The sequence below is a fragment of the Pantherophis guttatus genome, chromosome 4, assembly GCF_059756535.1.
Source record: "Pantherophis guttatus breed Tessera chromosome 4, ASM5975653v1, whole genome shotgun sequence".
Taxonomy (NCBI): Eukaryota; Metazoa; Chordata; class Lepidosauria; order Squamata; family Colubridae; genus Pantherophis; species Pantherophis guttatus.
The window spans coordinates 22,248,243-22,370,138 of NC_142066.1; the positions used below are offsets into that span (position 1 = coordinate 22,248,243).

Below are 121,896 nucleotides of genomic sequence, written 5' to 3' on the forward strand. Positions count from 1 at the left end.
AAATGTAGAAAATTGCACTGTGTTTATTATTATCAGGAGCTGAGCTTGATTTTGGAATTACATATATAAAAAAGGAAGGGCCATAAAACAAGATGACTACAAGCAGATGAGAGCCACAGGTAGAGAACGCTTTGCGCTGTCCAACTGTAGATTTCATGAGTGATACGGAATAAAGAATAAACACGTAGGAGGTCAGGATGACACAAAGGGGAAGCAGAAGGAGTAAGGCTCCTGCACCAGATACAATATTCTCAACGAGTTGCGTATCACCGCATGAAAGTTTTAATACCGCAGGAAATTCACACATGAAGTGGTTGATATGATTGGGACCACAGAAAGTTTGAGAAACCAGGAAGGCATCACATATAGCACAGAGCAGAGGTGCAATTATCCAGCAGGCTAACGCAAATTGCAACTGGCATCGCTGGTCCATGACAACAGTATATATTAGGGGAGAACAGATGGCCAGATAACGGTCATAAGCCATGACACCCAGTAGCAAAGACTCAGTAGTAGCCATGGACCCTGCCACAAATATCTGGGCAATGCAGAGTGGGTAAGAGATGGCTCCGTTCCCAGCCATGAGGTGAGATAACATTATGGGCACAGTGCTGGTGATGTAACATATTTCGATCACCGCAAGATGAGAAAGAAAATAGTACATAGGAGTGTTGAGTTGTACATCAGACTCTACCAACATGATGATCAGCAGGTTCCCCAAAACTGTAATCAAGTAAAAGATGAGAATCACCCCAAAGAGGAGAAGCTGGATTTTTCTATGGCTGGTGAATCCCAGCAAGATGAATTCCTTGACAGAAGTAAAGTTCTCTGCTTCTATCATTGCCACTTGTCTGAAGAGAAAGAAATGAGAGACCATTAGATCAACTACCACTTTTAAATATCTAAACTACCCACAGACATTTCTGAAATCAGGGTACTGAAATTATTCCAGGAAATATTACGGTAGTATCATCATCTGAAGATGAGCATGCTTTGATGTAGGGAAGATCAAAATTATTACAGGTTAGTAATTTTGTTTCCTATCAGTTCTCCTTTATTTGATACAAGAGAATTTGCTTTAGAGATCAGATTTAAAGAGGCAGAATCTAAATAACTTATTTTGGGTGAGAATAGAATAGAATAGAATAGAATAGAATAGAATAGAATAGAATAGAATAGAATAGAATAGAATAGAGTAGAGTAGAGTAGAGTAGAGTAGAGTAGAGTAGAGTAGAGTAGAGTAGAGTAGAGTAGAGTAGAGTAGAGTAGAGTAGAGTAGAGTACTCTACTCTAGAATAGAGTAGAGTAGAATAAAATAGAATAGAATTCTTTATTGGCCAAGTGTGATTGGACACACAAGGAATTTGTCTTAGGTGTATATGCTCTCAGTGCACATAAGGAGAATAAAATACATTCATCAAGAATAAAAAGCTACAACACTTAGTGATAGTCAAGGTTACTAATAAGCTATCAAATTGTACTAGGAAACAAATAAAAACAATATAATTGAAAGATAGAAGCAACATGGTTATAGTAATAAGTGGGAAGAAATAGATACTCAGAAGGATGAGAAGAATAATAGTAATACAGTCTTACTAAACACTTATTTGACAGTGTTGTGGGAATTAGTTGTTTAGCAGAGTTGATGGCATTCGGGAAAAAACTGCCCTTGTGTCTAGTTGTTCTGGTGTGCAGTTCCCTTTAGCGTCTTTTTGAGGGTAGAAGATGAAACAAATTTTGTCCAGGATGTGAGAGGTCTATAGATATTTTCACAGCCCTCTTTTTCATGTCTATTTTCTTGCCATCTGTAGCTGTTGTGTGCGTGGTTTTTTTTTTTTCCCTGTTGATAGAATGTGCTTTTATACCAATCAACATTGTAAATATTTAATCTTATAGTAAGATTTTGTTTTGTTTTGTTTTGTTTTGTTTTGTTTTGTTTTTTGTTATTACTGCAGTCTGGGCAAAGTAGCAAAAGGAACAACTCAACAACAGCTGAAACAACTTCCATAATTAACTACTTTTGGCAATTGATTTAAATTTCACTACATGTACTTTTAGTAGGCTTCGTGGTTAGTAAAATTTTATTCTGTTATTTATTTTTCTGTAGCAATTTAAACTAAAAAAAATCAGAGGAATTTGTTACAACCAGATAATTGTGCAAACATCGCTTTAGCTTCAGAAACTACAAATATGTTCCCATAACATAAGATAATTCTGTTGTTGGTTCGTGAGTTTCTTAAAGGATTCTACTTCAAGATTGCCAGAATTATTAATAACTTAATAGTAACATATTAAGAAAAAATACTTCCTGCAAAGAAATGTTATTCTAAAGTCTTTTCAAAAAGAAATAAAATAGAACCACCTCTATTACTTCACCAATACATTTTTGAGTTTATTCACATTAGGAAACAAGTTACTATATGCCCACATTAAACTTTCTTTCTGGTCTAATAACACAGATTATTTTATTAGGACAACAAGGATTATCTCATCAGATTCTGCATCTAGATGATCTTCTTTGGACCTGGAAGCTAAACAAAGTTGGGTATGTTTATACTTCGAACAGAGATGACTAGGAATTTCCAGATTATCTTCCAATAATCTATTCTATATCTATCTATCTATCTATCTATCTATCTATCTATCTATCTATCTATCTATCTAAATGGCTGTGTGCATGTATGTGTGTATATGTATGTATGTTCCAGCATAACACTGGAACGCCTCGAGCAATTTCAACCAAACGTGATACACAGATGATTTACTCTCCGGAAAGAAATACTGTGGGGGTAAGACACCCCTAATACCCTCAGGGTGTATGTTCTGTTAAGATACAGCCTGTTGTACCTTAAAATGGCATCTACTGTACTGCCTTAAAATGGCTTATACTGTGCAGCACAGTGGAGTTGCCATGGTAACTGCTTCACAGTACTCCTCAGGGGATTTCCTCTGGTAAGGGGAAAAATCTTAATACAGGATTGGGATAAATAAATACCCGGGCAACACCAGTTTATCAGGTTAGCTAGTAAACTATAAAATTACCTTTCTTCTTTTCCAGGATGTTCCTCAGCCTTCATGAAAGAGCTAATCATGTGACCACCTTCTACTAAGGTAACCAGCATGATGGGAGATGATCCATTTGCTTTCTACTGAAGCCAGATATTGAACATCTGCGAGGGACAGAGATTAGGTCTCTGTTATGAAAAAGCATATATGAATTGTCACAGAAGTTGTCTTAATAAAAATAAAATAAAATATTCTTCACAGGAGCTTGACAAGCTATCTGTTCACCCTAAGAATAACATCTAAATTCTGATGGAAGAATAATATACCTTCTGAAGGTATCTTGGGAATATTTATAATTTATGAGCACATAAACATCACCAAAGGAATAGAGACATTCTGCATAGTATTGGGAATACAAAACTTTGCTTCACTTTCTCCTCAAAATTTCTGTTGAAGAGAAATTGGTAGGAGATTATGATCTGAAGGAAATTGCTCAGGTCCCTTTGGCCTATTGCAATAAATTATACAGTTTTTTTTAAATAATAATAAATTTATTTACGGTCACAGACCAAAATGCAAGCATAGCTACAGAAAAACATAGGGAAAAGAACATCACGAACAGCCGGCCACCGGAAGCCCCGGCTGAGAGGGACCACAGCGCTCTCCTCTAATGGTTACGGCTCTTAGAAAAAATTTTGAGACCTGAGAGGTAGTGTATGAGGAGCCATCCCCTAGACAATACAAGGCCAAATCACTATCATTGGGCCCACAGAAATCTGTCTCTAAGAGAGACATCAAATTAGTCCTGGCTACGTTATACATGGGGCAGTGTAAAAGGACATGCTCCACAGTCTCAACCTCCGCTCTACCACAGGGACATAGCCGCTCGCCCCTCGGAAGCCTCTTGAATCGACCGTCCAGCAATGCTGAAGGCAAGACGTTAAAACGAGCAAGGGAGAAGACTCTTCTATACTTAGGGATGGTTAGAGTATAGAAATATGAGGCCATCCTCAGTCCAAAATTATTAAGTTGGCTGAAGACCAGAGGGGAGCAGGTTTTATTGGCTCTAGCTCTCAGATATTGTAAGTCTATGTCCACAAGCCGTTGGACTACCCTACATTGGGCATCTTTAAGGCCATAGTCTCCCATGGCATCCCCCGAAAAACCTAACAGGTGGAGTTTCTTCGTCAGATCCCTCTCCCACCGAGACGTATAGGGGTCAGCTAACACCAGGGAGAGGTAGCTGCCAGGGGCTGCCAAAAAGAGTGCCCGAAACCACCATTTAAAGGTGTTGATCCACGCCATGCATTCGACTGATCGAATGCCCAGTTCCAGATACATCGGAGCAAAGCCAACACAGGGAGGGAGACCCAAAAGTTTCCTTAAAAAAGCAGCCTGCGTTCTTTCAATACACTCCTTGAAGCCCTGTATCCATATCGGAATTCCATAAAGAGTTTGGGCCAAGGTTTTGGCTTTGTAAATACGCAGAGCAGAAGGAATAAATTGGCCACCTTGGGTATAGAAAAATCTTAAAATCTGCTGATGGCTACAAAAAGCTGAATTCAGCACCTGGGTTCGGTGTCTAGTCCAAGCACCAGTGTTCTGAAAATGTATACCTAAATACTTAAAATGGGAAACCTGCTTAACAGCATTACCCTTAATAGCCCAGTTGTGTAACTTCCGGGCACTAGAGAACACCAAGACTTTTGATTTGTCGTAGTTAATGGACAAGTGATTCTCAGCACAGTAGGACCCAAATGCAGAGAGAAGCCTTTTCAGGCCAAGCCTCGTCAGTGATAGGAGGACTGCGTCATCAGCATAAAGGAGAAGAGGGATCTTCGTTGTTGACAGCTTTGGGGCGTGAGACTCAATACATCCAATATAAGAGGCCAAATCAGATAAAAATAGGTTAAACAAAAGAGGAGCCAGGAGACAGCCCTGCCTTACTCCACTCTTTATCGGGATAGGGTTAGAGAGTTCTCCCTGCAAACTACACCTGACCTGACTAGAAGTCTGATTGTATAGGGATCTAATTAGGAACAACAGACGTCTGTCGATGGAGCTTTTGAACAATTTTGTCCACAACAATTCCCTTGGGATTGAATCAAATTATACAGTTTTTGTTTTTCTCTTAATCTTGACCTCTTGTATATTTCAAAAAATGTATTCAAGGACAGACCATTGTTTGAAGATAGCAACAGAGGTTAAAAATAATGAATACCCATCAATCTTTTAAAAGTAAAAAACAAAAAGGCTCTGACGATCCTCAGAGCCTTTTTTTAACCTTTTAAAAGCAGGAAGTAACGACACCCGGGCAGGTGGGTGGAGCTTCGTGCCGCCATCGCTACCAGTTCTCTGAACCACCTGCCACAATCACTACCAGATCACCCGATCTGGTCCAAACCGGAAGCATTTCACCCCTGGTCCAGGGTAGGTTTAGGTAGTTCTTGACTTGTTTTTCACTGGAATGGATTTTTAATTGGAAAATGAAAATGGAAAAATGAATTTGTGATTTATGGGTTCCATGATCAGAAAGGGTAAAATATGAAAAGATGAGACCCATAATATTAGGAAGAAAGAACAACATATGTTTATGATTGAATAACTGTGGTAAAGAATACCAGAATCTACTTCTTTATATCTTTTTTCTTTTTTCTTTCTTTCTTTTCTATATCACTTTCTTCTATTTTTTTTAATTTTTGTTGTTTTTACCTTATAATATTTTTCTTTAATTAAAAAATTGATTTTAAAAAGGGTAACCTTGTTTTCTCAACTTCTTCCTTCCTTCTCTGGAACTGAAGATGCCAGGTTCAGGTTCTGATGAATAAATCCAGGATGGATACAGGTTGAAAGTCATAGTAAGACACAATGTCATTGTGGGACTTAGGACCAGATACTAAGTTAAACACACACACACACACACACACACAGAGAGAGAGAGAGAGAGAGAGAGAGAGAGAGAGAGAGAGAGAGAGAGAGAGAGAGAGATGGAGAGAGAGAGCGCGAGAGAGAGAATTTGATAAATATAGGTAGATGATAGATTAGATAGATGATAGATGATAGATAGATAGATAGATAGACAGATGATAGATAAATAGATAGATAGATAGATAGATAGATAGATAGATAGATAGATAGATAGATAGATATAGATGAAAGGTGGATAGATAGATATAGATATACATTTAACATACCATATTTTCTGGCGTATAAGACGACTGGGAGTATAAGACAACCCCCTACTTTTCCTGTTAAAATATAGGGCTTGGGCTATACTCGCCATATAAGACTACCCCTCTTCCAATGCACACCAAATAAAAATTAAAAAACATCAGATTTGATTTCAATATGGTAATTTTAATTCAAATGCTTATGACATGCAGGTACTTAGCAGGAAAACTGTCACTTATAAACATAAGGCTGTTTGTCATCAAACATGTCAACATAAAACAGTGCAATTGGATTAAACTTTTCCTAATTCACTCTAAAGCTGAAAGGAAGGATAAGACAATAAACCCATGGGAGCTGCCATGCTGTTTGTTTTCTAAGCTGTCAACCAAACTGGAACTGATGATGATAGGAGGAAGATAATAAACAATAGAGAGCCAGTGCCGGGCAAGTCCCTGGCGAGTCAGCAACGCCCATCATAACTGCAAGCTATTTTTACAGGTTTTGTTGGCGTGACAGTTTCCCTTTAAAAGCCTTCAAAATCCTCCTGTTCGTCATCTGATATCATAAGTACATCAATGACATCTTGTGATACATTTGTAAGGCAGTCATCATATGGATCTAATTCCATATCAGATGGTGTGGTCTCAGCTTCGACTTCCTCTTCATCTTGCCACAAGTAGTCATCCTCCATACCATCTAATGAATTTGATATGCCACACTTCTTGAAAGACTTGATTACTGTTTCTGCATCAATATCATTCCAGGCTTTTATGACAAACTTGCACAAAGCATCCAACTGTGGAGCACGCATGTTTCCTCCTTTTGTGAATGACTTTTCACCGCTAACCATCCACTCATTCCACTGTTCTCAAATGTGATCTTTAAATGGCTTGTTTAGGCACACATCCAGTGGCTGTACCAACGACGTCAATCCTGCAGGAATAACTGCCGCATCTGTGTTTATTCTTGCAAGCCTTTGCTTGGTGCTGGGAGTTAAATGAGCCCTGAACATATCCCACACCAGTAGACTACGTTTTTGAATAAATTTACCTGGTCGCCTGCTCCATACATTATCAAGCCATAGCTTTACCCCTTCTTCATCCATCCAGCCTTTTTCATTCACATGTACAAAACAACCAACAGGGAACTTGATTGTTTTTCTTTTAAAAATAATCATTGGTCTCAGTTTGGAGCCATCAGCTGTGCATGCTAGTACCACTGTAAAACTGGACTTCTCATATCCTGTTGTTTTAATTAAAATTGTTTTTTCACCTTTTGGATGGACAGTTTTATTTCCAATCATATCAAAATTCATTGGAGTTTCATCCATATTTCCGATACTACTTAACGCATAGCCATGTTTATTGCGCTGTTTTATTACATATTGATGGAAACTATTTACTTTGGCATCAAGATCTGCAGGTAATTTTTGTGCAATTTTTGTCTTTTGCCTCAGTACCAAATTATGCCTTTCCAAGAATCTAGTACACCAGGATACAGTGGCCTTAAATCTGTTGCTGTGATCTGGGTTAGGTTCGGCCCACTGAAGTGCAAACAAACGTATTTTATTTCGTGTCACTACATAACCGTTTTGGCGATGCTCATTCACCATGTCTGCTACATGTTTTTCGAGTTCTGGCCAATGTGGGGTGCCTCTTCTTAATGCACACTTACCCCTTGGCATACTCTTTAATGCTTTTACATTTGCTTTCCAGTCCCGAACCATCTTTTCTGTTACTCCATATTGTCTTGCAGCAGCACAGTTATTATGTTCCATGGCAAAGTTTACAACTTTAAGTTTAAAACTGGCTTCATATTTCTCTCTTCTTGCTGGTGGAGCCATGATGGGATCCTTGACTGTTAGCTATTTGTATACTGTACTGTATGTACTGTTGCTGTACTGTATGTATTGTTGCTGTACTGTAGAGATACCTTTGAGCCAGGCTGCACATCTGCCTGTCAAGGTAATGGGCTACGGTACGTGTAGTGGCAAGAGGGCTATTTTGTACCAGGTTTTTTTCCTTCACCCATGCAGCCTTGACGAGATCGGCACAGCTTCATGAATCTGAGTTGCTGGCACTGATTGATGACGCTACGGGAGCACCGACAACATTGACAGGAAGCTGTGTGATCTAGTCAAGGCTGCATGCTGCTGAATGCTGGAACCAGCTGGTTGCTGAGCGGAGCTTCCCCCAGGCATCCAGGGGGATATTACTGATGCTCTGACTTCCCCAGCTGACCCACACTGATGGCGAGCCCAACCGGTCTAGTCAAGGCTGCATGCTGCTGAATGCTGGAACCAGCTGGTTGCTGAGTGGAGCTTCACCCAGGCATCCAGGGGGATATTACCTACTCTCCGACTTCCACAGCTGACCCCCACTGATGGCAAGCCCCACCAGTCTGGGGAAGTCGGAGCGTCGGTAATATCCCCCTGGATGCCTGGGAAAAGCTCCGCGCAACAACCAGCTGGTTCCAGCATTCAGCAGCATGCAGCCTTGACGAGATCGGCACAGCTTCCCGAATCTGAGTTGCTGGCACTGACTGATGACGCTACGGGAGCACCGACAACATTGAGGGGAACATTGAGGGGAAGCTGTGCCGATCTCGTCAAGGCTGCATGCTGCTGAATGCTGGAACCAGCTTCCCGAATCTGAGTTGCTGGCACTGATTGATGACGCTACGGGAGCACCGACAATATTGAGGGGAACATTGAGGGGAAGCTGTGCCGATCTCGTCAAGGCTGCATGCTGCTGAATGCTGGAACCAGCAGCATGCAGCCTTGATGAGATCGGCACAGCTTCCCCTCAATGTTGTCGGCGCTCCCGTAGCGTCATCAGTCAGTGCCAGCAACTCAGATTCAGGTACCCAGCGTATAAGATGACCCCTGACTTTTGAGATGATTTTCCTGTGTTAAAAAGTCATCTTATACACCGGAAAATATGGTATATATATGCTGTGTGTGTGTAATATACTATGTTACCTTATCTTATCTTATCTTATCTTATCTTATCTTATCTTATCTTATCTTATCTTATCTTATCTTATCATCTTATCTTATCTTATCTTATCTTATCTTACATTACATTACATTACATTATATTATATTTATACCAGTATATATAATGTATTTATATATTAATGCAAAAATTAAAATATATCTTCAAACAAACTTTTGTCATAGTGATCAATATTTGATTTGCATGGTCAAGGGGCATATTCATTCCTGTTGCTGTTACTATTAGTAGTTGTAGTAATAAGTAGTAGTAATACTATGAGTTAAAGAAGTGTTTATTAAAATAGGTCCATATAATAAACGTTTGTGGGTTGATGAACAATCTGAAATCCCATGAAAGAGTCAATGAGCTGAAGAGTTTGTGGGCCCCTGCTTTAAAATTTCAGGCAGCATCGTTTCAAAGGTTTCTACTGCTTGGTGAATTAAAATGTATCGAAAAATATACAGCATGTACATCCATGCATTGAATTTATATTGATTCCATATGTGCTTTTAAAGAAGGAAAAATCAAGTAGATAATATACTTTTAGTTTACTCTGTTTATTCAAAAAACTAGTATGAAATGTAAATTCAGAGATGCCTACATTCAAATCAATACTTTTTCCCAAATATATGCTAGCTGGTGAAGAAATTGGCATATGCTGTATTTTGTCCATCGTTCCAGTACATTCAGATAGAGGTCTACAATATTTCAGTTTTAAGGGTGATGAAATATTCCTTGGAAGACCTTATAAAACTAATTACATATTAACGTATATTGAAAATAAAATGTCATCAGTTTTATTTCAGCCTATGCATATTCCAGAATATCTCATTGATTTAAACTGCAGCATATTTCAGAGTATGTTTTCTCCTTTTTTCTGAAGCATAGAATAGAAATTTTGACTCATTCTGCTCAGCTACCAAAAATGTCAGACATAATTATAGGATATTATATGATCATTAAGGGATGCAGTGGCTCAGTGGCTAAAACACTGAGCTTGTTGATCGAAAGATTGGCAGTTCAGCGGTTCGAATCCCTAGTGCCGCGTAACGGGGTGAGCTCCCGTTACTTGTCCCAGCTTCTGCCAACCTAGCAGTTTGAAAGCATGTAAAAAATGCAAGTAGAAAAATAGGGACCACCTTTGGTGGGAAGGTAACAGTGTTCGGTGAAGAGAAAAAGGGAAAAAGATAAAACAGTTACAAAAATAGCAATCTAAAAATATATGATAGATGACATTAAAATTTTACCATATCAAATTTCAATAGCTAAGTTGCCAAGACTAGAAGACTAGATAACCCAAATAGGATAGCTCCTCTCTAACTAAGCTCATCTTTCTTACAATCGATATAATTTTCCTTGATATAACTGGCTCGTATTGCCGTCAACCTTTTAAGATATCGAGTGATCGCTCTTACCAGGGGAGGAGAGTCAGAAATGCTAATTTTTGGCTTATATTCCAGTGGGGAAATTTATTTATAATTGGGGACAGATATTAATTTCTAACTTCCTGATAGAGACTACATTCGAATATTATATGCGCCGTGTCCTCCACAATGTTTACCCCACATATGCATATTCTTTTGTCATACGGGATTTTCCGATAACGGCCAAATCTAACGTTGGTATCTAGAAGTTCGAATCTAAACTTAACAAATAATTGTCTCTCCACTGATGGCATTTCTAAATATAAATAAGAGCCTTGGTAGTACAGGGGTTTAAGGCACCCTGTTATTAAGCTGGTTATTAAGACCAGCTGCCTGCAATTACTGCAGGGTTCGAATCTCGCCAAGGCTCAAGGTTGACTCAGCCTTCCATCCTTTCTAAGGTAGGTGAAATGAGGACCCAGTTTGTGGGGGCAATAAGCTGACTTTGTATAAATATACAAAAGTATGAAGGCTATTGCTGAGCACATTGTAAGCCGCCCTGAGTCTTCGGAGAAGGGCGGCATATAAATCAAATTTTAAAAAAAAATACTTTTCCAGGGTGAAAGTTGTTTTAACTGCTGTCAGCAGTTTAAGGGAATGATTAGTTGAAAGGGTTGCCATGTCCATTTGCCCATGTATATCTTTAATCCGTTGTTTAACTTGGTTCAGTGTGTCACACAACGGGAACCCTACACCATATCGGTTCAATATTTCTGACAGCCGGGTTAGCCAGGAATACCTTTGAGGATTTGAAATCTGCTGTTCCTCTAGACATATTTTAGGGAGTCTGCTGGCATCCATCTGGGTCATTTTTAGCCAGTAGGCTACCGCCCTAGTGATTATATAGGTGTATAGTGAGAAATGCCTTCGGGCTATTCAATAAACTATACCTAATACCCAGTGTTCGGTGTGCCTCTGGCATTTAGCCATGCTGGCCACATGACCACGGAGATGTCTTCAGACAGCACTGGCTCTTCGGTTTTGAAACGGAGATGAGCACTGCCCCCTAGAGTCGGGAATGACTAGCACATATGTGCGAGGGGAACCTTTACCTTTATATTTCAGAGTATGTTTTCTCTTTATTCCGAAGTGTAAAATAGAAATTTTGACTCATTCTGCTTAGCTATCAAAAATATCAGATATAATTATAGGACATTATAGGATCATTATAGGATCACCTAGAAATGATATAAGTTGCGGGGGGAGAAAGGACATAGATTTAATATACAAGAATAATCCTGTTTCCTGGAACCAAAATAATAGATTTTTGGAGGATGTAGTCTGGATTGGGTAGGAGCACTTTCCAGGGGAGCAAGACGCAGCGTAAGTTTTGTTTAAGGAACAATAAAGGGAACTAGAGGTACCCTTCCAGTTACGACCACAATTGAGCCCAAAATGTATGTTGCTAAGTGAAACATTTGTTAAGTGGGTTTGACCCATCTTACTGCTTTTCTTGCCCCAGTTGTTAAGTGAATCATTGCATTTCTTAAATTAGTAACATGGTTGTTAAATGAATCTGGATTCCCCCTTGATTCTGCTTGTTAGAAGGTTGCAAAAGCAGATCTCATGACATGGGACAAAGTCATAAATAGAAATCTGATGCCAACCATCAGAATTTCGATCACATGACCAAGGGGATGCTGTAACCATCATACACGTCAAAAACGGTCGTAAGTCACTTTTTTCAGTGCCGTTGTAACTTTCTTAGTTTTTTGAAGCCTGGGAGATTATATCACCCATGCCTGAATCCCATACAGTAACTTCCTTTCTACCTAGAATCATTCTGTATCAGACTTGCTTGTCTTCATTTTTAAGTGTGATTCTTACCGGAGAACTGGTAATAGAATAGAATAGAATAGAATAGAATAGAATAGAATAGAATAGAATAGAATAGAATAGAATAGAATAGAATAGAATAGAATAGAATAGAATAGAATTCTTTATTGGCCAAGTGTGATTGGACACACAAGGAATTTGTCTTGGTGCATATGCTCTCAGTATACATTTTAAAAAAAGATACATAGAATAGAATGGAATGGAATGGAATGGAATGGAATGGAATGGAATGGATGGAATGGAATGGAATTCTTTATTGGCCAAGTGTGATTGGACACACAAGGAATTTGTCTTGGTGCATACACTCTCAGAGTACATAAAAGAAAAGATACATTTGTCAAGAATCATAAGGTATAACACTTAATGATCATCATAGGGCACAAACAAGCAATCAAATCATATTAAGAAACAATCAATATAAATCATAAGGATACCAGCAACAGTCATACAATCATAAGTGGGGGGAGATGGGTGATAGGAATGATGAGAAGATTAATAATAGTGCAGACTTAGTAACTAGTTTGACAGTGTTGAGGGAACAATATAGTATAGAACAATACAAGCACATCCGCGTATTATATTTATATTGATCGCCTTTAAATTAAAACCACGGTGAGATCATCCATGGCCTCAGGGTGAAGTACCACCAGTACGCTGATGACACCAGCTGTACATCTCCACCCCAGACCACCCCAATGATGCTCTTGAAGTGATGTCCCGGTGCCTGGAGGCCGTGCGGATCTGGATGGGGAGGAACAGGCGCAGGCTCAACCCATCCAAGACTGAATGGCTGTGGTTTCCGGCACCCCGATATAGTCAGTTGACACCATCACTGACTATTGGGGGCGAGTCTTTGGCCTCCACGGAGAGGGCTCACAATTTGGGCATCCTCCTGGATACACAGCTGTCCTTGGAGGAACATCTGACGGCTGTAGCCAGGGGGACTTTTTATCAGGTTCGCCTGATCCACCAGTTGAGGCCCTTCCTAGATCAGGATTCCTTGTGCACAGTCACTCATGCCCTCATCACCTCTCACCTGGACTACGGCAATGCTCTCTACATGGGGCTCCCCTTGAAGAGCACCCAGAGGTTCCAACTGGTCCAGAATGCAGCCGCGCAGGTAGTTACGGGAGCAACTGAATGGTGCTCCCACATAGCACCTCTCCTGCGTGAGCTGCACTGGCTTCCAGTGGTCTTCTGGGTGCACTTCAAGGTGTTGGTTATCACCTTTAAAGCGCTCCATGGCATAGGACCTGGATATCTTCAAAACCACCTGCTGCTAGCAATGGCTTCCCACCGACCTCTGAGCTTACACTTTGTCATTTATTTTTTTAAAAAGCCATATTATCCTGAATTTAGTTCACAACATTCAGAGCAATGTATCTTCCCCCAATATGTGCTAAATTGAGCAGGATCTTCCATAGACAGTGTTTTGTTCGTTGTTATGGTACATTCAGACAGATTTCTACAATATTTCAACACTATGAGTGATACATGTTCTCTGGAAGACCTTGCAATGCAATCCTATTAATGTCTACTGAAAATAAAACATCGCTGAATCCATTGCAGCATATTCCAGAATATGTTTTCGCTGTTTTCTAAGGTGATGGATAGAAAGGAAGACTCATTCTGACCAGTAACCAAATGCTTATTAAAAGAAGTATAGGACAAATGTTTAAAGATAGGTTTAATCTCACCTATCTAAAATAAAATCTCATTGAATTATAACAGAACAGAATAACAGAATAATAGAATTGGAAGTCACATTGAAGGTCTTCTAGTCCAACCCTCTGCTCAGGCAGGAAGCCCTATACCATTTCAGGCAAATGGTTGTCCAATCTCTTCTTAAAAACATCCAAGGTTGGAGCACCCAAAACTTATGGAGGCTAGTCGTTCCATTGATTAATTGTTCTAACTGTCAGGAAATTACTCCTAAGTTTCATTCATTTCACTGCTGCATATTCCAGAGCACATTTTCCCTTTTTTCTGAAATATTGGATAGAAATGAAGACTCATTCTGGTCAGCTAAGAATAACGCCAGTAAAAATTATAGGACAGATTATATAGCGAAAATCTAGAAGATGATATTGTTTCTTTGAGGGCAGCATGGACTAACAAAAATATATACCAATAATAAAGAATGTAAAGAATAGGTTAAATCTTACCTACCTGAATCCCATAATCCCTCATTTTTATAGGAGGTTAACTTGGTATCAGATTTGTTCCTCTATAGTTTAAAGCATCATACTTTCTAAACTTTTTCACACCACAACCAAGAAAGTCGAAACAAGAGCAGCATATTCCACATTTCATAAGAGCTACACTTTGAGGTTTTAATGTCTCAACACAATTACTGAGTAAAGACAAGGCTGAGAGATAGATCATCCACAGAACGGAGTTGATTTAAAGGTTGACAAACACAGACTTTCAAATTATTGCAGAGCAATACTCACAATCAGCCACTGTTAGATCATCAGGGCTTTTTTTTTTAAGGTTCATTAATCATGACAAAAACCCTATAAGTTTTGTTCAAAGGTCCTTCTTCACAAGATCTTGGCTGCTGCCCTATGAATGTCCTTATTTCGCAGAGTATAAATGATAGAGTTGAGGAGAGGAGTGATCACAACATAGAAGACTGCAATTTGTTTATCGCGATTAGGTGCTGAATCAGACTTTGGAAGCAGATACATGCAGATGGAAGGGCCATAAAACAAGGAGACCACAAGGAGATGGGAGACACAGGTAGAGAAAGTCTTGTGCCTCCCAACACGTGATTTCATTTGTGACACAGAGTGAAGAATAAATCCATAGGAGGTCAATATAAAAGAAAGGGGAACCAAAAGGACACATGAGCCTATGCCAAAAATGATGTCCTCAGTAATACTTGTATCACCACATGCAAGTTTCAACACCACTGGCAACTCACATATGAAGTGATCGATCCGATTGGGACCACAATAGTTTTGGCAAATGAGGCACACAATGCAAATCACACAGATCAGAGGAGCTATGATCCAGCATGCTAAAGTGAACTGCAACTGGCAGTGTTTGCCCATGAGAACAGGGTAAAGTAAAGGTCGGCAGATGGCCAGGTAGCGGTCATAGGCCATGACCCCCAACAGGAGAATCTCAACAGCAGCCGTAGCCAAGGCTATGTACATCTGGATCATACAGAATGTGAAAGAAATGGTTCCATCATCTGCCAGGAGCTGAGTCAACATGAGAGGCATGGTGCTGGTAACATAGCAGATATCTACCCCTGCAAGTTGGGAAAGAAAATAATACATGGGTGTGTGGAGATTTACATCACCCTGCACCAATATGATGATTAGCAAGTTCCCCAAAACTGTAAGCAAGTAGATGATAAGAATGATCCCAAAGAGGAGAAGCTGGATTTTTCTCTGGCTGGTGAGTCCCAGCAGGATGAATTCCTTGACGGAGGTGAAGTTCTCAGCATCTGTCATGGCTTCCTGTCTGAGGAGAAGGAAAAAGAATGAGGGACAATTAGACTGATTATCATTTTTCAAAATATGGAATTACACCAAAATATAATAGCCATTCTCATATAAGGAATTATTCCAGGAAATATTATCAACATTTGAAGATAAGGGTGCTTTGATGCAGGGAACAACAAAACTACGATCAGGTAAAAAATTATTCCTGGTCTTCTTTTTCCCTATCAGTTTTCCTATATTTGGAGCAAAATAAATTTGCTGTATAAATATCATGTTAATGAGAATCTTAACAATTGGGATGAAGTCTTGTTTTTGCCAACTGCCATAGCAATTAAGTGGGCTCTTTTTTTTTTTTTTTTGCTTCTCAGACAATTCTAAATATTTGACTTCATTTTAAGCTTTCTTTTTTTTTTCAGTTACTGCAGTCCTGACAGACTGACTTTTTGCAATTGACTTAAATAAGACTTTATGAACTTTTGCAGGCTTAGTAGTAGTCTCCAAAAATGACCAGAGTTTTAGAAACTGCATACATTTTCCCATGCTGGAAAATATACATAAGGCAGTTCTATCCCTGGCTTGAAACTCAGGGATAGGCACCAAAATAAAACAATATAGTTATGAGTTTCTTGAAGGATTCTATTTCAGCATTGCTTGAATATTATTCTGACACACAATATATACATTCAGTAACAGTTTAAGAAGTAATACTTGTGAGAGGAAAAGTTCTAGGGTCTATCCAAAAGAAAAGAAAAGAAATATCTGTGTTTGCTTAATCAAACTTTACTTCAATTAAATTCAAATTAGGAAACAAGTTAGAACATGCCCATATTAAGCTTTCTTTATTATAGTAACACAGGTTATTTTTCTAGGAAAACAAAGGATATATCAGCAGAATTTCGTGATGAGATTATAAAGGAACTCCTGTTCAGGTAAGATCAGGAAAGTATGTATCTGTTTTCTCCAATGGAAGAAGAGAATTTTACCTTTCTGCTTCACAAGATGTTCTTCATCCATCAAAAAAAAGAAGAAGAAGAAAAGAGCCAAGTGTGTTATCAGTTGCTACTAAAGTGCCCAGTAAGATGGATGATCCACATGTTTTTTATGAAAGCCAGACATTGTGCATCTATTCTGGAATTGGTGGTTCTCTCTTGGAAGACCCTGCAGAAACTGTCACCAAAGGTTTCTCAGTGACAACTGAAACAGTTCCTTTGGCAGGAGCTCAACATATTCATGACCATTAAGAACACGAACATAAGTATATTATTCTCTTCTCATAGGAGAATCATATACTCTCTGAAGAAGTCTTGTAATTATTTAGAATGTATATGAGCACATACAGATCAGTAAGGAATTCTGCATGATACCATTGGGAATACAAAACTTTCTTTGCTTTGCTTTCTCTTTAAAATTAACTTTGAAAGAAAATTGCTATGAGATCATGATCCCAAAGAAATTCCTGTGGTCTCTAGGGGCATTTCCACTAAATTGTTCCTGCCTTGTTGCTCCTCATCTTGACCTCTTGGGTTTCTTAAATCAAGGACAGAACATTATTTGAAGATATCAACAGAGGTAAAATAATGAATAGCCAACAGAATTTACAGAATAACAGAGCTGGAACGAACCTTGTAGGTCATCTAGTCCAACCCATCACCCAAGCAGGAGACCCTACACCATTTCTGACAGATGGCAGTCCAGTCTCTTCTTGAAAGCCTCCATTGATGAAGCTCCCACAACTTCTGAAGGCAACTTCTGTTCCATTGTTTGAGTGTTCTCACTGTCAGAAAAATTCTCCTTATTTCTAGGTTGAATATCGCCTTGATTAGTTTCCATCCATTACTCCTTGTCTGGCCTTCAGGTGCTCTGGAAAATAGATTGGCCCCCTCCTCTCTGTGACAACCTCTCAAATAATGGAACCCTGCTGTCATGTCTCCCCTGGTCCTTCTCTTCACTAGATTAGCCATGCTAAATTCCTGTAATCATTCTTCATATGTTTTTGCCTCCCGTCCCCTAATCATCTTTGTTGTTCTACTCAGCATTCTTTCTACAGCAGGGGTGTCAAACTCACATTGTCATGTCATTGTCACATGACGTATTGGGACTTTTTCCCCCTTCGCTAAACCAGGGGTGGGCATGGTCAGCACGTGTCGTATCTGGCCTGCAGGTCATGAGTTTGACATCCCTGTTCTACAGTCTCAACATGTTTTGTTGTGTGGTGACCAAAATGTCATGAACACAGTTTCTTTCTATACACTCTCTTTATCTTACGCTGTCTATTGTGTAGTGGGCTTCCGAGGGCAAAAAGCAGACCAGCATAGCTACAACAGCATCTATTGACTCAAAACTGGAACTGAGGAACAGCAGGCAAATGCCTGTAATTTATATTCTAACCAATTCTTGAAAAAGCTTGCCCAAATATAAATGTTCTAAGTTTCCCTCCAAAACAGTTGGAGTTAAAAGTTAGGGTCATCTAAAGGTTAATTTCATTTAGCAGGGCTTAACACAAGTATGTATGTATGTATGTATGTATGTATGTATGTATGTATGTATATGTGTATTTGTTTTCTGAGGTTTTCGCGGGTGTTTGTATGTAGGTCTTTGGTTATTCGAGTTTTCTCCCGCGTAAAATTGGAGGTGTCTTGGCAACGTTTCGACGAAGTCTCATTCGTCATCTTCAGGCTGGTGTTCTCAGCTTCATGCTTCTAGGAACATTGCTCCTAAGCTTTATGGTCTCCCCAAGATACACAAAGAAGGAACCCCACTTAGACCCATAGTCAGCTCCATAGGCTCACCTCTACAAAACCTAGCCAAATTTCTCGCCAAACAACTACAGCCCTATGCAGAATCCATCACCTCATACGTAAAAAACTCATTCCAGTTCATAGACATCATAAAGCAACAAAACTTACAGCCCAGTGACCTACTCGTGAGCTTTGATGTCATATCCCTCTTCACCCAAGTACCAATCAAAGAAGCCTTGACAGTTATCCAAAACAAATATAACCCCCCCAAGCACATCTTAGATCTGACCAACCACTGCCTATCCAACACATACTTCATCTATAACGGACAGAAATACAAACAAATAGAAGGAGCACCCATGGGATCACCCCTCTCACCTGTCATTGCCAACCTCTATATGGAATACTTTGAAACCCAAGCTCTAGAAAAATCTGATCACAAACCCAAACTCTGGCTCAGATATGTAGACGATACCTTCATAATCTGGCCACATGGGAAAGAAAAACTGGACAACTTCCTCACACACCTCAACAGCCTACACCCCAAAATACAGTTCACCATGGAAACAGAAGCGAACAACCAACTTCCCTTCCTGGATATCTTAGTCTACATAAAATCCAATGGCTCCCTAGGACACACTATCTACCAGAAGAAAACACACACAAACCGCTATCTGCACGCACTCTCACACCACCACCCTGCCCAGATCAACTCTGTAGTCAAGACACTCATTTCCAGAACAAAACGCTTAGCTGATGAACAACACCTAAAAACCAAACTACACACTCTCACTAACGTACTAACATCCAATGGATTCCAAAGAAATAAGATCACCAACCTAATACAAAAAGAAACCCCCACTAAAATCCAAGACAGAGAACAAGAAAACGGCAAAGCCCTCCTCCCATACATAAAAGGCACCACAGACAGAATAAGCAAAATCCTCCACAAACATAACATCAAGACAGCATTCTGCACAAACCGAAAAATATCCACCATCCTAAGGAACCCCAAAGACAAAATTGAGTTAGAAAATCAAGGAGTGTATGAAATCCCATGCACCGCCTGCCCCACCACATACATCGGACAAACCAACAGACGAATAAGTGCACGCATAGAAGAACACAAGAACTCAGTCAGAAAAGAGGAACCAACTTCTTCCCTGGTCCAACACCTTAAAGCCACAGGACATGATATTGACTTTAAAAAGACCAGAACTATCGCCAAAACTGAACACTTTAACAACAGAATAATCAGAGAAGCCATCGAGATAGAAAAACGCCCACACAGCATGAACAAACGAGACGATACCGCCCGCCTACCAGCCATTTGGAAACCCGCCCTTATTGACAAACAAGTCCCTAACACGACAAATGACACCAGACCTACACTCATGAGAGCCACACAGGATGTCACCAGCACACATCCACGCAGAAAGCAGACTCAAACCCACACTGATAATGAGCCACGACCAAGGACCAGAAGCCAGACCGCAGCTGCATCATTAGCCACTCTAAACCCCTCCAATCCATACATGAAGCAGACTGACACCCACCATGAAGAGCTCGCACGGCCACAAACACGAAGCCAAACAACAACAACGCAGCTCACCAGCTCAAATCCCCCTGCAACTCAGACTAAGCTGAGCACAACCAAGCCCCCACCCAAACAGAACACACCCCCAGCCAATCAGAGCACAACCAACCCCCCATCCAATCAGAGCACAGCCAAGCCCCTAACCAATCAGAACACACCTCCACCCAATCAGAACACAGCCAAGTTCCCACCCAATCAGCTCACACCCCCACTAGCAGTTAAAAGGAAGAGACAGCTGCGATCTCACATTGCTCCTGGAAGCACGAAGCCGAGAACACCAGCCTGAAGATGACGAATGAGACTTCGTCGAAACGTCACCAAGACACTTCCAATTTTACGTGGGAGAAGACCCGAATAACCAAAGACCTACATACAAACACCCGCGAAAACCTGAGAAAATATATATATATATATATATATATATATATATATATATATATATATGTGTGTGTGTGTGTGTGTGTGTGTGTGTGTGTGTGTGTGTGTGTGTGTATTAAGTGTTTTACCGAGACACCTGGTCTACTCCAACATGTGGGAGAGAGCATTCTCCCTTTATTTCTTTATCATAAAATATATTTGATATATATATATATGCATATATTCAATACATAACACTGTCCTTTCCCAGAATTCTGTTTGCCTTCTGATATATTTTCCAGCCTATCAGCATTCGCCCAAGGTGCAGCCGCCAGAACCATCGGAGGCTTCTCTTGGCTCGCGGACCTGTAGATTGGTGGCTGCTATTAAAGCCCCCCAGTTGTAGAGTGAGATATTTCAGATTTCAAGCCTTGCATGGAGCCGGACGATGACTGCGGTTTCTGGCCCTTCCCAGCTTTCGTGAGAGGGCAGCTGGTGTCAACATCTGGCCTCGAAGTGGCTTAAGACTCCATCCACTGCTGTGAGAGAGCAGTGGAATTTATTGAATTTATTGACTTGGAATTGATTGAATGTCCCTCCCCAGACTTTGGACTATCTGGATTACCCCCAGGCTGTGGACTTCCCCCAGATTAATTAATTAACTGATTGATTAGATGTATTTGCCAACAGAACTTCTTATTCTGCGAGACTCCCCCCTCTCGCAGGTGTGGCCCTCCACTTTATCAAGGGCCTACCTTTATGACGGGCTTTGGCACCCCGAGAGGTGGCATGCTGCAAAAAGGGGATTGAGGGGTTTTTTAGGGAAACTTTTTGATAGATTTTTAAGGGATTTTAAGGGGTGGGAGGGTTGTGTGGGTTTGGGGGTTAACCCACGGGGGGAGGGGTCCGGCCCAGCTGTCAGTGGGGCCACGGAGGGTGCGGATTCCAGGGGTAAGGGGGACACTAGAGTCCATTCTGTCGAGGGCTTTTCTATCAATGTGTTGAGTGGGAGGGGCAGATATGGCGGGAGCAGGGGGCCGCATCATGTGGTGGGGACGCGCACTCGCTATCTTTGAGCGGTGGCACGCCCCGGTCCCCATAGCCCTTCTTGTATCCCAGGCTGTTCAGACTCTCAGGGCCCGAGCCTTCGGCTGCTGTCGTGCAATGCCAGGTCCGTGGTAAATAAAGCCCCCCTCATTTGCGATCTTATTCAGGAGGGGGGAGCGGACCTGGCAGGTATTACGGAGACCTGGTTGGGCCATGAGGGGAGGGGTTCCCCTCGTGGATATGTGCCCACCAGGTTTCCGAACATTCCATCAGCCGAGAGCTCAGGGCAGGGGTGGGGGGGTGACGGTTATTATAAAGGAAAGTCTTGATCCAAGGGAGACCACTGTTCCACAGATAGCCGGATGTGAGTCCCTTTTTGTGAGGTGGGGTTGTGGAGTACAGATGGGCTTGTTGATCACGTACCTGGCTCCCTGCCGTGTGGCAACAGCCCTGCTTGAGCTGTTCAACGTCATAGCTGAGGTGGCGGTTGGTACCCCCAGACTTCTAGTCATGGGGGATTTCAACCTGCCATCTGTCGGCGAAACGTCTGAGGTGGCTCGGGAGTTCATGGCTTCCATGATGGCCATGGACCTTACTCAGTTAATTCATGACCCCACTCACACGGGTGGACACACTCTGGACTTAGTTTTTGTCTCTGGTCAGTGGTCGAGTGGCCTTGATACAGGGGATATAGTCATCGAACCCTTGTCATGGTCTGACCACTCGCTCCTTCGACTGGACTTTCTAATCGCTGCACCTCGCCGCAGGGAGGCGGGACCGACCAGGTGGTTCCACCCCAGGCGCCTGATGGACCCTGATAGGTTCCAGATGGAGCTTGGGCCATTTCCTGAGACTCTGGCTCATGACTCGGCTGAGGACCTGGTGGCCGCCTGGGATAGTGCGGCTGCCGGGGCCTTGGACCGTGTCGTGCCTTTCGGCCTCTGACCCGGCACCGAACTCACCTAGCTCCTTGGTTCTCCGAGGAGCTTAGGGAGATGAAGCGCCGGAAAAGACGCCTGGAGAGTAGTTGGAGGACCAGCTGCTCCGAGTCTGACCGAACACTGGTGAGGTCTCATATTAAGACCTACCTAGTGGCGATAAAAGCGGCGAAATCTAGCTATTTTGCCACTCTTATCGCATCATCAGATAATCGCCCGGCCGCCCTGTTTAGGGTGACCCGCTCCCTCCTCCATCTGGAAGCACGGGATGACCCCTTGCAGGGCCGAGCTGAGGACTTTGTGCAGTATCTGTATGACAAAATCGCTCAGATTCGGGAAGGGCTGGCCTCTGACTGGGTATGTCCGGACGGGATGACTGAGGCAGGTCTTGAGAGTGTTATCTGGGGGGAGTTCGATCCTGTGGCTCCTGAGGACATGGACAGGGTCCTGGGACGGCTGAACACTACCACATGTTTATTGGACCCGTGTCCCTCCTGGTTGGTACTGGCTTCCCGGGAAGTGACACAAGGCTGGCTCCAGAAGATTGTTAACGCTTCTTTGAGTGAGGGGGTCCTGCCGGCCACTTTGAAAGAAGCGGTTGTGAGGCCCCTCCTCAAGAAGCCCTCTCTGGATCCGGCTGTTTTGGCTAACTATCGTCCAGTCTCCAACCTTCACTTCGTTGTGAAGGTTGTTGAGAGTGTGGTAGTGCAACAGCTTCCCCGGTACCTGGATGAAACTGTCTATCTAGACCCGCTCCAGTCCGGCTTCCGGCCTGGGCACAGCACGGAAACGGCATTGGTCGCGTTGGTGGATGATCTCTGGAGGGCTCAGGATAGGGGTTGCTCCTCTATCCTGGTCCTGTTAGACCTCTCAGCGGCTTTTGATACCATCGGCCATGGTATCATGTTGCACCGGTTGGCGGGGTGGGGGGTGGGGGGCACCGTTCTGCGGTGGTTCTCCTCCTACCTCTCTGACTGGTCGCAATCTGTGTTGACGGGGGGCAGCGGTCGACCCCGAGGCACCTTGCTTGTGGGGTGCCACAAGGGTCAGTCCTCTCACCCCTTCTGTTCAACATTTATGTAAAGCCGCTGGGTGAGATCATCCGTGGCTTTGGGGTGGAGTTCCACCAGTACGCTGATGACACCCAGCTGTACATCTCCACCCCAGGCCACCCCAATGATGCCCTTGAAGTGATGTCCCAGTGCCTGGAGGCCGTGCAGGCCTGGATGGGGAGAAACAGGCTCTGACTCAACCCCTCCAAGACCGAGTTGCTGTGGCTTCCAGCGTCCCGATATAGCCAGCTGACGCCATCGCTGGCTATTGGGAGCAAATCACTCGCCCCCACAGAGAGGGCTCACAACTTGGGCGTCCTCCTGGATGCACGGCTGTCTTTAGAAGATCATTTGACGGCCGTGGCCAGGGGGGCTTTTTATCAGGTTCGCCTGATACGCCTGTTGCGCCCCTTTCTAGATCGGGACTCTCTACACACAGTCACTCAGGCACCAGTCATTTCCCGCCTGGACTACTGCAACGCTCTCTACATGGGGCTCCCCCTGGGGTGCACCCGGAGGCTCCAGCTGGTCCAGAACGCGGCCGTGCGGGGGATTATGGGGGCGACGTGGCACTCCCATGTGACACCTCTCCTGCGCGAGCTGCACTGGCTCCCAGTGGTCTTCCGGGTGCGCTTCAAGGTGTTGGTGACCACCTTTAAAGCGCTCCATGGCTTAGGGCCGGGGTACTTACGACACTGCCTTCTGCCACCAATAGCCTCCCACTGGCCAGTACGCTCGCACAGAGTGGGCCTCCTCAGGGTGCCGTCCGCCAGACAATGTCGGCTGGTGACCCCCAGGGGGAGAGCCTTCTCTGTGACGGCAGCCACCCTCTGGAACAACCTTCCCCCAGAGCTACATATAATAACAGACCTCCGGATTTTTCGTCGGGTCCTGAAAACCTATTTATTCCAACTAGCTGGGCTGGCTTGAGCTAAATTTTAAATTGATTTTAAATTGGGTTGTTTTAATTTACGGCCAAAATATTTAATTATTTTAATACTGTTTTTTAAATTTTGTATGCTCTGTTTTTACTTAGGCTGTGCACTGCCCTGAGTCCTATTTGGAGAAGGGCGGTATAGAAATTTAATTAATAAATAAATAAATAAATAAATTCTTTGCTCTTTCTCTGAGATGTGCATCTGGAGAGAGGGTATCATGCCCCAACACTGCATGATAAAGATTTCTTGGCTCATCTCAAAGACACTATCCATCTCCTAAATGATTCTATGAAGAAGAAAATTGACATTTTGGTGTTCTGTTGTTGTTTCCATAAATGATTAATATTTTAATATGAAGTTCATGAAAATCAGGCATTCAGACAAACTCAATCCCAAAGGTGCTTTTTTCAAAAGGCAGTTGGACTTTCTTTGTGTTTGCTTGAAGATATTTCACTTCCAATCCAAAAAGCTTCTTCAGTTCCTTCCATTCTCCACCATTCAACCAGATCTGAAGAAGATTGTAGGCCTGGATGACCTGAATGAATGAGGATTTCCACAGACAAGCTCAATATTTATTTATTTCCTCTATATTTCATAAATTTCATATTTTTAAACCATCCATGTCCCTCAAATCTTATAATATAATGATTTGGCATAGTATGATGTGAGGTAAGTATAATAAGAATAATGAATGGTATGGTATGGAATGGCATGGCATGGCATGGCATGGCATGGTACCGTACCATACCATACCATACCATACCATACCATACCATACCATACCATACCATACCATACCATACCGTATGGTATTTAATAGCAATAACATGAACAATAGCATTTAGACTTATATACCACTGAACAGTGCTTTATAGCCCTCTCTAAGTGGTTTACAGTCAGCCTACAGCCACCAACCATCTGGGTCCTCATTTTACCAAGCTCGGCAGGATAGAAGTCTGAGTCAACTTTGAGCTGGTGAAAATTGAACTGCCGAACTGCTGGCAGCTGGCCATCAGCAGAAGTAGCCTGCAGTACTGCCTTCTAACCACTGCTCATTGGTGGTAGTATAGTAGTATAATAAAATATAATAATACAATACATTATATTACAGCCCCTCTTAGAGGTACATGGGTGATTTAGAAATATGAAGTGTAAATGAAGTAATTAAATACTGTAGTAGTTTGTCTGAATGCCTAATATCTGTTATTAGTATACCTAGTAGAACATGCTGTTTGTAGCTTTTTCTATGCAATCTTTTATACATGTATTCATAGTCAAATGTCATTGATAATTTAGAAGCACATTTCCTGGTAGAGTGTTTCTCAACCTTAACAACCAAGAAGTACAGACATCAATTCTCAGCATTTCCCAACCAGCATTATTGTTTTCAAAAAAAAATATACTTTGGAAAAAGAGGAATCGATAACTAGTCAGCTATCATTGATACTGGGCAAAACTTTAGAACATATTATGGTATGGTTGTCAAGGTTGTCAGGCTATGGTTTTCCCAATTGCAATGTATGGTTGTGAAAGTTGGACCATAAGGAAGGGAGAATGCCGAAGAATTGAGGCCTTTGAACTATGGTGCTGGAGAAGACTCCCGAGGGTCACTTGGACTGCAAGGTGATCAAGCCGGTCAGTCCTAGAGGAGATCAACCCTGACTGCTCTTTAGAAGGCCAGATCCTGAAGATGAAACTCTTACTTTGGCCACCAAATGAGAAGGAAGGACTCACTGGAGAAGAGCCTAATGCTGGGAATGATTGAGGGCAAAAGAAGAAGGGGACAACAGTGAACGAGGTGGCTGGATGAAGTCACTGAAGCAGTCAGCATGAGCTTAAATGGACTCCAGAGGATGGTAGACGACAGGATGGTCTGGAGAAACATTGTCCGTGGGGTCGCGATGGGTCGACTTCGCAACTAACAACAACAACAACAACAACATGGTATGGTCAATCTGTGATAATAAATATTCATTGTTCAGTTGGGATCAACATGGATTTATAAACAATATTCCAGAGTAATCGAAATTTGTGAAATGTAAGCAATAGACTCTGTTTTTTCTTTGAAGATGTTTCATTTCTCATCAAAGAAGCTTCTTCACCTCTGGCTTATTCCTTTTCAGTTTTAAACATGAAACTTTTTCAAAAGCTTCAGAAATATCATTTTAAAATTATTAACATTTAGAGAACTGAATGGTATACAGCAATAGGAACACCCGGGTGGTGTTATATTTATATCCATTTTATATCAGCTTTTAAAGAAAAAAACTTCAAGAAGATAATGCTCCAACTTTTATTACACTTTGTTGTTTATTTTACAAAAAGCCATATTATCCTGAATTTAGGTCATAACATTCAGAGCAATATATCTTCCCCCAATATGTGCTAAATTGAGCAGGAATTTCCATAGATGGTGTTTGGTTCATCATTACGATATATTCCAACAGATTTCTACAATATTTCAACACTGTGATGGTGGTATATGTTCTTTGGAAGACCTTACAATGCAATCCTATTAAACTTACTGAAAATAAAATAGCACTAAATCCATTGCAATCAATAAGTTTTCTTGTTTTCTGAAGTGTTGGGTAGAAATGAAGATTCATACTGACTAACTAACAACAATGCCAGTAAAAATTATAGGACAAATATCTAAACAGAGGTTAAATCTCACCTGCCTAAAATAAAATATCATTGAATTAGAACAGAACAGAATTACAGAGTTGGAAGTGACCTTGGAGGTCTTCTAGTCCAACCCTCTGCTCAGGAAAGAAGACCTCTACCGTTTCAGGCAAATGGTTGTCCAATGTCTTCTTAAAAACTTCCAAGGTTGGAGCATCCACAACTTCTGGAGACATTTTTTCTGATTTCTGAAATATTGGATAGAAATGAAGACTCATTCTGATGAGCTGCCAACACCACCAGTAAAAATTATAGGACAGATTATATAGCCATCTTGTGAAAATCTAGAAGATGATATTGTTTCTTTGAGGGCAGCATGGACTAACAAAAATATATACCAATAATAAAGAATGTAAAGAATAGGTTAAATCTTACCTACCTGAATCCCATAATCCCTCATTTTTATAGGAGGTTAACTTGGTATCAGATTTGTTCCTCTATAGTTTAAAGCATCATACTTTCTAAACTTTTTCACACCACAACCAAGAAAGTCGAAACAAGAGCAGCATATTCCACATTTCATAAGAGCTACACTTTGAGGTTTTAATGTCTCAACACAATTACTGAGTAAAGACAAGGCTGAGAGATAGATCATCCACAGAACGGAGTTGATTTAAAGGTTGGCAAACACAGACTTTCAAATTATTGCAAAGCAATACTCACAATCAGCCACTGTTAGATCATCAGGGCTTTTTTTTTTTTACGTAAATTGATCAATCCTGACACAAACACTATAAGTTTTGTTCAAAGGTCCTTCTTCACAAGATCTTGGCTACTGCCCTATGAATGTCCTTATTTCGCAGAGTATAAATGATAGAGTTGAGGAGAGGAGTAATCACAACATAGAAGACTGCAATTTGTTTATCGCGATTAGATGATGAATCAGTCTTTGGAAGCAGATACACGCAGATGGAAGGGCCATAAAACAAGGACACCACAAGGAGATGGGAGACACAGGTAGAGAAAGCCTTGTGCCTTCCCACCTGTGATTTCATTTGTGATACAGAACGAAGAATAAATCCATAGGAGGTCAATATAAAAGAAAGGGGACCCAGAAGGACACATGAGCCTATACCAAAAATGATGTCCTCAGTCATACTTGTATCACCACATGCAAGTTTTAATACCATTGGCAACTCACATATGAAGTGATTGATCTCATTGGGACCACAATAGTTTTGGCAAATGAGGCAGACAATACAAATCACACAGACCAGAGGAGCTATGATCCAGCATGCTAAAGTGAACTGCAACTGACACTGTTTAGCCATGAGAACAGGGTAAAGTAAAGGGCAGCAGATGGCCAGGTAGCGGTCATAGGCCATGACCCCCAACAAGAGAAGCTCAACAGAAGCTGTGGCCAAGGCAATGTACATCTGGATCATACAGAATGTGAAAGAAATGGTTCCATCATCAGCCAGGAGCTGAGTCAACATGAGAGGCATGGTGCTGGTAACATAGCAGATATCTACCCCTGCAAGTTGGGAAAGAAAATAATACATGGGTGTGTGGAGTTTTACATCACCCTGCACCAATATCATGATCAGCATGTTCCCCAAAACTGTAAGCAAGTAGATGATAAGAATAATCCCAAAGAGGAGAAGCTGGATTTTTCTCTGGCTGGTGAGTCCCAGCAGGATGAATTCCTTGACGGAGGTGAAGTTCTCAGCTTCTGTCATGGCCTCCTGTCTGAGGAGAAGGAAAAAGAATGAGGGACCATTAGAATAACTGTCATTTTTAAAAAATATGAATTACAAACAAAACCATGACAACAAACAGCCATTTTTTATATCAGGAATTATTCCAGGAGATCATATTATCAACATCTGAAGATAAGTGTGCTTTGATGCATGATAATCAAAATTGCCATGAGGTAAAAAATATATTCCTGGTCTTGTTTTCCTATATTTGAAGCAAAATAAATTTGCTGTATAAATATGTTAATGAGTATCTAAAGAATCTAAATAACTTATTTGGGGTGAAGTCGAGTTTTCTGCCATCTGTAGCTTTTATGGGGGTGAGGGCGGTTTAAATATTTGATCTCATGTTCAGAATTTTTTCAGTAACTGTAGTTCTGACAGACTAACAAAGTGAACAAATACGTAATTGTGAAAAATGGCCAGAGCTTCAAAAACTGCATTTTCCCCTGCTGGAAAATATATGTAAGGCACTTCTAATCATGAGTTGCAACACACATATGGCCACCAAAAATAAGGAAACATATATGTGAAAGTCTTGGATGATTCTATGTCAAGATTACTTGAATAGAAATCTCAAATAGTGTACATACTTACACTAACAGTTTAAGAAGCAATACTTGTGAGAAGGAAAGCTCCAGGATCTTTCCAAAAAAAAAAGAAATAAAGCTTCAGAAACTGCAAACATTTTTCCATGCTGGAAAATATACATAAGACAGTTATACTCATGGTTTGAAACTCATGGATGGGCAACAAAATAAAGAAATATAGTTGTGAGTTTCTTGAAGGATTCTATTCCTTCAAGAATTCTATTACAAGAGCCTTGGTGGCGCAGCAGATTAAAGTACTATTAAGTAACACCAGCTGCCTGCAATTACTGCAAGTTCAAATCTCACCAGGCTCAAGGTTGACTCAGCCTTCCATCCTTTTGAAGTAGGTAAAATGAGGACCCGGATTGTGGGGGCAATAAGCTGACTTTGTATAAAAAAGAACACCGCTTGGGGGCAGGGCGAAAGCCCTATTAAGCAGGTATATACAAAAGTATGAAGGCTATTGCTTAACGCATTATAAGCCGCCCTGAGTCTCAGAGAAGGGCAGCATATAAATTGAACCAATAAATAAATAAAATAAAATAAATATTCCTAGATTGCTTGAATAGTACTCTCAAACTTAGTATGTATTTTCAGTAACAGTTTAAGAAGTAATACTTGTGAGAGGAAAAGAAATATCTAGGTTTGCTTCATCAACCTTTATTTCAGTTAAATTCAAATTAGGAAACAAGTTGGAACACGCCCATATTAATCTTTCTTTATCCTAGTAACACAGATTGTTTTTCTAGGAAAACAAAAGATATCTCAGCAGAATTTTGTAATGAGATTATAAAGGGAACTCAGGGAAGTTCAGGAAAGAATGTTTCCTGAAAAACCCAAACATCATAGAAATTATTCTAACAAGGTCTAGTTAGTATTTGAATAACGAAATTAGAACATACCGGTTTCAAACTTAACCTAGTCTACTAACGCAAATTAATTTTCTAGGCGAACAAAGATAATCTCATCAGATCTACATTACCTTCTTTGGACTATGAAGTAAGCAAAGCTGGATATGGTTAGTACTTGGACTGCAGATGATCAAGGATTTCCAGAACTGTAGAAGTGTGTTATCTGTTGCTACTAAAGTGCCCAGTACGATGATCCATTTGCTTTTTATGAAAGCCAGATATTGTGTATCTGTTCTGGAATTGGTGGCTCTTTCTTAGAAGACCCCACAGAAACTGTCACCAAAGGTTTCTCAGTAAAAACTGAAACAGTTCTTTGGTCAGGTGCTCAGCAATCATGACCACTAACAACACCTAAATTCTCATAGGAGAATAATACACTCTCTGAAGAAATCTTGCAATTATTACAAAGTATGAACACATACAGATCAGTAAGGGATTCTGCATAATACCGTTGAGAATATAAAACTTTCTTTGCTTTTCTTTCTCTTCAAAATTGTTAGTAAGCAGTGCAGTTTGTTGTCAATTTATATTCTACTGTCTTGTCCTGTCAGTTTTGGTGGGGGTGACCTTGGAAATTCTTTGGTTGGGTTGTTTACTTTTGGCTTCTTTGGCCATCTCTTCACCACAAAGCAAGATGGTGGTGGGGGGTGCAGGGCCGGATTTTCCTATAGGCTAACTAGGCTTCAGCCTAGGGCCTCAAGATCAAGAGGGGCCTACACAGTGGTGGGATTCTGGGGGTTCTAGGGGGTTCGGCCGAGCCCTTTGTTAAATTGCTGGCTTGCCCACCCCTCGCCTCCCACCCGCGCGGCGCCAGCCTACCGTAGCCAGGGGTGGGCAATTGTGGCTCTTTTACAACCTGTGGCCTTCAACTCCCAGAATTCCTGAGACAGCCAACCTACCACCTCTCTCTTTTCTTTCCTTCTTACTTTCTCTTTCCCCTCTTCTTCTCCTCCCTACTTCCTCTTCCTTTCTCCTTCTCCTCCTCTCTTCCTCCCTCTCTTACCCTCCCTCCTACTCTAATTTCCCTTCCCTTCCTTCATCCCTCTCTATTGCTGTATCCTTTTATGCATATGGACTACTCAGAGGGCTGAAAAAGTTATTTCTGACCAGTCCTTGAATTTACGACTATCCTCACATTTTACATTTTTGCCCTATCTTGTCACCATGGTGAAGAGAAGCAGTTGTGAAATGAGTGACATGGTTGTTAAGAAAGCTGCACGGGCATAAATGTGAGGATGGTCATAAGTGTGAGGACCGGTCAAAAGTGCGAGGCCCAGTCAGAAATGACTTTTTTCAGCCCTCTGAAAAAAGTCTATGCACATAGCCACGCCCACCCAGTCACATGACGAGCTACCCACGCCTACACAGTCACGTGACCAGCTAGCCACGCCCACCGTCACATGATTGCCAAGCCACACCCCCAACTAAGCCACGCCCACAGAACCTGTTGTTAAAAAAATTGAATCCCACCACTGGTGAAAGGGCCTCATAAGTGGAATAGCCTAGGGCCCTCTTTTCATCTAAATCCGGCCCTGGGGGGGTGGAGGATGAAGCAAGGCAGGGGGTGCTGTGCTGCCCCCCATGCCCCACACCAACTTACCTGAGTGCCCCACTGGCCAGGTATTAAACACCGCCACTGCCAGCACAGCAAGACAGACAGACAGAGAGAGAGAGCAAGAGAACTCTCCAACCTCTCTGTGTGTGTGTGTGTGAGAGAGAGAGAGAGAGAGAGGGAGGGAGGGAGAGAGGGAGGGAGGGAGGGAGAGGGAGAGAGAGAGAGACATCCGTGCTTCAGCTGGGGCACCCAAGCTGCTGGCAGTGGCAGGGGTGGAAGGAGCCATCTGAACAGACATGATCTCCTCTCTCCAACCAGCCAGCCCCTCCTGACCTGATGTGGTGAACTCCGCAGGGCTGGACGGAGGTGTGAGGGGCTGGCCCCGCAGTGCCACCTTGCTCAGTTGAAGGCTTTGTTCAGCCTTCAAACAGTAATGCTGTTGCACAAAAGCAAGCAGCACATCTGGGCCACAGATGGCGTTGATTCCTGAGCCTGGCCAATTCCGATTCCACCACCAGCCTTACTGTTTGAGTGCTGGAATGAAGTCTCCAACTAACCGAGGTGGCACTATGGGGCCAGGTGCTTCACACCCGCCTCCAGCCTGCTGGAGTTTGCCATGCTGGGAGAGGATTGAGACCTCGTTGTTCCACGGAGCCCACCAGCACTTGAGTGTGGTGGTGGTGGTGGTGGTGGTGGTGGTGGTGGTGGTGGAGGAGGAGGAGGAGGAGGAGGAGGAGGAGGAGGAGGAGGAGGAGGAGGAGGAGGGCGATGAAGCTTTCCGCCAACCGGCTGGCCAGGCAGGGAGCAGGTAAAGCAGTGCTGGCTGGCCAGGCAGGGGGAATCATGGTTGCTCATGTGGCTCCCGCTGCCAGTAGCTTGAGTGCCCCAACTGCATCCAAGTTGAAGAAAGCTGAGGTGCAGCAGCAGGCTTGCTTTCAAAGGTTGCTCCAAGTATGGCATGTGAACACAGATGCCCCATTTGCTTGCATCCATGCTCCGTGGGACAACGAGGTCCCATTTTTTTTTTTTAATTTGATTTATATGCCGCCCTTCTCCGGAGACTCAGGGCGGCTTACAATGTGCTCAGCAATAGCCTTCATCCTTTTGTATATTTATACAAAGTCGGCTTATTGCCCCCACAAACTGGGTCCTCATTTCACCTACCTTAGAAAGGATGGAAGGCTGAGTCAACCTTGAGCCTTGGAGAGATTCGAACCCTGCAGTAATTGCAGGCAGCTGGTCTTAATAAGCTTAATAACAGGGTGCCTTAAACCCCTGTAGTACCAAGGCTCTTGCTATTCCTCTCCCAGCGTGGCAAACTCCAGCAGAGTGGATGCCTGGCCTGGTCCTGCAGCACTTCCTCACTCAGTTGAAGGTTTTGTTCCTGCCCTCAGACAGTAAGGCCATCCATGGAATCAGAATTAGCTGGGTGCAGGAACCAATGCTGTCCATGGCCTAGGTGCGCCACTCTCTTGTGTGTGCCTGTTGTGGTCTGCCACCAGCCTGCAGTGCTGGCAGTGAAGTCGGACAGCCATGTGGCTGAGGAAGAATATAGGCCAGTCCTGGAGATTGAGGAAGGCCTGGATGAGGGCTCTGCATCGGAGGCAGAAATGGGGCCAGGGCCATCGGGGAGTGATGCGCGGACTTTGGAGCCTCCAGAGGCTGACAGTAGAGAGGCAGAGGAACAGGAGGAGCCTGTTCCTAGTGCACGTATGAGAAGAGCTGCCAGAAGGCAAGAGCAGCTAAAGCAGAGAGGACGACTCAGGAGTAGGGCCAAGAGATGATTGGCCCTTCCCATAAGGCTTAAAAGACCAGCAATGGCTCTTGGCCTCTTTGCCGAAAAACAACCGTTGAGAGATTTGCTTCATGTTTGGATGTATTTCTTTCTTGTCAGCATCTTCTGTTCCTGAACTGTTGCCAAGAAAAGCCTTTGGCAGTTTGCCTAATTATCCCAAGGTCAGAGATAAACTGAAGAATGGTGTTTTGAGGACTTTGCTTTAATTTAATTTGGAATATACTGAGAATGAGTTAATTCTCAGCTGTTTTAATAAAATCTGTTTTTTGGAACTGTTTTGCATTTAATATTAACTATGTGGGCCTGGGTCACAACAGTGCCATCCTTATTGTTTGAAGGCTGAACAAAGCCTTCAACTGCGTGAGGCAGCCCCATGAGACCAGGCCTCTCATATCTGTGTCCAGCCTGCCAGAGTTTGCCGTGCTGGTGGAGGAATGAGACTCTATCCCATGGAGCCTGCTGTCGCTTGAGCAAGGAGGACAATGAGGAGGAGGAAGAGAACAGTGAGGCTTTGCACCAGCTGGCTGGCTAGGCAGAGAATAGGTCAGGCAGTGCTCACTGGCTGGGGAGGGGGGATCATGGCTGCTAAGGTGTCAGCCATCGCCAGCAGTTTGAGTGTCCCAACTGCATCTGAGCTGAAGAAAGTGGAGACATAGCAGTAGGCTTCCCTTTAAAGATTGCTCCAAGTGACCATTTGCATGCAAGCATGCTCTGTGGGACAATGGGGTCTCATTCTTCCCCCGGCATGGTGAACTCCAGCAGTCTGGACTCAGGTATAAGGGATGCACTCAAACAGGATGGCCTGTGCACGCAAGCGATAGGTACCTGCAGATCATGGACAGCATTCATTCATGTGCCCGGTTGATTCCATGGTGATCTTCCCAGCTCAGGCCATGGGATGGGTTGTTGAAGGAGCTCCATCCAGAGCAGATTTTAGTGGGCAGGAAATGTCCCTGCCACAGCAGATGGTGGAAAGTAGTTTGGGGGGAGAGGAGCAGGAGATCGGCACCGCAAACACTTTTTATGCCGAGAATGAAAGTTTCTGGGTCCCTGACTTTTCAAAAAGAGGATGGGTGCCTGAACCTGCACAGTATTATGGCACCCAGGAGTGTCCATTCTCAGCACAAAAAGCTTTTCCAAGTCAACTCTCCTCTCCCTTCCTCAAAGACAAAGAGTGGCAGAGAGGAGACAGATGTTTGCAAGGTAAGTGAGCCTATGTGGCAGGAAGGGAGGGAAGGAGAAGCATCTTAGTGGGTTGGGGAGGCGTTGAGGGCTGTTCTATCACTACGCCCCCCCCCCATGGCCTTCCCCACCCTAAGATACCTCATGTGCACATTGGTAGTCTTGAATTGTGAGCTCTTGGGAAAGTATCTCCTCCTTGTGTGTTGCAAACAGCCATTTTCAGTGGGGAAAACACCACAAAGCAAGTGGGGAAAATATTTTGCTTTGCTATATTTCCAGTCTGAATTAGACCATGGCTGGGTCGCTACAGGAGAGCCCTTTTAAGCATTATGTATTAATAGAAAAGCAAGCAGTGGTGGGCTTCAATCAGTTTGCACCGGTTTGGGCAAACCAGTTGGTAATTTTTTGCCCAGTTCAGAGAACTGGCTAATCAGACCTCTGGCTGGCCCCACCCCCCTCCCCTCCCCCCCTCCCAGGAGTTCCCCACGGCCCATTTTGAAGTTCCTTGTGGGTGCAGGAGGCCTTCCAGGCCCAAAATGAGGCACAGGGGGGCATCGCACGCCCCCCCCCCCCCGTGCCCCATTTTGGCTTCCAGGGTGGTGCAGGAGGCTTCCAGGCCCAAAACAGGGCATGGGGGTATTGTGTGGTCCCCCACACCCTATTTTGGCTTCCAAGGTGGTGCAGGAGGCCTTCCAGATCCAAAACCCCTGCTCTAGGGTGAGTTGGGAATGGTGATTTTTTATGATCAATACTGTGGGGTGAGTTGGGAATGGTGATTTTGCATGATCATTACTATGGGGTGAGTTGGGAATGGTGATTTTGCATGATCATTACTGTGGGGTGAGTTGGGAATGGGGATTTTGCATGATCCTTACCGTAGGATGAGTTGGGAATGGGATTTTGCATGATCATTACCGTAGGATGAGTTGGGAATGGGATTTTGCATTGCTCATAAGTAGGAACCAGTAAAAGAGGAATGGAAAAATCCCTATCTGTAGATCAGCGTTTTTCAGCCTTGGCAAGTTTAAGAAGGGCGAACTTCATGCTGCCTTGGGAATTCTGGCAATTGAAGTCCATGCATCATTTTGCCATCATTTTGACAGTTTACTGTTGTCTGTGGACTCCCCCACAAAATGCAAGCATGGGAGAAACTGAGCCTGGTTTGTTCTCAGTCTTTTAAGTGGCCACAAACTACTAGCAAAAGTGGCATTTGATCACAAGGCAAGAAGGCATCAAGAAATGTTTCCCCTTTTGCATTGGAGTATCCAAGAAGGGATAGGGGGAAAAAGAAAAAAAAGGAAAGAGGGGAAGAGAGCAAGCAAGGAAAAATAAGCAAAGACCTGAAGGAAGAAGAAAGAAAGGAGAATGAAGATGGAAGAAAAAAGAAGAAAAGGGGAAAGGGGAAAGGGGAGGAAGGAAGGAAGGAAGGAAGGAAGGAAGGAAGGAAGGAAGGAAGGAAGGAAGGAAGGAAGGAAGGAAGGAGATTATAATGAGAGAGAGTGAGGGTCTGAGGAAAATCCTGCTTTAGCACATGGCCACCAGCAGCCCTGCTGCCTATTGTCCCCTCCCCCTTGTCCCCTCCCCCTGACCTCTCCTGGTGGTCTCCCATCCTATCACTGAGGATGCTTTTGTTACAAAGCTGGGTCTTCTCGCAAGAAGGAGCCACACACTTTGACCCATACACTTTGCCTTCCCGCACAACCCGACCAAGGAGAGCGAGAATAGCAGCAGTGGGAGCTGGCCACACCCACCATGTCCACACCCACCCCTCCCATACCCACCCTGGCCCCCAAAATCAATCATAACCTTGAAGCGGCCCTTAATGAAATTGGGTTTGCCACCCCTGGTATAGAGCAATATGCATCAGGCATCCATGCATGTTATATTTCAATTTCATATCTGCTTCGAAGAAAAAAATTCAAGAAGATAAATGCTCCAACTTTTATTAAACTTTGTTGTTCATAAAAAGCCATATTATCCTGAATTTATATCACTACATTCAGCCCACTATATCTTCCCCCAATATGTGCTAAATTGAGCAGGAATTTCTATGGGCAGTGTTTTGTTCATCATTATGGTACATTCAAACAGATTTCTACAATATTTCAACACTGTGAGTGGTATATCCACAGAACAGAGTTGATCTCAGGGTTGACAAACACAGACTTTCAAATTATTGCAGAGCAATACTCACAATGAGTCATTGCTAGGCCTTCAAGATATATATTTTTTAAAGTAAGTTGATCAATCCTGACACAAATAGTTTTGTTCAAAGGTTCTTCTTCAGAAGATCTTGGCTACTGCCTTATGAATGTCCTTGTTTCGCAGAGTATAAATGATAGAATTGAGGAGAGGAGTGATTACAACGTAGAAGACTGCAATTTGTTTATCGCGATTCGGTGCTGAATCAGTCTGTGGAAGCAGATACACACAGATAGAAGGGCCACAAAACAAGAAGACCACAAGGAGATGGGAGGCGCAGGTAGAGAAAGCCTTGCGCCGCCCACTTGATTTCATTTGTAACACAGAATGAAGAATAAATCCATAGGAGGTCAGTATCATACAAAAGGGAACCACAAGGACAAAGGAACCCAAACCAAAAATAATGTCCTCAGCAGTACTGGTATCGCCACAAGCAAGTTTCAACACCACTGGCAACTCACATATGAAGTGATTGATCTGATTGGGACCACAATAGTTTTGGCAAATGAGGCAGACAATACAAATCACACAGATCAGAGGAGCTGTGATCCCGCAAGCTAAAGTGAACTGCAACTGGCACTGTTTGCCCATAAGAACAGGGTAAAGTAAAGGGCGGCAGATGGCCAGGTAGCGGTCATAGGCCATGACCCCCAACAGTAGACTCTCAAAAGAACCTGCGGCCAAGGCTATGTACATCTGGATCATGCAGAAAGTTAAAGAAATGGTTCCATCGTCTGCCAGGAGCTGAGTCAACATGAGAGGCATGGTGCTGGTAACATAGCAGATATCTACCCCTGCAAGTTGGGAAAGAAAATAATACATGGGTGTGTGGAGTTTTACATCAACCTTCACCAATATGATGATCAATATGTTCCCCAATACTGTAAGCAAGTAGATGATAAGAATGATCCCAAAGAGGAGAAGCTGGATTTTCCTCTGGCTGGTGAGTCCCAGCAGGATGAATTCCTTGATGGAGGTGAAGTTCTCAGCTTCTGTCATGGCCTCCTGTCTGAGGAGAAGGAAAAAGAATGATTGTCATTTTTTAAAAATATGGAATTACAAACATAGCCATGACAACCAACAGCCATTTTTCATATCAGGAATTATTCCAGGAAATCATATTATCAACATTTGAAGATAAGGGTCACCTGAGTTCCTGACGACACAGTTAAACCTCCAAGTGCTTCAAGGACCCTCTAAAAGGATGCAAATGACTAGCTGTCTGCAAGGAATATAAATCCTTTCATTCCCAACTATCTGTCAGAGCTGAAGGAGCTTCTTGGATAAGAAGCGAAATGTCTTCAAGTGAAAAATCAAGAAAGTCCAGTTCCCTCCTGAAAAAAAAAACACCTTTGGGACAGTTTAAGAAGCAATACTTGTGAGAAGCAAAGTTCTAGGATCTTTCCAAAAGAAAAATAAATAAATACCTGTACTTGCTTCATCAACCTTTATTTCAGTTAAATTCAAATTAAGAAACAAGTTAGAACATGCCCATATTCCTCATTGGCAACCTTCAGTCTCAAAAGATGATGATATCGTGCTCTGGAAAAAGGTCCTAAAACAGTATCTAGTGTGACTAAAAAGGCCAATTCGAGAGTGGCAATCCCTTCCACACTGAGGGCAGATACATTCTGTCCCATGCCCAGCCCCCAGATTTTGCTGGTTCCAGGACTGCCTCTTTGCCGCAGCCTGCCAAACAAGTGTCTCTTCGAATTGGAGAAGGCCATGCTGCGTCTTTAGCCTCCAGGCTGAACGATCAGAGGTCAAGGTTTCCCAGTCATTAATGTCCATTTCCAAGGCCTTTAGATCCCTCTTGCAGATATCTTTGTATCACAGCTGTGATCCCCCTCTAAGGCGCTTTCCCTGCAGTAATTCTCCATACAGGAGATCTTTCGGAATCTGACCATCAGCCATTCTCACAACATAACAGATTAACAGAGTTGGAAGGGACCGTATAGGTCATCTAATCCAATCTCCCGCTAAAAGCAGGAGACCCTACACCATTTCTGACAAATGGCAGTCCAATCTTTTCTTGAAAGTTTCAAGTGATGAAGCTCCCACAACTTCTGAAGGCAACTTCTGTTCCATTGGTTGATTGTTCTCACTGTCAGAAAGTTCCTCCTCATTTCTAGGTTGAATCTCTCCTTGGTCAGTTTTCATCCATTATTCCTTGTCTGGCCTTCAGGTGCTTTGGAAAACAGCTTGACCCCCTCCTCTCTGTGGCAGCCTCTCAAGTATTGGAAGACAGCTATCATGTCTCCCCTGGTCCTTCTCTTCGCTAGACTAGCCATGCCTAGTTCGTGTAACCATTCTTCATATGTTTTAGCTTCCAGTCCCCTAATCATCCTGGTTGCTCTTCTCTGCACTTTTTCTAGAGTCTCAACATCTTTTTTATAGTGTAGTGACCAAAACTGGATGCAGTACTCTAGGTGTGGTCTTACTAGGGCTTTATAAAGTGATATTAATACCTCACTTGATGCCCAAGCCAGCGTAGACGTGGCTGTTTCAATAGTGTATACAAGTGAAACTCGAAAAATTAGAATATCGTGCAAAAGGTCAGTTATTTCAGTAATGCAACTTAAAAGGTGAAACTAATATATGAGATAGACTCATTACATGCAAAGCGAGATAGTTCAAACCTGATTTGTCATACTTTTGATGATTATGGCTTACAGCTCATGAAAACCCCAAATTCACAATCTTAGAAAATTAGAATATTGTGAAAAGGTTCCATATTCTAGGCTCAAATTGTCCCACTCTAATCAGCTAATTAAGCCATAATACCTGCAAAGGGTTCCTGAGCCTTTAAATGGTCTCTCAGTCTGGTTTGGTAGGAATCACAATCATGGGAAAGACTGCTGATCTGACAGTTGTGCAGAAAACCATCATTGACACCCTCCATAAGGAGGGAAAGCCTCAAAAAGTAATTGCAAAAGAAGTTGGATGTTCCCAAAGTGCTGTATGAAAGCACATCAATAGAAAGTTATGTGGAAGGAAAAAATATGAAAGAAAAAGGTGCACAAGCAGCAGGGATGACTGCAGCCAGGAGAGGATTGTCAGGAAAAGGCCATTCAAAAGTGTTGGGGACTTTCACAAGGAGTTGACTGAGGCTGGAGTCAGTGCATCAAGAGCCATCACACACAGACGGATCCTGGACATGGGCTTCAAATGTCGTATTCCTCTTGTCAAGCCGCTCCTGAACAACAAACAACATCAGAAGCGTCTTACCTGGGCTAAAGAAAAAAAGAACTGGTCTGTTGCTCAGTGGTCCAAAGTCCTCTTTTCTGATGAGAGCAACTTTTGCATCTCATTTGGAAACCAAGGATCCAGAGTCTGGAGGAAGAATGGAGAGGCACATACTGCAAGATGCTTGAAGCCCAGTGTGAAGTTTCCACAGTCTGTGTTGATTTGGGGAGCCATGTGATCTGTTGGTGTTGGTCCACTATGCTTCATTAAGGGTCAATGCAGCCATCAACCAGGAGATTTTGGAGCACTTCATGCTTCCTTCCACAGACAAGCTTTATGGGGGTGCTGACTTCATTTTCCAGCAGGACTTGGCACCTGCCCACACTGCCAAAAGTACCAAAGCCTGGTTCAATGACCATGGGATTACTGTGCTTGATTGGCCAGCAAACTCACCTGACCTGAACCCCATAGAGAATCTATGGGGCATTGCCAAGAGAAAGATGAGAGACATGAGACCGAACAATGCAGAAGAGCTGAAGGCCGCTATTGAAGCATCCTGGTCTTCCATAACACCTCAGCAGTCCACAGGCTGATAGCATCCATGCCATGCCGCATTGAGGCGGTAATTGATGCAAAAGGGGCCCAAACCAAGTACTGAGTACATATGCATGCTTATACTTTTCAGAGGTCCGATATTGTTCTATGTACAATCCTTGTTTTATTGATTTCATGTAATATTCTAATTTTCTGAAATTGTGAATTTGGGGTTTTCATGAGCTGTAAGCCATAATCATCAAAATTATGACAAATCAAGGCTTGAACTACTGCATTACTGAAATAAATGATCTTTTGCACGATATTCTAATTTTTCAAGTTTCACTAGGTACATGCTATAAATTCCAGCACATTCCAAGACTGCGCTATTTGGAACTATGTCATGCCAGGTATTGCCAAGAATATGTCGGAGACAGCGCATATGAAAGATGTTCAACTTTCTCTCCTGATGTGCCACGCCCATATTAAGCTTTCTTTATTCTAGAAACACAGATTATTTTTCTAGGAAATCAAAGGACATCTAAGCAGAATTTTGTAATGAGATTATAAACGGAACTCCTGTTCAGGGAAGATCAGAAAAAGCAAACATCATAGAAATACTCAAATTGCTTTAACAATGTCTATTTTGTATTTGAATAAAGAAATTAGAACATTCCCATATTAAACTTAACCTAGTCTACTAACACAGATTAATTTTCTAGGAGAACAAAGATGACCACATCAGATCTACATTACCTTCTTTGGTTTAGGAAGTAAGCAAAACTGGATATGGTTAATATTTGGACTCGAAATGACCAAGGATTTCCAGAGCTGCAGATTATCTATTTTCTCCAGTGGCAGAAAACAATTGGATCTTTCTGTTTCCCAAGATGTTCCTCATCCATTAAAAAAGAGCCAAGTGTATTATCTGTTGCTACTAAAGTGCCCAGTACAATGATCCATTTGCTTTTTATGAAAGCCAGACATTGTGCACCTATTCTGGAATTGATAGCTCTCTCTTGGAAGACCCCACAGAAACTGTCATCAAAGGTTTCTTAGTAAAAACTGAAACAGTTCTTTGGGCAGGAGCTCAACATATTCATGACTACTAAGAACACCTAAATTCTCATAGGAGAATAATACATCTCTGAAGAAGTCTTGCAATTATTACAATGTATGAACACATACAGATCAGTAAGGGATTCTGCATAATACTATTGAGAATATAAAACTTCCTTTGCTTTTCTTTCTCTTCAAACTTAATGTTGAAAGAAAATTGGTATGAGATGGTGATCCCAATGAAATTTCTCTTGTTCCTTTGGTCATTTCCACTAAATTTTCCTGCTTTGTTGCTCCTCATCTTGACCTCTTGGGTTTCTTAAATCAAGGACAGAACATGTTTGAATGTATCAACAAAGGTAAAATAATGAATAGCCAACAACACTCTCTGTCTATGTCCATTTTCGAAACCAAGAAAGATTGGGGGAGGGGGAGAATTTGGTGTTCTCTGAGCTTGCTTCTTTTCTTGCAGACGTTTCATTACTTAAACTAGGTAATATCATCATTGCTAGTAAGAAATGCTGTTTGCTTTCAGTTTATATTCTAGTATCTTGCCCCGTCAGTATTGTGGGGCTGGTCCAGGAGTGCTATTCAGCAGGTTCTGACAGGTTCTGGAGAACCGGTAGTGGAAATTTTGAGTAGTTTGGAGAACTGGCAAATACCACCTCTGGTTGGCCCCAGAGTGGGTTGGGAATGGAGATTTTGCAGTAACCTTCCCTTGGAGTGGAGTAGGAATGGGGATTTTGCAGTATCCTTCTCCTGGAGTGGGGTGGGAATGGGGATTTTGCAGTATCCTTCCCCTGCCACACCCACCAAACCACACCACACCCAGCAAGCCACGCCTACAAAACCAGTAGTTAAAAAAATTCTACCACTGAGCTGGTCTTGTTGGCTTCTGTTGGCTTCTGTTGGCTTCTTTGACAGTTTCTGGATTGGGGTATTATTTATTTGATTGTTGGTCTGATGTTAATCTTGGAGTTAATCTATGCTGATCTAGATGCTGATTGCTGGTGAAAAAGTTCTTGGGTCTTTTTGTTCCTTTTTTGGCTGGTTGATTGTCTCTTTTGCATATTATCTCAATGTTCTTAATGTCTTTGTGTCTATTGATATTAATTCGATATTAAAGTGTCAGGCTTCTAGAAATCCCCTGGTGTTTTGTGGACTTGGCTTGGTCTATGATGGTCATATTTTCCCAATTGAACCTATGGGTAAGTCTATCTATACATTGTGTGTCATCAGGTCCTCTGACTGCTAGTTGGTGTTCATGGATGCATTCTGCCAGTCTTCTGACTGGTTGTCCTACATAGTGGTTGTTGCAGTCCAAAGACTCAGTCCAAAGAATCTCTAAAACCACCACCCCTTAACACTAACCGGCAAAAGCCACTAGAACCAGGGGTGGGTTTCAAAACCCATTGCTACCAGTTCACTCATGGGTGCTTGCATGCGTGCAACTCCTGCCACCGCCACTACCAGTTTGCCTGATCCAGGGTGAACCGGTAGCAACCCACCACTGACTAGAACAGGGGTTAGCAACCTTAAACACTCAAAGAGCCACAAAGGTCTTAACTGGAAGCCCTCCATTCCAATTCTGAAGCCGACCGGAAGTCCAGTTCACTCACCATAGAGTCTCCTCCTAGCATGGCATCCTTTTTCCTCTACTTGTCCTAACTGAAAGCTCTATCAATTGTGGAGCTGACCAGTGACAGGGAGCCGCACCAGAGCCACAGGTTGCTGACCCCTGGACTGTAAAATAAACTGACAGCAAACCACACTACTCAATAACAGTGATGATATTACCCAGCTTGGGCAATGAAAACTCCACAAGAAAACAAGCAAGCTCAGAGAGACCAAAGGTCCTTCATTTCAACCCTGTCCAGTTGGTGAATGCAGAAAAAGGAACTCTTGGGACATTATTTTACCAAGAATATAAAACTTTACTGAATAAATCACATTGGCACAGAAGAAGTGAAACAAGTTCCGAGTTTCCCACACAAAAGCAAGCATAGTTAATTCCCCCTTTTCCCAATGGGCCACTCACAGTCCAAAATGTCCACCAATCACTCCTGATCATTTTGTTATGGGAAGCAGTCAGCCACACTGGGAGGTCTACTTGGTGTGTCCTTGAGATGACAGCAATGTCTCATGGAAGTCGAGAGATGTTTCAATACCATTCTCCCACCCTTGCATTCCACCAACCCACCCTCTCTGTTATTTTCAAGCTGTGAGTGAAAGAAAAATGAAGGTGAAAGTGTGAATCAGTCTTGACACTTAAGCTACAAATATTCTCCTTTATGGGCAAGAAAGATTAATATTCCCAGAACTTCAAACATGAAAAAAACAATTGTATAGACAGAATGATTATTAGCTTTGCCTAAGAAATATGTCATGTCTCCAAGTCTTGAATTCGTGTGTCAGAGGTGGGTTTCAGCAGGTTCTGCCCAGTTCTGGAGAACCATTAGAGGAAATTTTGAATAGTTCAGAGAACCAGTAAATACCACCTCTGACTGGCCCGCCCCCATCTATTCTCTGCCTCCTGAGTACCCGCTGATTGGGAGGAAATGAGGATTTTGCAGTAACCTTCCCCTGCCATGCCCACCAAGCCATGCCCACCAAGCCACACCCACAGAACCGGTAGTAAAACAATTTGAAACCTACCACTGATGTGTGTCCAAATGGGTATGTGACCCTGTGTTTATCACAAGTTGAGTTTTTGTAAGCCATGTGCTGTATTGCTGGAGTTGTATATTGACCTCTGTATTTCACATGATTAGTTACTAGAAATAAACAACTTTTATTGAGAAATTAGATGCTTTTCTATTTTAGTTCAGAATACATGAATAAGATTCTCAATCTGTTTTTTGCCCAAAAACTCAGCTTCATGCTAAAAATTTCTCTGATTTTTTGGGAAGTAGTGAAGTAGTGAGTTGATAAAATATTTGCTTCCCTCTTTGATATAGTCAAGCTTTTTTGTTAGTTGTGTAGCAATGTTTAGGTTCTGGTCCCTGGTAATGATACAATGGGATTAAAATGTATAGGCTGAGAGATAGATTTTCCACAAAATTCAGAACTTGATTTCAGGTTACATATACATACAACTTCCTTCTAAATAGGGGTGGGATTCAGAAATTTTAGTAACCGGTTCTCTGCCTGGCTGCTAGGTGGGTGTGGCCATGGTGGGCATGGCCTACATGGCCTCCTGCACCATGAGGAGGGAGGTTTTTGCCCTCCCCAGACTCCAGAGGCTTTCCTTGAACCTCTGGGAGGGCGAAAATGACCTCCCCCTCCAGAGGCCGGAAATTGAAGACCTGTTTTTCGCCCTCCCAGAGCCTCCGCCATGGGCCCTGCACTTACCTGGCATACAAAATGGGCTGTGTGGAGATTCCTGGGAGGGGCAGGGTGGGGTGGGGTGGGTGGGGTCAGCCAGCCCTTGCAACTACCAGTTCAGTGAACCAGATTAAAATTAACATTCGGTTCACTCGAACCAGTGAGAACCAGCTGAATCCCACCCCTGCTTTTAAACCAGAGTTTTTTAACTTTGGAAATTTCAAGATATGTGGGCTTCAACTCCCAGAATTCCTTCGGTAACATATTTTAAAAGAAAATTAACATAACTAGTATTGCATCTATAGAATTGCTTCCATTTGGATTGTTGTAGAGTGTAAAGTAATTTTGGTTGGTTTAACTCAACCAATGAGTCTAGGTGGGGTTTTTTTAATCAAAAAGCCATATGATCCAAAAATAGAATTTGTGGATTTCAAATTCAAAACAATATTTCTGTAATATTCCAACACCATTCAAATTCCACAGTCTTTTGCATGATTTACAACACCACAGTTACAATTCCACCCTTTGATTCAGTTTCAGAGTCAACAATCACCTAATTTATTGTACCCCAAATTTCAAAAGTGTTTTCCAGGATGGAGGACTCCTACTAAACAATTATCATTGACATTATATAATATAATTATATAACCAATGTCAGTCTGTGAACATCTGGAAAACTACACACGACATCTATCTGTTCTTAACCTCAACTCCCTTTCCATCAATTTCTGATTTGCTGTATTACAGCTTCTTCTTTTTTTTCCTCCTCTTTATTTCAATGACTGCTAATAGAATGTCTGGATGTTCTCCTTGGTCTCTTGGTGAGGAAAAAAGACTTGAACTCACACAGCTCCACTATCCAGCATCAGGAGGTTCATAAACATGATATAGTCCATTCTTCTGGTCTTTCAAGTATTCATAAGCCAGTCCAGGATTTTCTTCCTGGGCTTCTTCCTTGTCCCAGGGCTGAATCGCAGGAATTGCAGGATTCCCTTCACTTCACTTTCACTTTCCTAGTTGATGTCCCCTCCAACAGCATTAGCTGAAGCATCTATTATAACACAAAACCTTTTCTCTGCTTTTCCTGCCTCTTCTTTGCAGATGACACCAAGCTGGCAGGAATAGCCAACACTCCAGAAGATAGGCTTAAGATACAGAAGGACCTTGACCGACTTGAACATTGGGTGCTATCTAACAAAATGAAATTCAACAGTGAAGAAAGCAAGGTTCTACATTTAGGCAAGAAAAATAAAATGTATATGTGGTACCTTGCTCAATAGTAGTGACTGTGAGAGGGATCTTGGAGTCATAGTGGACAACCATTTAAATATGAGCCAGCAGTGTGCTGCAGCTGACAAAAAAACCAACACAGTTCTAGGCTTCTCCCTTAACTTCATCTTTACACAGACATTCACTGTAAATTAGATAGTTTTTCTCCAGCTTTAAGTATCATGTTATAAGAACTTTTCAGAAAATTTTCAGACCATAATTAGGGAAGCATGTGCACCATATTTACCCTACTTTAACCAAGAAATGGTTTGGGGGGTTATACCATCCCATCACAAATGGATGATATTGGACTGAGAAAATAACCACAGAAACATTGCATTGACATCATGGTTCTAGAAAGCAAACATTATAGATTAGTACAATCAGCCAACATGTGATCAATTAAAAAGAAAGGGTAATTATGGAAGATGGAAAATCTGTAGAAAGAACTAGGCTGATCAAAGAAATAAATTTTCCCAAATATAAACTGGATTGAGAATTGCAATACACTATGTTCTGTCCAGTGCATTTAGAGAGATGGATATGAAATATTTCAACACTGTGGGAAGTACATGTTCTTTAAAGGTAAAGGTAAAGGTTCCCTTTGCACATATGTGCTGGTTGTTCCTACCTCTAGGGAGCGGTGCTCCTCTCCATTTCATAGCCGAAGAGCCGGCACTGTCCGAAGACATCTCTGTGGTCATGTGGTCGGCATGACTAAATGCTAAAGGTGCACCGAACGCTGTTACCTTCCCACCAAAGGTGGTCCCTATTTTTCTATTTGCATTTTTTATGTGCTTTCGAACTGCTAGGTTGGCAGAAGCTGGGACATTTAGACTTCAAAAAAACTAGGCCTTGAGGTTTCAACATCTCCACACAATTACTAGATGAAGACTAGGCAGATAGATCATCCACAGAATCCATGACATGATTTCAAGATTAGAGAAACAAAGACAATGCTCATAATTAGTCACTGTCAGACCAGTTTTTTTTTAAAAAAAGAAACTTGGTTACCCATGGCAGAATCCCTAATACTTTTCTTCAAGTGCCCTTCTTCACAAGATCTTGACTACTGCCCTATGAAAGTCCTTGTTTCGCAGGGTGTAAACGACAGAGTTGAGCAGTGGAGTGATCAATACGTAGAAGATTGAAATCTGTTTATCACGATCAGCAGCTGAGTCAGTCTTTGGAATTATGTACACCCAAAGCAAAGGGCCATAAAACATGGAGATCACAATAAGATGGGAGCCACAGGTAGAGAAAGCCTTGCGACGGCCACTGGATTTCATTTGTAAGACAGAATGAAGAATAAATCCATAGGAGGTCAATACAATAGAAAGGGGAACCAAAAGGAAAAATCCTCCTATACCAAAAATAATCACCTCGGCAATTCTGGTATCACCACATGCAAGTTTCAGCACCACTGGCATCTCACATATGAAGTTATTGATCCGATTGGGACCACAATAGTTTTGGCAAAGAAGGCAGACAATATAAATCACACAGACCAGAGGAGCTGTTATCCAGCATATTGAACTACACTGCAATTGGCAGCTCTTGTCCATGAGAACAGGGTAAAGTAAGGGACGGCAGATGGCTAGGTAGCGGTCATAGGCCATGACTCCAAACAGGAGAATCTCAACACCCCCTAAGGCCACTGCAATGTATATCTGGACCATGCAGAATGCTAAAGAAATGGCTCCATCTCCAGTCAGGAGCTGAGTTAACATTAGAGGCATAGTGGTAGTTACGTAACACATATCTACCCATGCAAGATGTGAGAGAAAATAATACATGGGTGTGTGAAGGTTTGAATCAACCTGCACCAATATGATGATCAGCAGGTTCCCCAAAACTGTAAGCAAGTAGATAATGAGAATGACCCCAAAGAGGAGAAGCTGAAATTTTCTGTGGCTGGTGAGTCCCAGCAGGATGAATTCCTTGACAGAAGTGATGTTCTTAGCTTCTGTCATGGCCTCCTGTCTGAGAAGAAGAAAAAAGACCTTTAGATCAACTCCCATTTTTAAATATGTAAATCTAGAAAAACCCAATGTTGACAACAGCTAACAGCTATTTTTTTATATCAGTGTAATGAAATGATTCCAGGAATTTCATGAGAGTGTTTTGATGCATGGAACAACAAAATTACTATCAGGTAGAAAAATATTCCTGCTTTTCCATTTTCGTATCAGTTTTCCTTTAGTTGAGACAAGAGAATTTGCTTTAGATGTCAGTTTAAAGAGGAAAAAAATCTTAAAAAGTTATTTTGAGTGAAGTTTGGTAGGGTTTTCATTTTTGCAATATATAGTTATTGTGAGTTTTTCTTAGTTGACAGAATCTTCTTTAACATCTATCATCATTTAAACTCAGATCAACTTGTTGTCTTCAGTTACTGCAGTACTGGCAGGCCAAGTGAAATAATATTAATTAATTGCTACTTTTGCCTTTTCACTTAAAAGTCCATATGAATTTTTGCATGTTTTGTCATTAGTACTAATTTATTCCATGATTTGTTCAGTAGAAATGCAAACTAAAAAAAAAAAAAATCCAAGGAATTTATTACCACTAGGTACATGTGCAAAAATTGCCCTCACTTGTAAAACTGCAAACATTTTCTCATGCTGGAAAACATATACAATACAATTCTGTTCTTGGTTTGCTACTATTGGGTAGAAATCAAAATAAAGAAATATGACTGGAAATTTCTTCAATGTATCTATTTCAAAATTGCTTGAATAATAATCCCAAATATGCCTTACATTTTCAGTAGCAAGTTAAGAACAAATACTTGCTAAAAGAAATGTTCCTTTAGAGTCTTTCAAAAGGGAATAAAATAAAATACCTCTTTTGCATCATCGATTATTATTTGAATTTAGGAAATAAGTTAGATCTTGCCCATATCATATTTATTTTTCAGGGGTTTGGAGTAGAAGACCTCCAAGATCCCATCCAACTCTATTATTCTTTATCCTATTATTTTTGTTGTCAGATTATACAGAGATTTCCTGTCAGGGAAGAATCTTTCCAAAAGCAAACATCATAGAAATACTCAAAATGCACCAGCAACGTTTATTCTGAATTTGAATAAAGATGTTAAAACATGTTAGAACATACCTATATTAAACTAAACTGCTACTAATACACATTAATTTTCTGGGAAAACAAAGATGATCTCATCAGATTTGGCGCCTACATTACCTTCTTTGGACTAGGAAGCTAAGCAAAATTCTTGGTTAGTTCTTGGATTACAGATGACAAAGGATTTCCAGAGCTGCAGTTTTTCTCCAATGACAGAGGAGAACTTTACTTTCCTTCCTTTCCAAGATCTTCCACATCCATTAAGAAAAACCGAAGCGTGTTAACAGCTTTTACAAGAGCTCAGCAAGGTGGAAGATGATCCACTTTCACTTCTATGAAAGCCAGGTGTTGTATACCTATTCAGGAATTTGCAGGTATATCATGGGAAAACCTTCAAAAACTTTCACAGGGAGTGTCCTAGTAAAAAAATTTAAGAATTGTTTTAGAAGGAGCTCAGTAAGTTCATCAACACTAAGAACATCTCAGTTCTCATGACAATAATATACTCTCTGAAGATGTCTTGTAATTATGTAGAATTTATGAGCACAAGCACATCACTAAGGGATTCTGCATATTATCACTGGGAACACAAGACTTTTTTGTCTCTTCTGCTCAAAATCTCTCTTGAAAGGAAATTGCTAAGAGATCACGAATCCAATGAAATTACTCTAGTTCCTTTGGTCAGTTCCCATAAATTGTTCCTGCTTTGTTGCTCTTCATCTTGACCTCTTATGTATCTCCAAAATGAAACTCTTATTTGAATAGATCAACAGAAGTTACAATAAGGAATACCTAACGTTCCCTGTCCATGTCCATTATCAAAAACAAAACAAAAAATAATAATATTCCCAGAACTAACATTCAAAAATGATTTTAAAGAAAGTCTAATTATTAAAAGGAAAAGCAGGAGCAAACCATTTTGATGTTTTTCCTAAGAAATATGTCATGGATATATTTTTCCAACTCTGTGTGTGCCCCCATGTTTATTATAGAAAATACATAGGATCACAGGACTGGAAGGGACCGCAAAGGTTTTCTAGACCAACCCCCTGCTCAAGGCAACAGTTTTACACCATCCCATTCAAATGGCTATCCAATCTATTCTTGAAAACTTCTAGTGACCCACAACCCCAGAGGCAAATTATTCCAAATATCAGCCTCCGCTTTTGCTGCTTTGGCTGCCATAGGAACCGGGAGGGGGGGAGAAGTAGGGAGCTTGGGGGGAAGCATGCTGGAGGAGGGGCGTGGCTTCAGAAGAAATGAAACTGAATCCTTGGAGTGGCTATCGGTAACCGTCGTGGCATTCCTGATTGATGACGCTGCCAGACGTGCTTCCACCTGACCCTGGAAGACCTTTGGATTGGATGATTTATGATGGACAGTGGGAGGGGATGCTTTCTATATGCACTTTTTGCGCCTATTGTTTTAATTTCAGCTTAGCCGTGGTTGCATTCATTTAATTTCTAGTAAAAGTACCTGTTTCTATAAATCATGGAGTCTGGGTCATTCTTTCCTGGATTTTGAAGGAAGCACACCTGACATTAAGCTGAAATTAAAGCAATCAGAAGCTCTCATTGTCAAAAAAAATTGTCCTTACTTCAAGGTTTGTTCTCCCTTTGACAAGCTTCTCCCTTTGACAAGCTTCCATCCATTACTTCTTCTCCTGCCCTTTGGTGCCCTAGAGAAGAAGACAATCCTCCCTTCTTTGTGACAACTCCTCAAGTATTGGAATACAGTGATCATGTCCCCACTAATTCTTCTCTTTTACAGGCTAAACCTACCAAGCTCCCTCAACTGTTCACCACACGATTTAACTTCAGACCCTCAGTGGCTCTTTTCTATACACTTTCTGAGATCTCAGCATCTGTTTTTGTTCTATGGTGACCAGAACGGGATGCAGTATTCCAAACGTGGACTCACCAGTGTGGTGTAAAGTGGTACTAACAGTTCTTATTGTCTTCCTTTTGTGTAAAAACAGATGTAAAGAAGGAATTCAACAGTTCTGCTTTTCCCTTGCTGTCTATCGCCATTTTCTCCTATTAGTGAAACTATTGTTTCCTTGATTTTCTTCTTGTTCTTTACATATTGAAAGAAACATTATTGTTGTTGTTGTTGTTGTTGTTATCTTTATTCATTAAATATGAAACTCAGTCAACTGAACATTCAAAAATGCATCACAAATACCATTGACTGGTGCTAATGGTTGATATGGGTTGCTGCCAGCGTCCTAGGTATCAACCAAGGACCTTCTTAAGATGTATGATGTTCCAAGTAGTGCAGTTTTTTGCAGTTCCGCTGGTGTTATTGCAGGAAGCTGCAATTTGCTGATGTACCTTATAAAATTCTTAGACATGGTACCAAGTGCCCCAATGACAATGTGTATCACTGTTACATGTTTCATCCATAGCCATGTAGTTTCGATGGCCAGGTCGCGATATTTCATGATTTTTTCCAGTTCTTTTTCTTCGACTCTGGCATCTCCTGGCACCACGATGTCAATAAATTGTACATTTTGGCATTCGACAACTGTGATATCTGGCATGTTGTGTTCCAAGTGACGATCCGTCTGTATTCGAAAGTCCCACAAAATCATCACCTTCTCATTTTCTATAACTTTTTCCACTTTATGTTCTCATGACTTTTTGGATACAGGAAAGTTGTATTTTTTACATAATGACCAGTGGATTAATTTAGCAACTTGGTCGTGACTAGCTTTGTAATCAGTTTGTGCGATTTTGCTGCATTCGCATATTAAATGGAAAACAGTTTCAACTTTGTTGTTGCAAAGTCGACAGTTTGGATTGTCAGTGGATTTTTGTATCTTTGCTTTCATGGCATTAGTTTGTAGTGCTTGTTCTTGAGCAGCGAGTATTAAACCTTCCATTTCTTTCTTGATGGTTCCCATCTTAAGCCATGCCCATGTAAAGTTGTCATCAAATTTTTGTTCAATGTTTTTCAAGTGTTGACCATGCGAAGCTTTGGTTTTCCATCTATTTAATCTGTCATCCAGCTGTTTTTCCTTATATTCTGTCTTTGTTTCTGTTGTTTTTATATGTTCTCCGTTTTCACAGCCTAGAGCAATGTTTCTGTACTTTGGTTCACATAATCATTCAAACTTCGTTTTTCTTCTTCTACAGTTTGATGGATTTGCAATAGTCCTCTGCCCCCTATTTTTTTTGGCAGATACAACCTGTCGATGTCACTTCGTGGATGTAAAGCATGGTACATATTCAAAAGTTTGTGTGTTTTCTGGTCCAAGTTTTTCAGTTCAGCCAAAGTCTGAACTGATCGTTCACACCCTTTTAGGTAGCTCAAATCCTTCCCTCATCCTCCTCTGGATGAGTTCAGTGTGCATTGCTCATGTTAGACCCAGGATCGTTTGGAAGAGAGGCTACATTTGAAAAGACATGAAGACGGGCCACCCTATTTTGGTGGAGAGAGAGGTGTTGATTGGATTTATTTCCTAGGATGGAAGCTTTCTATGTTTCAAAGGTCAGGTGAGCCAACCTGCGAGAAGAGGCCGGGCAAGGAGAGGAGTGGCTGGGAGAGGAGGGGTGAGGAATGCTATTCGGCCAGTTCACTGAACTGCACAAAAGTTAGCTACCGGTTCTGAGGAACCAGTGCGAGCCGGCAGAATCCCATCACTGCTTTTGAGGGAATTGTTTGTGGAGTGCCAGGCTTCGATGAACTCACGAGCATGGTGGGTGGTAGCGTGGCCAATGATTTTTTAATTACTCCAATCGAACTGCTGCTGCTTAGTGTCAATGTGAGTAAAGATTAAGAATTTGGGATCATGGCATTTTTTCTGGTTTTTAATTGATGTGATGATTGAACATTCAAGTATTACAGAAATACTTTCAAGAAGGTTTTCATCCCTAGCGTTGTGAATTTCTATGGAGATATAGTAATTCCTAACATACAATGCAATTCCCCCATTCCTTTCTTTTGTTGTTCCATCCCACCAAGTTTCACTAATAGCTACAATATCATACTTGCCCTCATATACTAGAATTCCAAGCTCTCCCTGTTTGTTCCCCCGTGCTGCTACAACTAATATACAGGCATTTGAACCCTTTATAGTTGTCCTAGTTTTGTTTCCTGTATCTCCTGCTGTGTGAGAGAGAGGGGGTGGGAGAGTTTTTTTGTTATTTCATTTAATAATTTTTTTAAAAAAACCTCTGGCTCTGAAAACTGGCCTTGGGCCCTGACGGGGGCATGTTATGTTGAAGGTGGTTGACAGGATAAAAGTGAAGACTCCACCTCTGTAGCATCTAACCTCTTGGTTCTTAGTACTATTTAGTTGTTGCTACTTTTAATTGTTTTCATTATTATCACTTCATCATTTACTAAGCCTCCAAGGGATTCTTCAACAGTGAGATAAGTTTAATAAACCAATTAATTAATGATCTTGGCGGGTATTATGGAGACCTGGTTGGGCCCGGAGGGAGGGGTCCCTCTGGTTGAGATGTGCCCACCAGGCTTCAGAGCATTCCATCAGCCGAGGGCCCAGGGGAGGGGCGGGGGGGTGGCGGTTATTATTAACGAAGGTCTTAGTCCGAGGGAGACCACTGTGCCACAGATTGCCGGATGTGAATCCCTCTTTGTGAGATGGGGTCATGGGGTTCAGATGGGCTTGTTGCTTGCATACCTGGCTCCCTGCCACGCGGCAACGGCCCTGTCCGAGCTCCTCGACGTGATAGCCATGGTGGCAGTTGATACACCCAGGCTTATGGTCATGGGTGATTTCAACTTGCCGTCCATCGGTGAAACGTCTGAGACGGCTCGGGAGTTCATGGCTTCCATGACGGCCATGGACCTGACCCAACTAGTTCATGGACCCACCCACGGGGGGGGGACACACTCTGGACTTGATTTTTGTCTCTGGCCAGTGGTTGAGTGATCTTATTATAGGGATATAGACATGGAACCCTTGTCATGGTCAGATCACTCGCTCCTTCGCCTGGACCTTCGAACCGCTACACCCCGCTGCAGGGAGGCGGAGCCAATAAGATGGGTCCGCCCCAGGCGCCTGATGGATCCTGATAGGTTCCATATGGAGCTTGGGCCATTTCCTGAGGATCTAGCACATGACTCGGCTGAGGACCTGGTAGCCGCCTGGGATCAGGCGGCTGGTGGGGCCTTGGACCAAGTCGTGCCTTTGCAGCCTCTGACCCGGTGCCGATCCCGCGCAGCTCCTTGGTTTACTGAGGAGCTGAGGGAAATGAAGCGCCGGAAAAGACGCCTGGAGAGCAGTTGGAGGGCCAGTCTTGCTGAATCTGATCGAACACTGGTAAGGTCGCATATTAAGACCTACCTAGTGGCGATAAAGACGGCAAAGTTTAATTACTTTTCCGCCTCTATTGCATCATCAGGGAATCATCCAGCTGCCCTGTTTAGGGTGACCCGCTCCCTGCTCCATCCGGGAGTGCGGGAGGATCCCCTGGAAGGCAGGGCGGAGGATTTCGGACAATACCTGTATGACAAAATCGCTCAGATCCGGGGGGATTTGGACTCTGACTGGGTAGATCAGGGCAGGGTGATGAGGAATAGTCTTGAGAATGTTATCTGGGAGGAGTTTGATGCTGTGACTCCCGATGATGTGAACAGGATTTTGGGGAGACTTAGTATGGCCACATGTTTACTGGACCCGTGTCCCTCCTGGTTGGTACTGGCTCCCCGGGAGGTTACACGAGGCTGGCTCCAGGGTGTTATCAATGCTTCATTTAGTGAGGGTTACTTCCCTGCTGCCTTGAAAGAGGCGGCGGTGAGGCCTCTCCTCAAGAAGCCATCCCTGGATCCGGCAATATTTGCCAACTATCGTCCTGTCTCCAACCTTCGCTTCATGGCGAAGGTTGTTGAGAGTGTGGTTGCGCGACAGTTTCCACAATTCCTGGAGGAAACATCTTATCTAGATCCGTTCCAGTCGGGTTTCAGGTCTGGGCACAGTATGGAAACGGCATTGGTCGCGTTGGTTGATGATCTCTGGAGGGCTCGGGACAGGGGTTGCTCCTCTGTTCTGGTCCTGTTAGACTTCTCAGTGGCTTTTGATACCATCGACCATGGTATCATGCTGCACTGGCTGGAAGAGTTGGGGGTGGGAGGCACCGTATTGTGGTGGTTCTCCTCCTTTCTCTCCGACCGGTCGCAGTTTGTGTTGGCAGGGGGGCAGAGGTCGACCTCGAGGCCTCTCGTCTGTGGAGTGCCACAGGGATCGGTCCTCTCGCCCCTTCTGTTCAACATTTATGTGAAGCCGCTGGGCGAGATCATCCGTGGCTTCGGGGTGAGATACCATCAGTACGCTGATGACACCCAGCTGTACATCTCCACCCCAGGCCACCCCAACGATGCCCTTGAAGTGATGTCTCAGTGCCTGGAGGCTGTGCGGATCTGGATGGGGAGGAACAGGCTCAAGCTCAACCCTTCCAAGACTGAGTGGCTGTGGCTCCCGGCATCCCGATATAGTCAGTTGACTCCATCACTGACTATTGGGGGCGAGTCCTTGGCCCCCATAGAAAGGGCTCACAATCTGGGAGTCCTCCTGGATATGCAGCTGTCCTTGGAGGAACATCTGACGGCTGTAACCAGGGGGACCTTTTATCAGGTTCGCCTGATTCGCCAGTTGCAGCCCTTTCTTGATCGGGATTCCCTGTGCACAGTCACTCACGCCCTCGTCACCTCTCGCCTTGACTACTGCAATGCTCTCTACATGGGACTCCCTTTGAGGGGCACCCGGAGGCTCCAGCTGGTCCAGAACGCAGCAGCGTGGGTAGTGATGGGAGCAGCATGGCGCTCCCATGTAACACCGCTCCTGCGTGAGCTGCACTGGCTCCCGGTGGTCTTCCGGGTGCACTTCAAGGTGTTGGTTATCACCTTTAAAGCGCTCCATGGCATAGGGCCTAGCTATCTTCAAGACCGCCTGCTGCTACCGACGACCTCCCAGCGACCTGTGCGCTCCCACAGAGAGGGCCTCCTCAGGGTGCCATCAGCCAAACAATGTAGGCTGGTGACCCCCAGGGGGAGAGCCTTCTCTGTGGGGGCACCTCCCCTCTGGAATCAGCTGCCCCCAGAGATAAGGAGAATCCAAGACCTCAGTGCCTTCCACCGTGCCCTTAAAACCCACTTTTTCCAGCAAGCCGGGCTGGCTTAGGAAGAATTTTTTTTTTAATTTTTAAATGTTTAATTGGTTTGTGGTTTTTTAAATTTTGGGCCAAATTTATATAGATTTTAATTGTTTTTAATATTTGTATTTCATGTTTTTAATTCTGGCTGTGCACCACCCTGAGTCCTCAGGGAGAAGGGCAGTATATAAATTGAAAAATAAAATAAAATAAAAATAAACAAATCCAACCACTTTTCTTCAGTCAGGCCCTTAAATCTGCTACACTGCAGAACTGTGAAATTGTGTGTCAACCTGCTCCAATTTTATGATCAGTAAGTTCCCCAAAAGTATAAGTAGATGAAAAAGAAAAAAAGTTGGATTTTTCAGAAGCCGATGAATCCCAGCAAGATGAATTCCTTAACAGTGATATTGTCAACTCGCGAAGCTTTCCTGGCCTGCTCCTGAGTTGCCGTATGCAGGGGGATGGGGAATCAAGCCTCGTAGCTGCATCAAGGAATATGCACCTCAGTCAAAAGAAAACACTTCCTAGCCAGCCAAAGTCAAGGTCATCTCCACAGAAACCAGCAATGACCAGAGGGAGTGACTTCTATGACCTGTGAAATTGCTTCATTGGGGAATATGACTGACGACACACCTTGGGGGGAGGGGGAAACAGGGTCAGAGGCAAGGCGCGAATTGAGTGAGGTCAGAGCTAGCTTCACTTAGTCCTTGCCAACATGACTCTCCTAATAAACATCTGGATTTTTCTTGAAGCTTTGCTTGAGGCTCCTGCTTTTATTAGGGCATTGTTCAGAACCCTGACAGATATTCTCAACTCGCAACCTGGCCTCCTAGCTGAAGAAAAGGAACAAAAATAACAAGAGGCAATTTATTGGAAATTAGACTAGTTTTTTCCCATTCTGAATAATATAATGTGCCCTCAAGGCAGAGGTGGGTTTCAGTAGGTTCTGACCAGTTCTGGAGAATCGGTAGCTGAAATTTTGAGTAGTTCAGAGAACCAGTAAATACCACCTATGACTGGCCCCGGCCCCATCTATTCTCTGCCTCCCAAGTTAATCGGGAGGAAATGAGGATTTTGCAGTAACCTTCCCCTGGAGAGGGGTGGGGATGGAGATTTTACAGTATCCTTTCCCCGCCATGCCCACCAAGCCACACCCACAGAACTGGTAGTAAAAAAAATTGAAACCCATCACTGCCTCAAAGTCATCAAAAGCTGCTCTCCTTCTTCAGATGAGATCAAGATTAAGAGAAGAATACATGGTTTATTCCAGGGATGTCAAACTCAAGGACCACACACCGGATTTGGCCCATGGGGTGCTTAGATCTGGCCTGCGGGGTCACCCTGGAAACAGCAAAGGATCAGCCCGTGGTGCCTCTGCCAGTGAAAATGGAGAGCTTGAACAGCAGCAGCAGCCTCAAGGAGGCACCCCCTCAGGGAAACGGGCTGAGCTATGGGGTCCCAGCGCCCTGGGAACTCAAGGGCTAGACTGGGCACTTGCCCTCCACTGCCTAGGTCTCTGAACAGCCTGTACCGCTATCCAAGAGTCCTGTGCATGGCCTGAGAGGGACAGGGAGCTCCTCTGGAAGACAAGAGTTTGGCGCTCTCCCTGGTCTTGCCTTCCTCCGCTGGAGGCAATGGATTCCCCACGGCCCCATCCGGGCCACTACAGGTTCCCCTGACACAAGTGACAGTGAGGTGGCCACACCAACCACAGCCACACCCATCATGGCCATGCCCACCATGGCCATGCCCATCCAGCCCCCCGAGGTCAAACGCAACCCTGATGCGGCCCTCAATGAAATCAAGTTTGACACTTTTGGTTTATTCCATGACTGGACATAGGGATTTTCTTGTACTTCTTTTATTGGGTTGTTTGTTGCTTATCAGTGTTATTACAATGTGATGCTTTACAAATGATTTTCAATAAGGGTAGATTTTTTTCCCCATTTAATTCCATATGATCCTGAATTTAAAGACATATGATTAAAGAAAAAGATCTCAAAATTTAAACCAATAAATCTTTCCAAATATTTGCTAGATTCAGAATACATTCTATACACTATGCTCTGTCCAGTACATTGAGACAAATTTCTACAAAATTTCGATACCACGAATGGTGCATATTCTTCAGATTCCAAGAGAACTAGGCTTTGAGGTTTCAACATCTCAATATAATTACTGCATATAGACTAGGCAAAATATATCCACAGAATTCATGATTTAGTTCCAAAGTCAGAAAAATACAGACTTTCAAAGCATTGTCAAGTAATACTCCTAATCAGCCACAATTAGACCATCAGGGCATTAGATTAGATTAGATTAGATTAGATTAGATTAGATTAGATTAGATTAGATTAGATTAGATTAGATTAGATTAGATTTCTTTATTGGCCAAGTGTGATTGGACACACAAGGAATTTGTCTTTGGTACATATGCTCTCAGTGTACATAAAAAGAAAAGATACATTCGTTACGAATCATAAGGTACAACACTTAATGATAGTCATAGGGTACAAATAAGCAGTCAAATCACACTAGGAAACAATCAATATAAATTGTAAGGATACAGCAATAAGTTACAGTCGTACAGTGGGAGGAGATGGGTGATAGGAACAATGAGAAGATTAATAGTAATGCAGATTTAATGAATAGTTTGAGGGTGTTGAGGGAATTATTTGTTTAGTAGAGTTTAGCATTCGGGAAAAAACTGTTCTTGTGTCTAGTTGTTCTGGTGTGCAGTGCTCTATAGCATCATTTTGAGGGTAGGAGTTGAAACAATTTATGTCCAGCGTGCGAGGGGGTCTGTAAATATTTTCACAGCCCTCTTTTTGATTCGTGTACTATACAGGTCCTCAATGGAAGGCAGGTTGCTAGTAATTGTTTTTTCTGCAGTTCTAATTATCCTCTGAAGTCCATGTCTGTCTTGTTGGGTTCCAGAACCAAACCAGGCAGTTATAGAGGTGCAGATGACAGACTCAATAATTCCTCTGTAGAACTGAATCAGCAGCTCCTTGGGCAGTTTGAGCTTCCTGAGTTGGCGCAGAAAGAACATTCTTTGTTGTGCTTTTTTGATGACATTTTTTATGTTAGGTGTCCATTTTAGGTCTTGAGATATGATAGAACCTAGAAATTTGAAGGTCTCTATTGTTGATCCTGTGTTGTCTAGTATTGTAAGAGGTGGAAGTATAGAAAGTCTAAAGTCTACCACCATTTCTATGGTTTTGAGTGTGTTCAATTCCAGATTGTTTCAGTTGCACCACCACTTCTTTCTTTTTAAAGACAGAAGATTAACCATGAGTTAAGGGTCTTGTTCAAAGTCCCTTCTTTACAAGATCTTGGCTACTGCGTTATGGATGTCCTTATTTCTCAGAGTGTAAATGATAGAGTTGAGCAGAGGAGTGATCACAATGTAGAAGATGGCCATTTGTTTATCCTGATCTGAAGCTGAATCAGTCTTCGGAAGGAGGTACATGCAGAATAAAGGGCCATAAAATAAGGAGACCACGAGGAAATGGGAGCCACAGGTAGAGAAAGCCTTGTGTCGCCCGGTGTTTGATTTCATTTGTAATACAGTCCGAAGAATAAATCCATAAGAGGTCAATACAATAGAAAGGGGAACCAAAAAGAAAAATGCTCCTATAGAAAAATAAATGGCCTCAGCGATTCTGGCATCACCACATGCGAGTTTCAGCACCACTGGCAACTCACATGTGAAATGGTTGATTTGATTGGGGCCACAATAGTTTTGAAAAGCAGTACAGACAACACAAATCACACAGGCCAGAGGACCTGTTATCCAGCATGCAGAAGTGAAGTGCAACTGGTAGAGCTTGCTCATCACAACAGGATAAACTAAAGGACGGCAGATGGCCAGGTAGCGGTCATAAGCCATGACCCCCAACAGGAGAAGCTCAATAGCACCTAAAGACAATGAAAGGTACATCTGGATTATACAGAGGGTGAAAGAAATGGTTCCATCTCCAGTCAGGAGCTGAGTCAACATGAGAGGCATGGTGCTGGTAACATAACAGATATCTACCCCTGCAAGATGAGAAAGAAAATAATACATGGGTGTATTGAGTCTTAAATCAACCTGCACCAACACGATGATCAATGTGTTCCCCAATACTGTAAGCAAGTAGATGATGAGAATGACTCCAAAGAGGAGAAGTTGCATGTTTCTGTGGCTACTGAGTCCCAGCAGGATGAATTCCTTGACAGAGGTGAAGTTCTCAGCTTGTATCATGGTCTCCTCTCTGAGGAGAAGGAAAAAGGATGAGAGATTTAGAAAAGAATTAGATCAACTCCCATTTTTAAATAGGTAAATACGGGGGAGGGGGGGCAGGGAGATGACAACCAGCAGCCATTTCTCATATCACAGGAATGAAATTATTCCAAGAAAAAGTACTTATCAACATTGGAAGATAAGTGGACTTTGATGCAGGGAACATCCAAATTACTATAAAGAGGAAAAAAATCTAAAAAATCTATATAAGGTAAAATCTTGGGTGTTATTTTTCAATCTGTAGCTAGTGTGTGTGTGTGTGTGTGTGTGTGTGTGTGTGTGTGTGTGTGTGAATGCGTGTGTTTAATTCTCAGTTGATAGACTGTACTTTTGCATTCATTATGATACTAAATATTTAACCTTACGGTAACCGTTTTTTTCAGTTAATACAATCTTGGCAAAGAAATAAAGGGGATAAAACAGCAACAATTGAGAGCCTTGGTGGTGCAGTGGACTAAAGTGCTGTTAAGTAGCACTTAGCTGCCAGCTGCCTGCAATTACTGCGAGTTCAAATCTCACCAGGCTCAAGGTTGACTCAGCCTTCCATCCTTTCAAAGGTGACAAAAGCGTAAATGTAAAATGTTAGGTGGGTTTGTAGGTGGTAGGTTTTTTGTTTGTCTTTGTATTGTATTGTCTTTATATCTGTGTTTATATTTTAATAATAAAAAAAATTAAATTAAAAAGGTAGGTAAAATGAGGACCTGGATTGTGGGGACAATAAGCTGACTTTGTATAAAAAGAACACCACTTAGAGGGGGCCAAAGCCCTACTAAGCAGATATGTACAAAAGTATGATGGCTATTGCTTAATGCATTGTAAGCTGCCCTGAGTCTCCGGAGAAGGGCGGCATATAAATCGAACCAATAAATAAATTAATAAATAAATAAACAATTGAAATAGCTTTGGTTAATTATCTATTTTTGACAATTGACTTAAATTACACTAAATGAACCTTTGCAAGCTTCACTACTAATAATTTATTCAGTTATTTCTTCTGTAGCAATGCAAACTAAAAAAATCAAATTGTTTGTTAGAACTAGGTAATTGTCCCAAAATTGTCCCAGCTTCAGAAACTGCAAACATTTTCCCATGCTGGAAAATATACAATTCTATTATTGGTTTGCTACTCATAGGTGGGGATCAAAATTAAGAACTATAGTTGGGAGTTTCCTCAAGGGTTCTAGTTCAAGATAGCTTGAATAATAATCTCAAATATTTTCAGTAACAAGTAAGAAGAAATATGTCTTTAAAGAAAAGTTTCTCTAGAGCAGTGGTTCCCAATGTGGGGCCCACGCCCCACAGAGGTGATATTTTATTTTTAATAGGAGCAATTGGAACCATGTTTAAACCAAGTTAATGGCCTTTTAGGCTTCCTCCGTGTGAGTAGGAGTTCATTTTTTGAATAGTAAGAATTATATGTCACGGGGGGGGGGGCATCAGAATTTTAGAGATGCTTAGATGGGGCACGACCAAAAAAAGGTTGGGAACCACTCAGGGGTGGGTTCTACTTACCTTTACGATGGTTCGCAATGGGAGCCCACAGATCATCAATTATGATATCCGGGCAGGTGGGCAGAACCGGGAGCAACCTATCACTGGAACCACTTTTTCCAAAAGAAATAAAACAACATAAATATGCTGCATCTCCAAAAAATTATTCACATTAGGAAACAATTTGAACATGCTCATTTTTTTTTTAATTTGATTTATATGCCGCCCTTCTCCAAAGACTCAGAGCGGCTTACAATGTGCTCAGCAATAGCCTTCATCCTTTTGTATATTTATACAAAGTCAGCTTATTGCCCCCACAACTGGGTCCTCAATTTACCTACCTTAGAAAGGATGGAAGGCTGAGTCAACCTTGAGCCTTGGCGAGATTCGAACCCTGCAGTAATTGCAGGCAGCTGGTCTTAATACCAGCTTAATAACAGGGTGCCTTAAACCCCTGTACTACCAAGGCTCTTATTAACATTTATTAATATTAACATTTATTTGGTCTAGTAGCACAGATTATTTTCCCTGGGAAACCAGGTTTATCTCAAACGACTTTGGTTGTGAGAATGTACAGAAATTTCCATTCAGAGATGTTCAGTGAAGAAACCTTCTAAAAGTAAATATAGTAAAAAAATATTCAAATTGCTTAACAATGTCTGCTTTGAATTTGAATAAGAAAGTTAGAATATACCCATATTAAACTTAATCTGGTATACTAATACAGAATAGTTTCTTGGGAGAACACAGATGATCTCAGCAGATTCAGGATCTGGATAATCTTCTTTAGACTTGAAGGCAAAAGCAAAGTTGGGTATGGTTAGTACTTGGACTAGAGATGACCAGAGATCTGCAGAGATCCAAATTATCTTTGTTTCTCAAAAGGCAAAAGACAACTTTCTCTTTCTTCTTTCTGAAGATGTTCTTCACCTGAAAATGTTCCTCATCTATCAAGAGCCAAGAATATTACCAGCTTTTACTGCAGCAAGTGTCCAATAAGGTGGAAGATAATCCATTTGCTTTCTATGGAAGCCAGATATTGTGCACTATTCAGGAGGCTGTGGATCTCTCATGGAAGATGTTGCATACTGAGTTACGTTAACGGCGGCCCCTTCAGGATTTATTAGAAGATCCTACACAAATTGCCACAGAAGATTTCTTAATGAAGAAATTAAAGAATTCTATTTAGAGATGCTCAGCAGTTCATTAACAGAAGGGCTATATGAATTCTCATGGAAAAGGTATATACTTTCTGAAGATGTTTTGTAATTTATTTATAATTTATGAGCGTCTTCACACCGCTAAGGGATTCTGCATATGATCATTGGGAATACAGAAGTTTCTTGGCTTTTCCTTCTCCTCAAAATTTCTGTTCAAAGGAAATTGTATGAGATCATGATTCTGATGAAATTGTTCTAGCCCCTTTCATCATTTCTAATAAATTGTTTGTGTTGTGTTGCTCTTCATCTTGACCTCTTGGGTATCTCAAAAACTTAATTGAAGAGAGACCATTATTTGAACATATCAACAGAACTTATAATAATTAATACCCAACACTTTTTTAAAGATTAATTAACTTGTTTAATTAAAGATTAAAAGAACTTCTTCCATTCAAAAGTGATTGTATAGAGAGAGTGATTATTAAAATAAATAGAAGAGGAAACCATTTCTGTACTTTTCCTAAGAAATAGGACATGATGATGTCTCCTGGTCTTGAATTCAGCTCAGGAGAAATGTGTGTCCAAGTATGTATGTGCCCAGTGGTGGAATTCAATTTTTTTAACAACCGGTTCTGTGGAGTGGCTTGGGGTGTGGCTAGGTGGGCGTGGCTAGGTGGTCATGTGGCTGGGTGGGCATAGCTAGGTGGTCATATGATTGAGTGGGTGTGGCTAGGTGGTCATGTGACTGGGTGGGCGTGGCTAGGTGGCCATGTGACCAGGTGGGCATGGCTAGGTGACCATGTGACTGGTTGGGTGTGGCCAACTCGACCGACATCACTTCTTTGCCCTAATGAGAGTTTTAAGTATAAAAAAAGATATCATATACCAAAATATTATAATATTAGTTTATTATAAAAAAGGTACACAAAACTAGATTGTTACAAGAGTTTTAAAATATTAATGAAAAACTATTAAATACTTAACAAAAAACAATAAAACTTATCTAAGGTATTGCCAAATCGCAGTTTTATTGGCTTCCTCAATTGCCCCTTTTTTCACTTTCACATGAGGATCATCAGCACTGTGATTTGCTCTCAGCCATTCCTTAACTACAGGAATAGGATCCCATTCCTCTAGGGTAGGCCAATTAAATTAATGGTCATTAAGTTGGTTATATTAGAAACACTTAGGCGACTTCTGCTCTCTGAACATATGATGTTCATTTGTGAAAACCCCTTTCCGCTTCTGCTGAACTTACAGCAATTGTTCTGACAATAGCTTTTGCTTTTTTAGTATTGTCAGGAATTGCATATTTCTCCGAATCTTTCAAAAATATTTCAAAATTTTTGAAAAATCTTTCAAAATTTTCTATAAAATCCCTATAATCATTGATATTAATTTTGTAATTAAAAATGTCACTAAATGCATCCAATTCTTTTTCAGCTGCTATTACTTTCTTCAGTAATCTGGCTCCAAAAAATTTAGAAATTGTAATTTATTTGTGTCTTGAGATTGGCTACCTGTTTTTAAATGTTCACAATCCATTAGTCTTTTCTTCAAATTTGTTATGATGCTTTCTAAAAGTCTTTCCTGAGGAAGGCTAACAAATCGATGATTTTCAACAAATTTTATATCTTTGAAGGTTTCTGAAGTAATCAATCCATCCATCAACTTTTTGTTTGTATGCACCCTTTTCCTTTCTAAGCATTTAAAATGCTGTAATTGATCTTATCACCAATTTTTCAGCCTTTATGATGTCTGTAGTTCTTGTTTGCAGTCCATTTGAAAGAACTTGCTTTATTTCTTTTATGGAGTCATCTAAAATAAGTTGGAGATGATGGTTTAAGCCAGTGGTTCTCAACTTTCCTAATGCCGCGACCCTTTAATACAGTTCCTCATGTTGTAGTGACCCCCAACCAGGGGTGGGTTCTAAATTTTTTTACTACCAGTTCTGTGGGCGTGGCTTATTTTGTGGGCGTGGCTTGGAGGTCATGTGGCTGGGTGGGCATGGCTAGCTGGTCATGTGACCGGGTGGCCATGGCTATGTGTATAGGGACTACTCAGAGGGCTGAAAAAAGTCATTTCTGACAGGTCCTCGGACTTTTGACTGGTCCTCACACTTATGACCATCCTCACATTTATGCCTGTGCAGCATTCTTAACAACCGTGTCACTCATTTCACAACTGCTTCTCTTCACCATGGTGACAAGATAGGGCAAAAACGTAAATTGTGAGGACAGTCGTAAGTTTGAGGACTGGTCAAAAGTGCGAGGACCAGTCAAAAATAACTTTTTCAGCCCTCTGAGTAGTCCATATGCATAAAAGGATACAGCAATAGAGAGGGATGAAGGAAGGGAAGGGAAATTAGAGTAGGAGTGAGAGGAAGAGAGGAAGAGAGGAGGAGAAGGAGAAAGGAAGAGGAAGTAGGGAGAAGAAGAAGAGGGGGGGAAGAGAAATTAAAAAGGAAAGAAAAGACAGAGGTGGTAGGTTTGAGGAGAAAGATTGCTGTACAATAAAAAAGATGAAAGGGAAGAAAGCCAACCCCAAACAAATATAAAGATATTAAGATAAAGAATGAATTGTTAAACTTTAAAGAATAAAAGAGAACAAATATGAATAAATAGCAATAATTAGAAACACACATACAAACGTACAACGTATTTTCTTTGAACAGAGTATTTGGCCGGTTCACAAATTTAAACAGTTGTAGGAGGTTAGCACCCACCCCTTTCCTAGAAGAATGAAATATTTTGGGAAATATTAAAAAGGCAGAATATTATATTTCCCTGGATGAGAAATGGAGAAGCATATTTTACAGACAAAGCAGCTCCCACCTTCCTGCCCCCCACCCTTTGTTAATGGCCAGAGGCAGAAAGTCAATCCTTTGTCAAAGGACATTTGCAACACAATAGCGACAGAAACTAACACAATGGGTCCCATCTAGCAACCGAAACTCACCACACGTGACCTAGGAAGCATGTGACCTGGGAAGCATGTGACCATCAGCCAGCAAGGCTAGCTAAGACCCCCACTCCCTGGGAGTCTGACAACCAATCAGGATACTCTTTCGGGGCCCCAAGAAATGCAAAGCCAGAGAGAGCATAAAAATCCGAGGATTTACTGTATCTGCCCCTTTTCTGTTCAGGAACTCAAGCCATGTGATCCTGTCCACCATTAAACCATCTTTCCAAGCAGTCTCCATGTTTCCAGTGTCTTTTTCCTCACTTGGAGCAGAACCCAGAAGGATATTTCTTCCAACACAGTGTTTAGTCATTTCAATTAAATTTACAATTTCTATATTTCCTTTTTACCATATTTATTCCTCATCTATTTTTTTTAAAAAAACCAATATTATCCTTCATCCTCATCTCTAATCTTAATCAAATTCAATTTTTCCCTTCTATTCTGTATTATACCCCTTCCCATTGTCATCTATTTTTATATCCATCCTTACATTGGTTAATTATGTAATTATGTAATACAGTTGTTTAATACAAATTCAACATTTTAATATAAATTAGTTATATAACTATTTTTGTATATTAATCAATATTATTATTATTATTATTATTATTATTATTATTATTATTATTATTATTATTATTATTATTTTATTTCTATACCGCCCTTCTCAGGACTCAGGGCGGTGTACAGCCTATTTAAAAACAAAGACAAAACAGCAATTAAAATTTAAAATAATTAAATAAATTGGCTCAGATTTAAAACCCCAAAAAATTTAAATACCCCAATTTAAAACTATTATGTTGATAGTCCAGCCTGGCGGAACAACAGGGTCTTCAGTGCGCAGCGAAACACCCGGAGGTCGGAGATCTTACATATTTCCGGGGGCAGTTCATTCCACAGGGCTGGGGCTCCCACAGAGAAGGCCCTCCCCCTGGGTGTCGCCAGCCAACATAACTTGGCCAATGGCACCCGGAGGAGACCCTCTCTGTGGGAGCGAACTGGTCGGTGGGAGGCTATTGGTGGCAGAAGATGGTCTCGGAGGTACCCGGGTCCTATGCCATGGAGCGCTTTAAAGGTGGTAACCAACACCTTGAATCGCACCCGGAAGATCACTGGGAGCCAGTGCAGCTCGCGCAGGAGGGGTGTCACATGGGCACAACGAGTTGTGCCCATAACCACCCGCGTGGCCACATTCTGGACCAGTTGGAGCCTCCGAGTGCTCTTCAAGGGGAGCTCCATGTAGAGAGCATTACAATAGTCCAACCGGGAAGTAACAAGGGCATGAGTGACCATGCGCAGGGTGTCCCGATCCAAAAAGGGCTGCAACTGGCGAATCAGGCGAATCTGATAAAAGGCCCCCCTGGCCACGGCCGTCATATGCTCTTCTAAAGACAGCCGCGTGTCCAGGAGGACACCCAGATTGCGAGCACTCTCCGTGGGGGGCAAGGATTCACCCCCAATAGTCAGCGATGGCACCTGCTGACTATATCGGGGCGCCGGAAGCCACAGGCACTCGGTCTTGGAGGGGTTGAGTCTGAGCCTGTTCCTCCCCATCCAGACCCGCACGGCCTCCAGGCAGCGAGACATCACATCACGGGCATCGTTGGGGTGGTCTGGGGCGGAGATGTACAGCTGAGTATCATCAGCATACAGATGGCACTTCACCCCAAAACCACGGATGATCTCACCCAGCGGCTTCACATAAATGTTGAACAGGAGGGGCGAGAGGACCAACCCTTGCGGCACTCCCCATGCGAGACGCCTCGAGGTCGACCTCTGTCCCCCTGCCAACACGAACTGCGAGCGGTCGGAGAGGAAGGTGGAGAACCACCACAAAATGGTGCCCCCTATTCCTAACCCCCTCAATCACTGCAGCATGATACCATGGTCGATGGTATCAAAAGCCGCTGAGAGATCTAATAGGACTAGGACAGAGGAGCAACCCCTTTCCCGAGCCCTCCAGAGATCATCCACCAATGCGACCAATGCCGTTTCTGTGCTGTACCCCTGCCTGAAGCCCGACTGGTATGGGTCTAGATAGATAGCTTCATCCAGGTGCCGGGGAAGTTGTCGTGCCACCACGCTCTCAACAACCTTCGCCACAAAACGAAGTTTGGAGACTGGACGATAGTTAGCTAATTCAGCCGGGTCCAGGGAAGGCTTCTTGAGGAGGGGCCTCACTACCACCTCTTTCAAGGCGGCAGGAAAGGCACCCTCACTCAGAGAACATGAATATTCCAATTATTTCCATGCAATCCAATTTCTTACAAATCAATTAATTAAATTTACCAATAATAATAAACCAAATAATTTCCCCCATATATTTCTCCAAACCACAACTTAACCATTTCTGCTTTCAACACAATATACAATTAATAGTATCTCAATTATTACAATTCCCTTGTTAAATAGAGCTTTTTTTCTTTTGTGTTTTAAAATCTTGAACCTCCTCTTTTGCCCTAAATTTCCCATTGTTTGCAGTTTTGCACCTACTTTTTTTGGTGAGGAAAAAGAAAAAGAAATCTCTCTCTGCCTCATTTTGTCACATTGCAGCAAAGACCCTGCTTTACTTTCAATTTCGCTTTTTCAGCATAGCTAGGGGAAAAAAATCTGTTCCAGGAATTTACCTCTTTGCAGCTAGCTAGCAACAGAGCCCTCCGCAAAACAGCTGAGAGCAAATCAGCTGAGAGTCCGGAGGCTGATCAAATCAACTTATGGTAATTAACCTATGTTGAAGCTGAAAGCGGCTATTTTTTCTATTTTTGCAGGCACCAGTCTATTCATTTGTTTTCTTTTAACACTGATCAGCTGTAGGGCTGCCCTTTGAAGCCCCGTGGCAAGAATTTAAAGTTTTTTTCCCTCTAGCCATCAGCTGGGACTCCGGAGGCAGCAATAGATTGGGAGTGGGCGGCGTAAGCGAACGGCGAACGGCGATCCAACAAAGGCAGAGGGTGAGGGTGAGTGAAGGTGTGGGGGGGCGAGAGAGGGCTTTGGTGACCCCTGTGAAATGGTCCTTCGACCCCCAAAGGGGGTTGCGACCCCCAGGTTGAGAACCGCTGGTTTAAGCAGTGCCATATTATAATGTTTGGAAACTCTTTTGCTATTCAAGTGCTCACTCCAGATTTTCTCCCAAGCATAATGCTGGCACCACCAGAGAAAAATGCTATTAAATGTTTTTGTAGGTAGTTCTTAGTGAACCCAACATTTTTTAAACTTTCCATAACTGAAGAACCACTTACCTTCGCTACCGGATCGCAAATGTGAGCGTGCGCGCCTTCTCCAGACATGCGCAGAGCCTTCTGCATATGTGCAGAGGGTCAAAAACGGGACATGATGTCTGGGTGGGTGGGCGGCTTACCTCTGGCACATTAAAAGTAAAGCCAGGCTTCACCCTGTGGCCATGCAGGGGATTACGTGTTGGGCAGCCAGGAAGGTGTCGATCCTGGCTTGCCAGTCTCCAGGGCCTAGTCTGGCTAGTGCTTCCTTAGCAACTCTCACGAACCTTTCAACCTGCCCATTGCTAGCTGGATGGAAAGGCGCGGTGAGAGCATGCCGGATCCCATTTTCGGCCAGATAGCCCTCGAATTGTGTGGTGGTGAGTTGAGGCCCATTATTGGACACCAGGACATCTGGTAGTCCATGCGTTGCAAATAGTTTTCGGAGGGCCTCGATTATGGCCTCTGTAGTGGTAGAATGCATTAAGACTATTTCGAGCCATTTTGAATAGGCGTCTACAATTATGAGGAAGGTTTTCCCATGAAACGGTCCTGCAAAATCAATATGAATTCACGACCAGGGCCCCCGGGGACGTTCCCAATCCCTTACCAGGGCTGTGGGGGAAGCAGGCCTAGACTCCTGGCAGGGGAGACACTTAGCAACCCATCTGATGATGCTATCATCCATTTTAGGGCACCATACATAACTCCTTGCCAACCCCTTCATCCTTACGATGCCCGGGTGCCCCACATGCAAGGTTTCCAACACTTTTTCCAGTAAACAATGTGGTAGAACAACACGCTCACCCCACAATAGACACCTCCCTTGAGTAGACAGTTCATTTTGTTTGTTCAAAAATGGTTTAAATTCCGTGGTCACAGAACCAGCCAGCCACCCCTTATGCACCCAGCCAATCACAGCCCTTAATACATGATCTCTAGTAGAGGCTTTGGTCACTTCTGCAGAAGTGAGGGGCCCCAAGTCCACAGAGTCTATTAGCAGGATGGGTGTTTCCAGGGTCGGGTCTTCCAGCAAGTCCGGCAACGGGCATCTGCTGAGGGCATCGGCATGCCCAAGGCTCCAGCCGGTGCAATGGACGAGGTGGTAGGAGTAGGCACCAGGAAAATGGCCCATTTAGTCAGATGAGGAGACAAGGCTGCTGCATGGGGCGGTCTTCCGCCAAGAGTCCAAGGAGGGGTCGGTGGTCCGTGACAAGCTCAAAAGTCCACCTGAACAAGTATTTGTGGAATTTCTTTACTCCTGCTACAGCTGCTAGGGCCTCCCTGTTCAGCTGGCTGTAGTTTCGCTCAACGCTAGACAGGGTGCGGGAGAAATAGGCAATAGGCACTCTAGGGCATTCGGTAGTCTATGGCTGAAAATGGCCCCAACGCCAAATGGGGACGCGTCACAGACCAATATAAGGGGAAGCAGCTCATTATATTGTATTAGGAGGCTGTCAGAAGATAGAAGTTTCTTGACAGTTTCCGCCTTGCCCCAAACCCATGGGGACTTCTTTGCTAGCAAGTGGTGGAGTGGCTTGGTTATTGTTGCTTTATTTTTAAGGAATATTGAATAGAAATTTAAGAGTTCTAGGAACGCCTGTAACTCTGCCTTGCTTTTAGGGGTTGGTGCGTTCCTAATAGCCCAAATTTTGCTCTCTGAGGGGTGTATGCCAGTTCCGTCTATTCTGTATCACAAGAATTCAACAGCGGGTATTGCTATCTTGCACTTGTTCTGTTTAACCTGCAATCCCGCATCCCTGAAAATTGGTAGCACCCTCCGTAAATGGTCCCCCAATTGTCTTTTGTCTGCTGCGGTAATCAGGACATTGTCAAAATAGGGGACTACCCCCGCCAGTCCTTGCAGCAGCCACTCCATGACATTCTGAAACAGTCCGGGGGCTACACGAACTCCAAACTGCAGTCTTGAGCATTTAAAGGCACCTCTGTGTGTAACGATAGTCTGTGCCTCTGAGGTAGCACCATCTACCGGCAGCTGCTGGTATGCCTGCGCAAGATCAAGTTTAGCAAAGATCTTGCCAGGGCCCAGCGAATGCAAGAGGTGCTGTACAATCGGGACAGGATAGGCACTTTGTTGGAGAGCTTTATTGAGGGTGCACTTGTAGTTGGCCCATATGCACACTGACCCATCAGGTTTTAGCAGGGTGACAATCAATGTTTCCCATTTAGCATGGTCTACCGGAATTAAGACTCCTTGTTTAATCAGCTTGTCTAGTTCTAAGTCTATTTTTGGTTTGAGTGCGAATGGCACTCGTTGCACCTTAAGTCTGATGGGGGCTACGCTAGGGTCTAGAATGAAAGATATCGGGGTCCCCACATACTTGCCCAGACGATCGGCGAACACATCCTGGAACTCGCGTAGCTGGTCGTCCCGTAAACTGCTTTGGGTAGCGTTGATTCCGGTGACCCCCATTCCTAAAGCCTTAAACCAATCCAGGCTGAGAAGGCTTGGGAGGTTTCCACTGACTACTGTGAAGGGTAGTCTTTCGTCATGCTGGCCGAACTTGACCTGGAACATGCCGTAGCCTTCTACAGGGATATGATTTCCCTGATAGTCTCTTAGTTTCAGGCGTTGGTGCTTCAGCTGGTGTCGTTTAAAATTGGAGCTCAGCCCATGCCATGATCATAATGGATGTGTCAATCTCCATCTTTCATGGAGCGCCCTCGATCTTGTCAGTGATGTGCAGCTTCTTTTCTGGTGAGGTGGTTGCTTGGCCTATGCGTTTGAAAGGCCTCTGGAGTTTTAAAATATGCGCCTTTCTTGGGCTGGCTGCTCTGGTCTCTTCTTATAGGCTGCTGCTGGCCAGCATGAGTAGTGACAGCTCTTTGTTTTTGTCTGGATGGCTGGATTGCCCTGCACACCCGTGCCAAATGTCCTTTCCGGCCGCAGCGCCAGCAAATGGCTTCTCTGAAGTGACACATTTGCCGCTGGTGGAGTCCTCCACAGCTAGCGCAATTGTTCTTTTGATCTCCCTCATCGCGCTTGTGCTTCTCTGTCTTGAAGATGTCTTCGTCTGTTTCATCTTCGCTGTCAGTCTGGGCCGCTTCTCTGTGCACCGGGAGTGATTTTGGTGTTGCCTGGGGCTGTGCTGGTTGCTGCAAGGTTTCAGCGGCTTTGTTGGACGACTCATGAGCTCTAGCCTCATCTAACGCAATGTGCAGGGTCAGATTGGTTTTGGTTAGCAATCGTCTCTCGAGGTGAATATCTCTAACGCCACAGATGAGTTGCTCTAGGAGCGTATCATCAAGGTCTCGGTATTCGCAGTGCATTGCGGCCTTGCGCAGGATGGCCATGTAAGTGCTGATCGGCTCTCCCTCTCGCTGTAGCCTCTGCCAGAATTCGTACCGATGTACAAATTTAGATGGTACTGGGGCATAATGTGACTTCAGCGTGGTCTGTAAGACCTGCCATGGTACCAATTGAAACGGGGTTGGTTCAGAAAGTGACTGCGCCAAGACTTCTGGGCTGCAGTGGCTTAGGAAGAGGGCTCGCTTTCAATTATCGGATAGCCCTTGTAGATCATTAGCTTTGAGGAAGCATTCAAACCGGATCATGTACGATCCCCACTTCTCCTTCACGGGATCGAAGGGTGATGGCGGAGCAAAGGCGGACATTGTGATTGTTGTGCTTGGCTCGGCAGACTTTCCGCCTGGCTGGATTTGGGTTGTCAGCTCTTTCTGGGGCTACCTGTCTACCTGTATCCCACCTTCATCGCCAGTGTTAAGTTGGGTGAGTGAGGAGACAGGAGACAAGTCTGCATGAACAACAGCTCTTTATTTCACAGTGACAAATCCAGCCGCAAACCCAGTTGACAACTCCTTTTATATAGTTTCTTGGCCAGGGTGCTGGCCAATCAACATCGAGGGTTTTCCCGCTTCATTTTCCCTCCAAAAGTGAATACATAACACCCATCTTCTCAGCAATTTGTCCATTGCCATGGGCAGAACAAGGGCATCCTTGTTTCTCACAGTATAAATAATGGGATTGATGAAAGGAATGATTAACATTTAAAAAAAAAAAACACCCAGAAATGTGCTTGTCACGATCAGGAGATTATTCCAATTGTGGGATGATATCTGTGGATATGACAGTATCATAATACAGATTAATTCCGAAATTGAGGTTCAACATAACAAGACACACTCACCTACTAACGAAGCAGATGATGTTTCTCTCCTCTCTCCTTCTACGGCTTGATAAAGTTTTAATGATCAATAAAATAATGAAATATACAGATGTTCTCCGTGGAGATTGTGTCGATCCCTTTGAGATCCAGACCATTGTAGGATTCTTGGTTGTTATTTAAGTAGCTTGGTTCCCAATGGATTAATTCAGCAAAACGCATAAACAAAAGGGATGTTTGATCTTTCCAACCATAATAATTATTTTTAAACCGAAGTTGTTTTGTCAACTTGACTATTTCCTGGGGTAAATTTGTGATTGAGGTTGAAAATATTGTAGAATGGGTCGATTGTGATAGAGAAATTTCCTGACAGTTAGAACAATTAATCTGTGGAACAATTTGCTTCCAGAAGTTGTGAATGCTACAACAGTGGAAGTTTTTAAAGAAAAGATTGGACAAGCACTTGTCTGAAATGGTATAGGGTTTCCTGCCTGAGCAGGGGGTTGGACTAGAAGACCTCCAAGGTCCCTTCCAACTCTGTTACTTTGTTCTGTTCTGTTGGTCTAAACCAGAGGTCAGCAACCTGAGGCTCCGGAGCCGCATGCGGCTCTTTGGGCCCTCTGCTGTGGCTCCCTGTCAGGTGATCCCACCACTGGCTGGCCTCCCCCTTTGCCCTCCCCTCCTAGTCACTCCTCGCCTGGCCTGAGAAGGTAAGGATGACAGTGGGGGATGGAGAAGCGGCATAGACAGGGAGATACAGAGAGAGGGGGGAGAGAGAGAGAGAGAGATACAGAGACAAAGGGAAAGGGAGAGAGGGAGGGAGGGGAGAGAGAGAGAGAGATGTCAAAAGGATTTTGTGGTTCCCAGTGTTTTTTAACAACTGATTCTCTGCCCGGCTGGGTAGGCGTGGCTAGGGAGGGATTCATGTGATTGGTGGAAGTGAATGACATCGAGTTGGCCATGCCCACCCAGGTTTTGTGGCTCCTGGTGGTTTTTTTTTTTTTTTCTGGGTCCAAATGGCTCTTTGAATATTTAAGGTTGCAGACCCCTGGTCGAAACACTAGTCTAACTGGTTGCATTATAGTGAATTCAAGTATGTCATGGTCGCTGTCATGCCTCAGCATGTAACTTTTATATACTGTTGTTGCTCTCTAGCCCCATCAGGTGGCTGGAGGGACAAATATGCCCCAACATACAATTTTTATATACACTGTTGTTGCCCACTAGCCTCATCTAGTGGCTGGAGAAACAAAATACCAAGTATATTGTTTGAAGCTGACCCAATTCATTTACCCATCAGCCCGCACTCTCAAACCAAGTGCACGCTGGGAAGCCAGACTCCATTTCCTTTAACATTTGGAGAAGGCAGAAGCACAAGGAAGCATCCATCTTAATCTGTGTCACATGGTCATCCAAGGACAAACTCACATCTCACACACAGACCATTTATTTATTTATTTATTTGTTTGTTTAAATTTCTATACCGCCCTTCTCCAATGTAGGACTCAGGGCGGTGAACAGCCAAAGTAAAAACAAGACATACATACAAAACATACAAAATCTAAAAACTGTTTAAAATAATTAAATAATTTTGGCCGTAATTAAAACATTCCAATTTAATGGAATTGCTGGTGAGATTTAAATTGCTTGTATTTATTAATTGTTATGTTCAGCAGTAACTTAATACAGTTTATCTTGTATTTGATTCTGAGTGTATGTATCCCTATTTGCCCCCGTTTCACCATATTTATTTATTTATTTATTTTAATTTGATTTATATGCCGCCCTTCTCCGAAGACTCAGGGCGGCTTACAATGTGCTCAGCAATATCCTGTTCTTTCAATAAAGCATTTAGATTTACGCACGTGGTCTGTTTTATTGGAGGATGGGTGGGTTTAGCTGCATATCGAGCTGCACTACACAGACAGTGTAGTGAGGACAGAACAGTCACTCTCCCCCAAAGTTCCTATGACTTCTATTCCTTCAACCATTTTTTCCCAAATAGTAAGAATTAAGTCTAGTGTAACTATTCCTCTACTTCTCTCTCTTCCCACCCTCCACCCGACTGTCAGCCTTCTCCTTCTTTCTGTAACCCAGTATGCTGTTGGTCAATGAAATAGGTAAGAAATAGATAAGCAGAAGTTAAGCAGAACAGGAAACAAAAAAAGGGAACTATTTTTATTCAAAACCTTTTTTCAAATTAATAAAATACAGATTTCTTACGGTGAATATTCAAGTATTCAATATAGAAATACTTTCAAGAAGGCTTTCATCTCTAACATTGGAAATTTCTATGGAGATGTAGTAAATTTCTAACATACAATGCAATTCCCCCATTCCTTTCTTTTGTTGCTGTTGAGTCTATTCCTTTTGAACAATCTCTACCCTTCTGGTTGTGTGTTTTCATCATGGGTCCCATCCAGATGTAGGTTTCAGCAGGTTCTGACCAGTCCTGGAGAACCGGTAGCGGAAATTTTGAGTAGTTCAGAGAACCGGTTGTAAAAATTCTGACTGACCCTGCCCCCATCAAGTCTCTGCCTCCCAAGTCCCAGCTGATCGGGAGGAAATGGGGATTTTGCAGTAACCTTCCCCTGCCATGCCCATCAAGCCAAGCCATGCCATGCCCACCAAGCCACACCCACAGAACTGGTAGTAAAAAATTGTGAAACTCAGCACTGGTCCCATCCCGCCAAGTTCCAGTAATAGCTACAATATCGTACTTGCTCTCATACACCAGAACAGTGATGGCGAACCTTTTAGACACCAAGTGCCTAAACTGCATGCGGGCGCATGCCCAAACTGAAAGGTGTGCAATAAATATGCACATGCGCAGGGATGCACATGTGCAGCAGAGACCCGAAGACCAGCTGACTGGAGGGAGGTGGGGCATCCCAACACCATCTCAACAAGAGATAAGATCTTTTTCTTTTGTGAGCTTCTGTTTCGTTGTTTGCAGGGAAACAGAAGCTCACAAAAGAAACACCATGGAGATCAGACCTGGAGCGATGGTGCGCGTGCCAGCAGAGGGGGCTCCGTGTGCCACCTGTGGCACGCGTGCCATGGGTTCGCCATCACGGCACTAGAATGTCAAGCTCTCTCTGTTTGTTCCCCATACAGGTTGTCCTTGACTTACAACCACAATTGAGCCCAAAATTTCTGATGTTAAGAGAGACATTTGTAAAGTGAGTTTTGTCCCATTTTATGACCTTCCTTGCCACAGTTGTTAAGTGAATCACTGTAGTTAATAAATAACAGTTGTTAAGTGACTCTGGCTTCCGCATTGACTTTCCTTATCAGAAGGTTGCAAAAGGGGATCACATGAACCCCAGGACACTTGCAATGGTCATAAGTACGAACCAGTTGACAAGCAGCTGAATTTCGAACACATGATCATGGGGATGCTTCAAAGGTCGTACCTGTAAAAAACGGCCATCAGTTACTTTTTCTAGGGCAGTTGTAATTTTGTCTGGTCACTAAATGAACTGTTGTAAGTCAAGGACTACTTGTACTATTAGAACTGATATACAGGCATTTGAACACTTTATAGTTGTCCTAATTTTGTTTCCTGTATTTCCAGATTTCTCTCTCTTTCACACACACACACACACACACACACACACACACACAGACACACACACACACACAGTTTTTATGGAAGCCAGATCAGGGGTGGGTTCTACTAACTTTTACTACCGGTTTGCAACGGTATCGCACGCGCTCGCTTCACTTACGAGCGCGCCTTTGCTTCTGCGCATGCGCAGATCGCTTCTGATGACATCAGGGTCAGTGGGTGGAGCCTCCCGCTGGTTTTACTACCGGTTCTATAGAGCTGGTCCAAAGCGGGGGCAACTCACCACTGAGCCAGATATTGTGCACTATTCAGGAAGCTGTGGATCTTTCCTGGAGGAACCTGCACAAATTGCCACAGAAGATTTCTCAGTGAAGAAATTAAAGAATTCTATTTAGAGATGATCAACAGTTCATTAACAGAAAGGCTATATGAATTATCATGGAAAAATTATATACTCTCTGAAGAATTATTGTAATTATTTATAATTTAGGAGCATGTTGACACCACTAAGGGATTCTGCATATGAACATTGGGAATACAGGAGTTTACTGGCTTTTCCGTCTCCTCAAAACTTCTGTTGAAATTGTATGAGGTCACGATTCTGATGAAATTGTTCTGGTCCCTTTCATCGTTTCTAATAAATTGTTTGTGTATTGTTGCTCTTCATCTTGGCCTCTTGGGTATCTCAAAAACTTAATTGAAGAGTGACCATTATTTGAACGTATCAACAGAATTTATAATAATGAATACCCAACACTTTTTTTTTAAAGACTAACTTATTTAATTAAAGATTAAAAGAACTTCCTACATTCAAAAGCGATTGTATAGAGCCATGATGGCACGTGTGCCAGAAGTGGCACACAGAGCCATCTCTGCAGGCATGGGAGCCATCACCTGTTGCTCTTCCAGGTTCCGGCACGCCTGCCAGCTGGCCTTCACATGTGCAGGAGTGCTGGAAACCAGAGGACCAGCTGCCTGGTGCACAGCTGTTCCTGCTCTTCTGGGGCAGCAGGGCTGCACAGGAGCTGAGCAGAAGCAGCAGGATGAGGGGCAGGAGTTGTGAATGCTCCAACACTGGAAGTTTTTAAGAAAAGATTGGACAACCCTTTGGCTGAAATTGTACAGGATTGACTGCCTGAGCAGGGGGTTGGACTAGAAGACCTCCAAAGTCCCTTCCAACTCTGTTTAAGCACAGAAAAGTTTTATTATTGCTACTTCTACTAGAAAAATTTAGTCATCCAATGCTCAAAACTAAATTGCTGCTAGGAAAGGGTCAACAGAATGCTTTGTTATTGGAATGCCACCTTGTGGTTATTTTGTAGTTATATTTTTATATATGTACTTGAGTTAGTTTTCTGTATTTTGCTGCTGTTATGCCTTTTTTTTTGTTGGAAGCCAGGATCATTTGGAGTCAGGACACATCCAAATTGAATTAAATCAATCAATCGACCAATTTGGCTGATGGTCTGCTTCTAAGTCACCCATGTAGGAGCTTAAATTGCTATTCTATTCAGCACACACTTGCTATGTGGTATTTTGGCAAATATTGGGGGTTTTTTTTTCTTTTTTTGTGAAATCAAGATACAGTAGTGGCCAAAACTGTGGAAACTGTTAAGGATATTGTTGTTGTGTTACCAACCAGCAGAGTGTAGAGCACAGAGAAACGTTGCTGAGAGCAATGAATAAGAGATGTGCAAACTGGTTTATCAAAAGTTTACTTTATAGTGAAAAAACAGTTTCATAGTCTTTAAACAAATTCCAAGTCTTTGCCATTTAAATCAGTCCAAAGTTACAGATATCTTCTTACCAAACAAACAGTAGTTGGTTAGAATAACAAACTCACTCTGGTTCACAAACCACGATGGTAACATAATGAATAGCACTCCTCACACTATGGTAGCTTATCATCAACTGAATACATTACAGTACCTTTCTTAAATATGTTCACTAATGATTATCTAATTACAGCATGACTCAGCATTACAATGAATCAGCAGTAAAGCTTTAAAGTAACACAACAACAATATCCATAACAGAAACCTTTTTGGAAAAGTGTATTTTGTAAAACTAGCTAATAACCACCACTTGGAGTAGTACCATAAAATTATATATATATGTGTGTGTATAGTTAATATTTCGGGTTTCTTCCCGTGTAATTGTGGATATATCCCTAAAAGGGTAGAAGCGACGTTTCGACAGAATCCCATCTGCCATCATCAGGCTTATGTCAGCAGTCATTTTGCACTAACTGTCGTTGGTATTTCAAATCTGGTGCTGGTATTCTGGGATGGCTCCACCTTTTCATTCTGATTGGTTGGGAGTCCCAGTGTGTGTTTATTGGCTTGGCTTCGGGTGTATGGTCGGTTTTTCTCCACTAGGTGGCAGGGCTTCATCTTTGTGGCTGGTTTGAATATGATTTGGTTGGGATTTTTTTGATTAATGTTTGGTCTATGTTTTATATATGGTGTTAAGATTCGTCTATCTATGAGAGCAGGTTTCCAAATAGTAGGCAGACGTGAAGTGTCATCCCGTTTATTCATGCAATATGGTCTTTTTTCTATTTCAATTGCTTCTCTGATTATCCTGCCATTGAGATGTTCTATTTTTGCAACTGTTTTTGTTTTATTAAAATTAATATTGTGTCCTGTTGTATTTATGTGTTGAACTAATGATGATGTGTGTTCTTGCTTTTGTATTGAGTTTTTGTGTTCCTTGATGCGCACACTCATTCTTCTGTTGGTCTGTCCAATGTATGTTGATGGGCAGGAAGCACACGGGATTTCGTATATGCCTTGATCTTCTAATTCTATTTTGTCTTTGGGGTTTCTCAGAATGGACAATATCTTTCTATCTGTGCAAAATATGGTTTTGATGTTGTGTTTATGTAGTACTTTGCTAATTTTATCTGTTGTTCCCCTTATATAGGGCAAGATGGCTTTCCCATTGTTTTGTTCCTCTTGTTGTTTTTTATTCTGTCTTGGTGTTGTATGTTTGATCATATTGATGACTTTATTTCTACAGAATCCATTTGATGTGAGTACATTAGTTAGTGTACATAATTCTGTTTGTAAATGTGCTTCATCAGCCAGACGTTTAGTTCTTGTGGTTAATGTTTTGGCAACAGAGTTTATTTGTGCTGGATGGTGGTGTGATTTGGCGTTGAGATAGCGATTCGTATGTGTCTTCTTTTGATAGATGGTATGTCCTAAGGTGCCATAAACAAATATATATATATATATATATATATATATATATATATATATATATATATATATATATATGGAAAGATAATTTAAGCAAGAATGTAATGCAATAACTTTTATGAAGGATTTGCTATTAGAATAGCAGTTACAGTATAAAGAAGAAAAGTGAAACACGTAGAAAAAACAAGAGGTACATAAATGATCACTAAAGAAAAAACGAGATATACAAATATTATCCCCATGTCAGTTAATACTTAGTTGGGTAACCTTTAGCATGAATTATGGCCCTATGACGTCTTCCCATGGAGTGAACCAAATCTTTTAGTTCTGCAGCTGTTATAATGTAAAACTAAGCTTGAATGATGGCTTCTATTAACTGGGTTTTATTGCTGGGTCACTTCTGACTAACAAGTTTCTTTAGTCGGCTCCATAGATTTTCAATTGGGTTAAGGTCTGGGCTATTCCCAGGCCATTCCAGCAGTGGAATAGGATTATCTTGAAACTCCCCCCCCCGCCCCCAAAAAAGTGGTTTTATTAGCCATCAAACCTCAAAAATATACTTTCCCCAAAAGGTTTGCACAATTTTGGCCACTACTGTATGTTGAATGTAGAACATTTCCACATTCTACAAAGAAAGTTCCTTGAATCAGGATGAGGTAAAATTCATCTGCGAATTCTGTGGTGATTGAATGACTGAAGGAGAAGATAGAAAAAACAAGAAGGAAAGTTGTGTATGTGTGACAGCAGGACAGAGTCTCAGATCCCTATCTAAGTAAATGAAGGCATCCGTGCACACAGACACACAATCAAGTCTGTCTTACTGAGAATTAAAACAGCTCAGCTTGAATAGTTTAGAGAGTCTTCTATCCAGGGGTGAAATGCTCCCGGTTCAGACCGGATCACCTGATCCGGTAGCGATGGTGATGAGTGGTTTGGAGAACCAGTAGCAGAAATCCCTGCACCCCATCCCCCCCCCAGCCCAGCTGAGCAGCGCGATCATCAGACGTTGTTTTTTTTTACGTTTAAAAGCATTTTTTCTACTCATCCTCATTTTTTCTTTCATCATCAGAGCCTTTTAAAAGCATTTTTTTACAACCTCTTCGGCCGAAGAGGTTGTAGAAAAAATGCTTTTAAAAGAAAAAAAAAAAAGGTTGGCCATGCCCACCCAGTCACATTACCCCCCACCAAGCCATGCCCACAGAGCCGGTAGTAACAAATTTTACATTTCACCACTGCCTCTATCATGACTCCATACCCAGCACAGATATTGGCAGCAAGCTTGGTTGCTCTCCATAAAAATCCATGTGTTGAGCAAGTTCAATTAAATCTCCTTCCCAAAATATCTCTGCAAAAGAAACCTGAAAAGCAGAACATTGTATACCCTAAGAAATTTAATGCCCTAAAGAGATTTGAGGTGAAAAAGGGTTAATATACATAAATTATAGAACGAAGCAAGTGGGAGGTTCTAACTTTTTTCACTTCCTCTTTCATTTCCTTGGAATAATGAACCTATCAGCCACTGCATACACAACAAAACTCATAGCAGAAATTACAACAGGAAAGATTTTCGGGGAAGAGGGGAAGGAAATCGGGCAGGAAAGGAGAAGAGAGTTGGGAACTAGAGTGTCTTGGAGTCTCTCCCAGAGTTTAGAGCTTCGTTATTGAAAGTGATCAAGAGAGCAGAACGAGTTCTTGGAAAGAGTTGAAAAGAAGGAATCTTGAAATACTTCCCCATTCACTTTTTCCAAGATCTTCCATCCAGTCTGAGATGGATGTCGGATGTTACCTCCAACGGATTGGATTCCAAGGTGCCTCCGCCTGCCCTTCTTTGGAGACCCTCAAGGGCCTCCACCGTTCCCATCTCTTCTCTGTACCCTTTGAGAGCCTCAGCATCCATTGTCAAGAGCCCATCTGCCTGGAATTGCCTCGTTTGTATGAGAAGATTGTCCAAAACAACCGGGGTGGGTTTTGTTATGAACTGAATGGACTTTTCCAGTGGTTGTTGCAAGCTTTGGGATTTGAAACCAAAATCTTAGCGGCACGTGTCAGGAACCGCTTCACGCAGTGTTATGGTCCTCCGTTGGACCACTTGATCATTTTGGTAGCCTTGGACAGACAGCAGTTCCTCTGCGATGTTGGGTTCGGAGAAGGTTTCCTGGAACCGTTAGAGCTGAAGCCGGAGGTGGAACAAGTTCAAGAAGGAGGCATATTTTGGTTAAGCCTGGAAGGAGCTACTTGGGTACTGGAACGTCGGGAAATTTCTGGAGAAAGGGAGAGATTCCTCTATAAATTCACCCTAGAGGAGAAGCAACTGGAAGACTTTCATGACATGTGTCTTTACCACCAGACTTCACCCTGTTCTATCTTCACCTGCAAATCCTTTTGTTCGTTGCACAAAGCAGCTGGTGGACGTCTAACCTATATGGGTCAGCGGCTCATTTTCACAACCGGAAAGGAGCGTACGGAAACGATCTTGCAGGACTCTGAGATCCCAACCGTTCTCTTTGATCAATTTGGGATCAAACTGAAGAACTTTAAACCCAAGGATGAAAAAATCCTGCCACCTCCTCAACAAGATTAACCAGTGGGAGAAAGGTGATCTCTTTTTTAGATTGTAATGAAATATGGGATTGGGCAGGTTGATCGATGAAGGATCTATTGAAGATCATGCCCAGGATCATGCTTGTGATTCTGTAAGGGTTAAGAGATATTCCAACTAATTAAGTTTGGATATCCTACTGATTAGCACTATAGTGTTGAAGCAATTACTGGATCATCATTTAGATTTTTAAGGAACCCTGCATGTGATTTTGCCTGTATTTGTACACTTATCAATGACTGCTACATAAAAGATGAACCAAGATGGATTGGTAGTTTGTCAGTCTATGCTTCTGTTCAGCTTTAAAAGAGAAAGAGGGAGGGAGGGAGGAAGGGGGAGCACATGCATAGGCAAAGAGACAAACAGAGGGGCTTCCAAATCTTCGTGCAAAGAGTGACGCAGATCGATGTACGGTGTGTCTGTGTCATCCGGCTGTCCTTGCAAACAAAAAGACCTCATCCAAGAGTCCTTTTCCCAACCCGAGTACAATCTTCCCAGTGCACAAACTTCCCCCGCAGTCCGGCCAAAAGCCAAAAGGAGGACGGCCGGTACCACAATAATCTTCCATCCTTCCTCCCTTCCCTTCCTCCCTACCTACTTTCCTACCTTCTTTCTCTTTTTTCTTTCTTTCCTTATCTTCTATCTTCCTTCCTTTCCTTCTCTTCTTCCTTCCTTCCTATCTTATCTTCCTATCTTTACTCTTTTTTCTTTCTTTTTCTTTCCTTTCTCTTTCCTTACCTATCTTTTCTTTTTTTTTCATTCTTTCTTTACCTACCTTTTCTTTCTTCCTCTTCCTTTCTTTCCTTCCTACCTACCTTCCTTTCTTTCTTACCTTCTTTCTTTCAATTTTTCTCTTTCCTTTCTTTCTAGCTACCTACCTTCCTCTTTGTTTCCTACCTTCTTTTTCCTCTTTCCTTCCTTCCTACCGACCTACCTACTTTCCTACCTTTTTTTCTTTTTTCTTTCTTTCCTTATCTTCTACTTCCTTCCTTCCTTTCTCTCCTTCCTTCCTACCTTATCTTTCTATTATTCTATCTTTACTTTCTTTTTCTTTCCTTTCTTTCTTTCCCTACCTACCTTCCTTTCTTACCTACCTACCTATCTTTTTTTTTTCTTTTTCTTTCCAACCTACCTTCTTCCTTCCTTCCTTCCTATCTACCTACCTTCCTCTCTTCTTCCTTTCTTTCTCTCCTTCCTTCCTACCTTATCTTCCTATCTTTACTTTCTTTTTCTTTCCTTTCTTTATTACCCTACCTACCTACCTTCCTTACCTATCTTTTCTTTATCTTTCTTTCTTTCCAACCTACCTTTTTCCTTCCTTCCAATCTACCTACCTTCCTCTCTTCTTCCTTTCTTTCTCTCCTTCCTTCCTACGTTATCTTCCTATCTTTACTTTCTTTTTCTTTCCTTTCTTTCTTTCCCTACCTACCTACCTTCCTTTCTTACCTATCTTTTCTTTCTTTATCTTTCTTTCTTTCCAACCTACCTTCTTCCTTCCTTCCTACCTATCTACCTACCTTCCTCTCTTCTTTTCTTTCTCTCCTTCCTTCCTACCTTATCTTCCTATCTTTACTTTCTTTTCCTTTCCTTTCTTTCTTTCCCTACCTACCTACCTTCCTTTCTTACCTACCTATCTTTTCTTTTTCTTTCTTTCTTTCCAACCTACCTTCTTCCTTCCTTCCTTTCTCTCTTTCCTTCCTACCTATCTACCTACCTTCCTCTCTTCTTTTCTTTCTCTCCTTCCTTCCTACCTTATCTTCCTATCTTTACTTTCTTTTTCTTTCCTTTCTTTCTTTCCTTACCTACCTACCTATCTTCCTTTCTTACCTACCTACCTATCTTTTCTTTCTTTATCTTTCTTTCTTTCCAACCTACCTTCTTCCTTCCTTCCTTCCTTTCTCTCTTTCCTTCCTTCCTACCTATCTACCTACCTTCCTCTCTTCTTTCTTTCTTTCTTTCTTTCTTTCTTTCTTTCTTTCTTTCTTTCTTTCTTTCTTTCTTTCTTTCTTTCTTACCTTCTTCCTTCCTTCCTTCCTTCTATCCCGCCGGTGGGTTTTTAGGGCTGCAGCGCTTGCCGGCCACGCTTCCCTCCCCCACCTCCCGTTCGGCCTCCTCCTCTTCCTCCTCCTCCTCCTGGGAAAGGAGGAGCCGAGCACGGCTGCCGCGCATGCCCGCCTGACCCCAGGAAGCCGCCGCGTGGCTCCCCCTTTTTGCGCTGCGTGGTTCTCCGTCGCCGCCGCCGTTGAGCAGGTGAGGGTCGGTCGGGTGGGTCGCCTGCCGCTTTCTTCCCCTTCGTCCCGCGGCCTTTTTTCCCCCTCTGCCTGCCTCCGTCCGGGCCTGCGTTTCTGCCCTGCCGCTCCCCTTCCTGCAAGTTTGGCCGAATTAGGGCTTCACCCAGAGCAGGAACAGGGAAGCCGCGGCGGATCAGCGCGGTGGTTTCTTTGCATTGAACAACAACGCTGTTGTTAAATGCAATGATTTTGCAGCCTGTATTGCAGATGAGGTTTGCAACCTCGGCCCCTTTAAGACTTGCGGACTTCAACTCCCAGAATTCCCCAGCCAGCTTTGCTGGCTGGGGAATTCTGGGAGTTGAAGTCCGCAAGTCTTAAAGGGACCGAGGTTGCAGACTCTCCCCACCCTCTGCATTGGGTATCCTCTTCTCAAGTTCTCCCCAAATATTCTGCCAATTTTGGGAAGTGAGGATTCGCACCCGGTTTTGTGACCCGGAGTTGGCCTAGGGTTGTCCTAATTCGGTGTGGGAAAGAAGGGAGTAAGGGAGAGAGAAAGAGAAAGTGAGAAAAACAACAACCCAAGTTTTAATTCCCCACCTGAAAAGGGGAAATGGAGGAGAGTCACGAGTTTGGAGTGGGGCCATGATGAGAAGTTGGCAATGGATCCGCAACCCTGATTTGGAAAGAAAGAAATTATAAACCTTTGTGAGGATTGTCAGTTGCAGTCTGGGTTAGAAATCCCGTTTAGAGAGAGAGAGAGGGAGGGAAGGAAGGAAGGAAGACAATCCTGTGTGTATGTATATATGTGTGTGTATAAACAGCCCTACATATACATAAACAGTATGAGTATGTATGTGCGTATGTGTCAGAGGTGGGTTTCAGCAGGTTCTGACCAGTTCTGGAGAACCGGTAGCAGAAATTTTGAGTAGTTCAGAGAACTGGTAAATACTATTTCTGACTGGCCCCACCCCCATCTATTCTCTGCCTCCCAAGTCCCAGCTGATTGAGAGGAAATGGGGATTTTGCAGTAACCTTCCCCTGGAGTGGGGTGGGAATGGAGATTTTACAGTATCCTTCCCCTGCCACGTCCACCAAGCCATGCCATGGCCACCACACCACACCCACAGAACCAGTAGTAAATTTATATATATATGTGTGTGTGTGTGTGTTTTTTTCTGTTGAAGCACCTGGTCTACCCCAATATGGGAGGGAGCATACTGCTTCCCTTTGCCTTTCAGCTCCAATCCAGGAGCCCTCAAGCAGTCACATTCATGACAAACCATTTTATACCAAATTAAATTAAAGAAATAAAGGGAGACTAGTATAGTTCTATTTTAAGCTATTTAGCTCTCATCAGCTAGCCATACCCTTACTCGGATTCGAATCCTTATCCAAGTTCGAATCTGAGTAAGGGTATGGCTAGCTGATGAGAGCTAAATAGCTTGAAATAGATCTATACTAATCTCCCTTGTCGGTAAATATAAATTCAACACAAAAATGTCAGCGACTGTGAAGACTCCTGGATTGGGATTTTTATTTTATCCCTTTATTTCTTTATCAGCAAATATAAATTGTATGTATGTATGTATGTATGTATGTATGCATGCATGCATGTAAGAACTTCAGCCAGAAGATGACAAATGTGATTTTGTCGAAACGTCGCTGCTACCCTTCTAGGGATATGTTTGCCATTACACGGGAAGAAACCCGAGATATTAACTGTACACACATATATACCCGTGAAAACTTACATACACACACACACACACACACACACATATATATATATATACATAGAAATATATACACACAAAATCATGTAGATATACATATGTATATATATATATACACACACACATATTAATACACACACATACACACACCTAAACAGATACACATAACCATCTATAGGTCTGTATGTATATGCAGAACGTTCATACACCAAATAAAAGACTGGTAATTAAATATTTTATTGATTACTGATCAAATTGAGGATAACGTCTAATTGTGTTTCCCAGTCTTGGCAATTTTTAGATGTGTGGTCTTCCTGGCAGTCAGCATTGTGATTTCCAAACAAGGGTTTATGCTTTAGTGGTTGGGCCCAGGTAGCTGTGGTTTAGTCACTTAATCATTCGATGGCTTAGTTAGTTAATCCATTGGGTGGCTCTCTAATTGTACTCAGTCATGGCTCAGTGAGCCTGAACTAGAATGGCCTGTTACGAGGGCTGCAAGGAGATAGAGCAGGCAGGATGTGTCATGCACAGGCCACGCCCATCCCAGTTCCGTAAATGAGAAAAATGTCGCGAAACGTCACGTCACGGCAACATGATGTGGCGAGTTTGACACTCGTGAGCTAGAGTGTAACAGTATCAGGAAGATCGCACAAATGTCTAAAATGGTTTTTCATTAAACTATCATTTTTAATCCACAGTCTCTTCCATGGCTTCCATCGTTCCCCGGATGGCTTCCCCAGGCTCAGGGGTCTTCGTCACTTGCCACGGCGCTTTCGTGGTCCGCTCAGATTTGGGTTACTTCCTTCAAGCGCTTGACTTCTGCTCAGGACACGATCTCAAAATACAGCCCCTCCACCCTGCTTGCCGCGGAAAGGACCACTATGTGGGAGACCCCAGCAGCTCAACCATTTATCTCCTCAACGGCGACTCCTTCTGCCAAGTGCCAGACTTGAACTCCGAGCCGCCCTCGGACGTCTTCCCGTTGCACCCCAGTTGCTGTGGAGCAGACCAGTATGCGTTCTGCGAGGGATGTTTTTTCATCTTCTTCCTGTCACGAGCGGTGGTCCTGTGTGTGACTGATCTGGCCACCGGGGCCTTGATTAAGGAGATCCACTTGGAACCCCCCCTTCTCAATGGGTTGTACTACTATGGTGCTGATTCTGCCCACATGGCTTGCTTCAGGATGGACGAGGAGCAACGGCTTTGCGGCACCCGTTTTGCCACTACTGCAGGGCACGAGGAGGTGTCCTTTGCGATCCACCCAGACGTGGTCTCATTCCTCCCAGGTGGACTGTCCATCACCCACGGCACTGCCTTCAGTCAGTGGCAGTGCCTCAAACTCCTCTCCAATGAAACCGACCTGCCCATGCCCAGCAGCAATGAAATATCCCGCAAGGTTGGCTATTCGAACTTGGAACTTGGGCTAAAAGCTCATGTTGACAAATCGGTGAATCCGGAATCCCTGGCCATTTCTCTTCTCCAGCACCACTTTGCCCTCCCTACGATCTACGGAGGGCTGGGACTTCAGACCGAGCAAGAAGAGTGGGAAGAAGTATCAGAGGAAGAAGAACCTCTCCGGGTGATCTTGCAGCCCAGGCAAAAGCTTTACTGGTGGCATTACTGCCTGGGGTTGGGTAAGACGCCCATCTTGTATTGCCGGTCACTGAAGATCACCCGCAATCCTTCGCCCCCTACAAACATACCTTTGCCACAGGCTGAGGTTTGAAGTCGGACTTCAGGACGAAAGCTTTTAACAGGGCTAGGAAGAATTAAATAAATGTGTGTATTTATCTACTTCCTTTTGTGTCTTTCGGTTGCAAGTTACAGGAAGTCTTCCCAGAACAACCCCTTGTTCGGCGACTGAAATTGTGAAGGTCTGAACAGGGGGAAGGGAGAGATTTACAACAGGTCCTTGTGTAGTTGCAGCCATTACAACATCCCTAGAGTCACATACAGAGCAGTTGTGGCTTGCTACCAGTTTGCTCTGGTTCAAGCGAACCTGTAGCAGTGGGAGGCTCTGCCCAGCCAGCCGGGCGTCATCAAATACGCCCTGCGCATGCACGCAAGAGAACCGGTAGCAAAGATAAGTGAAACTCCACCACTGGTACAGAGTGTTCCCAACTTATCACAGTTCATTTAGTGACCAAAGTTGCAATAGCACTAGAAAAAGGGGGGTGAGGAGACTTATGATCCATTTTTTGCACTTGATGACCGTCGCAACACATCCACGGTGACATGATAAAAATTCATACACTTGGCAACTGACCCATGACGGTTGCAGTGTCCCGGGGATCACATGGTCACCTTTTGTGTCCTCTTGACAAGCAAAGTCAACTGCAGTGACTGCACTTAACAACCGGGGTTAAGAAAGGTCGTAAAATGGGGCAAAATCACTTAGCAATGGGAATTTGGGGCTCGGTTGTTTCAAGTCAAGGACCACCCACCCGTATGTGCGATTTAGGAGCTGGACAACTGGCTTGCGATGACAGTATTGCAAGCATGCCAGACATGTGATGCCCATTTGCAAACCGGCTTCTGCCCAGCAAAGTCATTGGGGAAGCCAGCAGATCATAGTGACTATGGGAATTGCATGAGATTTACCTAACAACAGGAACTGGGACTGCCACGACTGTTGTAAGTTGGTGCAGTCATGGGATGTCACACTTTACGACTGCCACATAGCGATAGCATTCCCGGTCCCAATTACCATCATTAAGCAGTGATTACTTGTATTCCAGTTCCGAGAAAGTAATGTTGGATTTTCCCATGAAAAAACATGGGGGTGGGGGGAGGTTCGCAGGACGAAGAAACTCGTGTCGCATCAGTCTGGTTTTCTCCACTTCAGAAAAGTTTCCATCTTGGAGATGGTTTACATGACATGTTGTTGCAGTCGTTTGAACCCTGTATCTTTACATCCTTCATGGAATTTACCATATTTTTTGGAGGATAAGACACACTTTTTTCCCTCCTAAAAGAGGGTGGAAATGATGGTGCGTCTTCTACACCAAATACAGCCATTTTTGGCCTCCCGAAGCCCCACCCCGCTCGTCCCATTTTTGCGGAAAATGAGCCCGTTTTTCGCAAAACCTGTGTTTTTGCCCTCCCCCAGCCCTCAGGAGCACTCTGAAGGCCTCCCAAACCCTCTGCGTGCCCCGTTTTTTGCCTGTTTTTGTGAAAAATGGGGTGTGCTGAGGGTTTGGGAGGCCTGCAGAGTGCCCCTGGGGGCCGGGGAGGGCAAAAACCTTTTTTTTCTTACTTCTTCAAAAGTGCGTCTTATACACCGGTGCATCTTACAGTCTGAAAAATACGGTATCTGACAACAATCAGTTGATACTTTATTTAAAGTTCTGAAGCTAGGGAGATGACAGTTGTCGAGGGGGCTGTAATAGAGTGAGGTTGCTCAAGGGGGAAGGAGATTAGCTTAGCACATACCATATTTTTCACACTATAAGATACACTGGACCACAAGACGCACATTAGCTTTAGAGGAGGAAAACAAGAAAAAAAATCTGCCTCTGCCTCCCAGCATCCATCTGGTATTCATCTGGCTAGCGTCTTTGCAACAAACAGCAAACAGCCTGGTCAGCTTCAGCACGTTATTGCAGCCCCAGCATGTGGCTCGTCAGGGTTCCGCTCCGTTGCGCCCACCACTGGTAAACTCAGCTGAGCTGCTGCCACCACTGGGGAACGCTGGAGCCTTTGCTGCCGAGCAGCTGATTGGCAGTTGGATCGGCCTCCCAGAATACCATCGATCAGCTGTTCTAGGCGGTGGGGATCATTGCTGCTTGCCACCACTATTCGCCGCAGTGATTCACTTAACAGTGGCAAGAAAGGTCATAAAATGGGGCAAAATTTAACAACTGTCTCGCTGAGCAACAGAAATTTTGGGCTCAATTGTGGTCGTAAGTCAAGAACTACCTGCATTACATAACTTTGGCTTTCCTCAACCTGGTGCCCATTAGCAACAACAGCATACCAATTCCAAGATACTTCGAGGGCAGTATAAGCACACAACACTTGTTTTCAGAAAACAAGATTTATTTTTAGCTTTCAAAAAAATAGTTCGGAGGAACAGTGCAATATTTTTTTTCCCCCTCGGTCCTACAAAAGTATAATTTTAAATATTATTTTTATTAAAAATCACCTATTATTTATAAGAGATAGTATTAACAACTGAGCGCCCCAGACATACTTGAATTGCATAAGGAAAAATTTAAAAACCTCTGCATAAAATTGATTTTGGCACCATACTCAAAAGACATAAAACACGATTTTATCGGTATCGGAGGCTCAGATTTTTCTTCCAACTGGTTGACCTAGATGCGTGAAACAATTCCCATCGTTTTTTGAATAGCAAGATCGATAACTGCACCTGAAGACACTGAATACATTTGGAGGTTGCCACCTTGAGGAAAGCTATTGTAGAAGTCTAAAGCAGCTTTTTTTATCAAGCAAGACACTTAACCTGCAATGCGTCTTAATATTAAACCGGGCTCCAATCAAAATATGCTGAAAATATACAACGGTGGTCCTTTCGTTAAGCCTAAAATGAAAGTTCTGTCTAAGCAACACTACCAATAAAAGAGAATAGTTGTTCCTCAGGGTTGAAAGGAGGGGTTCTTGGTGCTCTCTGAGCTTGGTTGTTTTCTTGCAAACGTTTCACTACCCAACTAGGTAATATCAGTGCTAAATCAGTGACCTACTTTGGGTAGTAAAAACATCTGCAAGGAAACAACCAAGCTCAGAGAGCACCAAGAACCCCTCATCTCTATCCTTTTTAAAGTGAAAGCTTACAAAAGTCATGACTTTTATCACAGAATTCGCTGATTGGTTAAAACGGAGCCAAGATTAGATGCTGGGAATTGAAGTTTTAAAACAGTGAGAAATCCTGCAAGGAGTTTCTCTCGTAGCAAAAGACCAATTTATTTGGAGTAATAATTCCATCTCGAAAGTCTTTCGCTCTCTCATAGCTTAGGTCGGTCCTATTGCATGTAGGGTGTTAGCTTCCTGCAAGCAACTTCACATTTCCGGAATGGAGAGAGAGAGAGAGAACTCCAATTATTGAAGGGAAGACAATCTGATCCAAAGATGAGATTCATCTAATATTAAGGAAACCTGGGGAAAACAATAACAACAACAATGCCTCAGGCTTCAGGACCGAAGCATTTTGCAGGGTCCAATCTTTAGTTCTTCGTTCCTGAAGCATTTCCTCCATGGTCAATGGCCACAAAGGCCACGCCGATCATTTGATGTTCAATATCTGAAGGCAACTGGGTTAGATCAACAACACAAGAAGGAATCATCCACCAGGCTGGCTCAGAAAGTAAAACTGAGAATGGCCTCTGAAAGCTTGTTCAGGTCTTGGCAGCAAGGTTCTCGGATGAGCACAAAGTCCACTTTTCGGTCTTGTCCTTCAAAAATTTCCAAAAGCTTGCTCCTCAGCCACTCCGTCTCCTCTGTGGAGCGAAGCTTCTCCTTCTCGATGGGGCTGTCCTGCCGACCTCTCCTGTAGTCTCCTACTGAACCGGCGGGAGGCCTCCTGTCCCTGAGTTGAAGGACCTCTGTCTGCGCAATAGGACGTGATGGCGTGAACAGGGGGGCTGGCTGGCCGTTGAAAGAGTGACAATCGGGATATTTGGTTCTGCAATAGAGAGAGGGTGGGGGGGAAAGAAAAAGGAAGAAAAATTAAAATTCCGCCCTGGTTTTGCAAGAAATGGAATGGAATGAATTTCAGTGGTGAAATTCAACTGGTTCTATCCGATTCGGGCGAACTGGTAGTGCTGGTGGTGGGAAGCTCCACCCACCTGCCCAGACATCATCACGTCCCGTTTTTGATCCTCTGCACATGCGCAGTGTGGAGGAGGTGTGCACGCTCACATTTCCGAACTGATAGCGAAGGTAAGTAAATTTCACCCCTGAATGGGTGCCTTTTTTTTTTAATCAGAGTTTCTCCATTAGAAGTAGCAATTTGCTTATTTTTAACCAATTATTGGTTTAACCAATTATTTTAACTAATTATTTTAATTGGTGGCTTGTTAGATGGATGGCAGACTCTGCTTCCCTTCCCCCACTTGCTTTCTGCTCTCTACCCAACCATCTTTTTGGTTATCATATTGATGTATTTATCCTCGTTGTGTTCCTTTGTCATTGTTTATTACTCTGTTCTTTTACTTCTGTTTATCCAGCTTTTCATTTTGCTTCTTTTTTATTGTTGTAAGCTGCCTAGGGTAGCTCCATAGCGAGATAGGCAGCAAATAAATTTAACAAAATAAATAAGAAAATAATTCATCCAAAAAGATAAGCCAGTGGGAGTTATGCACCACTGGGGATTTCTCAGGGTAATCTAAGCAGAATTTAAAACAAATTAATAGAGATTGACAGAGTTGACAGAGTTAGTCCAACCCCCCACCCAAGTTGGAGACCTTACACCATTTCTGACAAATGGCAGTCCAGTATCGTCTTGAAAGCTTCCAGTAATGAAGCTCCCACAACTTCTGAAGGCAACTTCTGTTCCTGTTCTGTTGATTGTTCTCGCTGTCAGAAAATTTCTCCTTATTTCTAGGTTGAATCTCTCCTTGATCAGTTTCCATCCATTATTCCTTGTCTGGCTTTCGGGTGTTTTGCGAAACTGCTTGACCCACTCCTCTCTGTGGGAGCCCCTCAAATACTGGAACACTGCTATCATGTCTCCCCTGGTCCTTCTCTTCACTAGACTAGTTCCTGCAACCGTTCCTCATATGTTTTCGCTTCCAGTCCCCTAATCATCCTGGTTGCTCTTCTCTGCACTTTTTCTAGTGTCTCAACATCTTTTTAATAGTGTGGTGACCAAAATATTGGATGCAGTATTCTAGGTGTAGTCTTACTAAGGCTTTATAGAGTGGTATTAGTACCTCACTTGATCCTGATTGTATCCCTCTGTTAATGATTGTAAAACAAATTAGCAAAGGAGTTGAAATACTTCAGATACCATAATGGAACCTGGGATGTTTTGGACTGAGCAATAATTGGAAGGTGAGACACGAAGGAATGACAACAAAGGATTGGTTGTGGCAACTTAAAATGTCAGGCTCTTCCCACTTCTGGCCATAAGATGGAGCTCTGCCACTATTTATCACCACAGAAGCCAGAAGTCCTTCAACTTGGTTGCAACCAAGAATTCTAGGGACTGTATGTCTATGGAGATTCTCAGTCATCCTGGTCATGGTTGTCCCAAAGGTGCTTTTTCAAGAGGCAACTGGACTTTCTGGGTTTTCTTTGAAGACACTGAAGAAGCTTCTTGGATAAGAAGCGAAACGCCTACAAAGAAAAAACAAAAAGTCCAGGAACAGTAATTTCTGTAGAATTAGAAAAAGGGGAAAGGTGGCAATTGGGAAATGTTTGGTAGCGACCGCCACCACCTGTTCCCTGCCATGTTTTGCTATCCTGCCATTCCAGATCTGTTTTTCACTACCAAGCCGTAGTCTTTAGAGTTAAGACATGTCCATTGTGGTAGCAACCAAGAGCAGCCTATGATTCTCAGTTGCCATGCAAAGCTAAGCTTGGTTAATGCTTAGATTATGAAGGGAATCTCCTGCTTCAGAGAGATTGCTGACTCATAACTGACCGAAGGCCACTTCACCGGCCACCCCAAGATTGCAAGCTAGACCAGAAAGTTGAAATTCGTCATGAACAAACTGCTTCCTTGTGGTTGTCGAAGAAACCGTAGAAACCTCACCGTGAGGTTACTAGAAGTCAACTCAAAGGAAATTTTAGCTTTAACCTCACCCAATGGCACTTGCGTAGAGGAACAGGAAGAAGTCGCAGATTATGAAGTTGGACAGAAACTACTTGGGCATTGCGGCCAAGAAACTTGAAGAATTTTTGAAGGATTTAAAATTGTTTTTTTTTAAAAAAAAAAAAGTTTTGCTTTCACAGGAGTTGAATCTGAATTCGATATCTATTTTAGGTTCTGGAGATGACCACTTGATTGCTAAAGTATATAAAATATTAATAGTCAAGAGGAACCTGGAAGATGAATGTGTAAAAAAAAGTCTCTGGTAAAACGGGCCAAAAATTTTGGGTATAATATAAAGTTAGATAAATGGGAGAATGTACGGAGTAATGGATTAAAACGTACTTTGAATTATAGTTTGAAAGAAACACAGGTAAAGGTAAGGTTCCCCTCGCCCATATGTGCTAGTCATTCCCAACTCTAGGAGGCAGTGCTCATCTTCATTTCAAAGCTGAAAAGCCAGAGCTGTCCTAAGACTTCTTCGTGGTCATGTGGCCAGGATGACTAAACACCAAAGGTGCACGGAACATTGTTACCTTCCCACCAAAAGTGGCCCCTATTTTTCTACTTGCATTTTTTACATGCTTTCGAATTGCTAGGTTGGCAGAAGCTGGGACAAGTAACGGAGCTCACCCCGTTATGCGGCGCTAAGGATTCGAACCATTGAACTGCTGACCTTTCGATCGACAAGCTCAGCATCTTAGCCACTGAGCCACCGCATCCCCTAAAAAAACATGCCCTCCCATAAAACCCCCAAGACTTAAGTTCGAGGAACCAAGATGGCGCAGTGGTTAAAACGCAGTATTGCAGGCTAACTCTGCCGACTGCCAGGAGTTCGATCCTGACTGGCTCCACGTTGACTCAGCATTCCATCCTTCCAAGGACCATAAAAGGAGGACCCAGATTGTTGGGGAAAATATGCTGACTCTGTAAACCGCTTAGAGAGGGGCTGTAAAGCACTATGAAGCGATATATAAGTCTAAGTGCTATTGCTATTGCCTGACTCAGAATGAAGCTATTTACTTTCCATCCAACTACAAGGCGTTGGGTTTTCAAATGTAAACCTATCCTGGTCAGAGTAGCTCAAGGGATATATTTGTTAGAAGCGGATCAGAAATACTCACTTTGTTTTTTTCTTCAGGAAGTCTGCTAAGGTAGGGCCACTTCGTCCTAAGGGGTCATCCGGCACCATAAATATGTTCCCCACAAAAGTGTACTGCAACAAGCTGCACAACAGAAAAACCAGAGAAAACGTTCATACATTCTGCAAAGCGACAATCTGGTTTGGCAAATTCAAACGGGTCAGGTCCACTGATGGTGCCAAGTCACAAATGACGGCTTGCAAGCCACTCGACACACTAAACCACAAACAAGTAAACCAGCTTGGACTTCCTGCAATTTGCAAATCCATCCAGAGAGTTAAGAAAAAAAAAAATCAACCACTGAAGTGTCCTGTCCCCCCCACCCCCCCAGCCAAGGATTCAGCTGACGTGTCAGCCTAGTACTGTTGAGAAACACGGCATTCTGGTCCCCTTATGATCTTGAACAGCTAAGGTTAAATGTATAGGTATAGGTCAGTGATGGCTAACCTTTTTCTTGCCATGTGCTGAAAGCGTGCACGCAAAAGTGCTTGTGTGTTTCGGCACGAATAATGCAATGCAGGGGGCCCTGTGCATGCATGCACGACCCCCCCATGCTCTCCCCCCACGCATGCGCGTGTGACCCCGTGACCCCCCATTTTGGGTCTAGTAGGCCTCCCTGCAGCTTCCTGGGCCCAAAAACAGGCTGTGGGGGGTGCCCCACACCCCATGCTCCGCCTGCCCCGGTGAATGCACACGCTCCTCCCGCCCCACACACACACATGCACGACTCCCGCACATGCATGCATGTCTCCCACATGTGCCCCGCTCCCTCACGCATCCTGAAAATCATCTGGTGGGAGGCGTGCACCCATTTGCGGTGGAGCTGAGCTGGGCAACAGCTCACGTACCCGCAGAAAGGACTCTGCATGCCAGCTGTGGCACGTGTGCCATAGGTTCGCCATCACGGGTATAGCTCCTGCTTCAGCTTATTCCAACTTCCAACTTATTCTGAAAATGTTAACTTTCAGTAACCTCCTGAAAGCAGCCATTTTAGAAGCAACAAGAACATTCAATATACATTCAGGAGTAGCCAATTTTCACAGACCTCCTCAGCACCTTCAGATTAAGCCCTAAAATTCAGTCACTGAATTTCAACAGCAGTTTGTCTACTTTACATTCCAAATTAAGAGGGGCCCCTGAGAGCGGTTATGGGGCCGTTCCCATCACCAAAAGGGCTGCACAGGTAGTCCTCGACTTACGACCACAATTGAGCCCCAAATTTCCATTGCTGAGAGAGACAGTTTTTAAGTTGGATTCTGCCGCCATTTTAATTGCCTTTCTTGTCACGGTGATTAAGTGAACCGCTGAAAGTTGTTAGGTTAGTAACACAGTTGTTAAGTGAATCTGGCTTCCCCGTTGACTTGGTTTGTCAGAAGGTCACAAAAGGGGATTGTGTGACCCCGGGACACTGCAACCGTCATAAATATGAATCCGTTGCCAAGAGTCTTGAATTTTGATCTCTTGACCAGGGGGATGTGCAATGGTAAGTGTGGAAATGTCATTTTTTTTTCCAGTGCTGTCATAGCTTTGATCGGTAACTAAGTGAACAGTTACAGTATATAAGTTGAGGACTAACTGTAATGTTTGGCATTGGTTTGGCCTCTTTTTTTCTCCTTGAAATTGGGTAATTGTTCCCATCCCTATCCTTAACACCCACAAACCACTGAAAAAAACACTCCCTTAAGGGCTTATTTCTGAGAAGGAAATGGTGGGCGTATCAGGAGAAACATACAAGTTGACTGAGGTAAGAAGGAGCTACTTAAGTGTGAGGGATGGAACAAGAAAATCAAGAATGACTGATTGTTGAATGAATCATCATCTCCTTTTTAACGACCCCATTAATCCCTTGCGGGGTTGGAGTCTGGCCAACTGAATGGAGCTGAGGGTGTACTGGCCGGATGCCCTTCCTGTCGCCAATGACTGGTTGTTGAATGAATGTGGACTGGATACGGGTTAACAACTCATTCAGAGACAGTTCGAAGTTATGACAGCGCTAAATAAGTGGCACTCGCAACCTGTCCTGCATGTTCTGGCCATCCCAGCAACGCTTGAATCAGGTGATGGGGATTGTGGTGATTCACTTAAGGACCAGGGCAAAAAAATGGCTGCAAAATTGGGTACAGCCATGTGATGCCTCTGTCAGCGTTCCAGAAAAAAACCCAACTCCAAGTAAAGACTCTGAAGCGAGCATCTTTCAAAGTTCTATTTACTAGAATAGGTAAATTGGCACATCTGGGAAAACCCGAATCTGAGAGGTCCGGGTTTTCCCTCAGTAAATCAAAAACCCCAAAACCATCCCCTCACTCCTCAGTCGATCACATGCTCCAATCAACTGCCGTCCCATCTCGAGACATCACTCCGACCATTCCTTCTCCAGATGCAGGATCACCCTGACCTTGACCAACAGGAAGAATGCTATTATGTCTACAGACAACCCCTCTACTAAATCCCCTCTCCTATTTTCCCACACAGGAGAAGGTGGCAGCATGGAAACTTCTGGCCTAATATGGCTTCCAAAGCTGACAGCCTCGCTTAACAAGCACACCACTGAGTCGAGACGAGTAAAGTCGAGTCGAGTCGAATCGAATTGAATTCCATATTGGCCAAGTGTGATTGGACACACAAGGAATTTGTCTTTGGTGCATATGCTCTCAGAGTACATAAAAGGACAAGATACATTCATCAAGAATCACAAGGCACAACACCCAGTGACAGTCATACAGTACAATAAGAATCAAAAAAATATCAATATAAATCGCAAGGATACAAGCTACAAATGGCAAATTTTCCAGTCTAAAATGTGGTGGTCGGGGACATCCAATGTTATCATGTCTCCAAATAGCTTCCTGTAGCTCTTGAAAGCCACCTGAGCCCTCAAGGAAAGCTAATATAAGGTGAAAACATTTCCTATCTGTAGGCAAGATATAAAGACAAAAGAACCGAGATTAACAGAATAACATAGTTGGAAGGGACCTTGGAGGTCTTTCTTCTAACCCAACCCTCTGTCAGGGAGGAGAACCTATACCATTTTAGACAAATGGCTGTCCAATCTCTTATTAAAAACCTCCAGTGTTGGTGCACCCACAATTTCTGGAGGCAGAATGGTTAATTGTTCTAACTGTAAGGAAATTGCTAGGTTGCTTCTCTCCTTGATTAATTTCCATCCATCGCTTCTTGTCCTGCCTTCAGGTGCTTTGGAGAATAGGTTGAAACCCCCCCCCCCTTCTTTGTGGCAGCCCCTCAAATATTGGAAGACTGCTATCGTATCACCCCTAGCCCTTCTTTTCATTTATTTATTATTTGAAGAGGAAGGAGGGAAGAGAGAAAGGGAGGGAGGGAGGGAGGGAGGGAGGGAAGAAAGGAAGGAATTTTCCCAATAATTGCAATACAGAAAAATTATGGGAAAACTATGGCAATGTAGTTATTAATAAATAAATCATTTCTTCTTCCATTGCACCATTTCAGAGGGGACCTCAATAGCTGAAGCTCCATATTTGAATAATACCCTCTAGAAATAATCTTCTAAAACTGAGTGGGGGAAAAGCTTTCCAATGCTCATCCTAAATTTGTTCCTTCCCTCCTTTTTTCCCCCCCTAGAATTTCAGGACTGCAGCCTGAAGAGCATTTCCCCCCCCCCACGCTTGTTTCCAAAATATAAGAGGAAAATGTTGAGAGCACCAGAGCATGGCTGCGTAGGTGCGTTTGGAGAAAGATCTGCGTTGTGTGGGAAAGCGGAAAGGAGATACGTACAAGCGAGGGAGTGAAGCAGCTGTCAAGCTCAGGAGGTGACTAAATGGTCAAGGAGGAGCAAAATTTGGACTTCACCAAATCAGCGCAGACCAGCCAAAAGGGGAAGCAGATCCCAGCAGTTTCATGCTCCAGCAGAAACGCTGAGGAGCTACAACCAGCCAGGCATTTGTGAGGCACCTTCCTTTTCCTACTCCAGCACTAAATGAGAAACCATCTGTCACAACCAGAGGTGAAATGATCCCGATTCGGACCGGATCACCTGATCCGGTAGCGATGGCGGCGGGTGGTTCAGAGAACCGGTAGCAAAAATCCCTGCCCCCCCCCCATGACCAGCTGAGCTACGCAATCCTCAGACGCTTTTTTTTACTTTTAAAAGTGTTTTTTCTTCAGCCGAAAAATGCTTTTAAAAGTTAAAAAAAAAAGCCTCTGAGGATCGTGCAGCTCAGCTGGGATCGTTAGAGCCTTTTAAAAGCATTTATTTACAACCTCTTCGACTGAAGAGATTGTAAAAACTGCTTTTAAAAGGCTCTGACATATCAGGCAACTCCGCTGGGATCGTCAGAGCCTTTTAAAAGCATTTTTTCTACAACCTAAATGCTAAACTAAAATGCTTTTAAATGCTAAACTAAATGCTAAACTAAAATGCTTTTAAAAGTTAAAAAAAAAAAGTTGGCCATGCCCACTCAGTCACATTACCTCCCCCCACGAAGCCACACCCACAGAACCAGTAGTAACAAATTTTACATTTCACCACTGGTCACAACCCTGAAGTGATCATGGCTGAGGCCATCTTGGAGGCTATTCAGGGCTGCCACACAACGGGGGGGGGGGAGGGGAAGGGGGGCGGAAATAGGTAGTTAGATGGGGTTTGTAGCCAAAACAATAAAACTTTCCTGTGGGAACCCAAGGACATTCCCACAGTTGGCTGGCCAGAGGAGGGGCGAAGTAACCAAGCAACAGGCCAGCTCCTGGATTGGACAGCGTGACCAGTGACTTGGGTGGGTGGGGGAGGGGAAACGTTTACTTTTAATTAAGTGAAAGCGGCGGGAACTTTTAGAGTCAGCTTTCACCAGTTGTGCCAATATCATCATCTTTTAATGACCCCATAATCCCTTGCCGGGTGGAGTCTGGCCAACTGAATGTTTACTGGCTGGATGCCCTTCCTGTCGCCAATGTGGAGCTATGTTCAGCAGATCAATTCCCAAAATGCCCAGAGAGAGAGAAATATCTGCCTCTACCCAGGATCAAACTCATAACCTCCTGATTGTGAGGCGAGAGTTCCACCTTTAGGCCATCGCACCACTCACCAGTTGTGCCAATATGATCTACCCAATAAAAAAACTGTTCTTTGAGAAACCCTGGCTGCCTCAGAGTTCTAATTTCTATGGGTGCATTACTTGGAACGCTGACACCAGCATTTCAGCACTAATTGAGAATTTCAGCAGACAGCAACAGAAACCAACTTGAAGGTTGCTAAATGTTAGCTAAAGACTGGCTATAGGCTCTCATGACCGTTTTTCACACTTTACGTCCGTTGCAGCATCCCCATGGTCACGTGATCAAAATTCAGATGCTTGGTAACTGACCCATATTTATGACAATTGCAGTATCCCGGGATCACGTGATCCTCCTTTGAGGCCTTCTGACTAGCGAAGTCAATGAAGGAAGCCAGATTCACTTAACAACCGTGTTACTAACTTCGCAACTGCGCTGATTCACTTAACATCTGCCACAAGGAAGGTCGTAAAATAGGGCAAAGCTCACTTAGCAATTGTCTTGCTTGGCAACGTAAATTTTGGGCTCAGTTGTGGTCAAGGACCACCTATACATAGAATCATAGGGCTGGAAGGGAACCCAGAGGTCCTCTAGTCCAACCCACTGCTCAAAATAGGAGATCTTATATACCATCCAGATCAATTGATTACTCAGTCTACTTTTGAAAACCTCCAGTGATGAAGGCAGGTAGTGATCCAGTGATACCCACAACTCCAGAGTAGGAAGTAAGTAGTTTTGTTAATTGTTTTCTCAATTAAGGCCTCCCAGGAGAAACAGAGGGAAGATATTTATTTATTTTATTTATTATTTAAATTTTTATATCGTCCTCCTCCTGAGGGACTCAGGGCAGTGCATAGCCACAATAAACACATATATCCATAAAATTAAAAACAGTTTAAAAACATATTAAATAATTTGGCCCTATATTAAAAAACTAAAACACCCATTAAAATTCGTTCTTAAGCCAGCCCAGCCTGTTGAAACAATAAAATCTTAAGGGTACGGCGAAAACTACGTAGGTCAGGGATCATACGAATCTCCAGGGGCAATTCATTCCAGAGGGCAGGTGCCCCCACAGAGAAGGCTCTCCCCCTGGGGGTCACCAGTCGACATTGTTTGACCGACGGCACCCTGAGGAGACCCTCTCTGTGGGAGCATATTGGCCGGTGGGAGGCTATCAGTGGCAGAAGGCGATCTCATAAGTACCCAGGTCCTAAGCCATGGAGCGCTTTAAAGATGGTAACCAGCACCTTGAATTGCATCCGGAAGACCACTGGGAGCCAGTGCAGCTTGCGCAGGAGCGGTGTTACATGGGTGCGCTGTGTCGCTCCCATAGTCACCCGCGCGGCTGCATTCTGGACCAGTTGGAGCTTCCGAGTGCTCTTCAAGGGGAGCCCCATGTAGAGAGCATTACAGTAGTCGGGACGGGAAGTGACGAGGGCATGAGTGACCATGCGCAAGGCGTCCCGGTCCAGAAAGGGACGCAACTGGTGAATCAGGCGAATCTGATAAAAAGCCCCCCGGCCACAGCCATCAAATGATCTTCTAAAGACAGCCGTGCATCCAGGAGGACGCCCAAGTTGCGAGCCCGCTCTGAGGGGGCCAAGATCTCACCCCCAATAGTCAGCGATGGAGCCAGCTGGCTATACCGGGACGCCGGAAACCACAGCCACTCGGTTTTGGAGAGGTTGAGTCTGAGCTAGAAATTGTCTGTCTGTCTATGGTTTCTATCACTTCTCAAAAGACACCCCCCACACACCAAGCTTGGATATTTCAAATGTAGAAATAAAGGACTCCTGAGATTAGTCCTCATTAACATCTTAGTTTTCATGGGTGACATGCTAATTAGTGGAAAGGCATTGAAATGTGTAATTTCCCTCAGACCAAACCAGAAAGTGTAGTCCCAGGAGACCATATCAAACGCCTCTTTCTGGGTTGCCTGTTCTTGAAACCTGATTCTTGAGGACAAATCTTCAGCTTCCTTGACTCACTCAACTTTTGTATATCAATTGTCAATCAACATACCTGACAGGAAGAAGTCCAAGTCTCACCCTATTTCTCCCCACCTCATTCAAGCACCGTCTAGAACAGGGGTGGGGAACGATGGCCCCTTTATGACATGTGGACTTCAACTCCCAGAATTCCTGAGCCGGCTATGCTGGCTCAAGAATTCTGGGAGTTGAAGTCTACAAATCATAAAGGGGGCGTGTTTTCCCCATCTCTAATCTAGAAGTTCCTTCCAAAAAAAAAACCCCTAAGATTGCCTCTTGCTCCACCCCACTGAGCCCCCAAATTCAAGAATCCATTTTCACCTCTCCTTGATTATCTTCATCCATCTCTTCGATTCTTTGGCAAGATCCCGGAATTGGTCATTGGTGACTATCACCCCATTGGTCTGTTCTGCTAGTTTCAGCATCATTCTGCAGTCCAATGAAAGACATGTAAAAGAAAAGCAATTCTTAATTAATTAGGATAATTTTACCTCTTCTGTTTCAAAGTTCTCAAGCTTTCTTTGAGGAGAGGTTCACATTGCCACATTGCCACATTGCAAAAGATCTGGAAGAGTAAAGGTCTTGTCTAGGAAGCACACTTGTCTCTCCTTTTACAGCCATACCAACAACACAGGACAATCTCTTTTCAGAGAACTGGTCTACCATTATTGATCCATGAGTTACTGAGATAGCCACGGTGTTTGCAACCACAAAGCCGCCAGGCTAGGAAGCAAGAGATTGTGAGTTCAAGTCTTGCCTTAACCATGAAAAGCCAACTGGGTGACTTTGGGCCCAGTCCCTCTCTCTCAGCTCAACTCACCTCTTAGAATTGTTGTTGTGGGGAAAGTAGTACTAGGAAAGTATCTGTAGTTATCTGTAAACATAATAAAGGCAGGAGATAGAAAGATGATAGATAGATAGATAGATAGATAGATAGATAGATAGATAGATATGGATGGATGGACGGACGGACGGACGGACACAAAATCACAAGAGTACGTCTGATTTACTTTGGCCACGTCATGGGTGCCAATTCATTGGAGAAGTCAATGATGCTAGGAATACTTGGTGGAATAAGAAGAAGGGGCAAGGAAAGAACTCACTGGATTGATACCATCAAAGATGCTGATATGAAGATGAGCATCCAGCAGCTGAAAGAAGCTGTGCCTGGTAGGGTGACGTGGAGAGCACTTGCCTACAAAGTCACCAAGAGTCGTACAAGACTGAACGATGGAGAATGAAAATGAGAATAAACAAAGAACCTAGGACCGTGATGGCGAACCTATGGCATGCATGACCAAAGCGGCACGCGAAGCCATGTCGCACGGCACGCACGGCCTTGCCTGTTTGTCAAAAATCAGTGTGTGCATGCACGCTGGCCAGCTGATTGTCGGGTGCCCATGCATGCTAAAACCCAGATGTTTGGCTCTTCCAGACCGTGATCCCTTCGTGCGGGCGGCAATGCCAAAAATTGGCCTGCGCGTGCACACCGGCCAACTGATCATTAGACATACATGCATGCTAGAGCCCGGAAGTTCCGGACACAGCCCGATGAGTGCGTGTATGTACGCGGCGTTTCCACACGACTTTTTCTGTATCCAACAAGAAAAGAAAGTGCTGGAATATCCAAGATGGCTCACACCTATAAATTATGCTTCTTTCAACTAGTTCAGCTAAACAGTTAGTATACACTATACTAAACCATAATAGAGCTTAGCAAGATAGGAAAACACAAGTTATCTTCCTATTTCTTTTCAAAGACCTTTAGAGTTAGAAGGGGCCATTAAAGCCAAAGAATTCAAACTCTGCGCAAAATTCCAAGTTCATATTTCTAAGATTATTTGTGAGGCAAGAGGGCCATGAAGCATTGTAAATACGGTGGTTCCTTGATACCCATCGTTAATTGGTTCCAGAAGGCACGATGAGTATCAAAAATGATGAGCACCAAACAAAACTTTCCCCACAAAGAATAATGTAGGAAGTCATAAGGCAGCCGACATCGACAAGTTCTAGCTTGTGACCAAACAAAGAAACGAGTACCAGGACAATATTTTCATGTCAAAATGCACTGAGTACCAAATTGGATGGATTTCAAAGCAGCTGAGTACCAAAGTACCACTTAATAAACCTACCATATTTTTCGGAGTATAAGGCGCACCCTTTTCCCCCAAAAAAAGAGGATGAAAATCTTGGTGCATCTTATTCTCCGAATGTAGCCCCGCCCAGCCTCTCAAAAGAAGATTTCAGAGGCTAAAAAATGCCTCTGGAAGAAGCTTCAGAAAAAAAACCTCAGAAATGAAGCTTCAGAAAAAAAGCCTCCAAACAGAACTTCAGGAAAAAAGCCTCCGAATCAGAGCTTCGGGAAAAAAGCCTCTGAAACAAAGTTTTTTTTCTGAATCTCTGTTTTGGAGGCTTTCAGAGGCAGAAAAAAAAGTTTCTTCTGAAATGAAGTTTCAGAGGCAGAAAAAAAAGCAAGGCACAGAGCTCACAACCAACAAACCTGTTGCTAAAATTCGCCTCTGGGAATAACTGATTGGGGATATTCCGGGAGGCCGATCCACCCACCATTCATCTTTTTATTTAGTTTCCTCCCCAAAAACTAAGGCACGTCATATACTCTGGTTTGTCTTATACTCTGAAAAATATGGTAATACGGTATTTAACTGTAATAAATTCTGCTGTCTGTTTTAATGCCCGCAACAGGTTTTTTGTTCCTTAGTATGACAGGGAATTTGACTCCCAAATTAAATTTGCATTATGTGTCTGATCAGTTGGCAGAATCATTTCCTGCTTCTGTTGGGTATCTAGGGCTCATGTGACCAAAAAAAAAAAAGAATGAAGCCATTCACTGCCTTGAAACTTGGAAAGCCCTGGGGAAAATCCCATTACCAGTCCCTGTAAAAGAATGACTTCATTATCATCCACTGGTCTGCTCAGCAAATGTTGAAATAACTGGGCAATTCTCAAAAAAAGAACAACCAAAAAAAAAAAAAAAAAGCACGTTGTTTGCTCATGTTTATCTCAATTTCCCCAAATTTGGCCACAAGCAATATTTCCTGCCCAAAGAAGCAATTTGAAATATTTTAAAGGTGGAACAAATACTTTAGGTCCCTGATGCTCTCTGAGCTTATTTTCTTGCAAACGTTTCATTATCCAAAGTAAGTGACATCATCAGTGCTACTGATCCATTCCTTATGAGCACTGATGACGTTACCTAATTTGTGTAAGAAAACATCTGCAGGAAAACTACCAAGCTCGGAGAGCACCAAAGACCCTTCATTTCAATCCTGAGCTACAGATAAAATACTCTCTTGTTATGACCCTGTAATCCCTTAATTTGGGGTAGAATCGGAGCGAATGGATGGAGTTGAGAGTTTACCAGCCGGATGCCTTTCCTGATGCCACACAGTGTTCACAGCAGATATTTTTTCTTTGCACCCTAGGAAAGAAACATTTGCCCTACCTAGGATTGAATTCTCAACCTTCTGAGTGAGAGGTGAGTGTCTTCACCATTAGGCCACCATGCACTCATCCCAGAGATACAAATAGTCCCCTTTATGGGTATCTTAAGATATCATAAAAGCTTGCTCCTTGGCAGGGGTTTTCTTGTTTTTGTCGTAAGAATATAGTGTATTCTTACGACAAAACAAAGTAACCAATTTTGATTCTTGCTATTAATCGAATAACACTGAAGCCCTGAAGACCTTTCTTTTTCAGCAAGCCGTGCTGGCTTAACACTTTTTTAAAATGTTTTTAATAGGTTTGTTATTCTTCTTTTAATTATAGGGCCAAACATCTTTTTAAATTGTTTTTAATGTTTGTATCTATGTTTTTTACTTTGGCTGTACACCGCCGAGTCCTTTGGGAGAAGGGTGGTATATAAATTTGATAATAAATAAATAAATAAAAATAAATAAATAAACACGTTTCAAAATTCCCACAGCCAACAGCAAACTGGCTGCAAACACTTCCCTACTATGCAACACGAATATAAGTGCTTGCACACACATACACAAACTGTTACCCTAGCTACTTTTCTGATCAAAAGATGGAGGAATGACCTGTTTCAAATTTTGCCATTTTCTTTAATACAGAAGGAATTACCGTATTTTTTGGAGTATAAGACACTCCGGAGTATAAGATGCACTTTAGTTTTTGGGGAGGAAAATAAGAAAAAAAAATCTGCCTCTGCCTACCAGCATCCATTGATATTCATCTGGCTAGCATTCTGTCAGTATGTGAGAGGGCTGAGGACTGTTTGGAAACTGAAACAGTATTTGCTGTGGAGACAGCAAGGAGCCTGGGCGTGGCTTAGCTCAACTGTTCTGTACTAAACCTACATGCTGTGCTGATCTCTGAAACTGAAACGCCTCTCCTCTGCTTGTGTTTTGCTTGTATTTACTACCACATTGGAAAACCTGCTTTTGGTATTGTATATTTACTTCATGTATTATATTATATATAAAGAGAAGTGATTGAATCCTGCTGAATCATTTACTTGTGTGTGCTTTCTGGATGTGATTGCTGCCTCAAACTCTGACACGTTCAGGCAGCAAATAGCGAACAGCCAGGTCAGCTTCAGCACATTATTGCAGCCTGATTCAGCATGAGCAGCTGATTGGCAGATGGATCAGCCTCCCGGAGCACACCCAATCAGCTGTTCCAGGCTGCAAGGATTGCCACAGACCATCACCTCCTCCATGCCTCACATTTTTGGCTACATTCAGTGTATAAGATGCACCCAAATTTTCACCCTCTTTTTTTGGGGTGGTGCATCTTATACTCCGAAAAATACGATAATAATGTCGAAACAGGAATGTCTGTTTTGTGTAAGTCCCTGTGTTAGAATTCTGTACTAATTCAAGCATTGATCTCAATGAATAAATATGGATGAGAGGCAGATCAGTAGCTTTATCTTATCCTAAGTCACCTTTCTGAATTTGCCCCCACCTTAAATCCATTGTTGTACATTTGCCATCTAAGAGTTTCAAAAAAAACCCAAAAGGCTTAAAAAGCGGGGTTCATTTTCAAAACCCCAAAGTTGTGTTCTGACTTCATTGCTTCAGCTCATGGGCACATTGAAACGGATGTATTCGCTGGTGAACAAACAACCGAAGAAACCTTGTACAAGTCAACTCATACAAGGTTACTACAGGTAGTCCTCGACTTACGACCACAACTGAGCCCAACATTTCTGTGGCTGAAACAGTTGTTAAGTGAATTTTGCCCCGTTTTATGACTTTTCATGCAACAGTTGTTAAGTGAATCACTGCGGTTGTTAAGTTAGTAACACGGTTGTTAAGTGAATCTAGCTTCCCCATTGACTCCGCTTGGCACTGGACACTGGCAGGGTAAGCTAATGGATGTAAACAGGGAACAATCCCCGCACTTACTAGCATGGAGGACGTTACCTAATTGGGTAATGAAACGTCTGCAAACAACCAAGCTTTTTAAAAGCACCAAAAACTCCAGAAAACACTGATTGCTTTTAGTAACCAATCCAACAATGGAGCTCACCTGTCATCATATGGGACAATGCCTCTCCCGTCGATTTTCCGGGATGGTGTAAGGGACAGGATGCTTAGGTCATGCAGTTCAGTCAAAAAGTGCCTCTCTGCGATTGGTGAAGGGGTAGGGAAACAGGCAAAAATAATAATAAAATACAATGGTCAAAATACACCAGTAGATTTGCTCATTGGTTGCAGCTCAACGCAAATGAAGTACCACTAGATGTAAACGGGGTGTCTTCCTTAAATTAATCCATGAAGGATTGTAGCAGTAGCCACAAGAATTAGGGTGGCTCAGATCGAAATCTTTAGCCACCTTCAATTTGTGAATTTGATTGGCTGATAAGTTCTACCTTCAGTCTAGGTCAGAGGTCAGCAACCTACGGCTCTGGAACCGCATGTGGCTCTTTCACCACTCTGTTGCAGCTACCTGTCACTCAAAATATGCGTCACAACCGCCAATGTGCAACACCCACCAGCACGCAATTTATTGAGCTTTTCAAGCCCCGGTAGACCAACCATGGATGAATCCAAGAAAAGAAAAGTTTCAGAAGAAAACAGAACATTTAATTCAACTACATATGCTAGTTTTGTGGGCGCTCAAGAAATAGTCAGGCACGGGAAGGGTTTTTGTGGCTCCCGGTGTTTTCTTTTCTGTGGAAAATGGGTCCAAATGGCTCTTTTGAGTGTTTAAAGGTTGCAGACCCCTGGGCTAGGCATCTGAAGGGCTGATGAGTTCCACCCTCAATCTATGCATCTGATTGGCTGATGAGTTCCACCCACAATCTAGGCATCTGATTGGTTCCTTGATCTCACAAGAAAATGGAAACGGTCATGGGGAGAGATAAGTTCATTCAAGGTATAAAAATGCTTGAACATTCCACGTTGTAACAAATCAGTGAGTAACTATTTTTATTACTAATCTTTACTAGAAAAGCCAGGGTAAGGACATCTAGCTTCCCTTTCCCTAGATTATTAGACCGGTACAAATGCCTCTGTTTAGATAATGCTGGTGGATGTCCTCCATACGACATTTAAAAAAACCCAGTGTTTCCATTTTTATTCATTTGCAAATACATAGATCCAATAGGTTTTTTTCAGCCATCACGATGGATTAAAATGCCTGCAGGGAATCAGCCAAAACATGGTTCAGCTCTTTGCTTTTGAAAACAAAACAACACACACAAAAAAAAGCAAAAACTTCCCACCTCTCACATTAGAATCTTTTTCCATTCGATAAGCGGGCACTAAGACGTTCACTTCGCGGTGGCCTCGGTCCCAGAAATATTGCACAGCTAGGGCAATTCCTCGGCATGAGAAGAACTGGTTCAGACCGTGCCTGAGAACAGGAAACAGGTAGAGATTTAGATCTATGAAAGTCGAAGACAGGGGTGTCAAACTCGAGGTCCGGGGGCCGGATCTCGCCCGCGGGTTGATTAGATTTGGCCCACACGGCCGCCCTGAAAACAGCGGTGCCTCTGCCAATGAAAATGGGCTCCCGAGCTCCGTTTTTGGCTGTGCTGGCCTCCTTCAATCCTCTGCCAGGGAAAACAGATCTCAGGAGGGCAGCATTTTCGCTGGCAGAGTGCTCAGGCCACCACAGGCACCAATAAGAGCCGAGGTGGCGCAGTGGTTAGAGTGCAATACTGCAGCTACTTCAGATGACTGCTAGTTCAGCAGATCAGCAGATCAAATCTCACCAGGCTCATCCTCAGCCTTCCATCCTTCCGAGGTGGGTAAAATGAGGACCCAGATTGTTGGGGGCAATATGCTACTTAGTATACTGTCTTTGGTGTAAGCCGCCCAGAGTCCTCGGAGGGTGGGCGGCATAGAAATATGAATAATAATAATAATAATAATAAATAAAAAATATGAGTGACATCGAGCTGGCCACGCCCACCTCAGCCATGCACATGGCCCTCCCGAGCTCTATTTTCGCTGGCAGACGGTTGCATGATTTGGTGATTTTATATAGGGTATTATTATGTTTCCCTGAAAATAAGACCCAACCGGAAAATAAGTCCTAGCGTGATTTTTCAGGAAGCTCATAATATAAACCCAACCCCCCAAAATAAGCCCCAGTTAAAATTGTCAGCCAGCATTTAGTACCGTGTTTCCCCAAAAATAAGCCCTAACCAAAAAATAAGCCTTAATGTGTCTTTTGGAGCAAAAATTAATATAAGATCCAGTCTTATTTTTAGGGAAACATGGTAGATAGTCTTAGTGGTCAGCAATATATCTTTCTAATGACATCTACAGAAATATAGGAAGTGGATGGGGGCTGTAGTGATAACAATTGGATTTTTATCAGACTTTCTTCCCCCAAATCTAACTCACATCATGGCCACGTTGCTACCATCAATAATGACCATCCGCAAATTCTTCTTCCCAGGTGTATTGGCCAGCGTGAGCTTGAACTCAGTCTGGAGAGCTTCCTCAAAGCGCTGAGCTCCCGTTACTGTAGAAACAGAAGCCTGGTGAAGAGCTTCCATGCTGGTGCTTTCTGCTGACTGGATCCCCTCAGAATCCGATAGGGAGGACAAAAAATTAGCAGTGGGAGAAACTCCAGGATTACTTGCTGAAACATGGTTGTGATTCGAAAATGCACCATTCCACCTTTCCTCTGGATGAGTCCTCTGCGGAGAAGATTCCCTGTAATTCAAAATGGTTGCCCTCTGGGCGCCAAACTGACCTCCATGTTCTGGCTTCATTGGTGATCCCCCTGTCACACTCTCACCTTCGCCTTGGCGTTCCCCTTTCTCGTTGAGCTGCCTCAGGAGACTTGCCAACGGGGCTCCTGTTTGTATTTCTGTGGGGATCTTGCTGGGACAATGGCCACAGTTGACCACTGCCGTTTTGATCAGTTCCTTGACATAATTGTTTTCGTCGTATGGGTCTTCCAGAGACAAAGCGGCGAGACCTCGTCGTTCAGGCTCTTCCTGAGTCGGGGAGGTATCTTTGTTTTGAGACAAGCCTGCTGCCATCATCTGGACTCTATCCAAGATAGTTGAAGGGGCTTCCTGAACTCCACCCTCCAAGAGTATCTTTTTGACCACACGCTCCTCGTAGCCCATCGTTTTAAAGAAGTTTAGCCTCATTTTGAACTCTTTTTCAGTCCACGATGACAGCAAAATGTCGGACGTTGCCTCCTCCCCCTCAGTGGTTTCCTCAGGCAAACTAATGGGACTCGATGCTGTTTCCCAAAGGGGGTTCTTTTCTTCTGCCCGATGATCCTCCAAGCTTTCTGTGAGGCCTTTGTATCCAGGTAGATTCTGAGTCTCGGAGGTAGCTGGAATCTGCTTAGAGAAACTCTTGGAAAGCTCAGAATTCTTAGCAGTCATGGCCTCAAGCCAATGCCGAGGATCATTCAAGTCAGACAGATGTCCCTGTGGCTTAGGGTGAAATTGGGCCTCATCGGAACTTCTGGGAAAGTCATCCCATGGGATGTGAAGATGTTTTTGGTTTTGAGGTTTCGCCTCCACAGCAGGCAAGTCAGCCCTGGCATCCCAAAGTCTAGCTGAGTACGGTAGTTGCATCAAATCTCCAGCTTTGTGAAGAGATTCTTGCGGCCTGGTAAATTCCACAGGCCAGTCAGATCCAGAGCCTCTAGTTCTATTCTGTTCCTGGATTTGACTGAGTTCTTCAGGTATGTCAAAGATAGGCTGAGGCCGATCTGGAGTCCCAGATCTGCCACTATTCACAGCATTGGCTTCCAACCCCAGTGAACTATCTCTCCCAAAACTGGACGGTGTCCTGTAGCCATTCCTTTGTCCCTCCGTGTCTTCTTCCTGAATCTCCTTGACCAAACCAAGCAATTCCTCTTTGACTGAGGTGGGCAAGATCAAGAGATCCATGGCATGTTTGTCATCGTGTTTCTCCACCAATTCCCGGAAGGCCCGTTTGACTTGAGCTTCCCGTTCTTCTGGAAGCTTAGGGTTCTTCTGGTGTTTCCCCACAAATTCCTGGATCCGGCTCTGAGCCATGACAAAAGCTTCTGCCAACCCTGAGATCAGCAGGGTACCCGGGTGGAGAGAGGTGAGGTTCGCTGATGTCCCTTGAATGAGGCAATCCAGAAACAACCCATGGGCACCTAAGAAGATGCACTGCAGGTCTTTAGGATACTGTACTTCCTCCTGAAGCTCTGGGGCACAAAGACCTTTGATGTATTCCTGGAAAACACGAAAACATACAATATAGTAATTCTATATATGTCTGAAAACAGGGGTGGGATTCAAAAATTTTAGCAAGGGGTTCTCTGCCAGGTTGCTGGGTGGGCGTGGCCATGGTGGGCATGGCCTAGACGGCCTCCTGCACCATGGCAGGGGCGGGGGACGTTTTTGTCCTTCTGAGGCTCCGGAAGCTTTCCTTGAGCCTCTGGGACGGCGAAAATAGCCTCCCCAGGCTCTGGAGGCCAGAAACGGGCTCGTTTCCGGCCTTCCCGAACTTCCAGTAGGTCCCTTTTTCGCCCTCCCCGAGCCTCCCTGTGCGCCCTGCACTTACCTGCATCCAAAACGGGCTGCATGGGGACTCCTGGGAAGGGCAGGGTGGGGTGGGCGTGGCCAGCCAGGAGTGGAATTTGGGGGTTCTCTGAACTGCATAGAATCTTAGCTTCCTGTGAAAAATGGGCCTACTGGAAGTTCAGAAAGGCCCTCCAGAGGGCCTCTGGAGCCTGGGGAGGCCGTTTTCACCCACCTGGAGGCTCGAGGAAAGCCTCAGAAGTCCGGGGAGGGCAAAAAAGCCCCCCACCCACACCATGGTGCAGGAGGCCGACTGGCCACACCCGCCATGTCCATGCCCACCCAGCAACCAGGCAGAGAATCCCTTGCTAAATTTTATTTTTTGCAAAATATTTTTTTTATTTTTTCCTTGCTAAAATTTTTGAAGCCCACCCCTGAGTAGTAAAATAACAACAACAACAGTTTCCGAGCCAAGCTTTGAATCTATTCATGTGTATTGTTTCAACTACTTCAAATAAGCAATATTCGCTTAGAATATTTTTGGAAAACTAAGGAAAACAACATTGAGGCAGTCCCTGCACTGTGTCAAGTGATCCTAGGAATCCTTGCATAAGCAATTTTTGTCCGCACTGGACTGCACAGAATTACAAAGTACAGCATTACGTAAATAAGGAACTGCCTCTGTTTATACAGCAAAGATAAAGCAAATGGTGTAATTAAGGAAATACAGTCAATCAAATTTAGAGCATTGGAAATTCCTCTATTTTTTTCCCCAAAAGCTTTGCGCCCTTTTCCTGAAGCGAAAAAATAAGATGAAAATTGTTCAGTCTGAAGACACTTTGGTGAAGCAGATGGGAAACTATGCTAAGTTTTGAGGGCATGAGTCTCACCTGCTTGACCAAGGAGGAAATTTCTTTGAATTAAATAAGTTTTTTCAAAAGGCCAGTATAAGATGCTCTGTTATTTAAGCTGGATAGTAAATCCACCTTGGGCTTTCATATTAAACATTTCTCCCCAAAGTTGGAGGAAAACACACCAATCAGTATTGTCCCAAAAGTTCTTTTCAATAGGCAATTGGACTTTCTGGGGGTGGGGGGAAGGGGTCTGTGAAAATGTTTCGCTTCTCATCCAAGAAGCTTCTTCAGTTCTGATTGAATGATGTGAAATGGAAGGATTTATATTCTTTGTAGTCATCTGGTCGTGAGCACTAAGTCTTGTTTGCTATTTAGCTCTGTTATAAGGAAAAAAACCCTTAGTGGAATCTCCTTCAAGTCAGCCTCAATTCATAGTAGCTTCAAGGTTGAACCCACGTCATTTTCTTGGTAAAGCAGCTTTTCCAACATCCTAACCTAGTTTACAGACCTCAGATTTCCAAAAAGCATCCAAGTTTTTCCAACTTCAGATTCAGATGACCATCGTTAGCTAAGTCAGGGGTCACCAACCTTGCGGACCTCAGGGACCACTAAATTCATAATTTTAAATACCGCGGACCACTAATATGATCTGCCTAATGACTGGCTGGGGAGGCATGGCTAGGTGGGCATTTGACTGGATGGGCGTGGCCAACTCGATGTCACTCACATCGAGGGGCACCTCGCCGGCCTCTACTCGCCCCTCTCCTCCCAGCCACTCCTCGCCTGCCAGCCCGGGCTCCTTAGGGCCCCAACAGGAAGCAGTTGTTGGAGCTAAGCAGCCACCACGAGAAAGAGTTGGCAAAACAGCTGGCTCAGTTCAAATTGGATCTGACCGAGAAGGAGGTTCAGCACAAGCACCTCACTGAGAACTACGAGCATAGGTTTTCCAAGCAGAAGGAAATCCTGTGGGAGTACAAGGCCAGGTACAGGCGCCTGGAGGCTCAGCGGGCTGAGATGGTCAGCCAGTTCCAGGCCATGATGCAGTCCCACTGGAACGAAGCCCTCTGGGCTTTTTGCCACCAGCGGCACTTCCTTCCAGCCTTCGCCCAAAGTCCCATAACAGGAGGCTGAAGCAGACCCCAAGTTGGAATTTTTCTGTCCCCCTCCGACCCATACAAAAAGACCCCGAAGGGGAGACTCTCTGCAGTAACACAAATGTTCATTGCACATATCCAGCCCAGGGGCCGTAGTATGAGGACCCCTGATTAAATGCAATATTAAAAATGCAAATAATTTTTCCGAGGACCACCAAAATTTTCTCACGGACCACCAGTGGTCCACGGACCACCAGTTGGTGACCACTGACCTAGGTGACAGAAGTTAGGAAACAAAACCACCAAGTAAGGCCTTGGGAAAAATTGCTGCTAATCAGGCTGAGTAATGTCTTCTCATGAAATAACACTGGCCTACAGTGTTAGAGAGGACTACAAATCTCCAGGTGGCCTGGAGACTTGTGTTTCCACAATGGCCAACATGAAGACCATGATAAACTGCTTTTATAGGCATTAAACCTGGATCGGGGATCAGCTGCTTGCCTAACCTTTGCCCTGTGAAGATTCTCTTGCCTTCCCTGCAACTGCAACCAGATCTTCCTTGCTCCTTTGGGGTCCGATCCCAGCACCCCCATGACATTCAGCTCCACCTGAAAGAGGCGCTCAATCTGGGGACGGTGTTGCATCAACATCTCCTGGGCCTCCTCGGCCACCGCAAATTCATCCAGGATCGTGCTGTTCGGCATGATGGAAGCCTGCGTCTGCCAGCTGTTGAAGACCCAAATCGCTACGTGGCTAATAAGCTGCGGGGAAGAGAAACCGGGCTGATTAAAAGGGCCGTGGGTGAGAGATGAAAGCAAAGTGAAAACTAAGGAGCAAAAACACAACAGATACAGCTGCTTTCCAGTCCCTTAGTAACCATGAAACATCAACATCTGCATATCCCACGGCCTTGGGAAGGACACAGCAGACTGATAAAAGTGCCAAATCCAATCCATACATCCAGCTGAATGTGCAAAGCCTAATAACATTCAATTCTCACTAGGCTCAAAGTTGACACAGCCTTCCATCTTTTCCGAGGTGGGTAAATTGAGGACCCAGATTGAAATAGGCTGACTCTGTAAACAGTTTAAGAGAGGACTGTAAAGCACTATATAAGTCGAAGTGCTATTGTTATTCAAGGTCCCATGACTGAAAAAAGAAAGGAGGGAGGACTTAGAATAGAGGGGGTGGCAATATTCAGAAGGGCTGACCAGTTTGATGAAAAGAAGTTTGATGAAAAGATGGACTAGGGGAGACATGATAGCAGTGTTCCAATATCTCAGGGGCTGCCCCAAAGAAGAGGGAGTCAAGCTATTCTCCAAAGCACCTGAGGGTAGAACAAGAAGCAATGGGTGGAAACTAATCAAGGAAAGAAACAACGTAGAATCAAGGATAAATTTCATGACAGTTAGAACAATTAATCAGTGGAACAACTTGCCTCCAGAAGTTGTGAATGTTCCAACACTGGAAGTTTTTAAAAAGAGACTGGAGAACCATTTGTCTGAAATGGTGTAAGATTTTCTGCCTAAGCCAGGGGTTGGACTAGAAGACCTCCAAGGTCCCTTCCGACTCTGTTATTCTAATTAGCTGCCCCCTCCCATAAGGATGCATTACATTTCTTTTCTCTCTCTCTATTTGCAAACTGCAACTGGATAGGATGATTTACAAACTTCAGCTTCTGTGCTAATAAGGGGGCTCCTGTGAAATAAAGCTGCACCCTTATCGTAAAAATTACCCCTTGGAGTTGAAAGAAATCTGCCAATGGTGCTGACCTGCAACCTGCAATAGCGAAGGGTATGCAAACAAGAAAGAAAAGTCTGTAGAAGTCAAATTAGGGGTTTTTCCCACATGAATAAGTACCCTGTTTTCCCGAAAATAAGACCCAACCAGAAAATAAGGCCTAGTATGATTTTGCAGGATGCTTATAATATAAGACCTACCCCAAAAATAAGCCCCAATTAAGATCGTCAGCAGACGAAGGTGACCTAACCGGAAAAGACCTAACTGGAAAATAAGCCATAATGCGACTTTTGGAGCAAAAATTAATATGACTATATAAATAATATTTAAAAAATTAATATAATTAATTAATATAATATAAAAAATTAATATAATTTTATTCTGGGGGAAACACAGTAGTCTATTAATGCTTGACTTCATCCAAATCAGGTGTCCAACCTATGGTCCATGGGACATATGTGGCCCCGCACAGTCAGCGATGCAGCCCCACAATAATTTTAAAAAGATTATGTTATTTGTATACATTAACTATTTTAGATAGTTTATATGCAGCCGAAGACAAGCGGAGAGGTTGGGCACCCGTGTTCTAAATGTTTAGCTTGAAGAAATAAGTTTCAATTCCCGAAGCCTACATAATGCTGATCTCATCTTCCAGGAAGTGGGAGGAGGGAAAAAAGGCTTGACTTCAAAGACAAATACAATAATTATATTATGCAGGTAGTGCTCGACTTACAACCATTCATTTAGTTCAAAGTTACAACGGCACTGAAAAAAGTGACTTATGACCATTTTTTTCATCCCCACGATCACGTGATCAAAATTCAGATGCTTGGCAACTGGTTCATATTTACGGCCGTCGCTGTGTCCCAAGGTCCTGTGATCCCCTTTTGAGACTCTTCTGACAAGCAAAGTCAATGGGGAAGCCGGACTGACTTCACAACCGGGTTACTAATTTATCAACTGCAGTTGATAAAATTATTGTTCCTTTTAACAACTGTGGCAAGAAAGGTCATAAAATGGGGCAAAGCTCACCTAACAAATGTCTCGCATAGCGACAGGCTCCATCGTGGTCGTAAGTCGAGGACTGCCTGTATAATATAGTGATCGCAAAGCAAGGAAAAGGAAAAGGCCCTGTCAAAAGCATTGACAGGGCCTATGTAAAATAATCTTCAAAGGACAGAATCAGATTTAAAGGCCCCGCCGGAGACTTTGGGCTAATTGTTTCCACTCATGCCAACCTCTCTCACGGAGGCTGTGTTTTAAGCTTAAAATTTCAGTATATTTGTCAGATTTATAATCCTGCCTTTCCTCAGGGAGATCAAAGGGGAAGGCAGACTCAGTTAAACAATCAGCTGGGGATGTCAAAGGTTAAAAGATCAGCAGTTTGTAAATAAAGAAAGAAAATGTAAACACCGAAGGCCACCTTCAATTCAGAGAACAACATAAAATAACAAGAGTTGGAAGGGATCTTGGAGGTCTTCTGGTCCAATTCATGGTGGCCAGAAGGATCCACTAAGGAAGCTGCCCTTCATCCCACTGGATTGGGTATCCACTCAGAAGGTGGGGTGGAGGAATTCCTGGCCAACTGGAACGTAAAAAGCCAGGAAATGCGAAAACACGGGCACTTCCATGCCAAGGGGATTTCTCACTTATTTTTATAACTGTGCAGCAAAAGCGAAAGGAGAAACCCAAACAACAACAACGGTGTTTTCACCGAAAGGACAGACCAAATAAATATCCTCAGGACAAAAGTACCGTCAAGCCATAAAACAGGAATCTCCCACCGGAGAGGGGACCTGCGTCCTAACAGCAAAGATCACCCCCACCCCAAAACTCACACACACACACAAAAGAAAAGAAGAGAGACAATGACAACCACAGGGAGATCCCAAAGTTGTGAATTGCTCCAACACTGGAAGTTTTTAAGAAGATGTTGGATAACCATTTGTGTGAAGCGGTGGTAGGGATTCCTGCCTAGGCAGTGGGGGTTGGACTAGAAGACCTCCAAGGTCCCTTCCAACTCTGTTATTCTATATTCTTCTTGGCGAAGCAGCCTTGGCTAACGATGTGCCAGCCACACACCCACCCCACTTTGCGGTGAAAAGTGGGGGGGCATTTTCTTCTCTGCCCCGACGATCTGACCGAAGAGAGACCCCCCCTCCACCGCGCCGCGCCCCCCAAACTGACCCCCCATTCGGTTCTCTTTTGGTCCTCGGGCTCGCCAACCTAGGCGCCCCCGCGCCCCAACACGAGCCCAGTGGGCGGTTGGAGATCCTGCCCATGTCGCCATCCAGATGACTTGGTGAGGGGGGGGACAGGGATTTTCCAAGCGCCCCCCTCCCTGCAGCCTAGCACGACCCTCCCCCTTCCCCATTTGCAACAAAAGGGTAAGGGGGTGTTGCAAGACCCCGAAAAATAGAACGCGCGCCCCCGATCGTGCGCTCCGCCGGGCGCCTTACCCGCTGGAGTCGCCCAGGGAGCCCCCACAACGCCGAGAACCACCACTCCATCCGTTCCCATCGCTGCTGCTTCTTCCGCGCTGGTGTTTGGGGAGGGGGGTAGAGAGGGGAGAGGGGGGTCTCTTTCTTCTGCCCTGACCCCACCCGCGAGAGAGACCACCTCCACACACCCCAAACAAACGCAGCAAACCTGGCGCTCTCAAGTTTCAGCTTCCATTTTAGTGCCAAGCGGAAGCGCCCGACGGCTTGTGCAGAGCCGGAGTTTCCCAGCTGGGCGGCGCGTCTCGAGGTGGGGTGGGGGTGAGAAGAAGGTGGTGGCGGTAACTTCCTGCCCTGGCGAGGGAGAAGAGGTTTCTGAACATGGACAGAGTGCCGCTTCTCTCTCTCTCCTCTTTTCCCCGCCCCCCTCACTCTCTCTCTTCCTCGCCATTCTCTCTCTCTCTTCCTCTCTTCCTCGCCATTCTCTCTCTCTTCCCCACCCTCCTCTCATTCTTCCTCTTTTCCCCGCCCTCCTCTCATTCTCTCTCTCTTCCTCTCCCTCCTCTCATTCTCTCCCTCTCTCTTCCTTTTGCAAAGGTGCCTGGGTTTCTCGGGGCCCAATGCATATGATAAAATGTTAGAACTCATTCAAAAATTATTTGATTGCCCAAATTGTCTGTCTGTCTCTTTATCTATCATCTATCTATCCACTTATCTACCCACCTATCTACTATCTATCTATCCACTTACCTGTTTACCCACCCACCTACCATCTGTAGGAAGTTAGCACCCAGAAGGATGTTTCTTCCAACACATCCATCCATCCATCCACTATCTATCCAGTTACCTAACCACCCACCCATCTACCATCTATCTATCTATCATCTACCTACCTACCCACCCATCTTATTATCTATTATCTATCTACCCATCTGCCCACCAACCTATCCATCGTCTATCTATATCATCTATCCATCTATTATCTATCTACCCACCCATCCATCATCATCTATCCCTATGTCCCCTCCTTCTCTCTCTTTCTGTCTCTCTCTTCCTTCTCCCCCTTTGCAAAGGCGCATGGTTTTTCTCAACGCCCAGGCATCCAGCTGGGTTTATGCAATAACACAATGTACTGACCAGGATTAGCTGTTGTAGTCTCCCAACGTGCAAATGTTGATTTTAAAGGCTTTTGGGAGGGGGGGCGGTGTCTGCGTGAGTGATCATGTTGGTCCCTACCAATCCTTTCAGATGGCTTGTTCTTCAATGAATCTGCGACTCTGGGCAAAGGGTGAATTGAATAACTAGCTAAAAACTGGGTAAACAAAGTCTGTAAGTGGAATGAACACAAATACATGTGCCTCAACTTGAATGTGTGATTATACAGTATTGTGTGCATGCTAGATTGCCCCTGTAGGTAATTCTTGTTTTGTTGTCTCTGCAAATGAATGACTTGCATTAAAAAAGAAGCTTCGTATAGGACCTCGGGGCTGCCAAAGTGTGCCCAATTGTGTGCAGAGTGGCCTTGTGGTAGCGGCCAGGATCCAGTCTCCACAAACCTCCGGCCGTTGCCAATATCCCAAGCCGAGAACCAGCTTAGTCTAGCCTCAGTTTCCTGTCTGCAACCATTTTCTGCAGTGCTCTGGGGTGAAACTAGTTCAGGATACCGTGAGAAGTTTCTTAACCTGCAGACAGCTAAAATAACAATCCTCCACAAGGCTAAACAGAAGTATGAAATTTGTTGAATGCCTCACAGCCCCTTCCTGCCTTTTTGACGTCACTGCATTGCCGTGACATCCTGAGAAACCCCCTAAAAAAAACCCCCCAAAACCCCCCAAGAATCAGAAAGGATGTCGGCTCCTTCAGGAAAAAGTTAAGGTGCAAAATGCCCCACTTCTGGTTTCAATCAGCTATGTCGTAATCCAGATGTTGCATTTAATTTTCCTCCCTTCTTTCCATTCTTCGTTGCTACTGGGTTTCTGGAGTTTGCTCTGTGACATTTGTGGGGTTCCCCCTTCAAACCCTCTTGTACTTCTGCAAACCTCCTCCAGTTTATGAAATCCTCCCACCAGTAGAGATTCCACCCCCGCACCCCTATTTTTGGCAATTATACTTATAATCAGGGGTGGGCTTTTGGGGATTTGGGCGAACCTCTAAGATTCTGTGCAGTTCGGAGAACCCCCAAATCCCACTAGTCCCACCCGCCCCTCCCCTCCCAGCCCGTTTTGGATGCAGGTAAGTGCAGGGCGCGCACGGAGGGTCAGGGAGGGCGAAAAACGGTCCTACAAGAAGTTTGGGAAGGCCAGAAACGAGCCTGTTTCTAGCCTCCAGAACCTAGGAAGGCCGTTTTCACCCTCCCAGAGGCTCAAGAAAAGTCTCTAGAGCCCGGGGAGGGCAAAAAGCCCCCCCCCCCACCATGGTGCAGGAGGCCAACTAGGCCACGCCCGCCCAGCAACCCGGCAGAAAACCCCTTGCTAAAATTTTAGAAGCCCACCCCTGCTTATAATCCAGTCGTAATAGAGCTGGAAGGGACTGTGGAGGTC

General features: G+C 43.4%; 8 protein-coding genes and 1 pseudogene across 12 annotated transcripts; 2 read left to right on the top strand and 7 right to left on the bottom strand.

Moving 5' to 3' along the window:
- Positions 1 to 14,976: 14,976 nt before the first annotated feature.
- Positions 14,977 to 16,387, bottom strand: LOC148113887 (olfactory receptor 2W1-like). Its single transcript, XM_087894474.1, has one exon. It carries the CDS (start codon positions 15,895 to 15,897, stop codon positions 14,977 to 14,979), a length of 921 nt encoding a protein of 306 aa, XP_087750600.1. The 5' UTR covers positions 15,898 to 16,387.
- A 10,459-nt stretch (positions 16,388 to 26,846) lies between these two features.
- On the bottom strand, positions 26,847 to 31,072 carry LOC117662250 (olfactory receptor 2D3-like). The gene has a single exon (XM_087891773.1). The coding sequence runs from the start codon at positions 28,914 to 28,916 to the stop codon at positions 27,996 to 27,998; it is 921 nt and encodes a 306-aa protein (XP_087747899.1). The 5' UTR covers positions 28,917 to 31,072; the 3' UTR covers positions 26,847 to 27,995.
- A 5,829-nt stretch (positions 31,073 to 36,901) lies between these two features.
- LOC117662251 (olfactory receptor 5V1-like) lies at positions 36,902 to 39,177 on the bottom strand. The gene has a single exon (XM_034411570.3). The coding sequence runs from the start codon at positions 38,166 to 38,168 to the stop codon at positions 37,251 to 37,253; it is 918 nt and encodes a 305-aa protein (XP_034267461.1). The 5' UTR covers positions 38,169 to 39,177; the 3' UTR covers positions 36,902 to 37,250.
- An 8,419-nt stretch (positions 39,178 to 47,596) lies between these two features.
- LOC117662213 (olfactory receptor 2G3-like) lies at positions 47,597 to 48,801 on the bottom strand. Its single transcript, XM_034411529.1, has one exon. It carries the CDS (start codon positions 48,560 to 48,562, stop codon positions 47,597 to 47,599), a length of 966 nt encoding a protein of 321 aa, XP_034267420.1. The 5' UTR covers positions 48,563 to 48,801.
- Positions 48,802 to 58,585: 9,784 nt separating this feature from the next.
- LOC117662252 (putative olfactory receptor 2W6) lies at positions 58,586 to 85,481 on the bottom strand. The gene is made up of 3 exons (XM_087891776.1): positions 85,389 to 85,481; positions 62,538 to 62,629; positions 58,586 to 60,996 (listed from the first exon to the last, which is right to left on the bottom strand). Exon 3 carries the CDS (start codon positions 60,984 to 60,986, stop codon positions 60,066 to 60,068), a length of 921 nt encoding a protein of 306 aa, XP_087747902.1. The 5' UTR covers positions 60,987 to 60,996; positions 62,538 to 62,629; positions 85,389 to 85,481; the 3' UTR covers positions 58,586 to 60,065.
- Positions 72,550 to 74,003, bottom strand: LOC148113888 (uncharacterized; annotated as a pseudogene).
- LOC117662173 (arylamine N-acetyltransferase 2-like) lies at positions 82,395 to 83,485 on the top strand. The gene has a single exon (XM_034411468.3). The coding sequence runs from the start codon at positions 82,543 to 82,545 to the stop codon at positions 83,353 to 83,355; it is 813 nt and encodes a 270-aa protein (XP_034267359.2). The 5' UTR covers positions 82,395 to 82,542; the 3' UTR covers positions 83,356 to 83,485.
- A 33-nt stretch (positions 85,482 to 85,514) lies between the features above and the next one.
- Positions 85,515 to 89,131, top strand: LOC148113889 (uncharacterized). The gene is made up of 2 exons (XM_087891775.1): positions 85,515 to 85,623; positions 88,036 to 89,131. The coding sequence occupies exon 2, from the start codon at positions 88,044 to 88,046 to the stop codon at positions 89,061 to 89,063; it is 1,020 nt and encodes a 339-aa protein (XP_087747901.1). The 5' UTR covers positions 85,515 to 85,623; positions 88,036 to 88,043; the 3' UTR covers positions 89,064 to 89,131.
- Positions 89,132 to 91,357: 2,226 nt separating this feature from the next.
- On the bottom strand, positions 91,358 to 119,853 carry KHNYN (KH and NYN domain containing). Of its 5 annotated transcripts, none has more exons than XM_034411470.3 (8): positions 119,378 to 119,771; positions 115,685 to 115,939; positions 111,111 to 112,942; positions 109,982 to 110,112; positions 108,784 to 108,880; positions 103,588 to 103,695; positions 96,233 to 96,334; positions 91,358 to 92,978 (listed from the first exon to the last, which is right to left on the bottom strand). In XM_034411470.3, exons 1-8 carry the CDS (start codon positions 119,426 to 119,428, stop codon positions 92,654 to 92,656), a joined length of 2,901 nt encoding a protein of 966 aa, XP_034267361.2. In that variant the 5' UTR covers positions 119,429 to 119,771; the 3' UTR covers positions 91,358 to 92,653. The 5 variants fall into 5 exon arrangements, with proteins under 5 accessions (XP_034267361.2, XP_034267362.2, XP_034267363.2 ...); XM_034411471.3 differs by having other exon boundaries at positions 115,787 to 115,939; positions 119,378 to 119,731; XM_034411472.3 differs by having other exon boundaries at positions 119,568 to 119,663.
- Positions 119,854 to 121,896: the final 2,043 nt, after the last annotated feature.

What these genes read in the sequence shown, in the direction of transcription:
- LOC148113887 (XM_087894474.1), bottom strand. Translation starts at nt 15,897, where the DNA reads ATGACAGATGCTGAGAACTTCACCTCCGTCAAGGAATTCATCCTGCTG.
- LOC117662250 (XM_087891773.1), bottom strand. Translation starts at nt 28,916, where the DNA reads ATGACAGAAGCTGAGAACTTCACCTCCGTCAAGGAATTCATCCTGCTG.
- LOC117662251 (XM_034411570.3), bottom strand. Translation starts at nt 38,168, where the DNA reads ATGACAGAAGCTGAGAACTTCACCTCCATCAAGGAATTCATCCTGCTG.
- LOC117662213 (XM_034411529.1), bottom strand. Translation starts at nt 48,562, where the DNA reads ATGGGAGTTGATCTAAAGGTCTTTTTTCTTCTTCTCAGACAGGAGGCC.
- LOC117662252 (XM_087891776.1), bottom strand. Translation starts at nt 60,986, where the DNA reads ATGATACAAGCTGAGAACTTCACCTCTGTCAAGGAATTCATCCTGCTG.
- LOC117662173 (XM_034411468.3), top strand. Translation starts at nt 82,543, where the DNA reads ATGGATGTCGGATGTTACCTCCAACGGATTGGATTCCAAGGTGCCTCC.
- LOC148113889 (XM_087891775.1), top strand. Translation starts at nt 88,044, where the DNA reads ATGGCTTCCATCGTTCCCCGGATGGCTTCCCCAGGCTCAGGGGTCTTC.
- KHNYN (XM_034411470.3), bottom strand. Translation starts at nt 119,428, where the DNA reads ATGGAGTGGTGGTTCTCGGCGTTGTGGGGGCTCCCTGGGCGACTCCAG. An exon ending in GGTAGCAACGTGGCCATGAT is followed by an intron (nt 110,113 to 111,110) that starts GTGAGTTAGATT and finishes TCCTGTTCTCAG; the next exon opens with GCACGGTCTGAACCAGTTCT. An exon ending in ATTGTCCCATATGATGACAG is followed by an intron (nt 103,696 to 108,783) that starts GTGAGCTCCATT and finishes ATTGGACTGCAG; the next exon opens with AATGATGCTGAAACTAGCAG.